This window comes from Thamnophis elegans, chromosome 5, assembly GCF_009769535.1.
Source record: "Thamnophis elegans isolate rThaEle1 chromosome 5, rThaEle1.pri, whole genome shotgun sequence".
Lineage (NCBI taxonomy): Eukaryota > Metazoa > Chordata > Lepidosauria > Squamata > Colubridae > Thamnophis > Thamnophis elegans.
In genome coordinates, this window is record NC_045545.1 from 39,225,546 (window position 1) to 39,369,724 (window position 144,179).

At 41.3% G+C, this 144,179-nt stretch overlaps 3 protein-coding genes across 7 annotated transcripts in view; 1 reads left to right on the plus strand and 2 right to left on the minus strand.

Annotated features, from left to right (window-relative positions):
- Nucleotides 1–1,876, minus strand: part of LURAP1 (leucine rich adaptor protein 1) — a 21,661-nt gene extending 19,785 nt beyond the window's left edge. The window contains exon 1 of the mRNA XM_032219014.1: nucleotides 1,070–1,876. Coding sequence (XP_032074905.1) covers nucleotides 1,070–1,270 — 201 coding nt within the window. The 5' untranslated portion in view covers nucleotides 1,271–1,876. The remainder of the gene's footprint in view (nucleotides 1–1,069) is intronic.
- Nucleotides 1,877–18,286: 16,410 nt separating this feature from the next.
- POMGNT1 (protein O-linked mannose N-acetylglucosaminyltransferase 1 (beta 1,2-)) lies at nucleotides 18,287–99,332 on the plus strand. 5 transcript variants are annotated; one of them, XR_004255446.1, is made up of 22 exons: nucleotides 18,287–18,679; nucleotides 20,198–20,393; nucleotides 29,419–29,524; nucleotides 30,528–30,643; nucleotides 31,413–31,478; nucleotides 32,801–32,914; nucleotides 33,807–33,924; nucleotides 34,422–34,520; nucleotides 39,067–39,194; nucleotides 40,034–40,104; nucleotides 40,725–40,800; nucleotides 42,439–42,522; nucleotides 43,397–43,438; nucleotides 43,821–43,879; nucleotides 44,431–44,503; nucleotides 44,634–44,762; nucleotides 46,923–47,048; nucleotides 48,331–48,395; nucleotides 49,408–49,452; nucleotides 49,783–49,918; nucleotides 62,016–62,094; nucleotides 99,233–99,332. XR_004255446.1 is itself a non-coding variant. In XM_032217779.1 (22 exons), the coding sequence occupies exons 2-22, from the start codon at nucleotides 20,283–20,285 to the stop codon at nucleotides 57,310–57,312; spliced, it is 1,956 nt and encodes a 651-aa protein (XP_032073670.1). In that variant the 5' UTR covers nucleotides 18,324–18,679; nucleotides 20,198–20,282; the 3' UTR covers nucleotides 57,313–59,347. The 5 variants fall into 5 exon arrangements, 4 of the variants coding, with proteins under 4 accessions (XP_032073672.1, XP_032073671.1, XP_032073673.1 ...); XM_032217779.1 differs by lacking the exons at nucleotides 62,016–62,094; nucleotides 99,233–99,332 and adding exons at nucleotides 55,980–56,089; nucleotides 57,231–59,347 and having other exon boundaries at nucleotides 18,324–18,679; XM_032217781.1 differs by lacking the exon at nucleotides 99,233–99,332 and having other exon boundaries at nucleotides 62,016–62,336.
- Nucleotides 99,333–114,544: 15,212 nt separating this feature from the next.
- Nucleotides 114,545–139,329, minus strand: LOC116509552 (tetraspanin-1-like). The gene is made up of 8 exons (XM_032218745.1): nucleotides 139,256–139,329; nucleotides 135,184–135,248; nucleotides 127,466–127,672; nucleotides 125,851–125,925; nucleotides 124,051–124,149; nucleotides 123,200–123,358; nucleotides 119,026–119,109; nucleotides 114,545–115,369 (listed from the first exon to the last, which is right to left on the minus strand). The coding sequence occupies exons 2-8, from the start codon at nucleotides 135,238–135,240 to the stop codon at nucleotides 115,316–115,318; spliced, it is 735 nt and encodes a 244-aa protein (XP_032074636.1). The 5' UTR covers nucleotides 135,241–135,248; nucleotides 139,256–139,329; the 3' UTR covers nucleotides 114,545–115,315.
- Between the last annotated feature and the right edge of the window lie 4,850 nt (nucleotides 139,330–144,179).

Here is a 144,179-nt window from a genome sequence, read left to right on the forward strand (position 1 = left end):
TCCATTAAACTGAAGAGAAGATTTGGTCCCTTATTACTTCAATGGAATACTTTGCAGAATCCCATTGAAAAGCCAACTGTATCACTAGAACTGTGCAGACTTTCAGAGACACACTTTCTTAACTGTGAAACCAGACTTGGACCAATGTCTCTAGCATCTGAAATTGGGCATCACATATTTCAATTTCAATCCAGTATTTGAAGCAGACTGGGCTGGGCAATGGTAGCCTCGCAATCAGATGTATAATGGATTAAGCATTAAACAGTATAGATTGAGAACTAGAAAACAGAATGAACTAATCAATAACATCATAGAGCAAGCATCTAGCACAGACGTATTCTTCCTTTCCAGCCAAGAGTGGAAGTGCCTGTCGTATCCAAAAATCTGATGATAAATCTGATTTTGAATGCTGGGAAGGAAGCTGAACTGGAACAAATGGGACAAATGTGTGCAGAGTTGCCCATCATTGGATGGAGATGGAGAGCAGTGCTTGGGACTAGGAGTTGGGAAATAGGGAAGCACCCAATAAATCAATAGCCTATAGAAAGGTAGGCAAACTGGACTGAACAATTTGTTCTCTGAACCAACAAGTGAAAGACAAGAGAGCAGGGCTAAGGCTCCAGGCTCCAGGCTCCAGGATGGGCATTAATGATTAGGTTCAGCAGGGACCATCAGGGGAAGGTGTCCGAGGAAAATCCCAAATTCACTCAACAACAAAAACCTGTCATCCATCCAGTGGGGCTAAGCTTGCTTCATCTAAAAACCAAGGCATTTCGGGTAGATTGGGAAAGAAAACGGAATGGACTTAGTTGTGTAACAGAAGCCAAATCCACCCATTCATAGTGAGGGATTTTTTATGCCAAATCAGCTGTTCCTAGCACAGGAAGGCCAGGGGAGGTTCGGAATGGAAAGCGAAGGGGAATGAATAAGGAGGGAGTTTGGAGGAACAAAATCTTTGCCTTTTCTCCCTTCCAGAAGCAAAAAGGGGGGGGGGAGGAAAAAAGTGGGGTGCAAAGGGGGGATCCTATCTTTCCGCGAGGAAATGGGGGAGGAGGATTCTGTCACTCACCAGTTCCAGCTTTAGAGCCTTGATCTTCTCCCCCAGCCCGTGGCGCGCCCCCCGATTTGGGCTGTTCCGAAGCAGGTGAGCCGTGGGGTCCCCGAGCAGCCACCGGATCAGCCCGTCCGGAGGCTTCTGTCCGAATTTCATCTCCAAATCCTTCAGGTCCGGAGGCAGGGGGAGCTCCGCGCCGCCGCCCGGAACCTCCATCCCGGGAAAGGGGCGTTAAAGCGAGAGGCTGGATCTGCCTCGGCAGCTGGAAGCGGGCGCTCCTTTCCCCAACCTTCCAGCTGGGCTTTTGAGCTGAAGACTCGGCCTGAGAGAGTCCCTCCCAGAAGCTTTGGGCGTGCGGGTGGGAGTTCCGCAGGCAGCACCCTTATAAATCGGAGCTGCTCCGAGGGCCTCGGCCGATCTCTCGGCTCCCTGCCGGCTCCTCATCCCAAGCGGGGCTTCTCCCCTTTCAGCGGTGCTTTGCCTGGTACAACCAGACATTTCCTTCCTCCCTTCCTCCCCGTCGCCGCCCTTGGATTCTCCTTCCTCCTAGGGGTGCTGGAAGCGGCCGGCATTCAACCCGGGATGAGTTGGCCCGCAGGCAGGCAGCGCCAATGCCTGGCAAAAGTTCCAGGGGGCCGCGGGAGCGTCGCCAGGCAGATCTGCCTCGTCCCGGGATTGCAGCAGCAAACGGCAAAGTCCGCTTCCCTCCTCCTTCTCCTTCCCTAGCGGGGCTGGCCCCCACCGGCCCCCACCGGCGCGGCTCCTCTTCCCAGCCTCCCCTACCTGCCCGGGATAGGAAACACAATGCGGAGGAGCCAGCCGCCGAGACGGGAGCTCAGCTACCGTAATGCCCCTTGGAGAAGCCCATTCCGCCTTACCTTATTTCCTGAACGGAGAGCAGGCGGAATCAACAAACACCCGCAAATGGAATCCAGCCTTGCCAGATTTCGAAGGATGGCTCCCAAAGGCCATCTCCTTAGTTTAATTTTACAGGCTTTTCCTTGCCTCCTTTGACCTACATTTGCCTTTTCTTTTATTACTGTATTTTTATGCCTGCCTATTTTTTATGCTGCTTTTTGGAGCTCAAGGCGTTTCTTATGTAAACTGAGCATCACCGTGAATAAAAGCTAATGATTTTCATGGTATTCAACATACAGTATATGAAAGGGAATGTACGCCATGTTGCCAGCAGCCAAGAAAGGAGCACCTCGAGTTGTTCAGGCTGATGTGCAACAAATATACAGGTAGTCCTTGATTTACAACAGTTCATTTAGTGACCGTTCAAAGTTACAGGGGAACCAAAAAAAGTGGCTTATGACCATTTTTCATCCTTATGACTTTTGCCTCATGGTCATGTGATCAAAATTCTTGTTCATATTTATGACAGATGCAGTGTCCTGGAGTCATGTGAACAGCTTTTGCGGCCTTCTCAGAAGGAAAGCCACATTCACTGAATCATCATGTTACTAACTTAACTGCAGTGATCCACTTAACAACTGTGACTAGAAACGTTGTAAAATGGGGCAAAGCTCACTTAACGAATGTCTCACTTAGCAACATAAATTTTGGGCTCAATTGGGGTCATAAGCCAAGGACTATCTGTATGTGAAATATTTGGTTTATAAAATGTTTTAAAAACAATATAGGTATAAAACATCTTAAATATTGTTTTTATTTACAAAATAGGTGAATAAGATGCAATTGATGTTATTACCCCATAAAGGACTATGGCTGAGAATGCACTTCTATTCCAAAACACACAGACACACACAGACACACAGACACACAGACACACAGACACACACACACACTCTCTGTATTAGCCCAGCCTGTTCCTACCACGGCTGGGACAGGGGGATCTGAAGAAAATTGTATATGTATCAGTTTGAATCCATGGATGAAGAGCAACATGTAAATTTGTATTAGCATGCAAATAATTTGACCAGGCGTAAGGAAGCTTTCTGATGACTCTAGAACAGTGGTAATCAACCTGGTCCTTACCGCCCACTAGTGGGCGTTCCAGCTTTCATGGGGTTTGCTGTAACTCTGCTTTATAAATTTTATAAAGTAAAGTTACTTCCCTACTTTATAAATCATCATTACTGTGGAACCGGTGGGCGGTTAGAAAATTTTAATACTACCAGAAATACAAAAGTGGGCGATAGGTATAAAAAGGTTGACTACCCTGGCTCTAGAATGAATAAGGCATTTAGTTACAGCAATGGAAAGTCTCTGTGTTAATCCAGAAATTTTTAAGTGAGCTTAAAACACATGCAAATGTGTTCTTTTCTAAAAATCAAATTTACTTAATGCCTTAGGTGGCCTTGGAATAAAACTTTCCTTAACTGCAGTTAATCTCATCCTACCCATATAAGCATTTTAGATACAGGTGGATGTTGCTTAATGACTGTCCTGTTTAGTGACTGAAGTTATGATGGTGCTAAAAAAAGTAACTTCACAAGCAGTCCTCACATTTATAACAATTCCAGAATTCCTGGGTTCATGTGATCATCTTCGGGCACTTCTCAATGGGTGGCCATTTATGATGTTGTAGCATCCTGTGGTCATGTGATTCCCACACTTCAGTAAAAGTGCAAGTTGATTTTAATGACCTACAGTCTATAGTGAGGTTATAAACTAGCCATAATTATGTGATGCTTTGCTTACTGATTTTGCTTAATGACAGAGTTTCCAATCCCAGTTATGATCACTAAGCAAAGATACCAAACTAATTGATTCACGGCCCTTATTATTATAATATCCCTTTATCCTCTGTTTGGAGGAGCTCTTATGTTTGAACTATAGCAGACTGAAGTTCAATAGATAAAGCTCTTCTTTCACTGTTGTATTTAAAGGCTAAGAAAAATTGTGCTTATTGATTCTGAACTTATCATTCACATCTTTAAGAGATGAGCTAAACATAAAATTTCATCACAGGAGGTGAAGTGGGCTCACAACTCAAAATGCTTCTTTGCCAATATTTTCCTATTTGTAAATATGGGATAATTACACTAGACATCTTATGATTTATGGACCAAGGTATTGTATGAATCCAACAACTGATGATTACTCAGTACATCGTGGTTAAATAGTTCAGGACTAAGTACAATTTACTAACCCATCCAAGGATGTCTTCCTGTTGTGAGTCCTCGGGCTGAAAATATTCTTCCTGTGAACTACCTCTGGTCATAGAGATTATTATCCCACTCTCTTGCCCTGCATTCCCATAATGCTTCAGAAGGCATTTCAACCATGTCAAAACTCATTACTACAGTTTCTCAACCTCAGCAACTTCAAGTGATGTGAATTGAAACTCATAGAATTCCCTAGCCAGCGTGCTGCCTGGGGAATTCTATTAAAGTTGCTGAGGTTGAGAACTGAATTACTATGTAGTACAGTTTTACATGCCAAATAGCTCCAGTCCAGAAATATGGGACTTCATCCATCATCTCTGAAGAATTTCAATTTCAGATTATTTCAATTTCAATAGTTTTTCCTAGCATCCCGCCTAACCCCAAATCTTGCTTCCAGGAGCTCTCCACAGTACTGATCCTTAGCTCTCTGAACTATATACCTTTGCACACTTCCTAATTCACCTCTCCCAATTTGGTATTTTTCTGACATGCACAAAATACAACTTGGAAGGCTGGCAGTTACAGTCCCAACATGTGTGAAAGACACAAATGTGAATGAAGTAACAATAAATACACCTCCAATTGCAGGGATAATGTAAGAAAATACATTTATTTGAACCAGGAGAAAGAAATTGAACTCTAAGAGTTATTCATGATGGCTGGCATTTTGAAACAGATGCAAGTGGAACTGCAATTTGTAAGTACATGTGATAATACATATTTATTTTGACTGAGAAATAAATACATTTTTGTTGAACTCTCAGTACATGTTTTCCCACAACTCATTGAAGTAAATTGGCCTACCACCCATCAGATTACTTTTCTGTGTAGTCTACCTAAACAGTGTACTTAATTTATGGAGATGCAGAAAATTGTGGTTCAATGATTAACATAGGCAAGTTAACCACAGGGAAAGAGCCGAGGTGGCGCAGTGGTTAAATGCAGCACTGCAGGCTACTTCAGATGACTGTAGTTCTGCAGTTCGGCTGTTCAAATCTCACCGGCTCAGGGTTGACTCAGCCTTCCATCCTTCTGAGGTGGGTAAAATGAGGACCCGGATTGTTGTTGGGGGCAATATGCTGACTGTAAACCGCCTAGAGAGGGCTGAAAGTCTAACTGCTATTGCTATTGCTAAAGCTACTACTGAGAAAATTGGTGAACAAACCAATTTAGAATCAAATAAAAGACAATTTCATCATATAAGGAGCTGGAAGATCCATTTCACATTTGGAAATTAAAGAACTTTCAGCAAAATGTATCAAGAAAACACTCTGCAATAGGTCACTCTAGATTTCTTAGAGGATGTGTGTATTTTGCCTTGTATTGAATTTACAGAGTTTGGGTAAGGTGTTTCTAATAGTGCCTTAACCTGGTGCTTTTTTTTGTTTTTTGTATTTTTCACCACAGTTCCAATGATAGGTGGACAGCCATCCCTATTTACTGAATAATTTAAGGAATAGGTAAATTGTATTAAGTTGCATATTTGTAACATACCTGGAACACACATACACCAATGAAATTAGATTGCCCCCCAACTCTGCCAGCTTTTTTGTAAAGCATTTAAAACATGGATGTGCTCCAGGGCCCAGGGATTGGGAGATTAGATGATTCACTGAAAGGATTTTGTACATAGTTTTGTTTAGCTTTTACCCTCAGGGACCACTGTAGGTGCTTACTTTTGTTAATATTTTAAAATTGTTTCCAATGTATTGTTAGCTGCCTAAAGTCACATTTACTAGATGTGAAACCATATAAATCAATTAAATCAATCAACATTTAGAAAGTCCCATTGCAGTTTATTCTGAGGAAGATGTGTATAGGCTTGTGGTATAATAAAATCACTGTTCAAATGTGTAACTCTAGAAATATAAAAAGTGGGTGTTTACCTGGATGACTCGCTTAAACTGACCAGATAGACCAGTGATGGTGAACTTTACGGCACGTGTGCTCATCTGGAATGCAACCTGGAAGAGGAGCTGCCCAGGGGGCATATGCGCACCAGAAAATGCACTTCTGCTTTCTGGCGGGCACATGTGCAGCAGCCAGCTAGACTTCTGGTTACTGGCAAGCATGTGTGTGCAACAATCAGCTGGCCAGCGCACATGCTCCTGCCAGAAAACGGAAGACCAGATGTTCCAGTTTCCGGTACTGCCACATGCACGAAGGCCAGGTGATCATCGCAGGTGCATGCATGCCAGAAACCCAGAAGAGGAATGGGCAATGCCACGTGTGCCAGGCTACATGGCTCTGCATGTCGCTTCGCACACACATGCCATAAGTTCACCATCACAGAGATTGATCATACTCTCTGGAGCTGCTGAAAACTGAAAGTGTGAAAAATAAGGAAAACCAACAGTTCCCCCACTAACAAGAGCACAGTAGTCTAACTACGAAAGAAGATGATTTATGGAATCAAAGTGACATAGGATTGTTAGTATTAGGATCCAGTCATGAGAGAGATACTATTCTGAAGATCTGAGAAGAAAAGGTTTTGCCAGTGGCTATATCCACTTTCATCTGATAGCAACAATTACACAGTGAGGGTCAAGAAGCAATGGTGGAAAGGGAAAATAATGTCAACTGTTATTTTATTTGTACAGGAGCTCAAGGCAATAGGTTAGTGTTTCCTCCTCTTATTCTTCCCCACAAGAGCCAATGTGTGTAGAACATTGGGTTGACCAGAGAATGACTAGCCCAGAATCCCCAATGAACTTCCATGTCCGATGGCAGATTAGAAGTTACAACTTATCCACAACACCACACTGGCTCTTATCATACCAAAGTTCCTCTTGGGTTGCAAGTTTTGTGGTGTGGCAGTAAATTACTTTCTTTCATGGTGTTTATGTAATATATCTTTGGAAACACTGTGTGTGTGTGTGTGTGTGTGTGTGTGTGTGTGTGTGTGTGTGTCAGTCAGTCAGTCAGTCAGTCAGTCAGTCAGTCAGTGGCAGCTGCCTGGACTGAACTCTGCAGGATTTTTTTGGCAAGAATTTTCAGAAGTGGTTTGCATTGCCTGTTTACTAGGGCTGGCAGAGAGCGACTGGCTCAAAGTTACCCTTAGGCTTTTTGCCTAAGATGAAACTGGAATTCATGATCTCCTGTTTCTAGTGTGCTCCCTTACATACAATACCAAATTGGCTCTCATTTGGAGATCTGTCAAAGAAGAAAAAAAAACTGTTGACAGCACATGAGCTACTACAAGGTGACCTTATAATTCTGCATAGCCTGAAATACTCCTACACTTTGGAATTCTTAAAGGAACAAGGGCAGGAAACACGGGATGAGCAATCTTCAGTCTTTCCAAATGCTTAATTGGAGTAGAACATAAATGCACAGAAACTGCCTGTGCAATAATGTCTTATCATGCATACTTTTATACATGTACACCCAGCATGAGATTTCCTCTCAGAATAAGTGATGTTGTGCAAAGAACAGAAAAGAATAAGAAATAAACACTCAAAGGGTTTAAAAACATATATCTAGAAAGTTCCAATTGAAGAAGGATGATGTAACATATCCAACCAATAAAAATAAAATGAGATTATTACTTTACCAGATCTGCCATTCTGGTTTATACTTTTAAAAAGGTGAGGTCTTTTCTTTGTTTCTCCCACTTTGTAATTGACAGTCATGCAATGGCTAGGAATTAGCATAGTAGTTCAGGAACCACAGAGCTACCTGCCTGCATTGACAATGAATTCAGCCAGAACTTACAAGGAAATGCACCCAATCAGCCATTTAATTGTCAGCCTACTCCCAATGAGGTTCCAATCTATCCCTTCAGAACAACAGCAGCAGCAACAACAACAGCAGCAACAACAACACAAAGCAACACAGAAAAGGAGGAGATCCAGACTGCCCTGTTGAGTTTCCTACTTGCCTAGAAGAAAGACTTTCAGCCTAGACAGCTGCAGCTGCGTTTTGACCCCCCTTGGCATTTACTCATCTTAGAATGGAAGGTGCATCAGATGAAAGATGACAAGCTGTCTCCAGTCCCAAAAAGTAATTTAGAGGAGGAAATCTGGAAGATTCTCTAAGGAAGGTAATGAGTAATGACTATTATCCTCTGCAACTCAAACTATGTGAGACACACATAGGCAACTGAAAATGTGCCCATGCTTTGCCCTTAGAATAATCTTAATTTATCAAATGTAAGATGCTGTGAAAATCCTGACCAACATTAGATGAGGTTTTGCAGCCTAAATACAATAAGCCTAACATAGAAAAAATCTTGATACTGCTAATCAGCAAAGCTCAATAAGGTAGATTTTATTTGTAGACAAAAAAGGCGTCAGGTGCGACTTCATTTAATAATCAGGAAAGAAACCACTCAACTCCATTTGTTTGAAATCAAGTGTACTTTTACTAATTATAAACGAACAGTAGCAAAGCTAAGCTGAATCTGGTTAATTAGGCGCAAAAGCAAAGAATATCATGTAGAATTCAATCCCCTCCCCTTGGCACCCCAGTCCATAGTCCAATTATAATTCACCCAACTGTCAGGTGGGAGATATCTTCAAAAGACATCACCAGGATGGAATGCCAGACAGTTAACCTTGGTGGGAAACTCCCTTCCTCCGCATGCGCAGTAAGATGGTCAGGTCAGCGTCTAGAATCTTCCTCCAGCACATCATGATTTCTCTCCCAAATACCATGCCCCCCCTCCCCGTTGCAATGGCAGCCGAAGCAGCAACAAAGCAGAGGCTGACATCCGGCCCTCCTCCAGAAAAGGGCGGTCAGACCTGCAGAAACGAAAAGAACAGAAACAAACAGACACACAACAAGACACAAAAGAGAGAAAGGGTAAGGGAGAGAAAAAAAACAAAAGAAAGGAAAAATTAGGAGATTGTCTGACAATCAGGGCTTGTCAGGATAGGCAGAGTAGAACTTGCGGAGCAGATGAGGTCCAACATGGAACCCGTCCACCCATTCAGTGTGAGACGGGGGGAAATGCTTCCAAGCCACCAGGTACTGAACATGGTTTCGCTGTTTACGAGAGTCCAGAATCTCACGGATCTTGAAATGTTGCTCACCCTCGACCAAAAGCAGAGCGGGTGGAGGAGGGAGAGGTGTTCTCAAAGAAGTGCAGGGAGGCTTCAGGAGATTAACATGAAAAACAGGGTAAACTCGGTTGAGATGCTTAGGCAACTGGAGCCTGTTTTTTATGAGCGCGGTGCGCCACATCTAGAGTCTGGAGAGCTAAAGGCCAAATGTCCCGAAGGCGATCACTCCACTTGGACAGTGACACTTGAGGTTGCTCGCGAGGAATTTCAGGAATGGGTTCAAAATCCTGGCCGAACAACACACGAAAAGGGGTAAAGCCAGTGCTGCTGTGCACGGAATTATTGTAAGCCACCTCAGCATGAGGCAACAAATCCACCCAATCATCCTGCTGGTAATTGATGAAACAACGTAAATATTGTTCGAGTACAGAATTAGTCCTTTCACAAGCCCCATTAGTCTGAGGGTGGTGGGAGGAGCTTAGTCCCTGGGCGGAGCCAATCCGCTTCAGAAACTCTTTCCAGAAGAGGGAGGTGAACTGAACACACCTCTCCGAAATGATGCGGTCGGACACCCCATGCAAGCGATAAATATGAGAGATGAACATCTTAGCGAGGGATTTAGCAGAGGGGATCTTGGAGCAAGGGATAAAATGGACTTGCTTGGAGAATAAGTCCGTAACAACCCATATAACAGTGTGGCCCTGACTCTCAGGAAGTTCGACAATGAAATCCATGGAGATCTCCTTCCACGGGGCCACTGGGCGAGCCACCGCCTGGAGTAACCCAGTTAATGCGTGGGTTCCATCTACGGAGCCAGGGGAGTCCCAAAATAAGGGGCCAGTCCATCCCTGGCTCCACAATAAAAGTTATTAATTCTTAGTGGGTTCAGTGGAGAAATGAGCAGGGCTGCCTCCCGCAATAGAACCATCAATTTGGCAAAAAGCAATAGGGATTTTTAAAGTCTTTAATTTCAAGCCCAGCTTCTCCACCATCTCAGGGTTTATCATACAGCGGGAACACCCAGAATCTAATAGTGCTATAAGTTTTTCTATTGTGCCAGAAGAGGGCACTCTAAGCTCAATTGGGATAAGCATAGGGCCAGATCGGGAACTTACCAGCGATGAGAATTCTCATCATCAGATTCGTCAGATGAGCTGGGGCTTCCGTCTCCCTCCTCCTCTGGCTTGAAGTGTCGAGAAATATTCTCAGCAGCGAAGGGAGCCTCCTTCCTCTTGCTTGAAGTCTTCTTGGGTTTCCCCTCCCTCCAGGGGGGGTGGAGCGGGTTGAGTCAGTTTGATGCGGCAATTCATAGCCCGATGCCCCTCCTTTCCACAGCGGAAACAAGTGAAAGGCTTGGCTTTGCCTGCAAAACCTCCCCTGCCTTCACTCCTTGGGCGGGGGGGGGGGGTTTAGGAGGTGCTGTGGGGGATTTCTCAACTTCTCCCTCTCTCATGCAACGAAGTCTGACTAAATCCAATTCCACGTCTGCCGCGTTTTCATACCAAACTTCTAAACGACGGGGAAGGCGTCTGTTTATGCATTGCTGGTAAACATCTTTATCCAAGCCATCAGCGAATTGATCCAGCAAGGCCTCTTCCAACCACCCCCTCATATAGGCTGACAATTCCTGAAATTCCTGCACATAGTCAGGCACAGTTTTCTTTCCCTGATTAAGAGCCGTAAATTTCAGCCTAGCGCAACGCTCGGTCAAAGGGTCGTCGAACCTTCTTCTCATGGCTGCCATAAATTCATCAAAATTCCTCAGGAGAGGGGAATTGCATTTATGTAGCCATCCGACCATCCAGTCAGCTGCTTTCTTCTCCAAGGCCATTAACACCATTCTCACTTTAGTTTCATCTTTCTCTACATCAGGCCCATATATTTCCATATAATTCCAGACCTGAATAATAAGCAACCCGAGACCTCTGGGTTCTCCATCATATTTTACACTTAAGGGTGGGACCTTAGCCATCAGGCATCGCCTGGCCCCCCCTGCTCTTGGAATGTCTCTAGCCGCAGGGGGGGAGGCTGGTTTTGGGTTTTCTTGCGCATAATCCCCTTCGGCCCCTCCAGTTTCCCTTAAGCTATGCATTCAATACCTTTTCTCCAGGTCCTCTGTTGGCTCCTTTTCCACAGCTCTCTCTTGAATTCGACGTTCACTCCATGCCTCTTCGAGGAGCCTCATGGCGTGGGAGATTTTGTAGTCTTCTTCTCCAGCGACACTCCAGTCAGCTGCTGGTTTTTTCTTTGGCCTCCATCTCATGACTCCAGCTTGTAATTACTCAGGTTCCTCTTTCTGTCCCACACCCCAAGTCCATCTGGGACGGATGGCAGGTTCTTCCACTCTCAGTTCGGCTAGTCTTTCTGTTAGAGATGGTCCCGCTGCTGCCCCCACTTCTTCCTCCTGGTCGCTTTCATGTAAAGACATTTTCTTTTCTTCTTGTGAGGGCACCCCCCTCGGTAGTTGTTCGCTCTGGGTTGGGTGCGAGGTCAGATTCAGCTTATTGTCAGGTGCGACTTCATTTAATAATCAGGAAAGAAACCACTCAACTCCATTTGTTTGAAATCAAGTGTACTTTTACTAAATATAAATGAACAGTAGCAAAGCTAAGCTGAATCTGGTTAATTAGGCGCGAAAGCAAAGAATATCATAGCAATAGCAATAGCAGTTAGACTTATATACCGCTTCATAGGGCTTTCAGCCCTCTCTAAGCAGTTTACAGAGTCAGCATATCGCCCCCACAGTCTGGGTCCTCATTTCACCCACCTCGGAAGGATGGAAGGCTGAGTCAACCTTGAGCCGGTGAGATTAGAATCGCTGAACTGCAGATAACAGTCATCTGAAGTGGCCTGCAGTACTGGACCCTAACCACTGCGCCACCTCGGCTCTCTTCTTGAAAGTCTCAAGTGATTAAGCTCCTATAATTTCATGTATAATTCAATCCCCTCCCCTTGGCACCCCAGTCCATAGTCCAATTGTAATGCACCCAACTGTCAGGTGGGAGATATCTTCAAAAGACATCACCAGGATGGAATACCGGACAGTTAACCTTGGCGGGAAACTCCCTTCCTCCACATGCGCAGTAAGATGGTCAGGTCAGCGTCTAGAATCTTCCTCCAGCACATCATGATTCCCCTCCCAAATACCATGCCCCCCCCCTCCCCGTTGCAATGGCAGCCGAAGCAGCAGCAAAGCAGAGGCTGACAGCAGGATTTTCTTATAGGATCTCCTGTAAAAAACATGTAAACATGTAATCTGCGTAGACTATAATGGACCAAATCAGAGATACGTAGAAAAATGCAGACCTCATTATTTCTTCAATGCTGCTGAGTGTCTAGGAAAAAAGGAACTTTTTAACGTTATTTTGGCCAACTCACAAGAAGGCAGTTTATTATCTGAGAAAGCTCCTGATAGCGATACTGAGCTAGACTGACCAAGTTGATATGAGTTTCTTCTTGTAGTCCTCATATAACTTTGCCTGTAAGAATACCAAACACCTACTCTGGACAATAGTTTTGCTGCTCTTAAGAGATTAAGTACATTGTAGTCATCGCCAGCAAACAGCAAAATGGCCCTTTTGTGAAACAATGTGAAAATGGAACCAGATATTTAGCATTTGGTCTATAGTTATAGTCCTGCATTCACTGACTTATGGTCATGCTGCACAAAACCAAATAAAGCTCACCACTAAATAGACATTTACTGTATATAACTCCATTGCAACAATATGTCAGAGAGAAAAGAAAGAACCAGCTGATTTTAATGTAATAGATCATTAATTAGATCGAAATTCATTTTGACTAGTCTACTAGCTAGAAACCTGCATTTTTAAGAATCTTACAAAAAATCCACCAAGAGCAATAAAAGAGCTAGCAGTAAAATTATCCAGGAGCTAATCACAACATCTTGGAATGGAATGATTAATTTGACCACTGATGTCAACATTGTGAAGTCAAAATTAATTAATTAAAATTAATTATTTAAATACTCAAAGAAATGGATTTATTTTACTGATTTATATGAATATACTTCCTGCCCTTTAAACTTCCCAGAATGGCTTGCAAAATACGGCAATTGCAATAAAGCAGATTAAAGCAAAAACATCAATATTAAGAGAAGTACAAATCATACAACAGTTTTAATAACAACAGCAAAACATAAACAGAATTTGAGAGCTCATGAAAAGGTTTCTGCCTGATAATGAAGTGATATCAAAACAGGGTGCTCTGGGAAAATTTCATCCATCACCATCTCTGATTAGCAATCAACCTTATCTGGAAAAATGCCCTGACTGTTTCTAAATATGGCATTTAAATTAAGTAAATAATCTTTAGCATGCTCAGCCTTCCATCATAACTTAAACTTCATACCAACTTATTCCATTTGAAATATTACTTCTGTTGACTGGAAGTAAAAAGAGTGTGTGTCCATAGACAAACTTAAAGGGTTAAAAAATTTCAATCTGCACATCTATGAGAAATCCTAAGGAAACACAGAATTGTGTGGGTGAGACTGTGTTTAGTAAAATATTTTCCCATGAACTAAATCACCCTGCTTCTGTTTACTCATGCCATTATGCTGCCACTTAGTGGTGCAAAACTTCTTCTGCACCAGATAGACAATCTACTTGTATTACAAAATGATTCAACCCATGGGACAGGGGCAGGGTTGGGGCTTGCTGCTCCAAAGCACCACTTTTGCCTCTCTGTGCTTTTAGGTGCAAAGACCCTCTACAAGTGCTACAGTCTTGCAAATGAATTGATTGTGTGTATGCCACCAGCCTTCAAAAGGACATTAGTTGCTACAGTGAGTGAACTCTTCCAGCAGCACTTGGGGTACATTTCTATGCTGGAAACAAAGGACAGGAATTTCCACTAGCGGTTTTCTTGACTTGAACCAAGTGAAAGGGCAAATGGAATAAATTATCTCTCTTGCAGCAGTCTGTTAAACTGTCTCCTGCATGCAATTACTTGTCTCCTGGGGCTATTGGGAAAATGCTTAAATAAACTTTTGGTTTACCTGCCTGCAACACCACAGAGGCCCTATAAAAATTTATGAACTAAATATTTTCCCCATTTCCCGTAATATTAAAGTAAGCAACTACAATGATCTGCCCAATTAAACATATTCTGAGTTCAGGCAATGTTATCAAAACTGGATTGCCAGCATCCAGTTTTGGCAGGAAACAGTGTTTTCCCGCATGTCTTTGCTGTCATCTCCTGGTCATCTAGATATTTGCACCCTAGGTTAGCTGTATCTAACATCTTCAGCCTAGGAATAGGAAGATCTACTAGCCCAGGGGTCCCAACCTTTTGGACTTCAGGGTTAACCCCAATAGGAGCAGCCACCATGAGAAAGAGTATAGCCAGCTCAGTTTGGATCTGACTGAGGAGGTGGCTTAGCAGAAGCACCTCACTGAGGACTACAAGCATAGGCTTTTCAAGCAGAGGGAAGACCTGTTGGAGTGCAAGACCAGGTACCGGCACCTGGAGGCTCAGCGGGCTGAGATAGTCAGCCAGTTCCAGGCTATGATGCAGTCCACTGGAACGAGGCCCTGCCATCAGTGGCACCTCCCTCCAGCCTTCGCCCAAAGCCCCACACCAGGAGGCTAGTAGACCCCAAGTCAGAATTTCTGCCCCCTCCGACCTGTAGAAAAAGGCCCCGAAGGGGGAAACTCTCTGCAACAACACAAGCCTTCATTGCACATATCCAGCCCAATGGCCATAGTTTGAGGGCCCCCAATTTAGTGCAATATAAAAAATTAAAATAATTTGTCTGTGGACCACCAAAATTTTCTCATGGACCACCAATTGGTGGCCGCTGTACTAGCCCACGTTCAGGAGAAATAAAGCATTTGTTTAGATAATTACACCGATTCATTAATGACACACCTACCAGTAATGATCAGCTAGCTAAAGGTGAGTAGTATATGTCCATGCAATATATTTGAGAAGCCTCAACAAATAACAAGAAACAAAGAACAACCAAGATGATTAGGGGACTGAGGCTAAAACATACGATGAATTGTTGCATGAATTGTTATGGCTAGTCTAGTGAAGAGAAGGACCAGGGGAGACATGATAGCAGCCTTCCAGTATTTAAGGGGCTGCCACAGAGAGGAAGGGGCCAAGCTATTTAACAAGGCCAGACAAGGAATAATGGATGGAAGCTGATCAAGGAGCTGACTCAACCTAGAAGTAAGGAAACATTTTCTGACAATGAGAGCAATCAACCAATGGAACAGCTTGCCTTTGGAAATTGTAGGAGCTTAATCACTTGAGACTCTCAAGAAGAGATTGGACTGCCATTTGTAAGAAATGGTGTGGGGTCTCCTGCTTGAGTGGGGGGGGGGTTGGACTAGATGACCTACCAGGTCCCTTCCAACTCTGTTAATCTGTATTTAAAGAACAAGAAATTGCCAGAAGGCTTCATGTTAACTATTCAGAATTTATCTCCTTTATTCTACAGAATTAAAGAGCAAAGTAAATCAACATCAATGATCCTAAATATTGTCCTAATAATTGCTGAATGCAACAATATTTCTGAGCATTCCAGCTAAAATTTTGTGTTCCCTGACAACAGGGAGGCTATAGAATCTTGATCCTATCTGACATATAGCTGTCAGAATTTGACACTCTCTGATTGGTAACAAACAGCAACAGTCAATTATTTAACATTATGTGACATGTAGCAGCCAGCATTTATTTATTTATCAAACCCTTTCCCAACCTGTACCTATTGGTTAGGCTAGTTGAAGATTTGGGTCCTCACTTAAAAGAATAAGCAATAAACTGGTGCAGAAATCTGCTGTCAGTGATAGCAGGTGATATACCCTGGAACTAGTGATGATGTAATATAAGACATCTTCCTTTGTGTGCCTGTTGGCTTATCCATTTAGCTCAATGTGGGGTCCTTCATGTTCTCTGAGCTTGGATGTTTTCTTGCGGATGTTCCATTACCAAACTAGGTGCACTGATTAGTGCAGCGGTCACCAACTGGTGGTCTATGAGAACATTTTGGTGATACACAGAATAATATTTGCATTTTTATATTGTACTAAATCAGGGGTCCTCAAACTATGGCCCCTGGGCTAGATACATGCAATGAATATTTGTGTTGCTGCAGAGTTTCTCCCTTCTGGGTCTTTTTGTGTGGGTCAGAAGGCAGCAGAAATTCCAACTTGGAGTCTGCTTCAGCCTCCTGGTGCGGGACTTTGGGCAGAGGCTGAAGGGAAGCGCTGCTGGTGGCGAAGAGCTGGAGGGCCTCGTTCCAGTGGGACTGGAACTGGCTGACCATCTCAGCCTGCTGAGTCTCCAGGCGCTGGCACCTGGCCTTGCACTCCTGCAGGTCTTCCCTCTGCTTGGAAAGCCTAGGCTCGTAGTCCTAGGTGCTTCTGCTGAGCCTCCTTCTTGGTCAGATCCAATTTGAACTGAGCCAGCTGTTTTGCCAACTCTTTCTCATGGTGGCTGCTTAGCTCCAGCAATTGCTTCCTGTTGGGGCCCTAAGGAGCCCGGGCAGGCTGGTGAGGAGAGGCAAGGAGAGGCTGGCAAGGCGCCCCTCGATGTGTCTTTGAGTTGGCCACCCCCACCCAGTCACATGACCTGGCCACACCCACCCAGCTTGTCATTAGGCAGACCATATTAGTGGTCCGGGGGAATTAAAATTATGAATTTAGTGGTCTCTGAGATCTGAAAGCTTGATGATTCCTGGATTAGTGCACCAATATTACCTAGTTTGGTAATTAAACGTCTGCAAGAATCAAGAATCAAGCTTAGAAAGCACCAACGACCTCATAGTTGAACCCTGAGCTACAAATATTCTCCTCCATTGGTAATTAGCTCAGTTCTCGCATCTCTTCAAGGACTCACACCATCAGAGGGAGGATTTGAGTCAGGAGTCAGACAGAGGCAAAGAAAGACACCCTTTTATAGTGGACTTCGAAAAATGTGACTTGACCGTTTTTCGCAGTTACGACCTTTGCAGCCTCCCCATGATCTTGTGATCAAAATTCAGACATTTGGCAACTGGTTCACATTTATGACAGTTGCAGTGTCCTAAGGTTACATGATCCCCTTTTGTGACCTTCTGGCAAAGCAAAGTCAATGGAGGGATCAGATTCCCTTAACAGCCGGGTTACTAACTTAACAACTGCAGTGATTCATTTAACAACTGTGGCAAGAAAGGTCATAAAATGGGCAAAAAACTCACTTAACCAATGTCTCATTTAATCACAGAAATTGTAGTCATTTGTGGTCGTAAGTTGAGGACTATACAGTACTAGGTGTCTTGGCAGAATCATGTTAGTTGAACAAGCAACGCTGATTTGGTATCCTTTATAAAACCAGTGCAGTGGTTCAAGAGATGCAGTGGCTCAGTGGCTAAGATGCTCAGTTTGTCAGTCAGAAAGTTGTGCTGCGTAACGGAGTGAGCTCCCATTACTTGTCCCAGCTTCTGCCAACCTAGCAGTTCGAAAGCATTTAAAAATGCAAGTAGAAAAATAGGGACTACCTTCATGCTGGCCACATGACCACGGATATGTCTTTGGACAGTGCTGGCTCATTGGCTCTGAAATGGAGATGAGCACTGCCCCCTAGAGTCGGAAACCTATGCACTAGGGGAACCTTTACTTTTACCTTTATAACACCAAGGCATAAAAGATGATCTATAAACCTCACACGTGGCATTCAGTGCCAGACTCCACGAAAGCTTCACAAAGTATAAGCCGCCTGGAAGGAAGTCCCCGAAATCTGCCTGCTTGGGGGGTGTGGGGGTGTTCTTTAAACCCAGGGAATTCCAGACGGCAGCCTCGAGGAGAAAACCCATGCGTAAGCCAGCGAGAGACCACGCGTGTGTCTGCACCGTGCCAACATTTCCCTCCAACGATATCTATATTGGGAAAACCTCGACTTCGATGCAGGCCAAGACCGGGGGAGGCAGTTCTTCTCGTCCCTCTCGCCTCCGTCAACACAATGCGGGTCTGGTCTCCACACCGCCAGAGAGGGGGAGCCAGGCACGAGGTCTCACCTCACAGACATTGAGAGAGAGAGAGACTGACAGCTGGAGTATTCCCTCCTCCTCGCCGTCTTTCAAAGGATGGCCCCCAACTTGAATAGACAACCGAGACAACCAATCACAGGTTGCGCCATGCGGGCTCCTTTCTTGCAGCTGGCTTTTGCCGCCGCCGCCGATGCTTTCCAGCAGAGAAGCCTTGCCTCCTTTCCGGCCGCTCCGCCTCCCGCCCCGTCTACTCCAACGTGGCCACTTGCTTTCTTGCTTTTGAGCCGTCTCCTTTAAGACCCAGGCTTCTTAGCTTATATCCCGCGCCGGAAGCGGAGCGGCGCCTTCATTTCAGCTTTTCGGTGAAAGGGTGTCGACAGCAGCTGTGCTTCCACCCGCGCTCGTGCAGGGGCGGCTGGAGTCCTGGGAGCGCGGCGCCGGGCTATGGAGAAAGATCCGCGGCTGGGCCTGCCGGGGCTCATCAGCGCCGGTGAGTGGAGAACGGCAAGGGGGTGTGAGAATGGAAAGGGGTTCGCTTGGGGAAAGTGGGAGGGGTAGGTGGTTGTCCTTTCCCAGCCTCTGACGATTCATTTTGCATCATCATCACCACCATCCACCTCCTTCCGTTTGTTTTCTGAGGCAACCGGTTCCTCCGTCTTACTAATTCGTTTCCTTTTGAATGCGCTTCCAAATCCGTCTCGTTTATTAAAACAGGCTGGTGAGAGGAGAAAAGACATCGCCCGGCCCACGCGTGGGGTTTGTTTTGAGTCAATTGTAGGACGCCCGGCTCCTTTGTTTGGTGGCCGATGCTGCCTTTCTTCTCTTCCCCGCCTCTTCTGCGTGGGGATTTCTACTTGTTTTTGTTTATGGGACGCACCTCCGCCTTTTATTCCAGAGCTCCAGGCGGCGTTCCCGTTTCCTTGCTGAATGTCACTCTGGATATAAGCTTTGCTTTGGGTTGAGGTAATTTGTGAGAAGGGTTGGCAAATGTTATGGGTAGTCTAAAACCGGATGGTTTGTACAGATGTTGTTGCCCCTATCATTCTTAGAAAAATGCCCGGCTGGCATGTCGGTGAATGGGACGTTCCCATGAAAGAGCTTCGTGGGATTTGAAGTCCAGAATGTGGTAGACAATAGCAGATTGAGGAAGCTATTTAAAAAAAAAAAAATCCTCCAGAAAATATCTTTACGGCATGAAGCCTTAGCAGAGATGCTGATTCTAAAGCAGAGGTCCCCAAACTTGGCAACTTTAAGACTTGTGGACTTCAACTCCCAGAATTCTCCAGCCAGCTCTGAAGGATGAATTTTTTAAATAATATTTATCACTTTAATGTGTGATCTGTAGAGCTCTATTGAGATCTGGATCAGAAGGCAATTCATAGAAGAACTCTTTTCATAGCAGTGTTGGCAGGATGGTTCTGTATGGAAAATTCAGAACCAGCTCCATCTGGTTCTTCAACAAGCATTGCAAACCTAGATCAATCCCCATGCCATTTCTAGCATGTTCAGCTTTTTCTTTTAATTTTATCTTTCTGAGAATGGAAATGGGACAACATTTTCTGGATGCTGCTAAGATCTTGTCTCCCCCTTCCATTTTCTGGCTGTCGCCAACATCTACAGAAGGTTCTCTTAATCTGAAAATACATTTTCTGGGGCGGGGATTGCACATATACATACACAATATGAATATAATATGATTTGGGGGGGGGGGAAATGTTGCATAAAACTCAAGGTCCTTTGCTTGGCTCCATGTTCAACAGTCTTCATTCTCCTTTTAGTTTTCCCTGACAAAGAATTCATTGTCATTCCTTCCAGTCTGTCCTTGTCACACCGTTACATTCTGCAAACTTCCAAATGTGCTGCCCAGAATAAATTATGTGAATGAAATATTTGTGCAAACTTGGGTGTTTTTAAAAAGCAGCAAAACCTAGTGACATTCTCTCAGACATTTGAACCTAAATATGACCAGCTCTTCCTTTCATTTTATTTGTTTACTTTGTCCTGCCAGGTTTAATTGAATAATTCAATGAGAGAAGAGCAGATGGTGACAGTTGCCTCATGTTATCTACTGCTGTCCCTTTTGCCCTGCTGTGATGGATGAATGGAAGCCTAACCCACAACCCAAGCCGTGGAAGAAACGCAGCTGGTACCTGGCCTGGAAGTACAAGTTGACAAATCAGAGGGCACTCCGAAGACTGTGTCAGGTGAGAAGAAGCCCTTCCATTTAGATACTTTGGTAATGGGGAACATTATATCTGATAAGGTGATTAGCAAAGATCTTTGGCTTTATATACTTCTGGATTATGGTGTTTAAGGAACAGTAATCCTTGAAATGGAATCACGTAGAGGTGATATTCTTTATATAGCCTCAAGAGCATATTTACATAAATGGATGCACTACTTTGGAAAGACAGGATGATGTAGGATTTTGCAAGCTAGCAGATCTATTATAATTCAAGCTGTTCTTCAGGCAAGAGTACAGTCTATGAAAGCTCATGTTTCAGTAAGAATTACTCAGCTTGGAACATTAAGACATTATTTGTATCTTTTAAATGTATCAGACAAGGTCATATAATCTGAACTTGTTTCTTTTGGACATCCACCTACTTTTTTCTGTTTAGTTTATTTTTCTGCCTAAAGGCCATTGCATGCACTTTGCATTAAATATTTTAAAAATCTATAATAAAGGGTTTTTAAACCATTTCAGATTGATACATCTGATAGTTATAATTCATAAATTGTATCCTTTTTTGATAGTACGACTGCATGTTTTGAAAAGAAATAAGTGGTTCAGACCTTACACAAGAACAGAAGTCTTATTGTGAGTTAAATTATCCATCTTATGCAAGATGACTGGGCGGAGTACAATAAAAATCAAGTATTAGAACATATAATAAAACCACTTAAAATGCTTACATAATTAAACACAAGTAAGAAGATCACAAGAAGGTTGGAATCAGAATGTTCTGCATGGTTCAGTTTACACCTGGGGCTCCCTGGTACCAGGAGATTCCCAGCCTGATTGGCGGGGGGGGACGGGACATGTTTTTGCAGAAGACCAAAAGGATTAGGGCCAACCTCACTTCAGGGGAAAATGAAGGTCCTTTTGTAACATAGTAATTTGTATCCCAGTTGCTGTTTTAGTAATGATGGTTTCTAAATGCTCTGGACTTTAAATTCTCCACCAGCATTTTTCAGAATAGTTGTCCCAATTGGGGACGATGTGCTAGTATTTTAAATCCAGAACAAGTAAGGTTGCCCTAAAAGGATATCTGTGCTTCACAGAAGCTTCCTTGTTGCAGCTAGGCTGAACTTTTTTGTAGATTCATTGAAACTCTCTGATACTACAATGTATCCAGTTTCTATTGTCTGTCTGAACATAGAATTTTCTTTGCCTTCACCTTCACTTTAACTTTTAACTTTAACTTTTAATAAATTTATATGCCGCCCAATCCTATAGGACATGTGATTTATCTGAGCATTTTGATACATCTAAAAGTCCTGTGCATTGCTTTTCTGGTTTTAACCAAACAGTTGAATGGGTCAGTTACAGATTGTAATGCAAACATTGTATTGTAGCATGGGTAATCAAACCAATTATGCCTTATTCAGAAGTGATGGTTAAGGTTGTGCTGCATATGCCTGGAAGCCAGGCATAACCTAGGGTGTTCTTTGTTCTTTTCCTTTTTGCAAAGCAACTTGGTACCCAGGTACTTTTGCTGGCAAAGAATAGGATGGACAAAAGTACCTGCTGAGGACCCTATTAACGCTTGCAGAAAGTTCTGTGCCATTGGATATGGACGATAATTAGTTCATTTAAGCAGAATCATATAACAGAATAACAGAGTTGGAAGGGATCTTGGAAGTCTTCTAGTCCAGGAGTCCCCAAACCCCAGTCTGCGGTGTGGTACTGGTCCTTGGCATGTCAGCAACAGGTCCACGCAAACAAGCAAACCTCATCCACGGGATGCAGGCAGTATGCAAAACCATGCCTCCTTCTGGTCTGTGGAAAACATTTCTCCATGGAACCAGTCCCTGGTGCCCCAAAGGTTGTGGGCCATTGTTCAGATTATATACAAGTACATCAAAGTTGTACATCAAAGTACTGACTGAGGAAATAGCAGCAGTTCATAAATGAACCACTAAAAACAATTAAAACCTTCATTAATTGATTTATCCATTGAAATTTTGGTGGTAGACCTGCATTGAGATACATGACTGGAGCTATTTCTGATACAAAACCCTGTTATGGCTACTGTCTGGCTTGGTTTTGGTTTTTTTCAAGTAATTTGCATAAACCATTGGGGACCTTAGTGAGCAAATTTATGAGGAAGGGCTATGCTTTTTCAAAGGTTAAGGTTTTATAAAGTAAAAAAAAAATCCCTCCCTTCCTTCCTTCCAAAAGTACATTTTAATATGTTGATACTTTGAGATAATGCTTACATAAAGTTGGTAAACTTCCAGCTCCATGGTAGTTGTGATTGCCATGATCAAAAGCCACTGGACTAATAGCCATTTTTTCTGGGATGCTAGGTAGGTTGCAGTCATGCCAGTAGTTCTATATGAAACAAATGTACTCACCTGCGGACCCCAAAAATGATCTGAAGTGAACTGAGGAAATCTGGGTTTCTCTTACACCTGTCACCTATTATATAACCAAATCACTTTTTCCTTATGTGGACCGCTCTGGGCCTCCCAAGTCCAAGTCATTAAACATTTGTAGGAGAACATGGGATAGAGCTTTCTGAAACCCATTTCCCAGTTCTGTTTTCAATTTACCGCTGATGATTTGTAACTAATAATGGATTTCTTAGACATTTTATCTTCGCACAAAAAGGGGATAAATTTATCCTACTACATTCTAAAGACTGACAGTGCAGCAGTCAGGAAGGTATGACAAATGCATTGCAATGTCTTGTCTGGATCCCAGTGTCTTAAAATAGCCAATTTAATATAGAGCTGTCAGTGCTGCAGGAGATCCTGACATCTAGACAGGACTAGTTCAGATTTCCCATAGAAACCTATATACTTGTTGTGCCTTCATCACCAGAGGCTTAATCATTATAGTACCATACAATATGTTATACAAATGTGATATATTCTGCACAAAGCACTTTGTTACCATATAATGGGAGCAAGAGTGACATTCTTTTCCTGTTGAGATAAATTAAGTACATGAGAAACTGTTTTTTTGTGGGGAGATTTTGTGTCAAGTAGGAAATTAAGATAATTTGAACATATGTAAGCATATGAATTGTAGGCTATGTAGTTAAATTATTTTACAATATCTTGTTGGGGAAAATATTGTAATAGAATGAATAAACAATTCATATTTTTTCAATTTAATGCCCAAATGCTTTATTTCTCAGTTTTGAAGCCCATTTTATTTATACATTTTATTTGATCTCGTATTTTCATATTTTTATTAATATCTTCTTATTTTTAACTCTTAAAAATGGAAAGCATTCCCATGAAGTTCTGATCCATTTGGCTACCTTAATTCAAGTTAATTTCACCAAAATTAATCATAATTAAAATAAAAGTTGCTGTCCCCTTTGTTCTGTTTTTTTTTTTTTTAAATTTAAATCATTTGTTGGTTAAATTTTGTGCCAACATTTCCTGAATCTCTGAACCTTAGTCTCTTTTATTTTTGTAATACAGAAAAAAAGTTACACTAACTTGGGGGTGTTGCTGCAAAGGAAAAATCTACCTATAGATTAATTACATTCAAAAGTGGCTAAGAAATTAACATGGCTGGATTTAATGTCCATATAGGCTGCAGTGCAGTTGTGAGTGAAGATGGAATACCGCTACTCCTAGCTGCTCAACTCAGGAGCTGATTGCAAAAACTTTTATTCATGCAGTTCACTCCTGAGGAGCAGCTGTCTGGAGTACAGATAGGCTTATCTCACAATCGCTTGTTTATCTGAAGAGATTTCACTAGCAGGTGTCTGCCCTCTGGTCGGATTCTTAGCTTCAGTTTTGCCCGGCTCCTTCAGAGATGTCCAAGCTGACATCAGATAATACTCTTTGAAATATACCGAATGTCTCTAACTCTTTTTTATTTCCAGCTATAATATATTTTGGATCTGACCCACAGATAAAGATTAGTGATTAAGTAGGGACACAGTGGTTCAGTGGCTAAGATGCTCAACTTGTCGAACAGAAAGGTCGGCAATTCGGAGGTTTGAATCACTAGCACTGTATAACAGAGTGAGCTCTCATTACTTGTCCACTTCTGTCAACCTAGCAGTTCAAAAGCACATAAAAATGCAAGTAGAAAAATAGAGATCACCTTGGTGGGAAGGTAACAGCGTTCCATGGGCCTCCAGCATTTAGTCATGCCGGCCACATGACCACGGAGATTTCTTTGGACAGCGCTGGATATTCAGCTTTGAAACAGAGATGAGCACCACCCCCTAATCAGGAATGACTAGCACATATGTGCGAGGGGAACCTTTACCTGATTATGTCCTAAGATTATTGATGTGAAATCCAAGGGTAAAGACAGAAACACAGGGAAGTTAAAAAATATATGACATAGCATCCAATGAAAATCTATTCATACCTGCACTACAACCACCTGGGGAAAGCAAAAGCTTCTAATTGTCATAGTGATGGGACAGAATTTTTCTGCAATTATAGAGACTTTCTAATGCTGGTCATTTGGCAAGTAGTGCACAATTACGGTATGAGAGCCATCGGTGCTATAACATAAAATAAAAATTCTTTTATGTTTGATGCTCAGTCTCTGCCTTTATTTGTATTTATGCTCTTCAGCAAGATACTTTTCTTCCAGACTTGTCAGTTTGTCATCCTGGCAACCACACATTACATACTTGAGATTTAAAGTCGGTCCACAATCCACAAAAGCTAAGAACTGTTGCTCTAATTTTAGGGCTGTTGTCGTGAAAGAGAACAAGTATGAAGAAAGACTGAACAATAAGAGGATTCTGATTTTATAGGTAAAATTCAGTGAGCTTTAATTTGGGTTTTTTTCTGAGATAGAAAGTAGTATAAATGATATTCATTTTCTCTGAGAATGTTCCTTCATATTACACAGCCTTTTGTTTCATGGATAGTATATTGTGGATGGAAATCTGTTCTGTCCCCCCTTCTCCGCTCGTTAAACAGACGGCAGGCAGACAAACTTAAAAGGAACTCTCTTTATCAGTTCTCAGCTCAAACTGGCTGCGAGCCCAAAAATAACATAAATACAGTCTCTAACGAGATAATAGAATACTAAACAAAAACTCTTACAATGCAATGCACTTCTCCAAGAGTATCCTTGAATCAGGGTTACAGAAAACAAAGCACTTCTCCAAGTGTATCTTACATAAACCACGACTGATAATCAATGTTGAACAAACCAAGGAACGTTGACTCCTGCAACTAGGGCATGGCACCATCCGTCCTTTTATCCCCAAAACCCCACTAACGAGCCCCAGCTGCATTGTTAATCTTGCATTCAGAAAAGACTCACAGAAGACTGCTGCTGAGTCACAACACTATCCCCCACCACAGGGCCCTTTCCCCGGGTTCTGATGGTCGGGATGCGGTCGGAATGACATGTCCACAAGATGACCTGCACCCATTTCCCTTGGTGCCTTTTTCATGAATCCCAAACCTCTGGAGGCATAGCCCCCTTGAATCGGAGCTCCCTAGGTATCCGGTGGCCACCATGTTTCCTTCCGCCCTTGACACCCTGTCCAGAGTCATGCACCCTCCGCAAGGCCGACCCACCAGCCCCCCTACCGTCAGAGGTTGATGGCAGCTCTACCAGCTTCGGCCGAGCCTTAACACCCTGTCCAGGGTCCTCCACCCTCTGCAAGGCCGACCCACCAGCCCCCCTACTGTCGGAGGTTGATGGCACCTCTACCAGCTTTGGCTGAGCCTTAACACCCTGTCCAGGGTCCTCCACCCTCTGCAAGGCTGACCCACCAACCCCCCCTTCCGTTGGAGGTTGACGGCAGCTCTACCAGCTTCGGCTGAGCTTTAACACCCTGTCCAGGGTCCTCCACCCTCTGCAAGGCCAACCCACCAGCCCCCCTACCGTCGGAGGTTGATGGCACCTCTACCAGCTTTGGCTGAGCCTTAACACCCTGTCCAGGGTCCTCCACCCTCTGCAAGGCTGACCCACCAACCCCCCTTCCATCGGAGGTTGACGGCAGCTCTACTGACTCCTGCCGAGCCACCAGGCAATCCCCTCTTGCAGAGCCCTTCCCCCGCCGTTGGTGACGGCCTCCCCAGAACATGGTCCAAGACACTGGTACCCCACTGGGAACCTAGAGACAAAGTCCAGTGTTGCAGGGACCGGAGTCGACAAAGGCTGGAATCTTGGCAGAGTTCTCCTTGTAGACCTGGCCCAATGACACTGGGCACATGACTTCACGCACCTCCACACGTCATTTTTCAGATGGGGCCACCAAAATTGACGGGAGGCCAGGCGCAACGTCCAAACAAACCCCCAATGTCTTGACGCAGACGCGCAATGAATCTGTGCGAGCACCCGTCGACGGATGTGCCCTGCGGGAACATAGACCCGGCCCTGACAGTTCAAAAGATCCCCTTCCAAAGTCCATGGGGACGCCGACCCCACTTCCGCCTTTCATCGCTCCACCCAGTCGTCCCCCCGCTGCACATCCCGTATCAGAGACTGCATGCTCACGGGATGACAAATGGCAATGCAGGACAGTCCGAGGTGGAAGCGAGTTCGCAGGGCCAGAGTTAGCAATAGCAATAGCAGTTAGACTTATATACCGCTTCATAGAGCTTTCAGCCCTCTCTAAGTGGTTTACAGAGTCAGCATATTGCCCCCAACAACAATCTGGGTCCTCATTTTACCCACCTCAGAAGGATGGAAGGCTGAGTCAACCCTGAGCCGGTGAGATTTGAACAGCCGAACTGCAGTAATCTGAAGTAGCCTACAGTGCTGCATTTAACCACTGCGCCACCTCGGATCTTTCTCTACTTTACTCGGCAGGGCATCCGCCCTGGGACTCCACCCCCCCCCCCCCGAACGCATGCTATCTTGTGCAAACAGGGTATCACGGCCGCACCAATGTGCTGGTTGTCCAAGATGATAGTGCATTGCTGAGGGACAGCTGCAGTCCGCACAACCCTTCTGTTCTTCTTGGGGCATCTCCCTGCCAGGTGTCCAAGATCCCCACAGTAGAAGCACAATCCCTCAGCACGTCGTCTGTCCATCTCTATCCGTGACACTCGAGGTCTGACAGCACCCAACTCCATGGGCTCCTCCGAGTCCACTGCAGTCCCTTGCTGAACCAGCATGCTGGTGGTCTCCTGGAATACACGGCGTGGCCTTCGCCTCTGCATCCGGGCGTCTATCCAGAGGCCCAGGTGGACCAACGCATCGGACGTCGGTGGCCTGTCCACCCTCGCCAGTTCATCCTGCAACTCATCGGACAGGCCATCCTGGAAGGTGCCCATAAGCGCTGGTTCATTCCATGCTGAGTCCTGACTCAGCAGCCGGAATTCGCTTACGTACTTCTGCAAAGATTCACGACCCTGCCTTAATGCCTTCAGTCGCCTAGTTGCTGTTTCCCCCTTGATGGGATCCTCAAACATCATCTGAAAATGTTGACAGAAACCTTGGAAGTCATCCAAGAAGGGGCTAGACTGACTGAGCAAGGGTGTGGCCCACTGGGCAGCTGTGCCTGAGAGCAAACTGATAATGAATCCCACCTTTGTCCGGTCAGTGGGAAAGTCCTCTGCTCTCAAACTCGGGAACAGCTGGCATTGTCCCAGAAACGCGGCAAACCTAGCCAGACTCCCATCATATTTATCTGGCATGGCTACTGGGCACTTCCTCCTTGGCTGGGGGGGTCTTACAGCTCTCTGCAACTGCATAATTTGATCCGACAACATTGTGATTTGTTGTGCCATTTTCAGCCATCAACTGCTCCATAATTACGGAAATGAAGGCTTGTCAGGCAGGAATCAATCTGTTCTGTCCCCCCTTCTCCGCTCGTTAAACAGCGGCAGGCAGACAAACTTAAAAGGAACTCTCTTTATCAGTTCTCACCTCAAACTGGCTGCGAGCCCAAAAATAACATAAATACAGTCTCTAACGAGATAATAGAATACTAAACAAAAACTCTTACAACACAATGCACTTCTCCAAGAGTATCCTTGAATCAGGGTTACAGAAAACAAAGCACTTCTCCAAGTGTATCTTACATAAACCACGACTGATAATCAATCAATGTTGAACGAACCAAGGAACGTTGACTCCTGCAACTAGGGCGTGGCACCATCCGTCCTTTTATCCCCAAAACCCCACTAACGAGCCCCAGCTGCATCATTAATCTTGCATTCAGAAAAGACTCACAGAAGACTGCTGCTGAGTCACAACAGAAATCTTACTGCACTTTGCACCTATGCTGTGACTCCATATTCCTATCAAGTAGCTCATTTTCACTATCCTGAAATCTCTTCATAATTTGTCAGGGAAGGCAGCCTTTTTGAACCTGTTGTGGTATAAACTACAGAGTTCTTCAGACAGCAAAGGCCATGTGGGATGGCAATTCTGGGAGTTGTTCTTTAAGCATTCAGATGCCAAAGTCTCAGAGTCATTTAAAAGCATGGTGGGGAGAGGTCAGAATTATATTTTAAGTATTGTATTTTAAGGGTGATATTAAACACACGTGAATGTATGACATGACCTGCTATTGTCACAACTATTACTAAGGTTCGTGAATGCCGTCCACTTAAAGAGCTGTGTGCCAATTATTTATTTCCATTAATAAATGACAGAAAACATTCCATATTTATATCCTATGACACTTAATGCAAAAATTTATTTCCTTCACCAAAAGTCAGCATTCGGTTTTAAGAAATAAACAGCTGGCTACTTACTGTAGAAATGTGATATAACCTGCAGGAAGCTCAATATTTTCCTCTATTTCATCCTTATACATGATAAAGGAAGTACATGGTACACAATGATAGAAAAGCTGCCAATACACAAAATGAGACATTTTTTAAAAGAAGAAAATAGAGGTAAATGGAAGCAGGAACTAAATTTAATCCCTAAAGAACAATGGGAAAGTTCAACAAAGAAGTCCCCAAAACTCATTCACTTTTCCAGTGCTATGTCCTTCCTGTATAGCATAAAAATCTGTGTTTTCATCACGTAGGTATTTTAAGCATCAGGTTTTCCAAATCTATTTTTTTCCTAATCTAATAAAGGAGACTTTTGTCTTACAGATGGGAGCGGTCCTTTTCTTGCTGGTAACTGTTATTGTGAACATAAAGTTGATCTTGGACACTAGAAGGGCAGCCAATGAAGAAGACGATTCAGCTCATGATTATGGTGAGCAGTAAATGTGATTAAATGGTGGTATTAGAATGTACTGTGTGATAGGCATGTTCTGGGAGAAAGGGAATGTGGGCTGTTCTATGATTGGAGAATAGAATTTACCATGCAACATTGCTTACTGGTGAATCCCATCCCATGTTCCTAATTATAGGAGCATTAAATATAGTCTAAAGTTTTGATAGTTTGCTCACAAAATAGTTTTTGATAGTTTAGAGAGAGAAAGACACTATTTCTTAAGGAAATATATTGTGCTATCTTACAGACCTTAAACATTTTCAGGTAAAATTAAGCAAGTAGGCCATGGTTATATTCTGACTTCTGTCAAAAAATATGCCCGTGGAAAAATTGATTTAAGTGTCCATGGGGAGCAGAACCAGAAGATTGGATTTCTTGTATTTACAAACTGACTAATCTAAAACTAAAAGTAGTTTAACTAAGCAACCATTACAACTAGAATTTTAAAATCAAGTAACACTCAGTTGAAGTCTTTAATCTTATGCTGCAGGCTGTTAAAAACTAAATGGAAGGAAAATGTTAGTTTGCTTTTTATATAGATAACATGATGTTCTTTAGGAAATAATTCTACATGCTTCCACGTCAAATGTTCTATCTGTGCTTTCACGAATCAACCTCACCTTACCTATACAGCTAGTCCTCATTTGGCAATCACATTTGGGGACTGGCAATTTGGTTGTTAAGCAAAACAGTCACTAAGTGATATCCTAACCATGCTTACAAATTTATTTCAGCTTTCCTTTGTTTTATAAATCTGAGAAGGTTGTAAATGTGAGAAGTGATCACAAAGTTATTTTTTCATTACTGTCATAACAGTGAATGGTCGCTGTTGGAAGTAGTTGCTAAATGAGGACAATCTGTATACAGAAGGCCTTTCAGAGGCCTTTCAGAATGTTCATAATTTATGGAGAGATTACTATAGGATAAAAGCATTAAAAGTATGTCCAAAAGAATCTAAAATATGGTGCTCTCTCATTTCTAGATGAAAGTTTGCAGAAGCTAGAGATCCCTCGGCAGCCTATCAATAGCAGAAAAGTTCTGGACATTGAGGCCTATTCCAGTCGCTCCAAGGTTTATGTTGCAGTTGATGGGACCACGGTGAGAATCCGCACTGCAGCTGTAAGATGCAAGAATCAGGGCAATAATAAATTCTCACATGGTTTACTATGAAGGAGTGCTTCTTGAATTGGACAGTCTCTTCCTGCATTATTTGACTCTATCTATCTATCTATCTATCTATCTATCTATCTATCTATCTATCTCTATCTGTGTGTGTGTGTGTGTGTGTGTGTGTGTGTGTGTGTGTATTCCAGCTATCAGTTTAATTGTGTACCTATTAGGCCAGCAAGTATATTTAGTAAATTTAAATATATAATATCCATTTTGTGCCTTTGGGTGACCTTTAATTTTTAATAGCATTTCTAAATGAATGTATTCACGATAGAGGAACACAGCAATTTTTTTTTAAAAAAAACAGTCTGTTTATTAATAGAAAGAGCACAGTTTCTGTTCTTAAAGCAATGTAGAAGAGTAGTGTTTTTTTAATGAATGCAGGAAGGTTGTGGTGTGTTTTCCCTATGTGTCTGCATACACATATATACAAATACATATCATAGAACAATTTGATGAGTTGCTTTCATCTGATATTGCTTTTATATCTCATCTTCCAAGTTCTTAATATAAAAGCTGAGTATAATTCTTTCCAACATGCTTACTTTGCAAAAGCTAATTCAGCGGGATTTGGGGTTACAAAACAAAGTTTTGTAATTTTTGGAAGAAAATGATGTATAAGAAACAGCTGAGGATGATAAGGGGTAACAGGTGTGAAAAGGATAGTTTGATAACAATTGCTTTTGTTACTGTACAGGTTTTAGAAGATGAAGCCCGGGAACAAGGCAGAGGCATCCATGTCATTGTGTTAAATCAGGCCACAGTAAGTGATGAAGAACATAAATCTGACCTAAATGAGGTCAATATGCTCCTTTTTCTGAGAAAAAAGTGAAGGCTATGTGGAATTTCTTACATTTCCACCAAACTATTCTTCAACCATCACTGAAATCCAAAACAGCTGTACCTTGGAGTAGAATTTTTGGTCAAAGTTCTGGTCAGAGTTTTAGAAAAGCATTTTAAACTCCACTGAAGGTTTCAGCAAGGTTCTAGACCTCTAGCACTATGCCAGGCCTGTATTGCCCAGTACTAAAGCTCAGTGTAAAAGGAAGTCTAGGTAATAAAGGTAATCTCTGGCTTTAGAAACAGTTGCTTAGAAACCATTTGAAGTTACAACGATCCCCCCCCCCAAAAAAAAAATGGTACCATGACTTGGATTCCAATGGCCAGGGTGGGGGGAGGTTTCACCACATTTTTGACACTCAACAACTGCCCTGCATTTATGGCTTTTTACAGTGTCCTGCGTTCATATGATCGTGATTTAGAATGACGGTTCATTTAACGACCACTGCAAAAAATCAGATGTCAAATGGTGGCCCACTTAACAACTGGCATGATGTAAGACTATAAGAGGCAAGCTCAATTATGGTCACAAGTCAAGGACTACCTATTTGCTATCCTCCCTGAATTACACAGGATTCAGTGAGCTCCCCAACTGGCAAAAAAGTTAATAGATGCTTACCATTCTGTATTTCCAGTAAGCTCCTTTACTGGGGGAGGAATTTCTAAATGCCAACTTCCTCTCTTCTTTCTCCAGAAGTCTGTAACATGCATGGCTGGGAAGGCTTGCTTTTATAGCCAGTGATCTTTCCTGGCATTAAGCTCTCCACAGCTGCCTAAACATGATAGATGTTCCTATCACTTTTCTTTAAGAAAATTACTGGGGTAATGCATGCTAGTATACAATGTTGTAATGCGGAGGAGAGGGCAGAGATATTCCTCAATTGGATTAATCTGGAAAAAACTGCCAGATGTTTTTAAAATATTTCTTCTGTTGCAGACATAGAATTTTAAAGAGTTGGAAGGGGCCTTAAGGATCATCTAGTCCTAACCTTTGCAATTAGCAGGAAAGCCAATTAAACCATCCATGACAGTGGCTGCTCAGTCTCTTCTTAAAAATAGAAAATCCACAACCTCTGTAGGTAGACTACATTGTCGTACAAATCAGGAAGTTTGTCCTTATATTTAAACAAAATCTACTCTACAATGTCTCAACTGCAGTTCCAAAATAGAGTTGCAGCCCCAACATATTTGTCCCAACACGATTTGAGAAGAAGTGATCTAACACAATTTTGGATTGTTTTGTAGGGCCATGTGATGGCCAAGAGGGTTTTTGACACCTATTCTCCCCATGAAGATGAAGCCATGGTTCTGTTCCTCAACATGGTGGCCAAGGGTCGCATCCTTATCTTCACAATTAAGGTAAATTGAAATTGGTGTTGTAAATTTTCTTTTTTTCTTTCAGATAACTGACATTTAACAGAAATTAAATTTCTAGTTTCACTTGAACGTCTAATGAAGCTAGAAATACTTTGATAGAGAAGTCAAGGGGATTGTGCTACTATTAAACATTAATTTTATGGATTGTATCTGAAAATGTAATTTTGTTAATTTTGTATGCATTTAATGTTAAATTATATGACACACTAGGTAAAGGTTCCCCTCACACATATGTGCTAGTTGTTCCTGACTAGTGGGCAGTGGTCATCTCTGTTTCAAAGCTGAAGAGCCAACGCTTTCCAAAGACGTCTTCGTGGTCATGTGGCTGGCATGACTAAATGCTGAAGGCGCACGGAACCGTGTTACCTTCCCACCAGGGGTGGGTTCTGCTGGTTCATTCGTGTGCGTGCATGTGCTGTGCAATTAAAATTGTTCTGCACCTGCGTATAACTGAAAAATAAAATGGCAGTGCCTATGGTGCTGCCCAGAGTACCAGTTTGGGGGCATGGCAGGCCTGGGTGGCTTCCCACCAAAGTGGTTCCTATTTTTCTCCTTACATTTTTACATGCTTTCGATCTGCTAAGTTGGCAGAAGCTGGGATAAGTAATGGGAGCTCACTCCGTTACGCGGTACTAGGGATTCAAACTGCTGGACTTTCTGGTCGACAAGTTCAGCGTCTTAGCCACTGAGCCACTGCATCCCCTGATATGACACACTAAAAAAACAAGTCTTACTTTGACATCTTATTACAAGTTTTTTTAAAAAATGGAGCTTTAGCTTAAAAGAACTGAGGCAGCATCGAACGATTCTTTATGCTTAAAGGATATATAAGCCATGTATCTGTATTAATATTGTGGAATTTCTTCATTTTCAGGATGAGGGTTCCTTCCACCTTAAAGACACAGCCAAGAGTCTTCTGAAGAGTTTAGGGAGCCAGATTGCAGCTTCCCTCAGCTGGCGAGACATGTGGACATTTGTGGGGAAAAAAGGAGGTCAGAATCGAGAAGGGGCAGAAATCTCCAGGGGAGGAAGGGGGATGCAGGAGAAGGGCTCTTGGTGGGTTGTAACTTTTTCAAGGAGAAGTATAATATTAATCAAGCCAAATATTTGGCTCTGCTCTAGCTTCTTGTTTTTTGTATATTCATAATATTGGAAATTCTCAGCCCCATTAAATTGGAGCATGAGAAGCTGGGAACCTTTTCTGTTAATAATATGGGGGAGTGAGCATAGGCAGCTGCAATGTTTCATATCTAAATCATTTTTCCCTCTTCTACAACAGTTGAGGGTGTCTTTATCTCCTCCTACTCTTGAGTACCATAGAGGGATATTTTGTTAATCTTTCTTTTGCACTATAAGAAATATCCCAAGGAGCCTAGCGAAAAAGTAAGATTACTGACTAACTGCTACATCAGGGATCGAATAGTGGACCAGCCAAAGTAGTGAATGGTTATTGGCTGCTATTGACCATAATGTGTTGTGTTCTCTGTAGGTGAGGTCTATGGCGAGAAGCATGCCAAGTCTGCATTGCTCTCCTCATGGGGAGAGCCAGTCTTGTTGAAAACGGAAGTCCAGTTAACCTCTGTGGAAGGTATGATATTCATTCCCAAGAAAGGAGTAGTAGAGACTATCCTTGAACAGCTTTAAAGCTAGGAAATCAGGAACCTGGCTGAGGTAAAGAATTGAGGAAGAAGACTAAAACTAGTAAAGTTTCTACTGAAGAGGGATAAAAAGTACTTTGTATGATGTGACACAAATATCGGACATCTAACCCAGGGTAGATTGACTTCCTACTTAGTATAGTACAGGTGATCCTCAATTTACAAACATTTGCTTAGCAACCATTTCAAAATTACAATGGCACTAAAAAAGTGACTTAGGATCAGTCCTGATCCTTACAACCCTTGCAGCATCCCAACAGTCCAGAGGTGGGTTCCTACCAGTTCGCACCTATTCGGTAGAACCGGTTCATAAATCTACCGAACCGGTTAAAAGAGGTTCCACCAGTGGACTTGGAAAGCAGGCCACACCTACAGAAGAGGTTCCAAAATTTTTTGAAACCCACTACTGGTCCTTGGATATGATTATTCTACACTATCATGCTCATATTCATAAAACTCAGTCCCTCTGTGAAAGATAAGGATGACTACTGCGTTTGTGGTGCAATCAGAACATTGTGTGTGTTGAAGTTGTTTTAATGCAAACCAAAGATGCCTTTTAAAAAACAAGTCTACATCATATTCTTATGCATGCCAGTGCTGTGTGCAAGGTAATTTAAGGTGGTTCTGCAAGTGTCATCGGCATCTTCATATCCGGTCACATGGGCGGCAAGCCACTCCCATCCGGTCACGTGGGCGGCAAGCCACTCCCACAAAGGAGGCCACCCCCACAGAGTAGGTTCGAACAATTTTTGAAACCCATCACTGCCACAGTCACATGATCAAAAGTTGGGTGCTTGGCAACAGATACCTATTTTTGATGGTTGCAGCTTTCCAGCGTCATGTGATCACTAAATGCAACCTTCTCAGCCAGCTTCTGGCAAGCAAAAGTCCATGGGGAGGCGGGGGGGATGGATTTGCTTTTTTTTTGTGTGTGTTTAAATGTTTTATTCATTTTCATTTTCAATTTTGTGCATTCACTTATATACTGAATATTTGCAATAATAATAATATAATAATAAAAAAAGAAAAACCCCAACCTAAACACAACTCATAACCTATCACTTTCATACACCCCTTCTTCTCCCCCTCCAACTTTCCTTTCTCCCTCCAACGATCACCCCTCTTACTTCCCTTTCCCCTCCTATCTTCCTTTCTCACCTTCCTCACCCTCCTTCCCCTCTCATCCTCCTTACATTCCCCTCTTCCTCCCTCCTTACTTCTCCCTCTTCCTTTCCTCTACTTCTCACTTTGGTGCATTTCTCTATTCCTAAAAAAAAAAATAAAAAGAAAAAAGAAGAGAAAAATAAAAAGAAAAGATAAGGATCAACAGTATACAAGTGTATTCTTCTTATTCTATATATTGAAACTATATCTCCACCCACCCACCCACCCCCAATGAACCCCCCTCCCTAATCCCCTCCGACTTCCCAGGTCCCACACCCGGCATAGTTCAGTACCATTCACCTTCTAAAATATCTTATTAACAATAATAATGAAAATAAAATAAAAAGAACACTCCGAAAAAGAAAAAAAAACGAAAAAATAAATAAAAATAAAAAAAATTTAAAAAATCTTTTGCATTATGCTCAGCCTCCCATCATTCTTAAAATTTAAACAGTGTAAATCATTCCATTTATATTTTGTCCTCGTCTCTTACTTCTTTGATATTTACCCCCTTCTTCCTGTAGACTCTCCAGATAGCCTTTCTTAACTTTATATTCAAATATTAGTTTATACAAAAATCGATTTATCTTCAAATACAGAGCAGTCTAATCATACTTTCGCTACTCATCTTCCTACCCTTCGTTTCTCATCTCCATTCCTCCCAAGCCCAAATTCCATAAGATTAGGATCTCGCTCTTCACTTTAAAATCCTGAGCTTTTTATGTTATACTTCAAGCATGTAAATCCATAAAATATGTGCCCAAAATCCACACCACTTCATTCCATCTCAAGATCCCTTCATCGATATCCCGCTTCACCTTCCCTTCTGCCCCACTCCTCCCGACTCCATTCATCCCAAACCGCATTTCAAATAAATCTTAGTCCCCGCTTTCCTCACAGAAAACAATTCATGCGCAGTTTGGATTGAAATTCAAATAAGTCCTATAAAAGTCCCGTATAATATCTGTCCAAAATAAGCAATGCTTCTTTCCATTCCCCATCGGTACACAGCTTTGCCATTTCACACCAGACAGAAATCCTAAAATTTTAATCAGTCCAAGAGCTTAGAAAGTATTTTAAAGACATCGCTGGATCCACATTCCTTACTCTTCTGCCCTTCCGGAAAGAGAAGGCAACCCTCTGCCTTATGACCACGTGTCCCGCTGCTTTGAAAATATGGCTAAATCCTCAGTTTCGGCTCTTCTGCCTCTCCAGTAGGGGGAGAACAACTCCCTCCTTCTTGTAACCAAGTGAACTGCTGCTTGTCTTTCCTTCACCTTGTCCCTCCGCATTTCCGAGTGAGTCAAGAAGCCCCGCCTTCAGAGTTTTACAATAAAAGTCCCGAGCTTCCGAAACAGAATTAATACAAAATCTTTGATTTTCGAGTGTAACTGTGATTCCAACTGGAGCTTCCCATTTATACTGTATTTGACGATTTCTAAGTTCTTGGGTTAAAAAAGTATAGCCTCTCCTTGCTTGCAGCATCTGGAGCGGGATTTCTTTAAAGACAAACAAATCATGGCCATCGATTCGGAGCCTGTTGTTGTGAAACTTTTGGATAATCGCATTCCTGGATTCTCTTGTGAAAAAGTATATAATTATGTCTCTTGGTAGCTGTCGTTGTTCTGCTACACACGAATTCTGGCGATAAATTTTTCGAATATTCCAATCAAAATTGAATCCCGGACCTCCCACCGCTTGGCTGAAAGCTTCTACAAACGTCTGTTTCAAGTTCTCTCCTTTCTTTTCGGGCAGTCCTCTGACTCTTATTGCAGACGCTTTTCTGTTATAATTTATCATTGTAAGTTGTGTTTGAGTATCTCTAATCTCTTGTTGTAATGCTTGGATGTTGGAAGTCAAATTAGAATTAGCCTCCTCCAAAGTTTCCAGCTTAGTCTCCATTTCTTCGATATAATCTGTCAGAGTAGACATAGCTTCAAACATATCCACCTTTATTTGGGCAATTTTAGTCTGTATTTTGTCGCATAAATCCAGCACAAATTCTTTGATTTCTTGTTTAAAATCATTGAGTATTTGAAAAAGAAGCTCCTGTGTCAAGGAATCTCCAGTAGGGGGTGTATGAGGCAAAGGCAGCGATTTACTAACAAGTTCTTTAAGCACATGCGGGGGGGATTTTTTTGCCTGCTTAGACCTGGGAGGCATTATAGATAAAAGCTGAGAATAAACAGATAAACAGTGTCTTCACTTGGTCAGTTCTCAATAAATTATTTGTAGATTTTGCTTGTTAATGAGTAGCAGTCTCCGGGGAGATAAAGCTGGTTAATTACGTCATCAATCACCAACACAGTAAAAACGCCATTTTGTAACCGGTTGAACAAAGAAGTTTCAAAGGAAAAACAAGGCTGGTGTTTAGATAGTTATAAAAAAAAAACATCACAGGAGTAAGGCCCGCTCGTGTTAGCCTTAAGTTGCTTTAAGCAATTTATCATTGTCCTGAGGGGGGGGATCGCCTGTCTAGGGCTGCAAAAAGGCAGCTGCGAGGAACTGGCTGGAGATAAGAGCTCAGTTACGCTGGATCTCTTCTCCGTTCGCAGCCCAAAAAAAAAGAAAAAGGGCTGTGAACTACGAATAAATCCTAGCACCTGAGCTTCTGCCTGCCCCTTTCTGCCAGAAAGGGGTGATATCTATTGATCTTAATTAGATATACAGACCAGAACTCTGAGAGGGGCTCCGTTGAGCTCCTTCGGCGACAGGCTCCACCCCCAGGAAGTCGGATTTGCTTAACAACTGCAGCAAAAATAAAATAAAATTCAGGCATGATTCATTTAACAATCATCTGACTCAGTGACAGTTGTTCTGACCCCAAATATGGTTGTAAGTCAAGGACTGTCTGTATGTTGTTTTAGCTTTTCTCATCCTGATTTTCTACCCAAACCCAAAATGATTGGCTAGACTAGGGATAGGTTGAGAAATTGGCAGCTCTAATACACTGATTTAAAGTGCTGTTCTCTTTGGTTTCTCCTGAAGCAAATCCAATGAAATTAAAAGCTGCCGTGAAGACAAGATCTTATTTTTTTATTCTATATTCAAAAGAGGAGGGTTTTTTTTTAAAAAAAAAATCATTTTCTGTTTGGCAGCCAGCCATTATTTGTCATACAGATGTTTTGAATTTTCAGTCTCGGATTTTTGATCATTAGTGATGGTTTGTTGCTTATGGGTATCATAGATTGATACATCCTAAGAAAGTTCTGAGCTGCCTATAAGAGAACATAAACTGATAAAAGGCTGTGTATTTCAAAACCCTCCTATATCTTAAGCTAATCATATACGTACATATGATGTATTCCACAGAGGCAGAATGCCATTGGCCAGATACTGAGTTGAATCGGCGGCGAAAGCGTTTTTGCAGCAAAGTGGAAGGTTATGGAAGTGTCTGCAGCTGTAAAGATCCTACACCTATAGAGTTCAATCCTGATCCAGTAAGTACAATAATGACCCTTCTTCAACAACTCTTCCTAGAAACTAAACTTCCATCTAATTACATAGATTTAACTGGCCTATCAAATGATTAATCTGAGATGGATGGATGGATGGATGGATGGATGGATGGATGGATGGATGGATGGATGGATGGATAGATAGATAGATAGATAGATAGATAGATAGATAGATAGATAGATAGATAGATAGATAGATAGATAGATGATAGAATGTTCTATCTGGCAATAAAGTTTACTAGACTGTAGTTGGGAGTCAGATTTTTAAAAAATGATCTTTTATGTTCATCTGATTGTTGTATTTGTCCTTCATGCCTTACCTTGTTTTTTAAAACTTTTCTGACTTTTACTTTATTTCCAATCTCCTCCTTTCTTTGCCAACTGCCTACTTCTCTGAATTTGAGATACACGAGAGAAATATAAATACTACTGGGAATCTTTTCTGAATTCTGAAACAAATAAATAAATCTACTTACATAATTCTAATTCTGGTAGTGGTCAGACGATATTGGTTTGAGTTCATAATCTAAGTTTTGAGACTACAGGCAAGGAAAAATTGCTTATACAGAACTTAACTGTTCCCAGTTTTCCACTTCAATCAGTGTTTCTCAATCTTGGTAGCTTGAAGATACATGGATTTCAATTCCCTGATTTCCCCAGCCATCCATTCTGGAAGTTGGAAGACCTCATATCCTCAGGTTGCCAATGTTGAGAAACACTGCCTTAAATGTTCAAGTGTAAGAACAAACAAAGCTGCAATGGGGGGAAAGAGGTGTTGACAGTCAATCTTAAATTTCTGTTTCTGATGTTCCTTTTTTTAGCTGAAAGACAACAAAGTTTTTGATGTACCTGTTGCTGTCATTGCAGGGAACAGACCTAACTACCTGTACAGGTGAGAGACAGTTAGTAGGGACAATAGTAGTGAGTATGTAACATCAAGTGGAGAATTTGTATTTCTTGCCTGCCTAGTTTCTATTGGAACATAATCACCAGTTCCCAAATGATGTGGTCAAGTTTTCTTGATTTTGTCCCTCTAAACCAGGGGTGTCAAACTGGCGGGTTGCAGGCTGGATGCGTCACGCACAGGCCACGCCCACCTCAGCTCCGCAAAGGGGAAAATATCACGATACATCATGTGACAGCAACATGATGCTGCATGTTTGAAACCCATGCTCTAAACAAAGTCTTTTAGCCTGCAAGGAAGGGAAAAGGAAAGCACACCGTTGACACATCCAGAGTCAGCTGGAATATTTCACCTATAATAGAACAAAAGTCTAAATCAGATCCTCCAGTCTCATCTTGTTTGTTTATTTGCAAACAATTTATATTCTAAATAGTCAGCTCTGAGTGGCATACAATACATAATTTGAGATTAACATGAACAAGGGTTAGTCAAGTTTATATCAGTAATATTAAAGTATTAATCTAGTATTAGATATACTATGCATTCTAGGAATACATTAAAAAGCTTTCTGGGAATCACTGTAAATACATGAACCCTTTTCTCTTTAGGATGCTGCGGTCCCTTCTGTCAGCACAAGGGGTCAATCCTCAAATGATAACAGTTTTTATTGATGGATATTATGAGGTAAGTCATCAGGAAGAGTGGATCGACTTCTACTTTGCAGGTGTGTAATTTTGGGGGAAGGGGTCCAGTTGCAGCACTTGGGGTGGCATTTGGGTGATGTTCTTACACCGAAGAGTTAGTGAGGCCAGGACAAATCTTAATTTTAAAATTTAATTGAAATTAAAATTGCTCCCCTACTATATTCCCTTTATGAAAGAATACACATCATGGAGAACTTTTGAAAAGGCTGAAAGATGAATGCAGAGCCTGTAGGTGACCGGGATATACATTCTAATCACCTTTCATATTGTTAGCGCTGTGCAAGATGGGAATTTTAGGAGAACTATCTTTTTCTGAGCATTGCAAATATATTTTGGCTAAAAACACTGAGGAGATTTTGTTTTTTCTGTGCCTTATATTACTAATAGTACTTCTTTGTGTTCTGTCACGAAATTTGTTCTGGGGGCAGTAGTGGAATTTACTAACTAGAATGGTTCAATTCAGACTTAGGTTTTTTGGTCTCTACAGCAGAGCTGTTTTCCTTCCTGAAAAGGAATATATCTATTCACATGGTAGATACACCTTTATAGAGTTGTTTTGTTGCCATAGCAACTGTGTCAACTGGCTACAGAAGGACAGCATGAAAGCAAGTCTTTTAAGGCACTGAATGATTCGGTTTTATGCTTATGCACGTATGAGAAAATACATGGATAATTTTTTTTATAGATGAAAAACTTCTAGATACGAAGCCTTGGGATCCTTTTAGACTTCAGAAATCAATCTTAACTAGATCCCTCAGCAATTGATCAGATGTATAATAAAGTTGACACCATCTAACTACTGAGATAGTTGGTTAAAAATTGTATTTATAGCAAAAGAAAAACGCTATGAGATACCCTTTTTTCAAAGACTACTTCAGGGGCTTTGTTCAGCTCAATATCTGCCATTGGCTATCCCTATAACATAGACTACTCTCTTTGAAACTGTGATGTAACCACTTAATAAAATGCAAATGGAATTTATATTCTGATCTACTTCTGTATTTCTCTGAACAATATGTACAACTTGTATTCCATGTGCAAATAAAGAGCCTTCAGTGTTTGGCATTGAAGAAGCATATCATAAAAACATATTATAACTATAATAACATGTTAAGTAACAAATGTGCCAATTTAAGATAAGGAACTTTATGTATAGGCATTTGGATGGTAATTCTTATTTTTGTAAAAGTAGACAGTAATTTTCATTAGGTACATGAAGTTATACATCTTGGGTTGAGGATCTGAAGGGTGTAAAGTTCTAAGATATGTGGCAACTATAGGTCAGGAACAGAACACAACACAACACAGTTTGAAAGCCTGAGGATCACAGTGGGAAGAACACTAATACAAAATTAAGAACTGTGTACAGCTTTCACTTCATGAATTGCCTGCCTCAAGATAATGATAAATTATTAATAATCCTTAATAGTTTCACAACACATTGAGGACTATAATGAAAAAGCTAGAGGCCACAGGTTGTTTATCCCTATTCTAGAAAAAATCCTGTTCAATCCCGGAAATCTCTAAAATAGAAGGTTTGTATCCAACCTGGAAGATGAAAATGAATGAGCACAGTTCAGAAAACCTTATTTACCACACACATTTCCTTCTTTTCCAGGAGCCAATGGATGTGGTTGAATTATTTGGCCTGAAGGGAATCCAGCACACACCCATCAGCATTAAAAATGCAAGAGTCTCTCAGGTGAGTGGCCCATTTCATTGCCTTGACTGCTGCTTCCATGAAACCACAAACTCCATTAGAAATCCCATTCTGTACTTGTTATCCTCCAGACTGATTTGTGGTGGATGAGCTCAAGCACAAGCCTTGGCTCTCCATTGATTAGAAATGCAGGGTATGTATCATTCTTGCCTTGTGGCACAAATGAAACCAAGAGAGAAAGATGGTTGGTCTGAATGTTCTAAAAAGTAGTGTTGTGGCCTGCCAGCAGAGTTGGTAGCAGATTTGGACATTGAGGAGGTTGGGAGTCTGGGGAAGACTCTGACAAGTGTTCGGCGTCTGAGGAAGACATGGGGTCAGGGCCGTCTGACAGTTATCAGCTGCCTTCGGAGGCAGACATCAGTGAGGTAGACGAACAGCTGGAGCCTGTTCCCAGTGTGCACATGCACAGAGTTGTCAGACAAAGGGAACAGTTAAAGAACAAGGGTCAACTTGGGAGTAAGGCCACAGGTGGACGGCGAATGGCCCCTCCCATAGGGAATAAAAGAGGAGCGAAAGAGGGGGGAGTTTGCAGGAGACAATTAGTTCATTCCTGCATTCTTGCCAAGTATTGCGGTGTCTGAAAGATACCGGCCTGACCGCTCTCCAAGCCTGATAAAGGTTGGTAATTGTGAACTATCTTGAAAGACTGTGGGAGAGGAAAGAGTTTGCTGGAGAGGAATTCACTGTAAATTAAAGGGGTTTATCAGGGCGAGGACTTGGCTTCGTGCTTCTGGGGAAGCCTAGGTCAGAACAAGTAGTTTTTCAGTAATGACTCTCTTAGTATTATCATATTTATAAGAATAAACAGATTTAGGGAAATGCCCCCATTCTTACTCCTTCTTTTGTCCCCATATAGCACTACAAGGCCAGTTTGACTGCAACATTCAACTTGCACCCGGTACGTCAGCTGTTCTATTTTTGCCAGTCTAGAGAGGACTATTCATTTAGAAAAATTCCGCTTTAGAATATGCTCTTCTATGTAACTACTGAGAGCTAGTTTTAATTAATTAAAGGAGTTATAGCAAATAAGTACCTAATGCAAACCTGGAAGTTGCAGAGGCTGTTTTATTTAAACATAACATGACGGCAAATATAATACCATGCTTTTTAAAAATATGGGTTTTGATGATTTAGTTGTTACTGAAAAGGAATGTTCTTATATTCTGATGAAGATAATACATTGCTGGATTGTCAGCTTTTAAGAAATTCTTACACTGAGTGAAAATGTGTATATAGATTTGAAGCACTGTAGGTTCCCTTCTATCCTGATTGTTTTGTAGGATGCAAAGTTTGCTGTAGTATTGGAAGAAGACTTGGACATTTCCATTGATTTCTTCAGGTATTCATTGAATTCATTTTCTACCCTGGTCCTATTTTGTTTTGCCAGCAAAGAATTGCGGCTGTGTCCCGATACCTCTTCTGTCAGTGTGACTGGCCAGTTTTAGATGAATATATTGCTATTAGTTGACAATGAAAATATAACTCCATTGCAAGGGAGATACTGTAGGACGAGAGCTCCTCCATCAAGCCCATCAGAAGAAATTCTGATGGTCAGGAAAGATAACTTAGATCACAGTATGCAAGCTGACTCAGAAAACGTCTTTTATCTGAGAAGTATGGATTAGCATTTTAACACAAGATGAGTCTTTGGATATTAGACAAAATGTCTGCGTATGTTTGAAGCTTGTTCAGTATCCCATTTTCTGATTCTTATACCCAAAGTGAGAACATATTTAACTCATGTAACTCATTCGTGTCCTTAGTTTTGCTAGTGCTTCACTGCAATCTCCTTTTTAAAAGAATGCTCCAATCTTAAGCAATTCACAGCATTGCTTTCATAAATCAAATCAGTGTTGGCTTGTTCTTTGAAATTCTTCTCCATTTTCTTAGCTTTCTAAGCCAGTCTATCTATTTGCTGGAAGAAGATGACAGCTTGTATTGCATCTCTGCTTGGAATGACCAGGTTAGTTATCTGTTACCCTGATCTTCCTTCTTATCACATTTCACCTCATTTCCCCAAACATGGGTGAAGGACTGTATGATAGGTTTCCTGTTGGGGAAGATTTCCTAAATCTTTCTCTTTTGTTAATTAGGGATACGAACATACCGCTGAGGATCCTTCACTTCTGTATCGTGTAGAGACCATGCCAGGCCTGGGCTGGGTGCTAAGAAAGACTATGTATAAGGATGAATTGGAGCCCAAGTGGCCAACACCAGAGAAGGTCAGTCTGTTTTCACAGTTTGTTTTTCCTTACTGAATAAGATCCTGTGTGTGAGTGTGTGTGTGTGTGAGTGTGTGTGTGTGTGAGTGTGTGTGTGTGTGTGTGTGTGTTAGGTTGATGGCCACTTTTGTATTACTACCCTCTGGTATTCATAATGAGTTAATGATAGCTTTTCTTGCATTGTTGGGATTATAGTGTACTCTTTCTAACCTTTGCAATTTCCAAATAAGTAAACTCAGCATTATTACTAAAGACCATGTTGGCTGAGAAATTCCACAAGATGGAACCTATATACTGTATCTAAAATGCAACCCAGGTTCAGGAAACCTGCTCCAACGCTGCATTCAAAAAGCTTCCTTAATTGGGAAAAGTTATTATTGGAAAGGCTTTTTTATGCGCATATATATATGTGTGTGTGTGTGTGTGTGTGTATATGTAGTTTTAAGATTTAAGCAGTCCCTCAAATCATCTAGAGTTGAACAAAAAGAGCCAGGAAGAAAAAATTCAGAAGTTGGTACATCAAGGTTTCAGTAGAACAGAATAAAAGGAAGCCTTCCATTCTTCCGAGGTCGGTAAAATGAGAACCCAGATTGTTGGGGGCAATATGCTGACTCTGTAAACTGCTTAGAGAGGACTGCAAAGAACTGTGAAGCAGTCTATAAGTCTAAGTGCAATTGCTATTGCTATTAAAATAACTGACTTCATGATAGCTATTTAAAAGCGCTGCTGCTTTAATAATAACAATGAGCTGATGTACCGGCCTCTTCTAATCTGATGTCTTCCAAATACATTGAATTCCACTTTTAATCATTTCCAACCACTATACTCAGAGGGAACAGATTTGGAGGACCTAGGCTGAGAAAGGCAGATTTAGTTTCTTCTTCTAAGGAAACTCTTCATAAAGGCAAGCATTAGCAAGCTGTTGCTGTGCCTCCATCTACCATCTGCTTAGAAGTCATTTTACTGATTGGCCTTGGCAAAGCAATTGAGAATGCTTTATACAGATCTAACAATTAACATACTTAACATTTGGTCATGCATGCTTATGTATTTTCTAACAGCTTCACGTCATTCCCAACTGTTCATGCAATCTAAATATCACAGTGAGAGCATGCAAGTTTTATTTTTTTAAATGTGGGATATACAAGAACAGCGAGAGCATTAGAAGAAAGGGGAAATGCATTTTTGAAGCATTTAGGTTTTATTCAATAAGCTCAGTGACTGGCCATTTTCTCCCATTTATCAGTTTTTATTAGTTTATAATGTAGCATACAAAGAAAATACAAAAGTAAATAATGGGAAAAAATAGGAAGGGAAAGGGGAAGAGAAAAGTGAGGGAAAGAAAAGGGAAAAAAGAAAGAAAAAGCATTGACTTGCCATTTTCTAACTCTATAACATCCAAACTATTTAAAAAAAATCAAGGACCATTATATGACTAGCAAATGCCTAAACTAAATGCCTATATATAAATGTGTGTGTGTGTGTATTCCAGCATAACTGTGGAACACCTCAAGCAATCATACACAGATGACGTACTCTCTGGAAACAAATACTGTGGGGGTAAGACACCCCTAACACCCCTCAGGGGGGTGTTCTGTTACAATACAGCCTGTTGTGTCTTCAAATGGCTTCTACTGTACTGCCATAAAGTGGCTTCTACTGTAAAGCGCAGTGGAGTTGCCGTGGTGACAGTTTCACAGAACTCCACAGAACTCCTCTGGTAAGGGGGAAAATCCAACATTAGAAATTATGTTTAGTCTGGACATTTTCCCCCTATAAATAAATACCCGGATAACAACGGGTTATCAGCTAGTGCTATATAATTACGTTAGTCAGGGATTCTAAAATGACCCAACTTCTAATGCCAGAGAAAATAACTGAAATCAAACACAACAAAAAGTATTCCCATTTGGTCCAGATTTTATGCTTATATGCATTGGAACGGAAATCTCTTGAGCGTTAGTGCCAGGATACATTCCATTTTTAAAATTGAGAAATAATAAGAGCCTACATCTGAAACTTGGGTTGAGTTATCTTCTGCTTCAAACTTCAAGGTTTTTTTTAGCAATGCAAATGCTTATGGTGGTTGCAGCAAAATAAGTTGCTCTCAGAGAAAAAGCTTCTTCTGCTTGTTGCATTATGCCTGCTTTCTTCTCTCAGCTTTGGGACTGGGACATGTGGATGCGCATGCCAGAACAGCGGAAAGGCCGTGAATGCCTCATCCCAGATGTGTCCCGTTCGTATCACTTTGGCATTGTTGGCCTCAACATGAATGGCTACTTCCATGTGAGTTACCTGCTAAACTCAAATGCAGGAATAGCAGCTCCTGCTCATATCGTTATTTATTCACAAAATAGCCTGTTTAAGTGTTGAGAGGTTTCAATTGGAGAAGAAGCACAGTTAGATTGTTCAGTTTCATGTGCTTCATTGCCTTTCAGGCAATGTCTGCCAATGGCAGCATAATTTTGGAAGGAGGAGAAGGTGGGTTTTTTAATAGTCTATGCTAGTCTCCCATATTAGTATTCAAAGGCCATTATAAGTAAATGGAATTTCTCTGGATGGGCAAAGTAGATTTTAAACCTTCACCTTATAGGATGGAAGAAGCCCTCTTGCTTGTGAGCACTCAGAAAAATTGATTAACTGTTTTAGGCAATAGAATAGAGGACTAGACCAGTGATGGCAAACCTTTTTGTAAAGGCATGCCAAAATTGTATGTATGCGTTTGTGCCCACACCCACAATTCAATGCGTCCCACCCACCTGTGCATGCACGTGCTACACCCCCCACGCATGCACGCATGACACACACACACAGTGGGAGGGGAGTTTTTACCCTCCCCAAGCTCCAGAGGCTTTCCTGAAGCCTGGGGAGGGTGAAAATGGCCTCTCCCAGGCCCCCCGGAAATAGGTTGTTTCCAAACTTCCATTGGGCCCATTTTTCACCCTCCCCAGGCTCTGGAAGCTTTCCTGAAGCCTGGGGAGGGCGAAAAATGGAGCCAACAGGCCAACCAGAAGTTCGGGAACGAACTTCTGGTTGGCCCATTGGGCCTGTTTTTCACCCTCCCCAGGCTCCTGAGGCTTTCCTGAAGCCTGGGGAGGGTGAAAATGGCGCCCTCCAGCCCTCTGGAAGGCCGAAAATCAGCTGCCAGCTTGCATGCCAGCAAATATGGCTCCGCGTTCCACCATAGGTTTGCCATCACGGGACTAGACTTACTATAAACTGACCCAAGAAAGCAATCAATATTGTCTTCAGTTGATTTATTCCCTAATCCCAATATTTGCAATTTGTCCTTTTAGTCAAACATCGATAAGTAAAACTCAGCAATTTGTTCACTATATACAGCTCTCCCCAATGATTGCTTTTGGCCTTATCAATGAAACAAATGAGATGGTTTAGCTGCAGTTGTTCTTCTTTGGACAATGATGGAAAATATTTTCCTTGCAAATCTTTCTATGCAGCAGCAGTATCCATGGTGCTCTCCCTGCTGTACTTTGGCGGGGTGGGGGGGAGTGGAGGGCTAGGGTAAATGATACTTGAAACTGCCTTTTTCCCATTCATATTTTTCTAGGAAGCCTATTTCAAAAAGCACAAGTTCAACACAGTCCCTAATGTACAGCTTAAGAATGTGGAGAGGTAAGTTCAGTACGTAGAGAATATGGAGAACAAGCAACATGGATACCTTCTGACCAACCCATAAGCTTTCTTGTGTAGGCAACTCTTTAATATGAAAGTAGCCATATTAGACTACTTGAGGAACATGAGCAAGTCAAGATCAACCCTAATATAATATTCTTGACAGGAAACCCTACTCAGGGCAGAAATTAGATTCCCTTACCATTTTCAGACAGCAAGGATTTGGACTAATGGAGGGACTATTTACTAATGCCCAACCAAGGTAGGCTTGTAAATTATAATTCAGTGGTTGATTCTTGGCAGCTTCTGGTTTGGTTCAAACAAATATGCATTTATAAATGTTCCATATCAGTTCATGAGCACAAGGAACAAGAAGAAAGTATGGAATAAAAATAGAAGAGCAGAAATATAAGAGCCATTAGTTTCATGCAGCTGGTTAATGGTTTAATGGGGGCTTCCGTGTACATAATTTGCAGGAGAAAACATTTTGTTATGGAAAACTAAGTATACATTTACAGGGTTTGTTTATCTCTACAGTCATTACTTGCCATTCCCTAGAGTGTTATTATTTGAGCTCTGTGTAAACACACGCACACACACACACACACACACACACCAGTAGATTGTTTGTTTCTGAGGGTTCCTTTTTTAAGTGGGAATAAAAATTGAGGCCTCTGGACAACAAATGATTTGGTAGAACTTCAACAGCAAAATGGCTGAAGTTTGACTACATATTTTTAGACCATGTTTTGAGGATCTGCAGGAAGTTAAGGATGGAAATAAGAGCAGTCCTCTTCCCCCACTCCTCCTGCCCACTTAAGATGTTGCTGCTTATTTTTGGAGGCAGGGATGTTGAGATGGAAGAAGAAAATGCAATGCTGCAAATTGGCCATTTTTGCTGCCATTTTTTAGTTAACACAGTCTTACAGTATGCAAAATATTTCATCCCTCTATAGAGTGTAAAGCAATTCAATTTCAGTTCTAACTTTTTATTTCTCTTTCTACTGTACAGTTTAAAGAAAGATGCATATGAAATTGAACTTCATCGTCTGCTCAGGTACTTTATGTGTTAAACAATGGATCACTGAAACTGATAGAGAGGTGGATGCCTTATATGGCTTGATCTAGTGTGCAAAATGTTGGGACTGGAATTATGCAATGCTGGCAAATGCCTGAATTCAGAAGAGCATTGTGGTCAATTTGGCAACTAGCATACCTTTTAAAAATATTTTGATTTTGAAATAAGAAAGGAATTTTCAAAGCCAGTTAATATTTTTTGGGATTGCATGTTCTTGTTTTTTATCTTTAATGTGACATTTGCTTAATATTATGGACTTTACTGTCTGCTTGCCCTCTGTGATCTTCTTATTTTCACCCATTTCTTCAGTGAGGCTGAAGTTCTAGATCATAGTAAAAATCCTTGTGAGGATTCTTTTGTGCCAGACACGGAAGGAAAAACCTACGTAATGTACATAAAGATGGAACAGGAGGCAGATTTCAATACTTGGACTCAGCTTGCCAAGGTAATTTTCAGACAGACAGACAACCTATTTATTAAAATATCTTATATTGATATGCAAGTTGAAAAAAGTATTAAAATAAATCAATATAAGTGTCATTGTTATATAGTCATTACCTGCTTTAGACAGTATGATTTAACTTATGCATTATAAGCTAATTAAAAAGCAATAACTTCTGTCTGACTTGGAAATTTTAATGATTTTAGAAAACCATAAAAAAGGAAAATTTTAAAAGTTTATGTTAGGAGCAAATGAACTTAACATTGATTCATACACCCATAACTTAATTTACCATTCTTTTACAGGACAAATTATTTGTACTTTCCATTAAATGTATAGAGTATTCTAGTAGCTGTTGCTAAGTACAAATTAATACATTTTGTAGGAATTCTTAATTTAATAACTGGCAAAAATATAACAGGATAAAAAATTACACTATTTTTTAGTGTATTTTAAAGCTTGTCTAATTTCTATCTTTACTTCTTGCCTTGCCTGTGATAAGGTTGAAAAGGAATTCCTGCTCAAATTTACGCCATACTATACTACAAACCGGGGGGGGCGGGGGCGGAGCTGCAGCCGGTGCAGCTGGAGCGTGTTTGCAGTAGTGCCTCCCGGTTTTATTTTATTTTATCAATTTTTAGTACTCCTACTCGATTCTTTTTTATTTAATTAACATTTTTTGGTGGAGATAACAGCGTAGAACATAATACACACAAAAACTTTTGTTGCTGCCGAAGAATTAAATAAGCATGGGAAAAAGAAAGAAATGCCATAGCACCAGCCCAGGATCTCTCCCTCCAGTGAAGACAGCAAAACAACGACGAATTGAGGAGCTCTTTGTTGGCAAGAGATCTATAAGTAAAACTAATCCCCCCCATCTCCAACAATCTGGAGAGATTAGAACAGGACCGGCAAAAAGATATGGCAAATCAGCATTTACTAGACTTCTCCAATCTGGTGGAGGGGGAACAAAATGATTGCCAGCTCTTATCACAAACAACTAGTCCAACCACTTCCTTTATGGAGTCTAAGTTAAAGACTAAAAAGGCAAAGAACAACCAGATAATTCAGAGTATGGAGAGTTTACCCTGGGAAAATTCAACCGAGTTTATGGCAAACCAATGCCTTCTCACAGCGCAAACGGTGGTTTCAATATTTGAACAATTAATTGCCATCCAACATGATGTAGAGTCATTGAAAAAAGATTTAGCTGTTTTTCTTCAAATGCAATATCGGGCCCCAAGAACTCCCACTAAAGTTCTGGCAGAAGATTTGATTAACTCCCATTCGCAGGATAAGGAAAAGGAAATAGAACAAAGAGCCAGAGAAACAGTTAAAGAGACAGATAAAAGGAGACAGTCCTCTAAAAAAAAAACAGTCCCACCCCCCAGACAAGGCATCGAGAGGAAAAGGTATCAAAAAAGAAGAAATCAGGAAAGAATCCCTCCCTCAATTACAACAATCACATCGCTCGCTACAAACACAAAGGATAGCTTTTAGAATCCATTTGAACAGACTTAATTATGGACGTTGGAATTCCAGAAGTGCAATATTAAATTCCCCAAGCCAGCTTCTTCACTGTCACAGGGGCATGATTGATCTCCGTGCTGTGGAGTGGTTACCTGAGGCCCCAAATTGGAAGCGGATCCTTCTGTCTTTCAAACAGCCCACCATACCACAGATGTTATTCAAGATGAATGCATTTTTAGCCTCCTTCCAAATCTTTCCCATCAGAGTCTTTGTTGAGGAAAGGGTTATCCTGTTAATAACTAACATGCGAGCCTCCAAGGCGAATGACACCCCCTCATTTTCAACCTTGGAAAAGAAAGAGAATGATAGTGGGAGTCAACCAATCTTGCACGGAGAAGAGATACTTAACAGCACAGAAGCTGGCCTCATTAATGCTTTTGGTGCTCTCCCAAGGAAAGAACAAGACAATATATTATTCAAGCTAGAAAATTTAAAGAAATCCTTATTGGTCACAATGGACACAGCAGAGTCACTTATAGACCTGGTTTTCCCAATAATTGAGCCTCTCACTTCCCCCCCAGAGGACAAGAGATTTCATGAATTCAAGATCATAGAAAATAGAAGCCATGACCCAAAGGGGGTATTAGAGACCCCAGTAGAGATGGAGATGTTTTCATCCCTGTGTGAAAATTCCATGACACCTTCATCACCGCCAGCTCCAAACCAAGATACTGAGAGTTGAATGAAAGATAACCTAATAACGCCTTGCCCTACAACCAGAGAAGAGGCTTCGGAATGGCAAGCTCTGCTAGCTGGTGCTAAAACCTCTTACCCTGAACAAGTTTCTCAAGAGTCTACACATGACCTAGACGGGTCCTCCCTATTTTTAAAAAAGACCAATTCAGTGTGCGATGACACCTCAATCCATGATAACAACCAGACAGCTTCCCTTTGTATAAATCAAGTTTCCTGATGAGCTCCAAAAGTTGACCCACTCTCCCTTATAACCTGGAATATAGCAGGTTGGTCCGTCCCATCAAAAGACCAACTCTTTTTTGACTATATATCACAATTTGACATCCTCTTCTTGCAGGAAACCTGGGTCTCCACAGAGATTCAGTTAGATGGCTATTGGGTCAACTCAATTCCGGCTGTCCCAAGCAAGGTGGGGGGGAGAGCTAAAGGGGATATTGTGACATTAGTTAATACATCCTTGCATTTTAAATGTGTACCACTGCCACCTTTCCAGTCATGGGTTGTAACTACATTACTCTTATTTAAACAGGTGGAGATTTTGCTATTCAATATCTATATTCCTCCACTTAATAAGAATAATGAGATTAACAAGATTTGGGACAGCATAGAAGATTTTATTCTTGGCTGTTCAGCCAAATTCCCCAAAGCTGCAATAATTATAGGGGGGGACTTAAATGCTAGGATGGGTCCAAATGACCAAGCATTATATAAGCAGTTTAAGATTCACTATGATGAAAATGTAACAGATGAATCTTTGCATGCCAGACAATTTAAAGACCCTAAAGCTAATCGGGCAGGCTTATGTGTAAGACAAATGACTGAAGGTTTGGATCTTTGTATCCTTAATGGGTCCCCATGGGGCGATTTCCCAGCAGAATATACTTACCGGGGAGCAGGAAGAAAATCCACAGTTGACTACTGGATAATATCATATGACCTCCTGAAGTTCTTACAGAAGATAGAGGTAGACTCACGATTGGAAAGTGATCATAATACAATACTCCTTACTCTCACATTGCACCAGAATTCTCTAAGGGCAGGCACAGCCTACCTACCCAGGTTAGAAACTCAAAATACCCAGGTAAAAATTAAATGGAATGAGAAAAACGCTAAGGAAGTTACCAAATGGATGTTAGCCCCTGAAACCATAGAGTTACGTACATCTCTACTAAGAAATAACTGGGGGATCTTACCTAGAGGGGTTTGAATCCTTAATTGTGAACTTGAATTCAGTTCTCAGTAACAGATCACTAGCTCACCCCAAAATGCTAGTTTCAAAAAACAAAAAATGGTTTGATAGAGATTGCGTTCAACTAAAAAAGATATATAATGAAGAATACAAGAAAAGTAAAGGTGCCCCCTCCGAGGAGCACACTTACTACTTAAAGCAGCTGAAAACACAATATAAGAACCTTCTAAAAGAAAAGAAAAGTGCGGCCCTGAAGGAGTCTTGGCATAGACTAATTATGGCAGTCAGGACAAAAAATACATCCCTTTTTTGGTACATCACCAGGGGACTGGGAAAACCTCCCCTACCCACTACAAATCAGGTTCCAATTCATGCCTGGGAAGAGTACTTTAGGGAGCTTTATACGGATCCTGACTATGTAACCAAGGAGAGCCAAGCTAGTTTGGACCACACTCCTCACTGACCCCCTGTTACACCAGAAGAGATATCCCGGTTGATCGGAGCCCTAAAGGCTAATAAGGCACCCAGAGCTGATAACGTCCTGCCAGAAATAATTAAAAAGAATGCCAGTTGGTGGGCTCCACTTTTAGCATCACTGTTTACATTTATAGACAATACAGGCCATATGCCTAGAGATTGGGGAGTAGCAATTATCATACCAATTTATAAAAAAGGGAATAGAAATGACCCAGGCAACTACAGACCCATTAATCTTCTAAGCATTATTAGTAAACTGTATGCCAAACACCTAAATTATAAACTTCAAGATTGGCTAATTTCAGGGGGGATAATCAAAGACGAACAAGCCGGTTTTAGAGAAGGAAGATCGACGGTGGATCATATCTTGGTACTCCACCATTTAGTACAAAAATACACACATAAAAAAAATCCTCTCTTTTTGTGGCCTTCCTGGATTTTAAACAGGCCTTCGATTCAATATCCAGGATCACCCTCTGTGAGAAGTTAAAATGCACCACTATCAATAAATGCCTCCTCTTCCTCATACAAAAATTGTATGCCAATTCCATCCTGAAAGTGAGGTGCAATCCCCAAGGGAGTTTAACCAGCTCAGTAAGAGTACAAAAAGGGGTACGGCAGGGTTGCATCCTGTCCCCCTCCCTCTTCAACTTCTATATTAATCCCCTGATTGAGCTTTTACAGAACCCGGATTTTCATCCTCCTAACCTAGCACAACGCAAAGTGCCAATTCTCTTATATGCTGATGACGCCGCTATCATTTCACAAAGCCCCATAGGACTGAAGAGAGCAATTAAGGCAACACTCGGCTATTGCAGGCAAAGCAAGCTGGTCCTTAACTTTGATAAATCAAAAATTTTAGTTTTTGCTAAAAGACCACACCAATATTCCTGGCAAATAGAAGGATATAGTTTGGAACAGGTTAGAACATTTAGATACCTTGGTGTGGTTTTCCACTCGCTAGGGACATGGAAGGCACACCTGGATCACACATTGCAAGTAGCCATTAGGTCCTCAAATGCAATCAAACATTTCTTTTATACAGGTGGAGGTCAGTTAGTACCTGCTGCCTTAAAACTTTTTGAGGCCAAAACATTGGCACAAATTCTTTACGGGGCACAAACAGGAATCCTTGCAAAGAGAGACTTGTTAGAAACCATTCAAACAAAATTCCTGCGAGCTATCTTAGCTGCTCCCAATGGAACTCCAAATGCCCAGTTAAGAATTGAGACAGGCATGCCTCAAATTCAAGTAAAAGCCTGGAAGATGATGGTCATTTATTGGCTTAAAATGCATTTCTTTCCAGAGGGTGTTGACTGACAATTTCCCTTCCCCCTGGAAACAAGCAATTGATCACAAGCTAGGCTCTTATGGGCTTTCACCATTATTCTTAATGTCCCTAGGCTTTGAGCAAGCAAAGCAAGTAGTAATCAATAGAATGAGGGACATGGAGTTCCAAGAAGAACTAAATAGGTTGCCTCTCCACAGTAGGGACAGAATCAAACAGGGTGTGTGGGAATCGGCAAGATATCTAAATGACCTGATCTCTCCAAAACAAAGAATAGCTTTCTTCAGAGCCAGATTTAACATTCTTCCTTCAGCACTCCTCCAGGGCAGGTATAAGAGAACACCTATAGCTGAACGCGTTTGTATATGTGGTAAAGGAGAAGTGGAAGATAATTCACATGTACTATTATATTGCGAGCTATACAGAGCTTGTAGGTCTGCATATATTCTTCCCTTATTAGAGAGATTGCCAGGGAGGGCAGACAATTTTTATCTAGGCTTCCTCCTCCAGGACACTAACCCAGATACCACGTATGCAGTGGCAAAGTTCTGTGCTGCTGCAATGTCCATAAGAAAAAAATTGGCTACAGTATAGTACCATCTTGTACCAATTATCTGGACATACCTTTAACAATCTTTGGACCATAATGTTATTATCCACTTTTAATGTAAATACTTTTAATTATATTTTAATGTTAGTATTTTTAATATAGTGTAAAGACAAATGTATATTGCTGGTCTTTGACCGTAATAAAGATCTTCCTTACTTACTACAAACCAGCACTGAAAACTGCTTAGAAACACTCAGCTGGTTTAGATTTTGTATCTTTAGTGACATGATTCATTCAGTCTTCCCGTCAGACACTTATAAACTTGTTCTTTTAGTGCCTCCACATTTGGGATCTGGATGTCCGGGGGAATCATAAAGGACTATGGCGGCTCTTTAGGAAAAAAAATCACTTCTTGGTTGTAGGAGTCCCTGCCTCTCCATATTCGTAAGTCATCTTTGTGGGTCAAGTTAGACTTAATTGTTGTATAAAACTTTTCTTTTTCCCATCCGACTCTTATAGCCAGATTATTTGGCTAGGCACCTTGTTTTTTACACATGTTGTTCTTAAACAAAATGGCAGATCAAGTGATTTTTTTTTCCAAAGGGAGTCATGGAGACATCTCTTATTATGTGTAATTAGCTTCTATCCATTGCTTAGCTCTGCTGCAAGTAGGTCCTTATTTAATTCTTGAATGAAATGGACATTGTGTAGAACTTTAGAGCAAGAAGCACTAATGGGACTACATCAGCCCTTGTAATCCATGGGTGTAGTTCCAGAGGCTTTCAGAAGTTATTCTTAAATTGCAGTTTTTAACACGTGGAAGGAAGAAATTGTTAAATTCACAACTGGACAGCGATCATATTAAAATAATTTTTATTTACATTTACATGTACATTTAAAAAAAAATCAACTGTTGTCCATGTCCCACCTTTTACATTTTGGAAAGCAGTGCCCAGTCTTCAACGGCTCAAGGTTGACCTGGTTTTCCATCCTTCTAAGGTCAATAAAATGAGGTCCCAGATTGTTGGGGGCCATATGCTGACTCTGTAAACCACTTAGAGAGGGCTGTAAAGCACTGTGAAGTGGTATATAAGTCTAAGTGCTATATTGTTTAGAAGCCAGGTATGAACCTTGGGCCAGCATAAATATTGCACCCTTGCTTTTCAGTGAACCGTAATAGCGAATAGAGCAACTATGAAAAGATAAGCGGGAAGGGACCAAAGCTGAAAGATGCCCTGCATTTTGGACATGCAAAATATTCCATATTCAGTATTCATGTAAAAGCATTGGATACTTTAGTTGGATATTATGGAAGACTGGTACAAATCAGACAGCACTAGGTTAGATGGATATATTGCAGTTCACTTTATCCAGTTGCATTTCCCCTAACCTCAGTCATTGATTGCTATCTTCAAATTCTAAAGTTGAGACTTGTTGCTTCTAGAAAGCACTGGGTTAGAAAACTCTGTAATACTTTGCCCCTCAAGACAGTTTTATATATTTTGTTGTTCATCCTGTTGAATCTAAGCTTTCCACCTCCCTTTCTATACTGGTAATTTGAGTTTCCAATTTCCTTTTTCCCTAGATTCAAAAAACCTCCTTCAGTGACCCCAATCTACATAGAACCCCCAGCCAAGGATGAGGCAGCAGGAGCAGAGCAAACATGAAGCAGATCATGGAGTGTTGACCATATTGCCTTCATAGCCTGCAGAATAGGAGGGCAGAGGAACACTTAGAGCTCTCTGGGACTGCTTTTCTCTGGAAGTCTGGAGAAGTAGGACAAGCCAAAGGGAGCTTTCCCCATCCCTCATCCTCAGGCTGCTGCTGAGAGTGGATAAATTGCCTTGGAAGAACAGGCATCTTTAATATTTTTCTAAGCCAGCGAAACAATGCAGTTGTCTCATTTTTAATATTGATGCTTTACTAATTGTGGGCCACTATTTCCCCAAATTGGGGTTGGGCCTGAGGGAGCTGTTTGAAAGGGATTGAGTCCCTTTAGAAGCTCTTTCCACGTTGTTACCTGAGGATATATAATTTTTTTTAATTTATTAGTTTGCTGCAGTGGTCAGCCACTTTCTAAAGGCTTGTTTTCTTGCTTTATATTTCTGATGGTTTTTGAGGTGAGTAATAATGATGGGAAATGTTCCTAGAAAGCATATGGGGCCATACCTTAAACCCACATACCACTGCCTGGCTAGTGACTTTATGGTCAGTGGTTCACATGCGTACAAAGAAGAGTTTTGTGGCCTTGGCTTCATGATCAAAGGATGCAAGCTGCAAAAGAACTGCATGTGTTTGCTGTGTACTGAATGTCCTGATCACGCAGGCTCGGAATTTCCTTTTTTCCCCCTCTCATCCTCTCCTCCCATTGGACAGAGATGGCAGTGAAAGGTTGTCCCTTTCAAAGTTATGGGTTCTAGGTTCCCTGTGGATCTGCCTGGATTTAGCTAAGGCAGTTGGTCTTGGTTAAAATATCTGAAAAGATACAGGCTACATGGTTTCATCATTTCCATAAAATGCCTGCAGAAAGAGCTAAGCAGCAGTAAAGAAGAAAAGTGCCTTGAGCAAGCATGTGCTGGCCTGGGAAGCTTTAGTATATCAGGGTGCAGAAATAGTAAATGAGTCGGATTAAATCTTACTTCTGAGTGAGGCTGGTCTGTAGGTTTCTGGAAACCAAACCCAGAAGTAGCCAGCCATGATAGGGTCTTTCTACAACTAATTGAGACTCCACTTGCTCTCCCTCCTGTGATGTAACCTGAGTCCCACTCCTGCTAAATGTGAAGTGCAGGTACTAAAGTATTTTGCCCCCAAAGGAAAATCCAAAGGGACTTGTATGCACCGAGGAAGATTTTGGTACTAAGTCCTAAGAAAGGGCAACTGGGGGCTCTCCTAGATAGATAATCAGAGGTGGAAGGGTGTGGGGAGACAAAGGAGGAAGCAATTCAGGGATAAAGAGGAAATCATGGTTTCCTCTTGGATATCCTGTGCCTTATGGAGAAGAGGGAACGTTTTAGGTCTCAAATGTGACTTTCAATATATTCACACCATGAATAGATTAAGGGAAAAGGAAATGAACATTCCCCTCAAGGGAACAACTAGATTCTAGTTTGAGGCTACCTTTCCTTCATTTTGTTGAGTTATCTCTTTGTGTTTTCCTCTTTTTCCTCACTGTCCTCCAAACTTGTCTAATACCAGTATGAGTTAAAGAGCAAATACCTTTTCCTGTCCATAAGGCAGCTTGAAAACTTCTTGTTTTGATTGGTTAGCTAACGCATGGTTCTCCTTGACACTCAGGCTCCTACTTATTCTAGAGCCCAAGAGTTTCTGTGCTTGAATGAGACCTCAAGTAGAACGTATGACCCAACACTGTCCTAAGCATGATATTTGCAAAGGTCATCTGTCTGCTGTGTCCCTACAGTTTTCATTGGCAAAGTAATGGATAATTCATGCAAGGATCTCTGCCGACAAAAATTGTGGTCCTCAGGGCACTATCAGTCTTGAGTACAGATGGTGGTCTTCCATTTGCAGGATGTATGTGAACTCCAGTGTAGAGAGTACAACAGTGCTGTTTTGCTCTGCCTTGACTTCATTTCCTGCCATGTGAAGAAGGAGAAATGGCTTTTTCTAAACACAGAAGAGACGTAACTTACTAAGATTCCTGATAGGGATGTCATTCAGATGTCATTTTAAGTATGCAAATGGGCATCAGGAAAAAAAAGTTCCGTGCAAATGCAGGTGTATGAAATAGTTCTCATTCTGGAGTCACCAGCACATTGGCCATTTTGTGGAACTTGATATAGAACTTCCATTTTGGATTCATGTAGTCTCCCAAAGCTGAGAATATTAAGTAGCTGGTTCTTTTAATAGGGAGTAACTTCTAAATTCGGGGCTGAGGAGTCAACAACTTGAATTTACACCTTTTGGAAGCATGCTGTGTTCCCCCCCCACCCTTATTTATTTGACCACTGGGACTGATGAAAACAATCCAGTTCCTTGATTTATATGGTGGTTCAACCTTTAATACTGGGTATAGAGACTCCATATCAGGCTAAAGAGATAGAGACTCCTAAAGGCTATTTTCGGGGGGCAGGAGAAGCAAGAGATTTAATAGATTTGTTACCAAGTGAATATCAATCAATGTGTGGCCCAGAGGTGGTATTCTACTGGTTCGGACCGATTCACCCAAACCAGTAGTGGAAATCATGGGTATCCCCCCCCCCCATGGCATCGCATTTAGGCCCTTTTTTTTACCAAAAGTGCATGCACGGAAGGCTAATCACGCACTCACATTTGCAAACCGGTAGGGAAGGTGGCATGGCCCATTTCTATTTGTAGATATAAATTCAGATTTAATATTAGGGTCTTCAAAATCCTTTATTTTGAAAGATAGACTAGGCTACATTTGTGGAAGGGGGGATTCAGGGACAGACTTCTGGCTAGTGTTAATAATTATTGTAGTGTGTTCTCCCTACCTTAAAAGTTCCTTAAATTCCTTAAATCCTTGGTAGAGAAGAGCACATGCCACTTCCCTCTATTGCAATTTCATAGCAGAAAGGCCATTATTGCAAACCTGGAAACCCTGCTCACTTTGTATAATGCCTCAATTAGAGTGGTGGAGGCCCTTACAACTTCCAAGGTCCATCTTTTTCAGAACTGCATTTTCTATACAGTGATGCAAAGTTACTTTGTTAAGACAGAAACATATTGTTTTATGGGGCCAGCTTTTGTCTTGTCTAGCCAATTGTAGAACACCTGACAGTGATGAAATGAAATATGGAATGGAAGGTTACTTTGATGCAACATTTATGAGAACTTTATTAAACAGTTTTTGGTATGTTTGAAGGGGGGGGGCAATAACATGCTAGAGATGATCATTATTCTCATCAAGGCCTGTTCAGCCTTGAAAGCAAAAGTCTAGAGATCCATAAATGCCTGGCTCTTCATTCATCAAAAGGCAGTTGGAGTGACAAGACCTAGAAGATACTAAAGAAAATTATTTGCCCCTGTTGAGCAAGGGCAGAAAATGGCAGGAATATGTTTATGCTGATTTTATTTTCCTTTTGTCTAATTGTTTTTTAAAAAGGTCTTAGAATTGTTATTTTTCTTACCAAAAATGCATCTTTGTAAAATTCCCTGAAGATGTTTACATCTGATGCTTCTGTTATATCAATGTAGGTTTTGGAGAAAAAAGAGCAGTATTCATCTCCTTGGTTAAAATGAGATTTTTGTCCTCATCAAGCAACAAATAAATCTAGGGGATTTGACATTTCTAGTGCCATTCTTTACAGACTACGCTATGCAGAAAATGGCCATTGAATTCTCTCTCCAACTATTTCCTTATGCTTATACACTCGTTCTGGGCTAGCTATTCTTAAAGACGGAATAATATAAAAGTAATGAAATCAATTTCATGTGTGTCTACATGACAATAATTATTAGCTCCTTAAAACAATTGAGGTGTGTATGGAGAGATTGAAATACCAAATGATTGTCCTTTTTGAGATTTTGTTTAAATTTGAACTATTGCAAAACAACCAGCAGTTTTCAGGCATGCCTAAAACAATGGGATACATTCAGATAGTGCTGGATTGATTGTTATTTTGAATAAGAACTTCTGGCCTAAGCCAGCTGTGGTATTCACTTACTTTCCCTACCAGTTCTCAAATGTCAGTGCACCTTCTGTGCATGCGCTTTTGGCAAAAAATGGCCTAAATGGGATGCCATAGAGCCAGGGCGGGTGGGCAGGGCCATCCGCGATTTCCACTACCAGTTCAGGCGAACAAGTCCGAAACTGTAGAATACCACCTCTGGCCTAAGCTACTTATCAGAATACAGGTCCAATCTTCCCCATTCGGCATACAATTATGCTTGACTCCATACTTGCAACATCAAAACTGATGTTATGGTCCTCTGAATAGATTCCATCTTGGCTAGATTGACTCTTGCTACCCTTTTTTCTATTGTTGATATCTCTCAATCTCTCTCCCTCTTTCCCCTTCTCCCTTTCCGTTTCTCTCTCCCTCTCTCCTTTATTTCCCCATTTCTGTTGTTCACCTTAAGCAAAGCATACCTTTGTGACCTGAGTGCTCCTGGTTTGTGAGAAAGGAGACATCTCATCTTGCATGCAGTCAGGGAGGGAAGAGAGGTTGAGTGAAACTAGGCTGGCTGCTTTTGGGTATCTCGTGCCTGTGTTTTCTAAAAAGTAAAGATGGCAGAATTGTTGCATCTCCTGTCTTTTACATCTCTATGCATGGTGATGTCTTTTCCTTGAAAATAAAGGCTGTCCTTTTTTAGTAGCTGTGGCATAGATTGTCATTTCATCCTGAGCAACTTTGACAAAAGTGTTGTATTTCTCCACTTATCTTCTCAGGTCCTTAAAAGGCACAAATAACAAATTCTGCCCTGGATTTACAGAAGTTTTCAAAATTGATCATCTGCAAACAGTACAGGTAGAATAAGCATCTCAACATATTATTTTACTGGGAGTAAAAAAAAAAAGGATATTACTGCTTTTGCAGAAAACCAACTCTTCAGAATACTGCTGTAGTGTTATTTTGTCAGATTCCTGTTGTGCATTTATTCACTTTATATAGCACCTTTCTTTCTGCGATCAGTCAAAACTTGTACAGGTAGTCCTCGACTTACAGCAGTTCATTTAGTGACCATTCAAAGTTACAACAGCACTGAAAAAGGTGACTTATTTTTTTAAATAGTTTTTCACACTTAACAACAGTTGCATGTGATCAAAATTCAGATGCTTCGCAAATGATGGTTGCGGGGTCGTGGGATCACCTTTTGAGACCTGACAAGCAAAGTCATATGGGAAAGCCAGATTCACTTAACAACCGTGTTAGTAACTTAAAAACTGCAGGAATTCATTTAACAGCTGTGGCAAGAACGATCGTAAAATGCGGCAAATTCACTGAAACTGACTCACTTAGCCACAGAAATTTTGGGCTCAGTTGAGGTCATAAGCCAAGAACTGCCTCTACGTAGTCCAATCAGATACCTAACATCAATAACTTTATTCAAAGTGGGCCTGCCCCTATGTTTTTTCATCTTTCCCCTGCCAGACATTTCACCTTGCTCTATAGTGGCAAATAAAAGAACTATTATATAGAACCACTAGAGCCCCCCAGCTCTCCATACTGTAAGCTTCAAAGGAGCAAGCTGCTTTTAAGCATTGATAGCCCCTTGGAAATATAAATAAGGCGAGCTGAATCAAAAATATATCAGTCTGTGGACTCATCTTCTAGGTAAGAGACAAACAAATAAAATGCTGTGTGCTTGCTCAAATGAAGGGCAGCTCCTAGAAAGGGGCATGATAAACATTAATAACTGAAAAAGTGTGTTCCTTTTAGTGTTGTATACATTTATTCCACTAAACTCCATACATGCATCTACTATAGTAATTTGGCAAAAGCATATTGTTACATTCAAAACCCTGTTGTCCAATCACATACATTAAAACAAGTGTTTAAAGCGCAGATATCCTTTAAAACTTGAAAGATAGAAGCCTAGTTTGAATTGACAGCATGGAATTGCCAACCACATTGAACAAAAAGTGCCGTTAGCGGCTTTGCATGTCACGTATTGTTGAAAAATCAATTTCCATTAAATAAATATCTGAAGAGAAAATGCATTACATGTTTTATTGTATTAAAGTAATGAACAGCATATGTCCATCTGTGCATGGTTGATTTGGCATGTCTGCCAAAGTGGATGCTTTCTTACAGCATTGACTGACCTATGATATTTCATATTTATTAAAATATATACATTCTCTCTTGTAATGCAGTTCAAAAGCTGCCTCTCAGTCTACATAAAAACAATTGCAGAAAATATTAAAAAATAAAATTGTATTAAAATGAAGGGACTAAATATTAGATCTTAATAGGGTTGTGAATATTTTAAATAACTTCCGTCTTTGTGGTTTCAAGCAATATTCTGGATTTTTCCACCATAAAGGGCCCAACAATCTAGCAGATTATCTGATCTGGCAGAAAAACAAAATCTTAGTTGAGACATAATGCAAAGCCAGGTGCTTTTATGTGTCTTTCAAAGAAACATTTAAATGTTCCTTTGACTCTTGATCAGTTGTAAGCTAGCACAGACCAAAGGTAACCATGATCCTCAAAGAGTCATAGAACTGCGTAGTGAAATGAATGTACAGCATATTAAAAGAGTTCATTGGGCATAAGCATACTTCTCACTTCTGTCCATAAACAACTGAGTCAAGAGAAGCAGTCTATAATAAAGGAGGTAATATGAAATCATCACGCCTTACAGTCATATCTATGAACATTCATGCCTCATAACCTCCATGAATCTGTTACTTTCCTTTGAAAGCTGAAACTGGTGGCTATCTATAGAGGCATGACAATATATTTTGCACGTTGAATGTCCTCTGTGTAAAAAAGTCTTTCTTTGATCTGTCCTTATTTTCCCACTCTGGTTTCTCTGGAATTCAATAAGTTTTATTATGTGTATGAGTTGCCTAATCTAAGGCAATTTGGTTAGATTATGCAACTCACACTGTACATCCATCAGTTTCATATGGTAGTACCAATAGGGAAAGGATATCCTTTTACTAATATTTTCCTATTACATATTCATTCCCAGCACTGTAGCATTAAACTGTAACCTATGCAAATCGATATGAAAAGTCAATAGCACTAGCAGGTGAAAGAGAAAAGCAGGAATACAACAGCTTGTAAATTAATGGTATTAGGACAGAACAAGTAAGGGCACAGTTGATTTCTGGATAAGATGATTGTTACCATGTTAAATATGATAAAGGTACAATGCTTGTAATTCCTATTAGTTGACCTTTTTTGCAGAGTGAATGAGTATTCTGTAATCCTTAATTCCCCCTAGTGGAATACAGCAGTGTAATCTATCTATTAGTTGCCATCTGGAATATTTGATGGAAATGATTCAGATGGTTTGTATTTGGTGTTAACATAAATGCGGAGTTTACTTAAACACAACAGTCAGAAACTACAGACTAATGAACTACAAGAGCAAAGTTAAAACACATTATCTTTGTAACTCTTAATATATTTTTACCGATAGATGAAACTTTGTAGGAAAAAGATGCGATATGGGAAGAGGATTCTCAGAAAAGAGAGTGATGGTGAAGAATGTTTAACAAAGTATAAATGTGATTTAACTTAATATAGGGTAACTTACCACATTTTAGGTAACCTTCATCCTCAGAAAGATTATCCATGACAGTTGGACAACAAGCCTGTAGGGAATCTACAGATCTAAGCAAGCCTAAGGTTTTGAAAGGGCCACAGACCAGTGGTGGGATTCAAAAAATTTTAGTACCGGTTCTGTGAGTGTGGTTTGATGGACGTGGCATAGCTTGGTGGGCATGGCAGGGGAAGTTACTGCAAAATCTCCATTCCCACCCCACTCCAGGGGAAGGATACTGCAAAATCTCCATTTCCTCTCGATCAGCTGGGACTCGAGAGACAGAGAATACATGGGGGCGTGACCAGTTAGAGGTGGTATTTACTGGTTCTCTGAACTACTCAAAATTTCCACTACCAGTTCTCCAGAACTGGTCAGAACCTGCTGAATACCACCTCTGCCATGGACCCTATTTCTGAGGCTAAAGGGAAACTCATAACAATATATTTAACTTCTATAATTATCAATTGCAAATAAGTATTGTTACAAGAGTATCCAGAATTTATTGTGAGGTTTATCTCTACTATACTACTATCATGTTTAATTCTTGGAAAGCTTCAGTGATATTATATTGGTAACAGATGAGATCTAGTTGCTAAAAAATTAATGTTTTTTTTTACATACAAGTCATTGATTTTTCAGCCAATAGTATCTGGTGCTAGAAAATAGACAGTGGCTCTTACATTGGGAAACTTTAGTGACCACGTGATAGTATTAAGATTTTATTTGAAAAATGTGTTTTTGAACATGTTTCTTCAACAACACACTTACCATAATGCAATGTTTCTAAAGGATCTGCTTGCCATATGTTTAGTTTCCAGCCCTAAGTGACTCTAGTGTTATAAAACGTAGGTTCCAGAGGTGGGATTCAGCAGGTTCTGACCAGTTCGGGGGGACCAGTAGCAGAAAGTTTGAGTAGTTTGGAGAACCGGTAAATACCACCTCTGGCTGGCCCTGCCCCCATCTATTCTCTGTGTCCTGAGTCCCAGCTGATCGGGAGGGAATGGGGATTTTGCAATAACCTTCCCCCTGCCATGCCCACAAAGCCATGCCCACAGAACTAGCAGCAAAAAAATTAAATCCCACTACTGGTAGGTTCTATTTGCAATTGAAATATATTATTTAAATGATTTGAACTGAAATATTGCTGAGTTCAGTGTGTTTCAGAAGCTTTATCCACAAGGTCATGATAGAATAATAAATAGATTCAATGCAAATCATTTTACCAGGCCTGATTATTTTTTAAAAAGGTACTTTTCTTTCTCCAGTGCAAATAGAGATTAATTGCTCTACCTTTTCTGGACTTTGATAGGCAGTAAAGTACATTTCTTTATAAAAGATAACACTGTTGTACAACCATGAATGATATAATGAGAAACTTGGCAGGACTCTTTTAAGGCTCTCGAGTCCAGTTCCTGCTGAGTTTAGGAATCTAAATTAAAGCAACTCAGACTGAAGGGCCATTGCCTCCTTGTGAACATTCCCAATGAATGGGATACCACTTTCTGTAGATCAGAAGTGAGGAAATATGGCCCCTTTATGACCTTGGACTTCAACTTCCAGAATTCAGCTTGGCTGGCTCAGGAATTCTGAGAGCTGAAGTCCATAGGTCATAAAGAGCCGAGGTGGCGCAGTGGTTAGAGTGCAGTACTGCAGGCCACTTCAGCTGATGCTATCTGCAGTTCGGCGGTTCTAATCTCACCGGCTCAAGCCTTCCATCCTTCCGAGGTGGGTGAAATGAGGACCCAGACTGTGGGAGCAATATGCTGACTCTGTAAACCGCTTAGAGAGGGCTGAAAGCCCTATGAAGCGGTATATAAGTCTAACTGCTATTGCTATTGCTATAAAGGGCCACAGTGCCTCACCCTGCTCTAGATAGTAAATGCGAAGTTAGACTGATTGGCTTGTAGTTTGCTGGATCTTCCTTTTTCTCCTTGTTGAAGATAGGAACAAAATTTGCTATTTTCCAAATCTGGCTTTTCACTGACTTTCTAGATTTCTGTTGGTGCACATGCCCCTCTTTTTTGCAACAATTTCATACTGCTAGGCCATAACTCAGTTTTCTAGGCCGTCAGTTAGTTCCTCCAGTACCTTGAAATACAATTCATCCAATTCTGAAGAGTTCAATTCATTTAAACCAAAGAAGTTTTCCTGAGTGTCTTCGTTCCTGCCTTTCATCTCGCATAACTCTGCTTTCTGTATTTGTTATCATTTTACGGTGTTAATTGAGCAATTGGTGTATTGATTCTCCTTCTTTTAAACAAAACTAAAGCAGCCCCAGTTGTTAGAATTAGGTTTCCCTCCTTTGATAGTAGCTCTGCAGTTCTAGACTGGTGCTACTCTTCCTTTGTAGTGTGGCAGGGGTAATCAAAAGAACCAAGATGGTAGTTGTGTAACAGCGTGATGGAAGCTCTGCCTGTTGTGTGTTGCACATAAAAAAAATAGTTCAGTTGTACCATTACAGCCATCATCTTGACATTTTTGAGCACGCCCTTTGACAACCTTTGAACTGCAGCCTCTTTCCATTTCCTGCATTGTGCACATTCTTTTATATTTTCTTAGCACTAAGTTTTTTGTGTCCACCCTTTTGGTTTCTGCTGCCGTTTATTCCCTTCCCTTATTGCAGGGCTGGGCAACTATGGCCCCTTTATGACCTGTGGACTTAAACTCCCAGAATTCCTGAGCCAGCCCTAGATTTGAAATCTGTAGGTTGTAAAGGGACCATGGCTTCCCATCCCTGCCTTATTGGGATGATTTGCAAGTGTCCTTTTAAAATATAGGAGTTTCCATTTATCCACAGCTCAGTTTCCATTAGTTTTCTCTGCCATGTGGTGTCAGTTATCCGTGCTATAAGTATAGTAAAATCTGGGGCTTTGGGGTTAGGTGACTATTTTTTCTCAGGTTCACTTCCTCCTACAGTTCATAATGACTTCCTGTTGATAAGTATTGAGTCAAGGCTAACCAATCTACTTGTACCTTTTTCTATCATCTGACTCTGACGTCCGTCCTATACTTGGTTAACCTTATCTCCCCAAAGATATAAGAGTAATTAAAAGTCTTCGGACATTAACATTTCATGCTTCTGTGCTTCAGAAAGCATTCATCCACATCTTTTCTTGTAGGGGCAGGCAATAATAGACAACCACTAACAATTTGTTTATTTGTATCTCCTCTTATTTTAATTCAAATGCTCTGTTAAGCTGGTTGAGTGGACATTTTTCATAAATAGTGCAACTGCTCCTCCCTTTCTTTTACTTCTGTTTCTTTTCAACAAATCATAGCTTTCAGGTGATATATTCCAGACATATAAATCATTCCACCAGGTTTCGATTAAACCTCTTATATTATATTTGCCTTTCCATACCAAAGTTCAACCTCTTACCTCCCACACTCTGATGGGAGGAGTAATAGCATTACTTTTTTATACATACTCAAATAATCATATTTTAAATGAAGTGCTGCTGGAATAATCCAAAGGTCTGGAAATGTCTTCAGTGGTGTGTGTGTGTGTGTGTGTGTGTGTGTGTGTGTGTGTGTGTGTCATTTTTTTCTGAATAGCTTAAAGAAACATTGCACAATAGGTTATCATTCAAAGCTGGTTGAGACTCTTATTTCTACCACTTCTAGCTTCAAAATATAATAGTAAGCTGGAGAAATTAATAGCAACTAGCTAAGCAACCACGCCTTGAATGTACACAAAATACAAGATTGTTGAATCGCTTCAATGCTTTGGCCAGTGTAAATACATTATCCATGGCTAGAATCACATTATAGGTTACAGAAGAAGACTATGAGGTCATGTTCACCTTTCATAAGTGAGATATGGTCAAGTCATTGGTGAAAATGGATCCTCAGTATTGTGAAATTGCAAATATCCATATTGTTTTTCTCCATAGTTGCCGTGTGTACTGTATATCAGTGCATGTTGAAAAGATTGTCTGATTAATACTAAGATTTATAACCCTTATTTTGTGAGGAAGTCCATTAGTGTTTTTAAAGGAACCTACTTAATATAAAACAAGCTGTAATACAGTATGCTTAACATACTTGGCCTTCACTCCCATCCTTATTTAATGGGAACACATTTTACACTGCACAAAGTAAGAACCTTTGTTGCTATCCTTATAGCAAATTCCTAGTTTTTCATTTTTCCAATTGTTTCTGGGAAATTTTAACCTGACTATTGCGTTAACCTGACTATTGCGTTTGTAGAAATGCTTCATTATAATTCATGTTGAAGTGCTTAAAACAGTATTTCTCAGTCTCAGACCCTTTATGATGTATGGACTTCAACTCCCAAAATTCCCTAGCCAGCATGGCTGACTAGGGAATTCTGGGAGCCAAAGGCCACATATCTTAAAGGCTCTGAAATTAAGAAATACTGGGCTGGAAGAATGATTCAGGATTGGGTCAATAGATCAATAAGACACTCAGTTTGGGATAATCATGTTCATATAACCTAATCATTCCGACAACATTGTTATGAAGAAATATAGAAGTAATTTTTAAAAATGAAGAATGGGATGGCAGAGATGATTAAACTGAACAATGCAGTAGGAGGACAGGCCTCCTTTCATTGCGGCAAAAATGACACAATCAAGGACAGGACTAGAAAAAGTCAAAGCAGTTCCAGACCTTTCACACATGTGTATAAAAGAGCATGATTTTGATTGTGAGAATGCAGCTGAATATTCACATTTAGCTAAAACCAGGGACATGCAGTCACTGGAGGCAGGGGAGGCGGGGCCTCACCAGTCTCAGGAGGAAAAGGAAAGAATTTTTAAAATAATTTAAAAGGCCAAGCTAGTTGCTGCCAGACTCCAAGTCACAGTGACTTTGAGTCTGCTTAGTGTTAACTGTACGGGGAGGCTAGAGAATTATGGGCCTCCTTTGCATAAGGAATTTTTCGCCTTTTAAGAGTTAAGCAAGGGTTAAAAAGCAAAAAAATCCATATGCAAAGGAGGCACGTGATTCTCCTGCCTCCTGATCTGGGAGCAGCAAATCATGCCTTGCAGTTGAGCGACTGCGCAATCTAGCAGCAGGAGCCTTGCTTGTAAAACGCGCTTGTGTTGGAAAAGTTCATGCTCCGAGCAAGTTCAACTCTCCAGCGCACAAGTAAAGTTTCTTTGGTTTTTCCAATCTTTTACCATTATGTCTACGGAGAGGTTCTCAATCATTCAGATCTGCACTTTTTCCAAAGGCGGGTGGACTTTATGGAGTCCCCCCCCCTTTTCAGACGTTTCTCTTTTCACGCAAGAGGATAGAAGAACCGAAAGCTTCATGGATGAGAAGTGAAATGTTTTCAAAGGGGGAAAAATACCCCAAGAAAGTCAACTCGCCTTTTGGAAAAAAAAGCACCTTTGGGACCACTTCTTCTTGGGTTAATGTGCCTGGCGTTTGGGGACTTTAAAAGGATGCGTGTTTCTTTCTTGCATGCTTTATATTTTGTTACGTCCTTTGTTCAGTGTATTGGTATTTCCATTGTCTGATAACTGCCAGGACGCTTTTAATGTTTTGTTACAGCCGCCCATTCCAAAATGTGATATTTCACATATTTTAAAGGAATAGTCATGGCAAAGCGAGAAGTTAGTACACTTTAAGTTCCAAGGTGGGTTTTTGCTGTTTTTGAAATGCGTTGCTGTAATCTTGTGGGGCGCATCGTATTTCCCTCCCTGCCTGGGCAAACCATTAAACAGTGTTTTGTCGGTGTCAGCTGACAGGGTGCATTGTAAATGGTGATCAACTGCAAATGGATGAACTGTTAGGCTGGCAGTTGCTTTTCCCGTTCAGCTTGCTCAAAAACACATGGTGGGTTTTTTTTTTGCTTGGCTTGGAATAGCGAGGCGTACTCGGAAGGATGGCTGCTTCTATGCTAGAGGCAATCAGTTTGGGGGAGACTCGAGTTCACATTAAAAAGAATTAGTAATATATCGTTTGCAAATTCCTTCTAAAATCATCTGGAAACCGGAGCATGATCGCTGTGGATGATCTTTCTCTTCTGGATAGAGTAGGACTGGTGGAGAAATAGTTTTAATGCTTTTGAAAAGAGGATTCAGTCTGGTTCATCTAGATGGATAATTCCCATAGCTCAATTCATCTCAGCGGGATTTACTAAAAGACTAAGGCGGCTAAGCTAAACCTCCCTCATTTGAAGAAGAGAAGGTAACGGCCACGGCAGGGAGGCTTTTGCCTGGAAGCAGCTACTCAGCTCCTGCCTGACTAGTCAAGAAACCCTGAAGTTGGGGATTTTTTGTAATACTAAAGAGAGTTTTTCCGCCTTTCTGCTCCCGGCGGTGAAGCCCTGCCAGCTACTTAAAGCATTGTAAAACCACTTCAGCGGCCTCGGTGGAACTTCCCGCAGGAAAATGAGCCTAGGTTAAGAGAGGAGCTAGTAGAAGTTGCACAGCCTTTCACGGGGTACCCCCACCCCAAAGGGCACCCACGTGTGCCACCGCGTCCAAGCCCGCTGGCGTGCAGAGGAAGGGGTACGGGATGCCAAGCAGACAGGAAGGAAAGCGAGCCGCCCCTGCCCAACTTCCCAGTGAATCTCTCTTTTTTATTTTTTTTATTTTGAAATATTTTCTTTTCTTTTCATAACACACACTCACATGTATACTATACATAGCCCATATCATATAGTATTAAGTAATAATTACATCAGTTCCTCTTGTCAACAATGCCCCCCAAAATAGGAACCCATTATAGCTCTTCTGCTCTCCATACACCTCTTTCTTCTACCACCCTCTATCTTCCTTCCATCATCCCCCTCTACTCTACTTCTCCTCCCCCTCTACCACTCCTCTCTCCACAATCCACTCCCCCCCATCCTTCTCATCTCCCCCCCCACCCTCTCTCCCATCCCTCTCTGCCCATCTTTCTTCTTTCCAACTCCTCCTCTCCTTGGTGTATTTCCGCTACATGTCAATATGCTTAGCCTATCCTATTTTTAGAGAAAAAGTAATAATAGTAATAGTAGTAAGAATATAAAATAAAGAAAGAGAAAAGAAAAAAAGAAACAGTATACATGTGGTATCAAATTACATTGAAATCTAACACGTCTCATCTAACCTGATATATATCCCCCCCACCCTCCCCCTGACCCCCCACAACCTACCCCCCCCCCGGCTTCCCAGAACCCATACACAGTATAGATTTTTAACAAACCCAGTCTAAGATATATTGCGGGGGGGGGGGGAAGAATAAGAAATTAATAACATCTTTACGTTGAACTTAGCTCCTCCTTGCTAAACTAACTTTAAACAATTTAAATCATTCCTGATCTTAAGCATAGGCTATCTGGAATTTCTTAGTCCCGTATTTATTTTGTATATAATCAATCCATTTTTTCCAGTCTCATTTATATCTCTCATTTGAGTGGTCTTTAAGATATGCCGATATTTTAGCCATCTCGGCTAAATTTGTGACTTTCAATGTCCATTCTTGGATTGTAGGCAAGTCTTCCTTCTTCCAGTATTGCGCCACCAACAATCTTGCTGCCGTTATTAAGTGCAAAATCAAGTTAATCTCTACCGCTGTAAAGTCATTAATTATACCTAACAAAAATAACTGAGGAGTAAACTTTATCCTTTTTAAGAATATTTTGTATAATCCACCATATTTTTATCCAAAATGCCTTAACCTTTTGACAAGTCCACCATATATGGAAATATGTAGCATCAAGAGAACCACATCTCCAACATTTGGGTTGTAAATTCAAATACATAGAAGCCAACTTTTTCTAAATGCCATCTATAGAACATCTTGTAAAAATTTTCTCTCAGATTTTGGGCTTGTGTAAATTTCTCATTTCTTACCCAGATTCTTTCCCATGTGTCCAACATTATTGGTTCTTCAATATTTTGAGCCCACTTTATCATACAATCTTTAACTAATTCTGTTTCGGAATCCATCTGTACTAATACATTATATATCCTCTTTATATGCATTAAACTTTGATCTCTTATTTGTTTAAATAGATTATTCTCAACTTGCATGAAACCAATTTTTTTATCTGTTTTCCACCTGGCCTGTAACTGCCCATACTGGAACAAAGTTTGAATTACCTTTTCCTCTTTTAATACATCTAAGGGTTTTAGTTGTAGTACCCCCCTTTCTAGGGTAAGAAGCTGTCTGTAAGTAATTCTATCCTGTTTTTGTGCTATGTTCATATTTTCTATTGTGTGTCTAGGAATTGCCCACATGGGTATCTTGCCATTTAATTTGTATTGATATTTTTTCCAAACCCGCAATAAAGCATTCCTTAAAATATGACTTTTAAAATTTATGTCCACTTTTTTGTTGTATAACAGGTAAGCATACCAGCCATATACCAAATCATGTCCCTCGATATTAAGTATCCTATCATTAGTTAAATCAATCCAATCACTGATTACAGATAATACTACTGCATCATAATATAATTTTAGGTTGGGTAATTTCAAACCTCCCCTCTCACGCACATCCTGCATTATTTTTAACTTTACTCTCAGCTTCTTTCCTGCCCATACAAATTTATTAATACCCTTCTGCCATTCTAGCAAATTCGCATCTTTTTTAAGTATAGGTAACATTTGGAAAACAAAATAAAAATGTGGGTAGGATATTCATTTTCACTGCTGCTATTCTTCCCAACAAAGATAACTGCAACTTGTCCCATTTTTTCATCTCTGTCTGTATACTATGCCAAAGTGGTTCATAATTATACTTATATAATTTCCTATTTGAGGTTAAAATATTAACTCCCAGATATTTGACCTTTTTAACTATTTCACATCCTATCATTCCTCCTAGTTCTTCCTTTTATTTAGTATTCATATTTATAGCTAGTATTTTTGTTTTCCCTAAATTTATTTTAAAGCCAGACACTTGACCATATTGGTTAATCGTATTCATTGAGATCATACTAGATTCCTGCGGTTGATCCAATATTATAACCAAGTCATCCGCAAAAGCACGCACTCTGTATTCTTGCTGCCTAATCTTAATTCCCTTTAGACCGTCCAAGCCCCGTATTTTGTTCAGCAATACTTCCAAAGTTATAATAAACAATAGTGGAGGCAAGGGACAACCCTGTCTTGTACCTTTTCCAATTTGAAAAGAGTCTGTTAAACTTCCATTGACTATAATTTGAGCTGTTTGGTGTTGATATATTGCTTTGATTGATTGTAAAAAACTTTTTCCTATTTGCATTTTTTGCAATGTTTTCAACAGGAATTGCCAGTTAACTCGATCAAAGGCTTTCTCAGCATCCAAAAATATGAATGCAGCAGGAATTTGATTGTTCTTTCCCAAGTATTCTAGTGCATTAATAATTAGTCTTACGTTACTTTTCATTTGTCTCCCTCGAATAAAGCCTGTTTGATCACTGTGTATCAGTTGTTGAATAACCAACATTAACCTATTTGCTAGTATTTTGGTAAAGATTTTATAATCTACATTAAGTAGTGAGATAGGTCTATAGTTTTTTGGTTGAGTAATATCTTGGTCTTCTTTGGGTATCAGGGATATAAAAGCTGTCTTCCAAGATGGGGGCACCTTACCTTCCGTTTGAATCTTATTAAATAGTTCCTTAAGAGGTTCTACCATTTCTAACTGTAGATTTTTATAGTAAGCCGCTGTCAAGCCATCTGTGCCTGGTGCCTTCCCTGCCTTTAACTGCTTAATTACCTGTAGAAGTTATTGGTTGATTCAATTTTTGCCTGTGCTCTTCTTTAACTATGGGTATTTTCTCTTTATCTAGGTATCTCCCTATATCTAGGCTGTTAATTTTATCACTCTTATACAGCTCTGTAAAAAATTCCCGGAAGGCCTTTTGAATCTCATCCTGTTGGAACACTTCCTTCCCTCTGTAGAGCAGTTTAGTTATGTTTTGAGAGTTTTGTTTTTTCCTAATCTGATATGCTAACCATCTGCCAGGTTTATTTGCATTGCAAAAGGTATTGTGTTTTGCGTATGACAAACTAGTAGCTACCTGATCTGAGATCAACATGTTAAATTGGGCCTTTAATATAATAATTGCTTCTTTAATCTTTGTGTCTCCTGGGTTTAAAGTTAACTCCTGCCCTTTCTTCCTGATTTCATCTTCCAATTCTGTTCGTTTTACCTCTTGTTTATGTCTATGTGATCTATTTATATTTATCAAAACTCCTCTCATATACGCTTTACTTGCATCCCATACAATTTCCATAGGTATACCCTTATTCATATTAAAAACAAAATATTCTGTTAACAATTTTTTACAATCATTAATATACTTTTCATATCTGAATAAGTTTTCATTCAATCTCCAAGACCTTCTTGCTTGTGCCACCCCTCCAAACTCCATCCAAACTGGGTTATGATCTGAAAAAACTCTAGCCAAAATCTTTGTCTTCTTCACCCTGGAAAGCAAATCATTAGTAATTAATATAAAATCAATCCTAGAAAAAGATTGATGCCTATCAGAGAAGAAGGTAAAGTCATATTCTTCTGCATTTCTTTCTCGCCAAATATCTCTCAATTCAAAGTCATCCATCATATCGAAAAAGGATTTAGGTAGTTTTGCTCGCATTTGAGTATTTGGACGGGAAACTTTCTTATCTTTCTTAGTATCCATAACACCATTCCAATCACCCAGTAGTATGCAAGACCTATAATCCCACTGTGGATCCAGGAGGGCTCCTTGGTTTACTGAGGAACTCTGGGAGAGGAAGCGCCGGAAGAGACACCTAGAGCATCAATGGAGATCCAATAAATCCGAATCGAACCGAGCACTTTTAACATATTGCATCAGAGAATACATCCGGGCAATCAGGACTTCGAAAAGAACTTACATTGCCACTCTGATTGCTTCCGCTGAGTCGCGCCCAGCCGCCCTGTTCAGGATAACCCGCTCCCTCCTAAATAGGAGGGATACGGGGGATCCTTTGCAGGGCAAGGCTGAGGATTACGTCCAGTTTCTCGCGGACAAAGTTGCTCGGTTTCGGACGGACTTGGACTCCAATTCTGCAGAACCAGCCGAGGCACTAAGGGATAATCTGGTAGGCCATCGCTGGGCTGAGTTTCAGGCTGTTGCCCCTGAGGACGTGGACAAGGCCATGAGAGCTGTAAGTGCCTCCACATGTGTACTGGACCCGTGCCCCTCCTGGCTGGTTGTTAACAGCAGGGAGGTGACACGGGGCTGGATCCAGGCAGTTGTCACCACCTCCCTTCGGGAGGGGGTCTTTCCCCCCGCTCTTAAGGCGGCGGTAGTGAGACCCCTCCTGAAGAAACCATCTTTGGATCCAGCCGTTCTAAACAACTATCGTCCAGTCTCCAACCTCCCCTTTGTGGGGAAGGTTGTTGAGAAGGTGGTGGCCTTTCAGCTCCAGCGGTCCTTGGAGGAAGCTAGTTATCTTGACCCATTCCAGTCTGGCTTCAGGCTTGGCTACAGCACAGAAACCGCTTTGGTCGCATTGACCGATGACCTCTGGAGAGCCAGGGATAGAGGCCATGCCTCCATCCTGGTACTCCTTGACCTCTCAGCGGCTTTCGATACCATCGACCATGGTATCCTTCTGCGACAACTGCGGGAGGTGGGGGTGGGAGGCACTGCTTTACGGTGGTTCTCCTCTTACCTCTCGGACAGGTCACAGTCGGTGTTAGTCGGAGGGCAGAGATCGACCCCAAGGCCCCTAACATATGGGGTGCCGCAGGGTTCGGTCCTGTCCCCCCTACTTTTTAATATCTACATGAAACCGCTGGGCGAGATCATTCGGCGGCACGGGATAAAATACCACCAATATGCGGACGATACACAGTTGTATCTGTCCGCCCCGTGCCAACTCAATGAAGTGGTGGACGTGATGAGCCAGGGCCTTGAGGCTGTTAGAGACTGGATGAGGGTTAACAAGCTTGTGCTCAATCCAGATAAGACCGAGTGGCTGTTGTGCTTCCCTCCCACTAATTTGGCAAGTATTCTATCTCTCAGGCTGGGGGGGTCAAATACTATGCCCCTCAGACAGGGTCCGCAACTTGGGAGTCCTCCTGGACCCACAGCTGACTTTTGAACACCATTTGTCAGCTGTGACCAGGGGGGCATTTGCCCAGGTTCGCCTGGTGCACCAGTTGCGCCCCTACCTGAACCGGGAGGCTCTCACAACAATCACTCGTGCCCTTGTGACCTCTAGGCTGGAGTACTGCAATGTGCTCTACATGGGGCTGCCCTTGAAGAGTATTCGGCGACTTCAGCTGGTCCAGAATGCGGCCGCGCGAGCAATCATGGGTGCACCTCGTTTCACCCACATAACACCTATCCTCCGCGAGCTGCACTGGCTACCTGTCGATCTCCGGGTACGCTTCAAGGTGCTACTTGTCACCTACAAAGCCCTTCATGGTAGTGGATCTGGGTACTTGAGAGACCGCCTCCTGCCAATTACCTCCTTGCGACCTATTAGATCGCACAGATTAGGCCTCCTCCGAGTTCCATCAGCCGGTCAATGTCGACTGGCAACCACGCGGAGGAGAGCCTTCTCGGTGGCAGCTCCGACCCTATGGAACGATCTCCCCGTGGAGATTCGTACCCTCACCACCCTCCAGACCTTCCGCATAGCCCTTAAAACCTGGCTGTCCCGACAGGCCTGGGGCTAAAGACCTCAACCCACCCGAATTGTATGAATGTTGTGCTTTTAATGATGTACTGTCTTATGTGTTTAATCTGTTTGTCCTCCCTTCCTTCCAAACTGTGAGCCGCCCTGAGTCCCCCCAGGGAAAAGGGCGGCATATAAATAAACTACCTAAACCTAAACCTAAACCACTGTATTAATTTAGCATGAAGTTTTCTATAAAATCCATCTTGTTGATTAGGAGCATATATTCCCAGTATCAATGTCTTTTTCCGTTCTAAAACCAGATCTAACGCGATGTATCTTCCATGGGGATCTGCTTCGATTAGTTCAGCTTTCATGTCTTTTCTTAAGTATATAACTATACCATTTTTCTTTTCCGTCGCAGAAGCTATAAAATGTTGACCAAGTCTTGTATTAATCAAATATTTTTGATCAGTTGATCTAATATGAGTTTCTTGCAAGCAAATTATATCATTCTTGAACTGTTTAAGATAGTGGAATATTTTCTTTCTCTTCTGTGGAGAGTTCAATCCGTTGACGTTCCATGTTAGAAGCTTAGTTGTCGTCTTTGGTTTCCTGAAGCTTTTTTAGAGCCTCCTGGATAACCTGTTTAACCTTTGGCCTGGCTCCTCCCACTGCTTCTAGACTGGTTACTGTAGCTTCTTGACCGATGGCAGGTGATTGTTGGAGTTGTTGCTTTTTGGATTGTTGCTCCATTCGTCTGGTAATCATACAGTTTGGTCTTTGTTCCATAGCTCCTTGTGCTTATAAGAGAGAGAGATGATCCATCTTATCTGGTAATTGTGTAGTTTGCTGTCTATCTTGTCCTTCTTGTGCTCTTTCTCTAGGTCCAGATGGTGCGGGATGTCCAGCCTTCAAAATATTATGGTAAAAATCTCGAGCTTTCCATACTGAGTTAAGACGGTATCTTTGCCTCTCAAATGTGAGTGCTAGGCCAAATGGTGCGTCCCATCTAAACTGTATCTGGTGATTTCTAAGCTCTTCAACTAAAAAAGCATAGTCTTTCCTGGATCTTAGCATTTGAGGTGGTATCTCTTTCAAAACAGTCAATTCCTGACCTCCAATTTGAAGCTTAGTTTTATAGGACTCTTGTAATATCATATTTCTAATCTCTCTTGTAGTAAAATATATCACAATGTCCCGTGGAAGCTGCTTCTGCTTTGCCAGCCAAGAATTAACACGATAAGCTTTATCAATTTGCCAATCAAAGTTACCCCCTGGTCTTCCCAACAGGCTATTAAACACTTCTGAAAGGATCTCTTTCAAGTTTTCCTGCTTGTCTTCACGCAAGCCCCTTACTCTTAATGCCAGTTCCATATTTCTATACTGTATCATAATAATTTCTTTTTCAGCATTTTCAACTTTTTGTTGCACCACCTCTGTTTTCGATACCAAATTAATATTAGCGTCGTTAAGATCATCTAGTCTATCTTCAATTCCGGAAACATGTTCTGTCAATAAACTTACAATCCCCAACATATCATCTCTGATTTTGGAAACCCGGATCTCAAGTTTATCAGACAGCTCCTTGTGCACCACGGATATCTCTTCTTTGAGCCCTTCTCTGAGTTCTTTGAATTTTGCTTCCACCTTAATTGTCTGAGTATTAAAAGCCTCAGTCAGTTTATCAGTCAGCTCCTTCAGGAAGAATTCTTTCGTTAGTGGGTCACCTATAGGGGGCGTAGGAGACAGAGACTGCAGCTTTGTGCCAGGTGTGGGCGATGTGCCAGAGCCTCTAGGAGCCGAGGAGGGCATCTTTAAATTAAGATTTGGCTTAGAGGCCATTCCAAATTTTATCTTCAATCAATTAATAAAACTCTGCTGGCCAGTTATGCAGCTGTGGAGCGAGGTGATAAATCACTCCTTTCCCTTGAAGTTTTAAACCTCCGTAGAGAGTTTTTTGAAGGTAGAAGTTCAAAGCATAAACATTGTTACGAAGCAGTTCAGTGAGCTCGTCGCCATTTTAAGTGTCTCTTTAATAGCTAAGTTATCGGAAGAAGGTCTTGTAAAAATGAAGCTAAGATTTAAACAAACAATTAGGAGCTCACGCATACCAGTCCTGCTCGCCTTGGAATCAATAAATCAAGTTTTGTTCTGAGGAAGAGAGAGCTTGCTTTGTGCTGCAAATTGCAGCTGGAATTCCCAGCACGGAGACAGTTCTGCCCTCAGCTGGCCCTCCTCCCCTCGCAGACACAAACTGTGAGGATCAGATGGCACTTTGCTCAACAGAAACAGCTCACCTTATCTCCTTGCCTGAAGAATAAGGTAAACAAACTGCCAGACGTCTGATAGATGATCATCCGACAGATAATGCAACCAGGAATTTGGGAGCAGCTATAATGAGCTGCTTCCATCAGCAGGCCCCTCCCCGGAAGCCCCCCATTGAATCTCTCAAGAAGCACAACGGCCCATGTCTATACCGCGTGAGGTCCGGATCACTATCCGGTGTAAAAGCATTGCCTTCCCACGTTAAGCGCTTGGATTAGGGATCCCCCCCTTCCGAGTGCAGTAGGAAGACATCTCCCGAGTGAATGGGTGAATGGGTGAACCAAACTTTGCACGGGGAAGCGCCTACGGCTTCTTGGCTCCCCGCCTTGCTTAATAGCCATGCACTCCTCGTGCCCTCGCTGCTGCTATGCGAGATACTCGGATAATCACCCTTTCTCAGTGCGCCCCCCACCTCTCGTGACCCTTCGTCTTCTCTTCGTCTTGCCTTCTTGCCTTTAAAGTGGCGGCAGGGCCCCGGCGGCAGGGCTTTAAAGTCCCGGTGCCACGTCTGCCATAGAGCGGGTCCTGGTCCCGCTCTATGGCAGATGCGGCGCTGGGATTTTAGTGGGGCTTTCGCGCTTGCCTCACCGGCCATGAAGCTCACCGCACGTCACTGGCTAAAACCATGTCATTCAACCCCCCCAAAAAATAGCTGTGTGGAGAAACGTGGAAGCAAAACAAATACATTTTAATATTAAGTTATTAAGTTCAATAAATAACTTGCAAGTATACATAAAAGGAGGAACTGAGTAAACCTGACAAGTATTGATTCATAACTGACATCCCTAATCTTAACTGGCAATATACGAATAAAAATTATATGGCAATAGTCAAATAATGACTGTTCCCATAGAGATAAAGGCATCATCTTAACCATATTTTGTTAAATAAGCCATAGTTGCCTGGATTCAGTGACCAGCATCAATGTACTATGCTAAATCCAAATTATGAGATCTTGTTTGGTATAGCAATTAAGATTAGACTAGAAACTGGGAGTCTATGAGTTCCAGACAGGTCTTGGGCACGGAGCTAGAGCCAGTCATTCACTCTTCTTCCTTGGAAGGTGGCAATGGCAAACTACTTCTGAGAATTTTTTTTTAAAGAAAACTGCAGGAACATGTCCAGGCAGTCTCAAGAATCAGATATGTTTGAACGGAAGAAATATTCCAAAATAAACAATCAGCATTTTCATTTATTATGGTATCTGTAACACAGCATCATGATCTAAACACTACCCTATTCATAGATACAAAAAGATATTGACCACACCTTCATATCTTGCCTCTTTTGACCTCTCCTCCTGGTCCTTTAAGGAAGTAGAGCTGGCTTGCCTATGCAAGAGGAAAGGAGAATAATATCCAGTTCTTCCTAATCAAGAATTGAAAGCATGCAGAATTTATTCAAGTTACCAAGTTTAGATTTTGTTAATATAAATCCTCCATGCCTATTCTCTGAATCACAACTTTATTGCTGGGCATCAACTGAATTCATCTGGATCTAGTGAGAGTTGGGTTTTTTTAAGTACTATTGCGTCTGTTGTCCTTGCAGTTTTCAGCCCTGCTCTTTTAATTAGTAACTTTTCCTTGTTTAATAATAAACCCAATGCACCCAATAAGCCTTATGTGGATTCTTAATACAAGTGAGATGGTTTTTCTGTTTTTATAAATAAAGTTTATTAGGGCTTTCAAGAGATTTAATGGGAATATTTTGTGAAAGTTTCTGCAATTCGCAAGTCAAATTCAAAAACCTCTCAGATCTTTTTAATATTGTATCTGAACTTAATTTAAAGTTCAATTACGTATTCAATCTGAACATAGTTGAAACTTAATTGACTTGTTTCTATAACAGCAAAACTATGTACCTCTCAAAAGCATCATCCGGTTGGGCGGGGCCTGAGGGGGTTGTTGTTTTTAACAGCTCCGGAATCTTGGCTGCGTTAAACTGTCTAAACAGCATCCATCATCTGTTTGGCAGTTTGATTACCTCTTCTTCGGTCTTAGAAGAAGAAGGTGAGAAAACTATGTTTGGGCAGCGCTCCAACTAACCCTCCCAGAGCATAAATCTGGGACGGGAGTGGGAGCCACACAACATTTTTACGGAGCTCAGAACATTTAAAGATCAAGAAGTGATTTATTACCAATCTAAATAGTAATTGCTGGATAATCAGCTTGCCTGGGTTTACTAATTGGGTAGAGAAGATTAAACCTGGAATGGCTTCTAAGTAGCAAAAGTCCCCCCCCCCCAAATGCATCAAAAAGTGCAGGAAGTTTGCCTGCTCCTAGCACTAAATTACAGTCACTACTCCCCCACACACTTCTGTAGGAGAGCCCCTGACCCCGAGAAATTTTGCAGAAAGAATTAGCCGAAGCCTTAAAAAATCATGCAGCTGCAATGGAAATTAAAATTAAGGAAGAGATATCTGCTGCTCATAAAGAGCTATCAGAAGAGCTTATGACCCAGAACCAGGAAATTAGAGACGATATTCTGGTGGCTTTTAACTGCCTATCTGGCTACATCTCGGGAAGACAGATTAGAAGATCTTAGTGATTCTAATATTAATCTGGTAACGAAAATGGATGTGGTTCAACAAAAGGTTGGCGATGCAGAAAATGAAATTATAATGTTCCAGTATAGACAGATGGAATTTGCTTTAAGGATAAGAGGCCTCCAAGAGAAAAATCAAGAAAATTTGAAGCAGATTTTCTCAGAAGCCTTTGATCAATTGATGGGAAGGCCAGGAGGGAATTTTGAATGGCAAATTGAAAAGATTTATCGTGTCAACTCCTGGCTTGCCAGACAAAAGCAACTACCAAGAGACATTGTGGTGTACTTTGCTACAAGAGACATGAGGAATACGATATTGCAAGAGTCTTACAAAACTAAGCTTCAAATTGGGGGTCAGGTGACTGTTTTGAAGGAAATACCACCTAAAATGTTGAGATCGAGAAAAGACTATGCCTTTTTAGTTGATGAGCTCAAAAATCGTCAGCTACAGTTCAGATGGGAGGTGCCAGCTGGACTTGCACTCACCTATCAGGGGCAAAGATACCGTCTTAACTCCGTATGGAAGGGTTGAGATTTTTACAATAATATATTGAAGGCTGGACATCCCCCCCTCCTGGATCCAGAGAAAGAGAACAAGAAGGACAGGATAGACAGCAAGCTATTGAAGGATCAACAAGGTTGGATCAACTTCCTCTCTCAGAGTTACAAGGAGCCAAGGAACAAAGACAAACCCGCGTGATCACCAGGTGAATGGAACAAGAATTAAAAAAGCAACAAGCCTCACAACAAACACATGCTTCACCATTCAAGAAGCCATAGGTCTTAGTTTAGAAGCAGTGGGTGGAGCCAGGCCGAAAATCAAACTTCAGGATTTCCAGATGGCTCTTAAAAAGCTTCAGGGAGCTAAAGATGACAACTAAGTTCCTAACCTGGAATGTTAATGGTTTAAATTCCCCACAGAAAAGGAAGAAAATAAATCATTATCTGAAACAATTCAAGAATGACATAATTTGCCTGCAATAGACTCATATTAGATTAACTGACCAGAAATACTTGATTAATGCAAGACTTGGACAACACTTTATAGCTTCTGCTCTGGAGAAGAAAAATGGTATAGTTATCTACTTAAGAAAGGACATGAAAGCTGAGTTAATTGAAGCAGACTCCCAAGGAAGATATATTTCAATATATCTGGCACTAGAAGGGAAAAGGATACTTCTATTGGGAATATATACTCCCAATCAACAAGATAAATTTTATAAAATGCTTCATGCTAAGTTAGTACATTGGGACTATAGATCCTGCATATTACTGGGCGACTGGAATGGCATTATGGATACCAAGAAAGATAAGCAGGCTTTTCGGCAAAATATCCAAATGCGAGCCAAACTACCTAAGTCCTTTTTCGACATGATAGATGATTTTGAATTGAGAGATATCTGGCGAGAAAGAAATGCAGAAGAATATGACTTCATATTTTTTCTGATAAGACACCAATCCTTTTCTGGGATTGATTTCATACTAACAACCAATGATTTGCTTTCTAGGGTAAAGAAGACGAAGATATGTTCCAGAGTCTTATCAGATCATAATCCAGTTTGGATGGAGTTGGGAAATGGGATAAAAGCAACAAGGACTTGGAGATTGAATGAAAATTTATTTAGATATGAGAAAAATATTAATGAATGTAAAAAGTTGTTAAGAGAATACTTTGTTTTTAATATGAATAAGAGTACATCTATGGAAATGGTCTGGGACACAAGTAAAGCGTATATGAGAGGAGTTCTGATAAATTTAAATAGACTACATAGACGTAAACAGGGGGAAAAGAGAATTGAACTTGAAGAAGAAATTAGGAAGAGAGAGCAGGAGTTAAATCTAAAACCAGGAGATTAAAAGATTAAAGAAGCAATAACCTTATTAAGAGAGCAATTTAATATGCTGATGTCAGACCAGGTAGCTACTAATTTGCTATATGCAAAACATAACACTTTATGTAATGCAAATAAATTGGTAGATGGTTAGCATATTTGATTAGGAAAAAACAGAAATCTCATAATATATCAAAATTACATTATAAAGGGAAGGAAGTGCATCAACAGGATGAGATCCAAAAGGCCTTTCATGAATTTTTTACAGGATTGTATATGAATGATAAAATACAAAGTTTAGATATAGATAGATACGTGGATAAAGAAAAAATACCTATAGTCAAAGACGAGCAGAGGGAGAGATTGAACCAACCAATAACTTTGGAGGAAATTTTCCAGGTAATCGAACAGCTAAAGGTAGGGAAAGCACCAGATACAGATGGCCTGGCATCAGCTTATTACAAAAATTTACAATTAGAAATGGTAGAACCTCTCAAGGAATTATTCAATAAGATCCAAACGGAAGGGAGGGTACCCCCATCTTGGAAGACAGCTTTCATATCCTTCATACCAAAAGAAGATCAAGATCTTACTCAACCAAAAAATTATAGACCTATATCATTACTCAATATAGATTATAAAAATTTTACTAAAATACTAGCGAATAGGTTAATGTTGGTTATTCAGCAATTGATTCATAATGATCAAACAGGTTTTATTCAAGGGAGACAAATGAGAAGTAATGTAAAACTAATTGTTAACACATTGGAATATTTGGGAAAGAATAACCAAATCCCTGCTGCGCTTATATTTTTAGATGCTGAGAAAGCCTTTGATCGAGTGAATTGGCAATTTTTACTGAAAATATTGCAAAAAATGCAAATAGGAGAGCACTTTTTACAATCAATTAAAGCAATATATCAGGAACAAACAGCTCAAATCATAGTTAATGAAAGTTTAACAGACTCATTTAAAATTGAGAAAGGTACAAGGCAGGGTTGTCCCTTATCCCCATTATTGTTTATCATAACTTTGGAACTATTGTTGAATAAAATACGGGGCTCAGATGATTTACAGGGAATCAAGATTAGGCAGCAAGAATATAGAGTACATGCTTTTGCGGATGACTTGGTTATAACATTAACCCAACCACAGGAATCTAGTAAGGTTTTAATGAATATGATTAATCAATATGGCCAAGTATCAGGATTTAAAATAAATTTAGGGAAAACAAAGATGCCAGTTACAAATATGAACACTAAACAAAGGGAAGAATTAGAAGGAATGACAGGATGTGAAATAGTTAAAAAGGTCAAATATCTAGGAGTTTACATCTCAACCTCAAATGGGAAGCTATATAAATATAATTATGAACCTCTATGACATAGCATTCAGACAGAGATGAAAAATTGGGCGAAATTACAATTATCTTTGCTGGGAAGAATAGCAGCTGTGAAAATGAATATTCTACCTAAATTTTTATTTCTTTTTCAAATGATACCAATACTTAAAAAAGATGTGAATTTGCTAGAATGGCAGAAGGGCATTAATAAATTTGTATGGGCAGGAAAGAAGCTGAGAATAAAACTAAAAATAATGCAGGATGTGCGTGAGAGAGGAGGCTTGAAATTACCCAATTTGAAACTTTATTATGAAGCAGTAGTTTTATTGGTAATTAGTGATTGGATTAATTTAACAGATGACAGAATACTTAATATCGAAGGGTATGATTTGGTATATGGATGGCATGCTTATTTGCTATATAACAAAAAGGTATATAAGAACTTTAAAAGTCATATTTTAAGGAATGCTCTACTGCGGGTCTGGAAAAAATATCAATACAAATTATGTGATAAGATACCCATGTGGGCAATTCCTAGACACGCAATAGAAAATATAAACATAGTACAAGAACAGGATGTAATTACATACAGACAGCTTCTTACCTTAGAAAAAGGTGTATTACAGTTAAAACCTTTGAATGTACTAAAAGAAGAAAAGGCAATTCAAGCATGGTTTCAGTATGGGCAGTTACAGGCCAGATGGAAAATAGATAAAAAAATCGGCTTTATGCAAGTCGAGGATAATTTACTCAAACAAATTAGAGATCAAAGTCCAATGCATATAAAGAGATTATATAATGTGTTAATAGAAATGGATTCAGAAACAGAACTAGTTAAAAGACTGTATGATAAAATGGGCTCAAAATTTTGAAGAACCAATAATGTTGGATACATGGGAAAAGATTTGGGTAAGAAATGTAAAATTTACACAAGCCCAACATTTGAGAGAAAACTTTTATAAGATGTTTTATAGATGGCATTTAGATCCTAAAAAACTGGCTTCTATGTATCTGAATTTACAACCTAAATGCTGGAGATGTGATTGTGCTGATGCTACTTACTTTCATATATGGTGGACTTGCAAAAAGGTTAAAGCATTTTGGATAAAAATATGGTGGATTATTCAAAATGTTCTTAAAAAAAGGATAAAGTTTACCCCTCAAGTTATTTTTGTTAGGTATAATTACTGATTGTACAGTTGTAGAGATTAACCTGATTTTGCATTTAATAACCGCAGCTAGACTGTTGGTGGCGCAATACTGGAAGAAGGAAGGTTTGCCTACTATTCAAGAATGGGCATTGAAAGTAACAAACTTAGCTGAGATGGCTAAAATATCTGCATCATCCAACCGAGAGAGATAAACTGGAGTGGAAAAGATGGATTGATTATACTCAAAATAAATACAGGACTAAGAAATTTCAGATACCGTATATACTCGAGTATAAGCCGAGTTTTTCAGCCCACTTTTTGGGCTGAAAAAAGCCGGCTCGGCTTATACTCGAGTCTACAACTGGATCCGGCAGTGCTGTTGCCTGTTGGAGGAGGAGGGGATTCCTTCCTGCGAGACCCCGTCCAGAAAAATGCGGGGAGCGGCATTTGTGGGAACTCCGGCCGCTGCCCACCCGTGGGGAGAGAGGGAAGAGCCCCAAGCGAGCCGCCTCGGTTTGGCAACCAAACCCATCCAGCCTTTTACCTCCCGTCCCCCCGCCCGCCCGCTCGCAGCCCCCTCCCCGGGCTGGCGCCAACTCCTCCCCGTGCCCGGCCTCCAGCCGAGGCAAGTCGGTGTCTCTTTAAGCTAGAGAGAGGAGGGGAGGGAAGGCAGGGACCAGCCGGCTGACAATGGGCCGGAGCGGCTGAGTTGGAGCAAATTCCGCGGCGGAGGCGGCGTCCCAGCTCCAGCGGCTCCGAGGCGAGCGGCTTGGCTCTTCCGCTGGGCACTCGGAGATGAAGGCGCGCTGGCGCTGAGTTGAGCGGCGAGCTTGCCGAGCGCGCGGCTCCGGGAAGCCCCCCTTCTCCTCCCTGCTGGAAGCCGAGCGAGCCCCGCCGCCCACGGACTCCCGCGGCCACCCCAGGGCTCCGGGAGGCAGGACCCGGAGGCAGCCCAGCCCTGCCGCCGCCCCGCGCCCTCCACCCGCTGCGCGAGAGGGGACCCCGCTTTCCCCTTGCCGGATGCATCCCTGGCGGAGCTGAGCCATGCGGCGGAGGCTCCCGCTCTGGTTCCGGAGCTTGCTGTGCCTCTGGCCAGTCCTGGTGGGACCCGCGGCAGGTAAGAGGCGCCGTCGAGCGCCTCGTACAATGATTTATGTATGAGGTTTAAGTGACTGAGACACACTCCTGGCTACGCAGCAATGTTATTTCTGACTTAGTATACTATGAAATCCCCCAAATCCTCCCCACTCCAGGGGAAGGATACTATGAAATCCCCCAAATCCTCCCCACTCCAGGGGTAGGATACTATGAAATCCCCCAAATCCTCCCCACTCCAGGGGTAGGATACTATGAAATCCCCCAAATCCTCCCCACTCCATGGGTAGGATACTATGAAATCCCCCAAATCCTCCCCACTCCAGGGGAAGGATACTATGAAATCCCCCAAATCCTCCCCACTCCAGGGGTAGGATACTATGAAATCCACATTCCCTCCCCACTACAGGGGTAGGATACTATGAAATCCCCCAAATCCTCCCCACTCCAGGGGAAGGATACTATGAAATCCACATTTCCTCCCCACTCCAGGGGAAGGATACTATGAAATCCCCCAAATCCTCCCCACTCCAGGGGTAGGATACTATGAAATCCCCCAAATCCTCCCCACTCCAGGGGAAGGATACTATGAAATCCCCCAAATCCTCCCCACTCCAGGGGAAGGATACTATGAAATCCCCCAAATCCTCCCCACTCCAGGGGAAGGATACTATGAAATCCCCCAAATCCTCCCCACTCCAGGGGAAGGATACTATGAAATCCCCCAAATCCTCCCCACTCCAGGGGAAGAATACTATGAAATCCCCCAAATCCTCCCCACTCCAGGGGTAGGATACTATGAAATCCCCCAAATCCTCCCCACTCCAGGGGAAGGATACTATGAAATCCCCCAAATCCTCCCCACTCCAGGGGAAGGATACTATGAAATCCACATTTCCTCCCCACTCCAGGGGAAGGATACTATGAAATCCCCCAAATCCTCCCCACTCCAGGGATAGGATACTATGAAAGCCACATTCCCTCCCCACTACAGGGGTAGGATACTGCAAAATCCCCAATTCCTCCCCACTCCAGGGGAAGGATACTATGAAAGCCACATTCCCTCCCCACTCCAGGGGAGGAAATAAATATTCAAAAACATTATTGGTATCTATTTTTATTTTTGAAATTTACCGGTAGCTGCTGCATTTCCCACCCTAGGCTTATACTCGAGTCAATAACTTTTCCAGCTTTTTGGGGTAAAATTAGGTGCCTCGGCTTATATTCGGGTCGGCTTATACTCGAGTATATACGGTAGTTTATGACTAAGAAACCAGGAATGATATAAATTGTTTAGAGTTAGTCTAGCAAGGAGGAGTTAAAGCTCAAGTGAAAGATGTTATTATTTTTTTTCTTTTTAAGCTTATTGCAGAATATTTTTGCTAAAGATTTATACCTTGTATTGGTTCTGGGAAGTCGGGGGGGGAGGTTAGGGGGGTTTGGGGGGAGGGTGGGCGGAGGGAAGTAAATATTTGTAAAAGTTGTTTTTTAAAATTTTCATTAAAAAAGCGTCATCAATGACTTCAAAACTGGAATAAAATAGGAAATAAAACCGTAGTACAAGTTATAAAATCAGTAATCAAAGTGAAAACTTGTCAAATATTGCTCTTTTACAGAATTATAACTGAGACAGAACAGAGTGATCTGCCAAAAGTTATTTAAGAAGTCCAAAAAGTACAAGGCTGTCAACTATTTAGTAAATGAATAATGATCATTTAGTGACAAAGACAAAATGAACCCATTTCACTGCAATCACTTTAATGGAAAATTATTAATGGTGTGCTTGCATAAGAAAGCTACCGTGTTTCCTGAAAATAAGACAGGGTCTTATTTTCTTTTTACCTACAAAATATGGCTTGGGCCTTACTATGGGGAAGTTTTATTGTTTTGGCGTTGCTGGGCAGCTGCTCTCTTGTGAGCAGACTCCCGAGCAGCCGGGCACAGCCTCATGAGAGAATGGCTGTGTTGTGCTGTTGCAGCAGCACAACACACAACAGCCATGAAGCACACTCACGAGCAGCCACCCAGCAAATCCCCTTTCCAGCCGGGCACAGCGCCATTCACTGATCTAGGGGTATTGCCAAGCCGCGTGAGCACCTGTTCGCCACCGCCCGGCTCCTGTGGCTTGGTGCCTTTAAAATGCCAGTGAATGGCGTTCTGCACGGCTGGAGAGGGGGGGGTTGCATGAGCGGCTGTTCATGGCACCTCCGCTGCCATCCCAGCATAGCTTTTTTGGCGGCTTCCAAACTGTGTCTTCCAGCAGTGGCCGCTCTGGGCGTACGCTCTATGGTTATACATTCTGCCGGCAGTTGGCCCACAACCATAGAGCATACGCCCAGAGTGGCCACTGCGGGAAGACTTGGTTTGGAAGCTAGCAAAAAAGCCATGCTGGGATGGCGGTGGCAGCTGCAGCGGAAGTGCCCTGGCTCTGCAGGGAGAGCTGGGCCAGGGCATTGTGAGGCTGGGAGGCGCGTGAGTGAGAGTGGAACAGCCGCTCGTGCAACCCCCTCTGCAGCCATGCAGGGCACCATTCACTGGCATTTTGAAGGTGCCAAGCCACGGTAGCCGGGCAGTGGCGAACAGGTGCTCACACGGCTTGGCAATACCCCTAGGTCAGTAAATGGTGCTGTGCCTGGCTGGAAAGGGGGGTTGCCAGGTGGCTGCTCCTGAGCATGGTCGCTTCATGGCTGTTTTGTTGCGCTGCTGCAACAGTGCAACACAATAGTTCACACCTGAGGCTGGGAGCCCGCTCGCAAAAGTGCAGCCACCTGGCAACCCTCTCTTCAGCTGGGCACAGCACTGCTCACCAACCTAGCAGTATCCCGAAGGCACCAAGCAACGCAATCACCTTTGCCTCCCCCAGTTCCCACGGCTTGGCACCTTCGGGATACCGCTAGCTTGGTGAGTGGCGCTCTGCCTGGCCGGAGGTGGGTGGTTGTCCAGTAGGCTTATTTGCGGGGGAGGACTTATATTTTTGCCCACCAGAAAAATGTGGCATGTTTTTGGAGAAACACGGTATATCGTACTGATTTGCTAAATCATAGCCTGCTGCATAAGCCATGAATAATGTACTAACTAAACCATAAACTATTATTCACAAACCTTTATAGTTGGGATGATACCTGAGAAACCTTCATTATGGCTTCACACAATAGATGACTTTTTAATCTTACATGTATACATTTTTACATTGGAACTAACTTTCATACATGAAATAAACATAGTTACTTTACCGAGAATAGGGGCAAGTATCAAGTATACAGAAGTGTTGACTTTTCTAATGTTATAATAGATCTTTTTTTTTTACAAATGAAGCAGAGGTGGGTTTCTGTTGGTTCGGCCTCGATCGGGTGAACTGGTAGTGGCAGCGGTGGGAGGCTCTACCCACCCACCTGGACACTTCTGCGCATGCACAGAAGTGTCATGCACGAGCGAACTGGTAATAAAAAATTGGAAACACATCACTGAAATGAAGTAATATTAAAATGAAGCAATTGATGCACTTAAATATATTATCTGATCATACATCATTTGTTTCCAAACTTCCTCTTGCTGTAGCTCATGCCTGCACTCATGTCAATGCAGAAGCTTTATGAACTGTTGCACATAGGCCTGCCAGCATGCCTCAGAGGCTCCACTTATTAGAGACCCTTGTACAGATTACCAGCTCTCAATTTCTCACCATGGTCGTATAGGAATAGTAGGTATCTGGGCAGAGGTGGGTTGCTCCTGGTTCGACCTGATTCAGCCAAACTGGTAATTGTGGCAGTGGGAGGCTGCGCTCACCTGCCCGGACGCTTCAGCAAATTTGCAGAAGCATTGAGCATGAGCAAGCACGAGCACGAGCAAACCAGTAGTAAACCGGCTAGCAACCCACCACTGTATCTGGCCTTCCAAAGTAATGTTTGTCTTGAATGCATAATATTTCGGAGTAGTTGAAGAAGATGAGAAATGATTGTGCAGGTTGTGTTTGCCTTTTTGGCCCAACCCTCCTCTTTTGACTCTTGACTCACAGGTTGCAAGCTCTGGCTTAGCAGCTTTGCTGAACCAGGGACTCAGTTGGAGAAAAAAGAAAGAATTGAACTAGCAGGCATGTTAGGGTGTATTAATTACGTTAGTTTTCTCAAGGTGTTTTTTTTTTTGTATAAACTTCATTAACCAAGGGGGGGAGGCTAGAATAAACAGAAATGGGGCTGTGCTGTCATGGCTGGAGTGCCATGATTTACGCATGTCCTTCTTTACAAGACAATCTTTTTCTTAAAGGATCTCTTAATCTATGCTGTTTCAAAAGCAGTGAAGCAGGAGGTAACACACTGTACTTCTGAGTGGTTTGGATTAGTGCAATGGATATTAGTATCCGCTAGAGTTACTAGTCTCTCCTGGCATTTAAAGAATGAAAGCAATAAAAAGATTTAAGATGTTCTGCCTACATTTTCTAGGCCTATTGTATCAGGTCAGGAAATATCTGTATGACCACAAGATGGAACAGCATATTGATTTCTCCCTATTTCCTGCTGCCATCTTGTGGTCATCAAGATGTTTGCAGATCACATTAAGTAGACCTACCTGGTAGCCTCCAAACAGCAGCATCTACAGCAGGGGTGGGTTTCTCGCCCCGTTCCAACCGGTTCGGTTGGAACGGGGCCGGCGGCGTCCTCGTGCATGCGCGCAGTGCACGCATGCGTACTAGCATCTGTGCGATGCTCCAGCTGCTCCTGGAGGATCGCGCAGGCGCTGTATGCGTTCTGCGCATGCGTGAAAGGGCAGAACTCGTCAAAACCGGGTAAGAAACGCGGGTGGGCGGGTGGACCCTTCAGCGTTCCCGGAAGTTACTTACTTCCAGGTTCGCCGACCAACTGGTTCGCGGGGACCGCCGCGAACCGCCTGAAACCCACCCCTGATCTACAGGCTCCCACTGCTTTCATCAGCCTAAGGAAAGCAGAGTCCATTTGGTGCATGTGGGAAACATCATGATTTTAAAAAAGCTGTGGCTTATATCACAATACCCCAACACCATTTTCTTCAGCCTGATTTTCCTTGTCCCTCCTGAAAATCCCACTGCCTTCAGATATCTGAGATGGGCATGATGGTCTAACTCAACTAGAGGATGCCAGTGGAGAACACTGTAAATATGATTTCTTAATCATAATCTTCACTTACAGCGAAATTGAGGTGAGTCATTAAAATATGGAAATTTTTCGGGTATTCTCATTTGGTACTTTGAATCATTACGGAACTTGAAGTAAAAGATATATAAATGCATGGTCATAATGCCTTGGCTATTTTAAACTTCTTATCAGGGAACTATTGAACAAAAACATTATCTTTAAACATTTTAAAAAGTTTATTTTGGCTTGTAAAATAGTATTTCCTTGTGAGAACACATACTGTTCCCATTAAATTGTGGTGAGTTCATTTTATCCTGGGTTCAAATGATAAAGTCTTCAAAAAGTCTCTCTCAGAACAGATTGTAACATATACCAAATATGTTTTATGAATTAATTGATCATGTATATCCTCTTGCACCTAAGCCATAATGTGACTATGGCTTAGAGCAGAATCTAGTAACCTTTTTTCACACAAACACACATACACAGACCTGCTGACCTGCCTCTTAAGGCCAGAACAAATATAATTATGATACAGGACATTATTAGAGTAGACAAATTGAAGGATCTTTGGATGTTGGAAGTACAATTTGGTATATGTTATAATCTGTTCTGAAAGAGACTTTTTGAAGATTTTATCATTAAACCCAGGATGAAATGAGTGTCAATGTCTAAAGCGTTTCCATGACTACTATCAACTTGAGAAGGGGGGAAAATGCCATGCATACTTTTGGCCAGAGTAAAAAGTCTCATATTTCTGTAACTGGGATGTGAATGCGCATGTCCAGGACACTGCCGTAACGTCCTGTTGGAGAATGTGATTGATGACTTCAGGCAGAGGGGAGGGGACACAGGGGTAAAGTTCAGACGCCATTAAGTGGGATTTAGTTGTAGAGATGTAGATAGTTACGTGAAAAGTTGTACCATCTGCGCCACAATGAAGAGATGACCAGGAAAACCTCCCGGACTACTGCAAACAGTAGCAGAGCCAACGAGGCCATGGGAGGAGATCGCAATGGACTTTATAGTAGAGTTGCCAAAAACTGGGGAAAACACAGTGATTTGGACTGTAATAGATCTGTTCTCCAAACAGGCACACTTCATACCCTGTAGTGGACTACCCTCGGCTCACAAGCTGGCTAAACTGTTCGTGAAGCATATCTACCAACTGCATGGAGTACCTCGAAGAATTATCTCAGACAGAGGGGTCCAGTTTATGGCTAAGTTCTGGAGGGAGTTCTTGTGGTCCATTGGATCATCTCAGGGTCTTAGTTCAGCTTTTCATCCGAGCACCAATGGGGCAGCAGAGAGACTGAACGCCATGGTGGAGCAGTAGCTGAGGTGCTATGTGAACTATCAGCAGTCCAATTGGGCAGACCTTTTAGATTTTTCTGAGTTGGCGTACAATAATGCTGTTCACAGTAGCACAGGACTCATGCCATTCAAAATAGTGAGCGGTATGACCTTTGTCCCAATGCCTGAGTATCCAAGGGATCCCCCCTCCTCAGTCAGCTTGGCTGATTTGATGTCGATGCTGAAAGCGACCTGGGAAAATGTCAAAAAGGCACTGGCTAAAGCGGCAAAAACCTATAAGAAACAAGCAGATAAACACCGGGCTCCACAACAGCCATTCTGGGTGGGAGAGAAGGTTTACCTCTCCACAAAATATTTGAGATTAAAACTGCCTAGCAAGAAACAGGGGCCAAAGTTTATGGGACCATTCCCCATAGTAAAGATCATCAACCCAGTCACAGTGCAATTGAAACTGCCTCGATTGTTGGGGAAGGTACACCCAACATTTCATAGTAGCCTCTTAAAACCCGTGATTGGATCACTCTGAGACCACTACCCTGGGAGCCCCCAGGCCCTATGGTCATAGGGGGCCAAACCCATTATGAAGTTCAACATGTCCTTGATTCAAGATGGCACAGGAGACAACTCCAATACTTAATCAAGTCAGAGGCATCTTGGGTGAAAAGTAAAGTTCAGACGCCATTAAGTGGGATTTCGTTTCAGCTCCACAGAAGTCCGTGCCAAAATGTTAGTCCTAATAAATGAATGGGGTTTTTTTGAACTTTGTCTAGAGGCTCGTAAATTAATTAGGTCAGCTCTTGGAAACTTCACAATGAGTTTATCACAATTTAATGAGAAGAGCAGATATTCTGAAAATCCAGTAACATCTGGATGCAGTAAGTTATTAGTTATCTTCAAAACTTTATTATTTTCTATCTTGCTTTCATACTTGTAATGATTCTTGATATGGTGTGCATGGTACCCTAGTTCCCCAAAAATAAGACCTCCCCAGATAATAAGCCCAATCAGGCTTTTGAGTGCATGTGTGAAAATAAGCCATCTTCCGAAAATAAGCCCTCCCCAAAAATATTGCATCACAGCAGCAGCCATGGGGTGACCACGCTCGCCTCCTCTTGCACCTCAAAAATAATAAGACTTCCCTGAAAATAAGACCAAGCACTTATTTCAGGGGTCAAAAGAAAATAAAACCCTATCTTATTTTCAGGGAAGCACACTAGGAAAATAAAAATACACCTCTGGTAATGAGGACTATTGTTCACAAAGGAATCTCAGCTCTTGGAAAGTGTTGCTTGCAAACCTGAATAAACTAGGCCATGCATGATCCATTGCCTGAACAACTTGTGAATCATCAATAGCCTTGTACTCTGCTTCATCTAGCCTTGAGAATTTCTGGTCTCCAAGGTTCATGGAGAAACAAAGCTTTTTTAAAAAAATGCAAGCATAAGTAGATATAGCCAACCAGGAAGTTGACTTGCCTTTGGATTATATTACCTTCTACACATAAATTGTATTTCACAATACCTGACGTGCTTGGTCCAATTGATTAATTTTAGTAACAGTTGATGTACTTCCTGTTGCAAAATCAAGCTGACGTCCTAAAAGTGGCTCTCTTAATGACCTCTAAACTTTTATGGTCTGCCTATAGCAGGCAAGTTCTTTTAATTAAAATAACAATTTCACTATCTCATATTTGGAGTCTGATCACATGCTAGCTGGCAATGTTGTTTAGGTGCAATTCCCCCTTTAACAGGAATTCCTCCTACTGTCTCTTGTGAACCCTATCTGGCCCCCAGCTGGTGTTATAGAAAGATAAACAATCCAATGCATCCTGATAGGAATATGTCTATTACAGCACATTTGACTGGCCACTTTTACTTGCTAATGTCTCATCCACAGAACATTCAAGCTCATTGTGTGTTTAAGCAGTTTATTGGCTGTGTTTATGGGAACTGCTAAACCACCTAGATTATATTGTATCTTAGTACAATGTGTGAATCATTACAATGGGTGAGCTGAATGAAACTGTTACAGTGAGCTCAACCTCATGTCTGTGGTAATGTGCTTTCTTCCTGTTCCTGGGATGGAGGGAAAACATGTTGAAAGAGATACCACTGCTCTTAGCTACAAGAGCAGTAGTTAAGTAACCGAGGTTATTTTCCAAAAACAACTAGTTCTCCAAAAAGCATTCCTCGAGGGGAAAATGATCTCCATACCAGCCAACTCCACTACCTTATTTTAAAGAAAACATTACTACCCAGTAAGGAGAATTTCTTTTCTGGGAATCGAAGGGTCAAGCAAGCATCTGGAATTTCACTGGGAAAAAATAACATATAGCTTACACTTCCCAAAATTCTAAACAACTGAGAAGCCTACAGAGAATATTATTTGCAAATTCAGGTGAGTCCTGGGGGATAAAAATGATTTCAGTATTGATGGAAACATCAACCTCCTGATAGAACAATGGCTGGTCTTCCATCAATCTACATTCCCCTACCAAACTATAATAAAGGGGGGAAAAAGAGGTTGTATTTACCCATAGCAAGACCAGCCATGGAGAGGCAGAATCGGAGATGCAGGGACAATGGGAAGAGCAATCCTAAAGCAGACCAATTGAAGCCCTACAGACAACCATCTTCTGAAGATTCTTCCTCCCTGTGATCTGGAATATGCTTCTGCTGTTTTCATGCTAGAGCATTTTATACTGGCTTTAGTCAGCCTTAGTAATTGGTCCATTATAGGGACTATGTTCTTGGCAAAAGCCAAATAGGTTAACTTTACGTTTCAATAATGCTGCTAAGCCCAATGATAGCAGCAAACGTTTCCTACAGTTAATATGATAATTCCATGGTTATCAGAATGAACGATGTTGAGACTCTAGAAAGAGTGCAGAGAAGAGCAACCAAGAAGGTCAGAGGACTGGAGGCTCAAACATACGATGAACAGTTGCAGGACCTGGGCATGACTAGTCTAGTGAAGAGAAGGACTAGGGAAGACATGATAGCAGTCTTCCAATATTTGAGGGGCTGCCACAGAGAGGAAGGGGTCAAGCTATTTTCCAAGGCACCTGAAGGCTAGACAAGGAATAATGGATGGAAACTGAAAATGACAATGAGAGCAATCAACTAATGGAACAGAGGTTGCCTTCAGAAATTGTGGGAGTTTCATCACTGGATGCTTTCAAGAAGATACTGGATGCCATCTATCAAAAATGGTGTAGGATCTGCTTTGACTAGATGACCTACCAGTTCCCTTTCAACTCTGTTAATCTCTAATCTAATCTAATCTGAGGAGCTGCTCTAAATTTGTAAAAGTAGAACTAAAACTGGCAGTTGTATATTCCTTTTCATAAGCTGTCCCTAGCTGAACCTTTCCCCATCAGCATTCAAGATACTCAAAGAGTGTTTGCTCATAAAACTAAGCATGAATGCTTGCTCAGAGGCAGACTGGATGAACCACTAGGTCTTTTACTGCTGTCAGTTTTCTGTGTTTTTATGTTTCTATGATAAGGGGACTTCTATGCTCCACTCACTTTTAGAAATTCTAGGAAATGTACTCCAGAAATTTTATAGTACTTCTGTGTTCTTCTGTTTTTAATGATTACTCAGTAGTTGCGAATGTGGTAGAAATAATACCTGTGAAGCTTGATTGAAGAAGGATCATATCTAAGGAATTAGAGCCTGACAATATGAGGATTTACCACACAGTATTTCCAAATGTTAGGCAATACATTTTACTTTTAAAAGCTAAACCACACGCTCTATAGATATTACAATTCTGATTCCAGAAAATTATATTATATAACTTCCTTATTTCACTGTTAAGTGTTGTATTCAGTTTGGAGACACCTCATTGGTTAGATAGTTGGATGTATTTTTATTAAAAAACATATAAAAAAGCTTACCAAGCAGGATTTTCAGGATGACATGACTTAAATAAGGCTGTTGTTCACCTATAATGCCAATCTCGATTCATATTTGTTGAGAAAACACTCTGTCTTTGTATTCTAAGTGAAACTGAATTTATTATTTAAACAATTTATATAACAGCCCAAGTCCTGAAGATAACTCTAAGCGTTGTTTCCTTATACCATGGCAAAATAGGGCATGTTTTCTGTTCTTTTTTTTCCAAATAATTATTTTTTGTTACACATTTTAAAATCCTTTTACAAACAAAGTGTTGTTCGGGTTTCCCCCTTTTATATTCTCTCATATACATAATTTGTTTTACATCACATTACCATTTCCAATTTCAGCATTATTATTTTCTTCCCGTATTTCCATTTTAAACTTAATTTTTTCTTAACACTTAACAATATCATTTTTCGCCCTTTCAGAAAATATACCACATTTATTATTTCATTTTCCATTTGTTATTCTAATTTCTACAGGTAGCATATATCCTCAAATTCAATTTTAATATAACAAACATTTTACTTAATTTGTTATCCACAATTAACAATATCATCTTATTTAACTATATATCATAAGCAGTATTAACATATTTCATTTTCCTACTGATACATCCCTTCTTTCCCTTCCTCCTTACCTAACCATTTTCTGTTAACTCATCCCTTACTCTCTTTGATATTCTATTTTTCATCAGTTTTCTTATCCTTCTATCCCTTACTCTTAAATTCCTTTTCCCCCCCTTTCCCCTTTTATATGTATTATATCTTTTCTTCTGATTTTTTTCTATCATTCTTCTATGAATTATTTGAGTAATCCTCCCTAGGATTCTCTTTTTTGCTTCCCATTATTTCTCTCTATGTTTTTGAATTGTTCCTTTTTTGGATACCATTTCCTTTTTTCCTCTCTGCTCTTTCTATGTCTGTATAAATCTCAATGAAGTTGTCTAATTGGTTTTTATTGTTTGCTTTTTTTCCTACAATATTAGCTTTTTGCCTTTCATTTGTGTTCCTCTTTGTCAGTTCCTCTTCTATTTCCTGTTCTATGTATTTCAACGGTTTTTCTGGTTCTTTAATACCTTTTAATGTTGTGTGGGCATCTTTTAACATTTCAAGTAGTTCTTCATACATCCCATACTCCATATTCAAATTTAGCAATTTTTAAATATTTTTATAGTTTACCACACTTAACTAAGTCTCTCTTCTTGTTTCCAATTTTTTTCCAGCTTTAATAACCAATCCCAGAATAAGACATTGTTGAAAGAAATGTCCTTCTGGGTTCGACTCCAAGTGGGGAAAAAGACACTGGAGACATGGAGGCTGCTTGGAAAGATGGTTTTAATGGTGTACAGGACCACATGGCTTGAGTCCTGGACAGAAAAGGTGACCACATGTTTCAATGTTGGTGGAGAAAAATAGAAGGGAGGACTGAGATGCTGAGTCCCTGGTTTTATGCCCTCTCTGGCCTTTGATCTTGAGCTTGTATTCTGATTGGTTGTCAGATTCCCATGGGGTCATGCAGCGGCCTCTAGGCTGCATTTTAAATCCAGGTTTGTAAAAATTTCTACTATAAGATGATGTCTGTTGGTATTTAACTCCAGATAAATTGTCAAGAATGTATAAAGGTACTTCAAATGAATGTTGGAAATGTAAATGTAAAGAAGGGACTTATCATTTATGGTGGATGTGTGATAAAACAAAGAAATATTGGAGTAGGATTCATATCTTAATACAGAAAATTCTTAAAGTGAATATAGAAAGAAAACTAGAGATTTTTGTTTTGGGTTAAATGGAACAAGACTTGGGGGAAAACATTTAGAACTCTAATGTTCTGATATATGTTGATGGCAGCAAGACTACTCCACACACAGAAATGGAAGGTCACCTCGATCCCCACAATGGATGAATGCCTGCAAAAACTGATGGAGTTAGCAGAGATGGCTAAATTGACTGTTTTGATTAAAGAAAAAAAAACCAAATACCTTTATTTCTACTTGGAAACCATTTCTGGACTTTGTGTTTGAGGTGGAAAAAAATGAAACTTTGATTTGGGGTTTTATCGATTAGATAGATTTGTTGTTATAGAAATGGCAAGTCTATATTATTTAAAAAAAGTAAAAAGTTGAAGGTAGATGTTAATGAGTTATTTTACTGCATCAAATGAGTCGGAAGTCAATGCCTTCCCCCCCCCTCCTTACTTTCCCCCACTATCCACTTCCCTTTTTCCTTCCCTAATTTCCCTAATACCTACTTTTGTATTCTCTTTGTATGTCACATTATAAATTAATAAAAACTATATTAAATGAAAGCTGACAACAGTCAGAGCATAGAAAAATTCAAAGAAGAAATGCAAGATTGGAAGATGTGGAGAGACCTAGTGCCATAAAATCATCAAGAGTCAGGCACAGCTGAATGGATAACATCATTACCACCATCCTCTCTTTGTAAAAGAGGCTGCTTTCTCCTCAGTATTCATATTAAATCAAGAGACTGAAACAGTAACAAACTCTAATAAATGAATACTTTAAAAAAAAATCCACAACCAAATGCCATCCTAACTTGAAGTATTAAATTCTCAGCAGATGCTAGATCCTAACTGGCTCTGAAAACTAAGAATAGAATAGAATAGAATAACAGAGTTGGAAGGTACCTTGGAGGTCTTCTAGTCCAACCCCCTGCTTAGGCAGGAAACTCTACACCAGTTCAGACAAATGGTTAGCCAACATCTTCTTAAAAACTTCCAGTGTTGGAGCATTCACAACTTCTGGAGGCAAATTGTTCTGTCAGGAAATTTCTTCTTAGTTCTAGGTTGCTTCTCTCCTTGATTAGTTTCCACCAATTGTTTCTTGTCCTGCCCTCAGATGCTTTGGAGCAAAGCTTGACTCCCCCTTCTTTGTGACAGTCCCTGAGATATTGGAACACTGCTATCATGTCTCCCCTACTCCTTCTTTTCATTAAACTAGACATACCCAGTTCCTGCTGCCGTTCTTCATATGTTTTGGCCTCCAGTTCCCTAATCATCTTTGTTGCTCTTCTCTGCACTCTTTCTAGAGTCTCAACATCTTTTTTGTAAAATTAATATCAGACCTGCTTACTACTTGGATGGGGGAAACTTTAGAGAATACCAGAGTGGTAGACAAGACTGGGAAGTTAAAATACAATCTTGGAGGAAGACAATGATAAACATAATGTTGTCAAGCAAGCTACAGAATGTGGATGTTTCTATGGAAATGTTTCTTAGCCTTGGCAGCTTGAAGTTGTATGGTCTTCAATTTCCAGAATTCCCTAGCTGGGATTAATGGAATCAGCAGGAATTGAACTTCAGGGCAAAGAAACATTTGCCATCTTTCCTTTAACCTACAACACCCTGTATGAAAGTATGTTATATATTCAACTATTGAATTATTTTTTTTTACAAAAAAATTAAATTACATCCTCTAGGTCAGCAGAACTGCCCATTCTTATCTAGTTGCTACTCTCCTGTATCGTATTACATTACAGGAACAGTTTTGTCTTCCTCGTAGAAGTATGATGCTGCCTTATTGACGTTTCGCTCTTGTACAAACTTTAGCTACAATACTACATGCTAGGGACAACAGTTATAATTACCTTTGCCTAGTTTTGTAAACATTACCAGTTCTTTGGGGGGGGGGGAGTTGTTCCGTGCCATGGAAATTCTGTTAATATATATATAACATTATTATTCTCACTGCCAATCAACGCTTCTAAAGCGCTTAGTCATCGCAAATGAAAGCGGGGAAATAATATTTGATTGCTTCCCCCTCCCTCCCTCTTTCTTTCTTAGTAAATGCTTGGATTAACTCTATACCACATTACTTCCAAGCATTAACTCAAATGGTAACCCGGTGAAGATTTATTTAAAACACTAGTTATTTTTTCTCTCTCTTCCTGCTCCATGTCACCTTTTTGTGGATTTTTATATGTTTGATAAGATGTGTTTCGAGTGAGGGTGTCATCTCAGTCTTTAAATGGCATGAATCCTTCATATGTCATCATTCAGGATCCATGTTTCAGTGTTTTCTTCTATCATTAAACAAGGAAGTATATTTTCTTCTTGGAAATTCTGCTTAATAAGCAATACCATTGGCCCAGTTAGAAGAAGATGCCCCAACGCAAAACTGCAGATCTAGCATCATTAAAGAAGCCTTGCCACTGTGGTAAATGGAAGCCTCATGAGGATTTCTTGAAAGCATTAGATTATAACATTTAACAATTGGCTATATTGTTTTAACAGTTGGCTTGTACAGTGTTCCTGGGGCATTTTATCTATAAAGAACAGACAGGTGTATATAAATATACGTAGAAAAACATGGACAATATGAAAAAGGAAATGCTAGCTTTTTAATAATATTTTATTTTATGGAGAAATATTTTTAAAGCATAGATGTAGAAATCTTTGGGTTTCAGAATAAGGTAACTTAATTGAATTGAACTAATTCAATTATTCAATTCAATTCAATATAACTTATTCAATTATAGGCCAGCTTGTAAAATTAGCAAAGTGGCAAAGATTGGCTATAATTTCTTAGTGTTTTGATATTAATTGGAGAAGATACCACCACTTGGCTGATGATGACTCTCTAGAAGTTCTAGATGTAAACTCTCTGTATCAACATTCCATGCAGAGCATCAGCAGAACCGGATCTCAGATTAGAGTAGCTGGGTTGAGATGAATACATTGAATACATCCATGGTCTCAATTAGACCATGGATGACCACATACCCCTGGTCCGCCAAGTACTGGAAAAACTTCTGGCAGCCAAACTGTGCATCAAGCTATCAAAATGTGAATTCCACATGAGCAACTAGACTACCTAGGCTACCGAGTATCAAATGAGGGAATAGAGATGGACCCAGTCACAGTGCAAGCTGTCCTAAGCTGGCAATCCACTCGCAACCACAGCCAGCTACAAAGCTTCCTAGGGTTCACAAACTTCTATAGGCAATTCATTCCCTCCTTTGCGAAGATCGCCAAACCCCTGAAAGACCTCCTGAAAACAGGGAGCCCAGGAACAAAACCTCGCCCAGGACAACCTCTACAGTGGGACCTAACCTGCCAAAATGCATTCGAGACACTAAAAGAAATGTTTGCAAAGGAACCGGTGCTGAAGCATACTGACCCCAAGCAACCCTTTGTAATCCAAGCAGATGCCAGCGACATGGTAGGGGAGTGGTGCTACTCCAAAGAAATAACCAGAGAAACCTACAACCCTGCACCTACACCTCCCGCAAGCTCACAGGCACAGAGAGACAATGGGCCGTATGGGAAAAGGAGGCTTTCACAGTGAGATGGGCACTGCTAACCTGGAGACACCTGTTGGAAGGGGTCCAGAAACCGTTCGAAGTCTGGACTGACCATAAGACTCTCAAGGCTCTTAGGACCCCACAGAAACTATCACCCAAACAAGTCCAATGGGCTCAATATTTCAACTGCTTCGACTTCATACTAAAGCACATTCCAGGGCAGAGGAACTTTCTAGCTGATGCCCTCTCCCACATGCCCCAGTACAAATGCAAACGGGAGCAGGTGTTGGACGCCATCATTCCCTCTACCCAAATAGCTGCCCAAGTGACCACCAGACGACAACACCATGACCAGCATGACCAACCAGTAGGTGACCTAACCACGAGACTCAAAACTGAACTTCTAGCAGACCCTTGGTTCCAAAACAACCAACACATCTTGACAAAAAGAGATGACCCAGAATCCCTATGGACTCTAATTCTCCAGAGGAGCCATGACACCAAACCAGCAGGCTACTTTGGATTCCTAAAGATGTTACACTTAGCCTGAAGGCAGTTCTGGTGGCCCAAAGTAAAGAAAGATGTGGACAGTTACGTGAAAAGTTGCACCATCTGCGCCACAATGAAGAGGCGACCAGGAAACCCCCTCCAGATTGCTGCAGTCAATAGCAGAGCCATCCTGGCCGTGGGAGGAGATTGCAATGGACTTTATAGTAGAGTTGCCAAAAAGTGGAGGAAACATGGTGATTTGGACTGTAATAGACCTGTTCTCCAAATAGGTGCACTTCATATCCTGCAGCAGACTACTCTCAGCTAGGGTAGCAGCCTAGGAGAATGTCAAAAAAGTGTTAGCTAAAGCAGCACGAACCTATAAGAAACAAGCAGATAAACACCGAGCTCCGCAACAACCATTCCTGGTGAGAGAGAAGGTTTACCTCTCCACAAAATATTTGAGGTTAAGACTCCCTAGCAAAAAACTGGGACCAAAGTTTGTGGGACCATTCACAATAGTAAAGATAATCAACCCAGTCTCAGTGCAACTGAAACTGCCCTGACTGCTAGGGAAGGTGCACCCAGTATTCCATAGTAGCCTCTTAAAATCCGTGGTCGAATCCACTCTGAGACTACTGCCTCGGGAGTCCCCAGGCCCTGTGGTCATAGGGGGCCAAAACCATTATGAGATGCAATGCTTGCCTTGATTCGAGGTAGCACAGGAGGCAACTCCAGTACTTAATTAAGTGGAAGGGTTATCCCTTGTCAGAGGCATCTTGGGTAAAGAGTAGAAATATCCAGCCTGATTGCCTTATAGAGAGATTCCATGAAAAAAAAATATTTATTTATTTATTTATTTATTTATTTATTTATTTATTTATTTATTTATTTATTTATTTATTTATTTATTTATTTAATTTGTATGCCGCCCACTCTCAAAGAGACTCAGGGCAGCTTACAAGTGAAAAAGGGAAAGGGAAGGACATACAAAAACAAGACAACATTAAAAGATCCACACCATTCACAACTTAGAATGGGGCTGGACGAAATCAACAGCCCCAGGCCTGCCAGAACAGCCAGGTCTTTGTCGCTTTGCAGAAGGCCGGAAGGGTAGTAAGGGTCCGGATCTCCACGGGGAGATCGTTCCATATGGCCAGAGTAGCAACAGAGAAGGCCCTCCCCCGGGGAGTCGCCAGCCGACATTGACCGGCTGATGGAATCTGGAGGAGGCCTAATCTGTGTGATCTTATAGGCCTCAGGGAGGTAATTGGCAGGAGGCGGTCTCTCAAGTAGCCAGGTCCGATACCATGTAGGGCTTTAAAAGTAACGACTAGCACTTTGAAGCATGTCCGGAGACCAATGGGAAGCCAGTGCAGCTCGCGGAGGATAGGTGTGACCTAGGTACACCCACTATCGCTTGCGCGGCTGCGTTCTGGACTAACTGGAGTCTTCGAACACTCTTCAAGGGCAGCCCCATGTAGAGAGCGTTACAGTAATCCAGTCTTGAGGTGATGAGGGCGTGAGTGACCATCTGAAGGGCCTCCCAGTTCAGATAGGGTCACAATTGGTGCGCCCAGTGGCCTTGTTCAGAATAACCCGCTCCCTCCTGAAAGGGAGGGACATGGGTGACGCTTTACAAGGTAGAGCTGAGGAATTTGCCCAGTTCTTAGCGGACAAAGTTGCTCAGCTTCGGGCAGACCTGGACTCCAATTGCTCAGAGCCAGCTGAGGTACCGGGGGAGGGTCTTGAGCGGAATTTATGGATTGATTTTCAAGTTGTCATGCCTGAGGAAGTGGACAAGGCCATGGGAGCGGTGAGTGCCTCCACTTGCGTGCTGGACCCATGTCCCTCCTGGCTGGTTGCAAACAGCAGGGAGTTGACACGCGGCTGGATCCAGACGATAATCGCCACCTCTCTTTGGGAGGGATCCTTCCCACCCCTCCTAAAGGCGGCGGTGGTAAGACCCCTCCTGAAGAAGCCGTCTTTGGATCCAGCCATTTTAAGTAACTATCGTCCAGTTTCCAACCTCCCCTTTCTTGGGAAGGTTGTTGAGAAAGTGGTGGCCTCTCAGCTCCGGCGGTCCTTGGATGAAACCGATTATCTGGATTCCTTCCAGTCTGGTTTCAGGCCTGGCTACAGCATGGAAACTGCTTTGGTCGCACTGATCGATGATCTCTGGAGAGCCAGGGATGGGGGTCATGCCTCCGTCCCAGTGCTCCTTGACCTCTCAGCGGCCTTCAATACCATCGACCATGGTATCCTTCTGCGGTGGTTGCGGGAGGTGGGAGTGGGAGGCACCATTTTTCGGTGGTTCTCCTACCTCTCGGACAGGTCGCAGTCGGTGTTGGTTGGAGGGCAGAGGTCGACCCCTAGGCCTCTTAAGTATGGGGTGCCACAGGGTTCGGTCCTGTCCCCCCTCCTGTTTAACATTCCTTGAAGCCACTGGGTGAGATCATTCAGTGGCACGGGATAAAATACCACCAATATGCGGACGATACACTGCTGTATCTGTCCGCCCCATGCCAACTCAGTGAAGCGGTTGACGTGATGTGTCAGTGCCTGGAGGCTGTTAGGGTCTGGATGGGTGTGAACAAGCTTGCACTCAATCCCGACAAGACCGAGTGGCTTGTGTTTTTCCCTCCCAAAGATTGGCCTTGTATTCCATCTCTCAGGCTGGGGGGGGTGAAATTATATGCCCCTCAGACAGGGTTCACAATTTGGGAGTCCTCTTGGACCCACAGCTGACTTTAGAACATCATTTGTCAGCTGTGACCAGGGGAACATTTGCCCAGGTTCGCCTGGTGCACCAATTGCATCCCTACCTGAACCGGGAGGCCCTCAGTACAGTCACTCACGCCCTTGCAACCTCAAGACTGGACTACTGTAATGCGCTCTACATGGGGCAGCCCTTGAAGACATTCGGAGACTACAGCTTGTCCAGAATGCAGCCGCGCGAGCGATTGTGGGTGCACCTCGGTACACCCACGTTACACCTATCCTCCGCGAGCTGCACTGGCTGCCTATTGGACTCCGGACACGTTTCAAGGTGCTAGTCGTTACTTTTAAAGCCCTACATGGTATCGGACCTGGGTACTTGAGAGACTGCCTCCTGCCAATTACCTCCCTTCGACCAATCAGATCCCACAGATTAGGCCTCCTCCGGATACCATCAGTTAGCCAATGTCAACTGTCGACCCCCCGGGGGAGGGCCTTTTCTGTGGCTGCTCCGGCCCTCTGGAACGATCTCCTCATGGAGATTTGGACCCTCACCACCCTTCAGGCTTTCCGCAAAGCCGTCAAGACCTGGCTGTTCCGGCAGGCCTGGGGCTGATGAATTCCCAGCCCCACTCGAATTGTTGTTTGTTGTGTAGTTTTTCATTTGTCTTTGTATCCTGTTTGTCTCGTTTGTTTTTGTATTGCCCCCTTCCCCATGTGTTTGTTCGCCGCCCTGAGTCCCCCCGGGAATAGGGCGGCATACAAGTATAATCAATACAATACAATACCAGGTGAACCTGGGCGAAGGCCCCCCTGGTCACAGCCGACAAGTGATGTTCTAACGTCAGCTGCGGATCCAGGAGGACTCCCAAATTACGAACCGGCTTCTAATATCCAAATAGATCTTCAATTAATAGCAATTACTCAGATCAATCTTTGCTATGCTTTAAATTGGATTGAAAAGAGTTGGGATCGTTGCCTGGAAGAACATGCTAAGCAGAAGCTTCTTAAAGTAATGAGAAAGATTGTTCAATATACCAGTTGGAGACACCTATTCAGTGATTCAATAATAGCAATAGCACTTAGACTTCTATACCACTTCATGGTGCTTTACAGTGGTTTACTCTAAGTGGTTTACAGAGTCAGCCTATTGCCCCCAACAATTTGTGTCCTCATTTTACCCACCTCGGAAGGATGGAAGGCTGAGTCAACCTTAAACAATTAATGTGTAATTGTGGTTTAGTGGGTTGCCTAAATTCAATACTTGTAAAGTAATAATTGTCCAACTTTAACATAGTATTAGAATATTGTGGAAATTTTATAGCCAAGATGGCTAATTATTATTTTTTATTCATTCAGAACTTTTACACTAAATTCCTTTGACTTTGATATTCTACTTAAAAAGAGTAGGCACGAGAGAATGATCTCTCAGAAGCAGAAATATTTAGGGAATCTTATTCAGCTGATGTCCGATCAGAAATAATTACATTTGACATTTTAATAAGAGAATTAATACATCTCTTGCTGAATCTGGCAGTTTTTCTGGGTGGAATAGTCATATTATGATATCTAAGAATGCCATTGTGCAGTGCTCAAGTCTGATGACTACCCAGACATACTTATTTGATTTCCTTGGCAACAGCACAACTGGGTTTTCTTATCTTAATAGGAAAATTCTATCTATCTATCTATCTATCTATCTATCTATCTATCTATCTATCTATCCATCCATCCATCCATCCATCCATCCATCCATCCATCCATCCATCCATCCATCCATCCAATTATCTAGCTATTTACCTAAAATAATCATCATCTAGCTAACTATATAGCTGCCCATCTCACCAAATATTTCTTTTGGTGGCATATAAGAAAAACCCCTATAAAACAGTAATATAAAAATCAATCAACAATTAAAACAATAATACTTGGTTAGAAAGGCAAGACGAGAGCATCAGATCTTACAGATAATGGAGTTATCTCAGTACTTCACTTTTTCCTTGAGACCCCCAAGTCACAACCACATTTTGAGAAGACTTAAGGAAAGTTAGCATTCACTTAAGGGAGGAGGTCAGGAGGATAAAGTTCCAAAGGTTAAGTGCCATAATAGAAATGGACCTGTCTCCTGGGTACTACTAGATATAACTCCTTAGTAAATGAAACTTGTAACCTATCATTTCTCCCCAGACCTGATGGAATGAGCAGATGTAATTGGGAAGAATTATATGTCTGTCCTTGCCATGATGTGTTTTAAAGGTCAAAAGCAGCATCTTGAATTGCATCCAGAAGCAAACTGGTAACCAATATAGTTCATGGGGCAGAGATGTAACATGCTGTTCTAGGGGCATACAATAGCTGCCTGTGCCACTGAATTCTGTTACCAGTTGAAGCTTCCAGTCAGCCCCATTAGAACACATTATGGTATTCCATGCAGCAGATTACAGTAGTCCAGTATGATCAAGCTTGATAATTATTTTATAAACACCGTCTATATACACAACACTTTGCAAAGTCAAGCACAATACTCCCTCCCCCACCCCTAGTCTTCCAAGTGCTTAAAATTAATTTTTTTAAAAAGATCAAGGCAGGGAAGCCTCTGGGTAGCTAGAGAGAGAAAAAACAAGTGATGGAAATTGAGTGTGAAAAAATATGTGTCAGCCTGAGATGAGGCTATATAGTTTAAAGACCACTTGATGTACTTGATGTAGTGCCTCTACAGTTGAACAACCTGGGCCTGAATTTTGTTTAAAAAATGCTTTCTTTTCCCCATGAAATGATAAGAGATTGGGGAAGAAAAGGTATAGAGTCGTTGATGGTTGGAGGTCCAGGAAAGTTGACAATCGTGTGCAAAACAGTAGCAAATAAAATGCGGCAACCTCTTAACGTTGGCACTTGATGGTCTTGGTAAGTATGTAAGTATACAAGATAACCAGACTTTGTGAGATTGTTGGAGCAAATCCATTTCACTCTTAGAAGATGAAAAACAACATTCTTGTCAGTGCTCCAGCCTTTTCTTTGGCATACACAGGCCTGGCAGAGAGGTATGTTAAGAAACACAAAGGAAGATGAAACTTTGGAAGCTTGTACTACCTAGCCCAGTGATAGCGAACATTTGTCTGCTCGGATGGTAAAAGGGCATACACCCATAATGCAATGCCTCCCCCCCCAGTGCATGCATACCTCAGATATGGCTCCACGTGCCACAGGTTCGCCATCATGGAGATAGCCTTATCATGTAGTCAGTCAGTCCCTCTGTATGCTTTACGATGAACATGCCTTTATTGGTGCCTTTCCTAAAATGTGGTACCTAGTATGGCCACTATATTCTAGGTAATGTCTGATCAACACAGAACAGACACAAACAATTGCTTTTCTTTGTAGCTTCTGAAATCATTTATAAATATCTTGAAAAGCATAGGGATACAATGGAGCCCATGACATGTTAATCAATTTATCCCTCCCACTTGACGTGAAGCCATTGACATGCATTTGTTGGGTACGGTTGTTCCACTATCTCTTCAATTGTCAAACATTTAGTAGCTGCCTGAACTGAAAGAGCTTTCTTCCAAGCAGAAATCTTCCCAAGTTAGCTAATTTTGTTAAGATAACAGAGTTAGTAGGGACCTTGGAGGTCTTCTAATCCAACCCTCTGGTCAGGCAGGAGATCCTAAACCAGGGATGGCAAACCTTTTTGTAAATGTGTGCCAAAATTGTGTTTGCATGCACAATAGCATGTGTGCTCATGCCCACACCCACAATGCAATGCACCCCACCCACTAGCACACGTGTGTGTAGCCCCTATGCACCACCCCAGACTCCGAGGCGTTCCTGAAGCCTGGGGAAGGTGAAAAATGGGCCCAACAGAGGCCCTCTGGAAGCCGGAAACAGATAATTTCCGAACTTCCGGTTGGCCCGTTGGGGGCGTTTTTCACCCTCCTCAGGGTCTGGAGGCTTTCCCGAAGCCTGGGGAGGGCAAAAACAGCCTCCCCCAGCCCTCTGAAGGCCAGAAATTAGCTGGCCGGCACATGCATATGTGCTGAAGCTGATGGCTTGCATGCCGGCAAATATGGCTCTGCGTGCCACCTGTGGCACGTTCGCCATCATGGTCCTATACCATTTCAGACAAATGGTTGTCCAATTTCTTCTTAAACGATTCCAGTGTTGGAGCATTCACAACATCTGAAGGCAAGTCGTTCCACTGGTTAATTATTCTGTCAGAAAATTTCTCCTTAGCTCTAGGTTGCTAGATAGGTATATATTGCTCCCCATATAATTAAATGAATAGAAGCACATATGGATATATGCATAAGTACATAGTACATAAGGACATAAGTCTTCTTTTCTGATAAAGGAGGAGCCTAAGCAGGGGTGAGTTCCTCCCAGTTCTAACCTCTTCTATAGAAGAGGTTCCACAAATCTACAGTGCCATTTAGAACCAGTTCCAGCTCCCTCCCTCCACCTGTCCGCACATCATCAAGATGAAGAGCGAGAGGAGGAATTCTGGGAATTGAAGTCCACAAGTCTTAAAGTTGTCAAGTTTGAACACCCCTGGGGATTTTTTTATAGAGGGTTAGGAATGCAAGGATCTTGTAACTTGACAGCTTTAAGACTTGCGTGCTTCAAATGCCAGAGTTTCTGAGCCAACATTTTGGTTGCTAAGCAAGAGCGTTGTTAAGTGAGTTTCACCACATATTACAAGTTGGCCACTCCCACCCAGTCACATGGCTGGCAAGCCACTCCCACCCAGTCACATGGCTGGCAAGCCACTCCCACAAAGTAGGCCACACCTACACAAGAGGTTCTAAAAAAATTTGAAACCCACCACTGAGCCTAAGATGTATATGGTTTACATAAAGGTTGCTTAAATTAGACAAAACCAAATCTCACAGTATTCCTCTAACACTGTAATCCATAGCCCACATTTTGCCATATTCTGTGGTGGGATCTCATGAACAATTTAGCTGAATGCTTTGATGAAGCAAAAATACATTATGAATATAGTATTCCCAAGGCCAATTAAACTGGACAATCTAACAAAAAGGAGAGCAGGTTGATTTTACATGTGCAGAAATAAACTGTAAGAGATTGAAACCTTTAGTTTTATGCCCAGAGTAGTAAGTCATATTCAGGCAGTCCTCGACTTACAATAGTTCATTTAGAGACTGTTGAAAGCTATAACAGCACTGAAAAAAGTGACTTATGACCTTTTTTTCACAATTATGACTCTTGCAGCATCCCGCCTGTGCTCCTTACTGGTATTTGAGCTGTTCGGGGCTTCCACACATGGAGCTTACGGCGCCTGTGCGATGCTCTGTCAAAGCAGCTGGAGTGTCATGGAGACATCGCAGAGGCGTTGCAGGCAGTAAGTACGCATGAGCAGGCTATGCGCATTCATGTGATGACCGCCCGGCCCCATTGCACCATACCGGTTGCAACAGGATCCGGAACCCACCACTGGACTACATATAAGGAAATAACTTCATCAATTGTCAGTATGCATCAGTGGTGAAATGCAAATTGTTTTACTACCGGTTCTGTGGGTGTGACTTTGTGGGCATGGCAGGGGAAGAGTACTGCAAAATCTCCATTCCCATGCCACTCTGGGACCAGCCAGAGGTGGCATTTGCCGCTTCTCCAAATTACTGAAAATTTCTGCTACTGGTTCTCCAACCAACTCAAAATTTCCACTACCGGTTCTGCAGAACCTGTCAGAACCTGCTGGATTTCACCCCGGTATGCATGTCAAGGAGGGTTCCAGATTGAGAAATGATCATTTGGGGTTTTTTAAATGACAACCCAGCTTTTAAAATTTCTTCTTAAGAAACTTATATGAACGATTTACTGCTTGGCCATTCATATTAGATAGCAGTAGCCAATGAAACAGATGTGTTGTGAATCTAATAAATACTGTAACCTTAGAACATGACTTACAAGACACGCAACAGAGTTAAATAATTTGTTCCAGAGTTTCGCTTAGTACTGATGTCAAACTGACTAATCTCTAGTTACTTTGGTCTGCCTTTGTCCCATCCCCACCCCACCCCTTTTTTTTTTACTGTTGAATAGAAGGAAAAACATTTGACCTCCACTAGTCCTCTGGCCCTGTGCCACTCAAAAGTCTTTTTTCTTTGCCTGGCTAAATCTGTTCATTGTGTGCTACCAGGTACATAAGCTGAACATACAATATGCATCCTTTCTTTCAAGACAATACAGTAGTCTTTGTTTCTTACCTCCTGGACTTTTAGAAGAAAGATAGGTATAAATGCAACATGTACATTAAGTTAAATTGTTTGCTTTAGCTATCAGAGACTGCTTTTGAATAGGGATCCAGCTGTCATTACAAAGTTTATTGAGAAGTTAAGGGAAGGCGATTGCTTGCCCTATCAGTCTTGACTGACATTTCAAAAGGGAAAGATACAGCTATGGTGCCTATGTTTGAACACTTTGTTCGACTAGCATGGTGTACCAAGAATGCCTCCTTTCAGAGCTGTTACTTAGACAATCAATCTGACATACAGAACCTTTTGAGTTAAATTATTTTTGACAGTCCATTAAGGAATAGATACGAACACCAATCACGATTGCCAGCCAGGTACAGAGACTAGTCTTTATCAATCAGTGTAGATCACCAGCATAAGTCACTTATGCATACAAGCACAATGGTGTTGATTTAGCTAATAGGATATGAGAACTCAGTGATGTTAAGAAAGATATTATGGGAAGGCATGCTCTAAATCCAAAATATCTTCTTGGTATTAATAGCAAGAAAGAAATATTGTGATCTTTAGAAACATACTGTTTGTGGACACCTCTAATATTTGCACCAAAGGAGAAAACAGATTAAATTCCGCTTCTGTATTCAAAGTAATTTCAGAAGTGGAGCGATTGCAAAACCAGAGTGACCTTTGTCCTTAAGCCTTGTATTTTTTTTCTCCTGGTACTGCTTGTTGTGAAAATAGTTTTGATTAGGGTAACAATTCTTCTCTGTTTCTTAAGTTTATAGATAGAATAAGCATCTCAGCATATTATTTTATAGGGTGTAAAAAGAATTGATAATCTGCTTACTCTTGAAAGCTGCCATAATAATTATAATTAATGAAGAAAGTATTGTTTCTTGGGGGGAAAGCATTTTGGTTTCTTGTAGAGAAAGAATGTTGTATGGCTTTTTGGCTACTGTCTGAAATGATGGTACTCTGCAAAATTTGATTGGTTTCATATGAACGAGGCTATAGTAGATAATTCCAGCAGCTGTGCTACAATTATCATCTTTGGGACCAGCAATGATTCCACTTTTCAGGTATGCTTGTATCTTCATCAAGAAAATATGTTGACAATTACTCCCTGATGCCTCTTGAATGTTAATACAATATAGGCAAGGTTGAGATCTATGTTAAAAACTGTATAATGAAAAAGGTCACATTACCTTTTACTAATTATTTTAAATGTAATTAGAATATGTGGGTTTTTTTGAATAATCAGATTATTTATATTGAAATTCCCATTTTACTATTACTCAATCTTGAAATTAATAAAATTTCAAAAGTAAAGTAAAAAATAAAAAATGCCAATTTTTTTTGCCAAAAATAAAATCAGTTCCAAGTCTGTGGCATCCTGAAAGAATTATTATTCTCTCAGCAAAGGATGGTTTTACCTACAGAGCTAGCTTGGCTTTTATCTATCAGCTGGAATATTCATAAGTATCAGGAGTGACAGAAATAACATGAAGGGCATAAGTCAAATGCCCACACACTTATACCTAGTCTTGCCTATTTCTATTGGGGATCTTTGCTGCAAGATATTTAGCCAGTGATGTAATTCAGCCAGTTCTATCTGGTTCAGGTGAACTGGTACAGGTGGCGGTGGGAGGTTCCGCCCATCCACCCAGACATCATCACGTCCCATTTTTGATGCTCTGCGCATGCACAGAAAGTCCTGCGCATGCGTGGAGGTGGCACGTGTGCTCACATTTGTGAACCGGTAGCGAAGGTAAATTTATTTCATCCCTGTATCAAGTGCCACAAGTTGTAATTCAAAAGTAGATTTTATTACAATAGTCCAATCCAGGCACAAATAATATGATTCATTAGTTACATTATTATAAATTAAAGTATATTCACACAGAATAAAAAAATAGAGAACTACATCATGTACAATCACATTAGTTACAAAGGGAATTCCTTTCATACACAGCCAGCTCAATCAGACACCCTTTCAGTCCTTAGCAAGTGGCATATAACCAATTCTGTGGGGACAAAAAGGCAAAAGGGCTAAAAGTCCTCCAAGAAAGTCATTTTCTTTCCTATCAATTTTTACAGCCATGTTTTGCTCCAACAGGAGACCACAAGTGCTCATCTATTATTTTACGTCAAGAACAAAAACAATGTTGATTCACCATTGGAAATACACAGGTATTTCAATTAATCAACCCCAAACTTTTCAAACAAATTGTTCCATTCTGGATCATTATTCTTAGAGATTTTCTACAACCCAGGGTGACCAATGTCAAAGCTAGCAGAAATTTTCACACTACATATATTAGAAAAGGCCATTTTTGAAGGCACAAACATTTCCAGGTTTACTTGTGTTTCCTCCCCCACCCTCTCAATTTCTGCCTTTCAATACAAAGGGCCTTTCTGTTAATAGAGTTTTCTTATCATATTGCTTTTCACAATTTCATTTATGTACATGCTAAAGATTCCATCTGGGTAGAGTCAGGTTAATTATACATTCAGGCTTCAGGCCCATGAAATGTTTAATTGCTGTAGATATGGGTTAAGAAAGTGTTGTGTCATAGGCTTGGCTTGTGGGAAGGTAATCCTTTCCTTTGCCTATCCCAGTCATTTTTCATCCATTTTGCAATAAAGGTACATTGCCACTGCCATCGCTCCAATCTGAGAAAGAGGGAAATTAGATAAAAAGTGAGTTTATACTCTTTCCATTAGCACAGAATTAAACAGTTCTCATTATCTTCTTGAAGAAGTAGGCTATACTTTAAATAAAATCTAGCTCAATTGTAAAAGAAAAAATAAATCATCAAAACACCACCCTGCAAAGGAGTCTCCCTAGGTATTAGCTATTTTCTAGGTCAGTGATGGCAAACCTTTTTCTTATGGCATGCCCACTCAATTTCCCCGCCCACCTGCGCATGCATGCGTGATAGCAATAGCAGTAGACTTATAGCAGTAGACTTATATACCGCTTCATAGGGCTTTCAGCCCTCTCTAAGCGGTTTACAGAGAGTCAGCATATTGCCCCCAACAATCCGGATCCTCATTTTACCCACCTCGGAAGGATGGAAGGCTGAGTCAACCCTGAGCCGGTGAGATTTGAACCGCTGAACTGCTGATCTAGCAGTAGCCTGCAGTGCTGCATTTAACCACTGCGCCACCTCGGCTCTAATGCGTGATTCCCCACGCATGCTTATATTACCCCTCCCCAATCTTCAGAGGCTTTCCTAAAGCCTGGGGAGGGTGAAAACGGCCTCCCCCAGTCCTCCAGAGGCCCTCAGGAAGCCGGAAATGGATCATTTCTGAACTTCCGGTTGGCCCATTGGGGCCGTTTTTCACCCTCCAAAGCCACTGGAGGCTTTCCTGAAGCCTGGGGGAGGGAGAATGATCAGTTGGCTAGTGTGCGCATGTGCACCGGAGCTGACGGCTGGTGCCATATGTTCACCATCACAGTTCTAAGTTGTACAAGGTTTGGTTTTTTTGTTTAATATGATTTACAAGACAGCCAACTACGTCATGAACTATGTCATCCCAGTTTACGATGTTAAAAAGCATCAAGATTTAGCATTATGCATGAATGAAGTCATTGAAGGCCAAATCTACCATCGAAATGAGGAGTACCTCCCAAATTCTTCTATGTTTTTCCCATTGGCATGCCTATGCTAAGACAGCCTCTCCTGCAAGGGAAAAGAACAGGGAGATTGGTTGCTCTTTACAGGTAGTCCTCGACGTACGACCACAATTGAGCCCCAAATTTCTGTTGCTAAGTAAGGCATTTGATAAGTGAGTTTTCCTCCATTTTACGACCTTTCTTGCCACAATTGTTAAGCAAATCACTGCAGTTGTTAAGTGAGTAACACAGTTGTTAAGTGAATCTGGCTTTCCCATTGACTGTCTGTCATAAGGTCGTAAAAGGGGATCACATGACGCTGGGACACTGCAACCACTTTAAATAAGAGCCAGTTCTCAAGCATCTCAATTTTGACCACGTGACTGTGGGGATGCTGCAATGGTTGTACATCTAAAAAGTGGTCATAAGTCAATTTTAGTGCGGTTGTAACTTCAAACGGTCACTAAATGAACTGTTGTAAGTTGAGAACTATACTTGTTTGCACTTCCTATAAATTGCCTACTTGATATATTCAACAGTAATAATAATTAATTTATTTATTTAGAGTCTTAGAGTGAACATCATCTTCCTCTTCTTGTGCCATATTCGTCATTGGATGTTGGCGATCATGTTGGCAATCCTATTTTTGTCAACAGCTCATGAAAAAGTGCTGCTGAGTTTTGGCCAAATTAGTCCCTTAGGTTTTGAAGCCATGATGTTCTTCTTTTGCCTGGATCTCATTTGTGAACATAATTCTCTAATATTACCTTTTAATAGCACACGGCAGATAGGACACTTGATATTCTTTGGACTACAGTTCGCATAGATCCTATCAGTATTAATGTAAAATCTAGACCTTAAAAAAATCCTGCTATGTGGGAAATAGGTAACCAGTGCTATTTCCCACATAGCAGGATTCAAACTAGAATATTTAAAGATACTACTCTTTACTACTACTACTACTACTACTACTACTACTACTACTACTACTACTATGCAAGATTCTAGACTTGTACGTAGTGGCTCTTTCAGTCCTCAAAGTTTACCACCTAAGAAAGATAGATGCTTTGGTCTACTAACTACTACCAGTAATAGTTCTTTTAGACCCAAGTGTCTATCTTTCTTAGGTAGTAAACTTTGAGGATTGAAAGAGCCACTGCGTGCAAGAGTAGAAACCTATCTGGAAGTCATGTGCCAGTGCCTGGAAGCTGTCAGGGTCTGGATGGGAGTGAACAAACTTGCACTCAATCCTGACAAGACCGAGTGGCTGTGGATGTTGTCCCCCAAGGACAGTCCAGATATTCCATCCCTAAGCCTGGGGGGGTGAAACTTTGCACCTCTCAGAGAGGGTCCACAACTTGGGTGTCCTCCTGGACCCGCAGCTGACATTAGAACATCACTTGTCAGCTGTGACCAGGGGGGCCTTTGCCCAGGACCACCTAGTGCACCAGTTGCGGCCCTACCTGGATCGGGAGGCACTTCAAAAGGTCACTCACGCCCTCGTCACCTCAAGACTTGACTACTGTAATGCGCTCTACATGGGCTGCTACAATTGGTCCAGAATGCAGCCGCGCGAGCGATATTGGGTGTAGCAAGATACACCCATGTTACACCTACCCTCCGCGAGCTGCACTGGCTTCCTATCGGTCTCTGAACGCATTTCAAGGTGCTGGTTATTACCTTTAAAGCCCTACATGGCCTAGGACCCGGATATCTGCGAGACCGTCTTCTGCTGCATACCTCCCAATGGCCGATAAGATCACACAGGGTGGGCCTTCTCCAGATGCTGTCGACCAGACAATGCCATCTGGCGGCTCCCCGGGGGAGGGCCTTCTCTGTAGCTGCTCCGACCCTATGGAATGATCTACCCCCAGAGATCCGGATCCTTCCCACTCTCACGGCCTTCCGAAAGGCTACCAAAACCTGGCTATTCCGGCAGGCCTGGGGCTGTTGACCTTATGAATGAGGTCCAGCCCCGCCTAGATTGAGTGCATGAAGTGATCTTTTAATGTTTTTTTTTTCTCTATTTTTAACTCTTTATTTTTTAAAAAAATGTATTTCAGTAAGCCGCCCAGAGTCCTTCGGGATTGGGCGGCCTATAAATTTATTAAATACTTAAATACTATCTTGTATCTGTGCATACAAGAGCATCAGCAGAGAAGACACAACATGTGCTCAAATCCTTGTCTCTTTTTACAGGTCCTTCTCATGGCTGCCATCTTGACCTTTTTGACTCCACCTGAGGATACCCATGGATGCATGCTATCATAGGGTGCATATCATGAGAAAGTTTTGTTAAAGAAAAGGCATCTATTTAAAGCCCATCACGAATAGAATAGAACAGAAAAGAACAGAACAGAACAGAATAACAGAGGTGGAAGGGACCTTGGAAGTCTTCTAGTCCAACCCTCTGCTTAAGCAGGAAACCCCATTCCAATTCAGACAAATGGTTCTCCAATGTCTTCTTAAAAACTTCCAGTATTGGAGAATTCACAACTTCTGGAGGCAAGTTGTTCCATTGATTAATTTTTCTAACTGTCAGGAAATTTCTCATTAGTTCTAAGTTGCTTCTCTCCTTGATTAATTTCCATCCATTGCTTCTTGTCCTACCCTCAGGTGCTTTGGATAATAGTTTGACTCCCTCTTCTTTGTGGCAGCCCCTGAGATGGATTAATGCTAGATGTCTTCTTACAAAGTTCAATGAACATACCTCTAAGGCCCCAATTCCAGCTGCAACTCCACCCACTACAGCTGCATTCTTATGAATTTCAGACAGCATCTGTTCGAAGCAGCCCTGGAATTCAAACAACAACAAAAATCAGTTAAATTGAAAAAGAACTAGTTATCTCTAGAAATTCCAAACCCCATTTGCCTTGGAAGAGTTCAAAGGTGCCATTGAATTTGGCTGGTATTCATCACAGTTCTTTGTAGAAGAGTAAGTCCTGAACTTATTTTTTAGATCCAAATTTTTAAAACTATGCTATACTGCGGCAGAACTTTATTCCCTTCGGGAACTCCCCCTTTCCCCGGGATGGCCTTCTTGCCTGTCAAGATGCTTCCTTAATAACAGATTTTGGGATCCTGAGAGGTGGCATGCGAAGAAGAGATTTCTTAGGGGTTTTTTACAGGGTTTTTTAAATCAAATTTTAAGGGGAGGGCGGGTGGGGTTGATACGGATTGCTCAGACAGGCTTGGGGAGGATCTGCCAGGGCACAGGCCAGAGCTAACTAATGGGCGTGGGTCAGGAGTGCTGGGAAGGGTTGGGATTCCAGGGGAGACATTAAGCCATTCCATTGGGGGGTTCACCATCTCTACTGTTTGTGGGAGAGGCAGATATGGTGGGGGCCAAGGGCCAAATTATGTTTGGGGGACACAGGTCCTCTGTTTAAGAGCGATCGCGCGTTCCGACCATCATCACCCTTCTCACACCCCTGGGTGCTCGGGACTACAGACCCTGGTCTCCGGCTGGTGTCGCTTAACGCCAGGTCCGTGGTACATAAGGCTCCCCTCATTTACAACCTCATACAAGAGGGTAGAGCGGACCTGGCGTGCATTACGGAGACCTGGTTGGGCCAAGAGGGGGGTGTTCCCCTTAGTGAATTATGCCTTCCAGGCATTTCACCAGCCGAGAGCCCAGAGCAGGGGTGGGGGGGGCGGCGGTGGTTATTAGGGAAAGTCTCAGACCTCAGGAGGTCACTGTGCCTCAGATAGGCGGGTGTGAGTCCCTTTTTGTGAAATGGGGCCTTGGAGTTCAGATGGGCCTTTTTGTTACGTACCTGTCTCCCTGCTATGTTTCATCAGCCCTGCCAGAGCTGCTGAATGTGTTAGCTGGATTGGCGGTTGATTTCCCCAGGCTTATGATCCTGGGGGATTTCAATCTGCCTTCCATTGGCGAGACATCTGAGTCAGCTCGGGAGTTCATGGCTTCCATGACGGCTATGGACCCAACTCAGTTAATTCAAGACCCCACCCATAATGGGAGACACACGCTCAACCTGATTTTTGTCTCTGGGCAGTGGATGAATGATCTAGATTTAGGGGATATTTCTATCCAACCCTTGTCATGGTCGGATCATTTCGTCATCAGGCTTGACTTCCATACTGCTACCCTTCACCGCAGGGAGGTGGAACTGACTAGATGGTTCTGCCCTAGGCACCTGATGGACCTTGAAAGGTTCCTGATGGAGCTTGGGACTTTTCCTGAATCCCTTGCTCACAACTCGACCGAAGCCCTAGTGGAAGCCTGGGATAGGGTATTTGTATTTATTTGTATTTGTATTTATTGAGTATTTGTATGCCGCCCTTTTCCCTGAGGGGACTCAGGGCGGCTCACAACAATCAGGGGAAGGGAGTGCAAGACAAGACTTAAAAAGAAAAAAAAAAAAAAAAATCGTGAATAAAAGAAAATTATCCATAAAACACAACATTCACTCAACATTCGGGCGGGGTGAGAGTAATCCTATCCCCAGGCCTGACGGGATAGCCAGATCTTGAGGGCTGTGCGGAAGGCCTGGACTGTGGCGAGGGTACGGATCTCCACGGGGAGGTTGTTCCATAATGTCCATAAAGGTTCCATAAAGGGTGGCCACTGAGGCTTTGGATCGTGTTGTCCCTTTGCGGCCTCTGACCAGGTGTCAATCCTGGGTAGCTCCCTGGTTTACCGAGGAGCTCCGGGAAATGAAATGCCAGAAAAGACGCCTAGAGAGTGATTGGAGGGCCAGCCGGTCTGAATCTGATCGAACGCTAGTAAGAATTCATATTAAATCCTACTTAGTGGCGATAAAAGCGGCAAAACGGCAACATTTTCCCACTCTTATCGCGTCCGCAGATAACTGCCCAGCTGCCCTGTTTAGGGCAATCCACTCCTTACTTAACCAAGGAGCTGGGAAAGACCCATTGCAGGGTAGGGCTGAAGAATTTGTTCAGATCAGATCCAGACAGGCTTGGACTCTGACTGGGTAGATTCGGGGGAGTTGACGGGGATGAATCTTGTGGAGACCATCTGGGATGAGTTTGATCCTGTGATCCCCGAGGGCATGGACAGGATTATGGGGAGACTCAGTGCTGCCACTTGTGTGCTGGACCCGTGTCCCTCTTGGTTAGTCTCGGCTTCCCGGGAGGTGACACGAGGCTGGCTCCAGGCGATTACCAATGCTTCGTTGAGAGAGGGGTTCTTTCCCACCGCCTTGAAGGAGACGGTGGTGAGGCCCCTCCTTAAGAAGCCTTCCCTGGACCCAGCTTCTTTAGCCAAATATTGTCCTGTCTCCAACCTTCACTTTGTAGCGAAGGTTGTTGAGAATGCGGTAGCACGTCAGCTTCCCCAGTCCCTGGATGAAGCTGTCTACCTGGATCTGTTTCAGTCAGGTTTCAGGCCCAGATACAGCACAGAGATGGCATTGGTCGCATTGGTCGATGATCTCTGGCAGGCCCGGGACAGGAGCTGCTCCTCTGTCCTGATCCTATTAGACCTCTCAGTAGCTTTCGATACTATCGACCATGGTATCCTACTGCGATGACTCGAGGGGTTGGGAGTGGGGGGAACCGTTTTACGGTGGTTCTCCTCCTACCTGTCAGATCGGTCGCAGTTTGTGTTGACTAGAGGGCAGGGATCGACCCCGAGGCGCATCACTTGTGGGGTGCCCCAGGGGTCGGTTCTCTCATCCCTCCTGTTCAACATATATATGAAACCAGTGGGTGAGATCATCCGTGGTTTTGGGGTACGGTATCATCAATATGCTGATGATACCCAACTTTTCATCTCTACCCCAAACCACCCAAACAATGCCCTCGATGTGATGTCCCAATGCCTGGAGGCTGTGCGGATCTGGATGGGGAGGAACAGGCTCAAGCTCAATCCCTCCAAGACAGAGTGGCTGTGGTTTCCGTCATCCCGATTTGTGCATCTTGTTCCATCTTTGATGATAGGGGGAGAAATTTTAGCCCTCTCAGAAAGGGCCTGCAATCTGGGCGTCCTCCTGAATATGCGGCTTAGTTTAGAAGAACACCTGACGGCCGTGACCAGGGGGGCCTTTTACCAGGTTCGCCTGGTACGTCAATTGCGCCCCTTCCTGGATCGGGATGCTCTGTGCACAGTTCACTCATGCCCTCGTCCTTTTTCGCCTGGACTACTGTAATGCTCTCTACATGGGGCTGCCCTTGAAGAGCACCCGGAAGCTTCAACTGGTCCAGAATGCTGCTGCGCGGGTTATCATGGGGCACCTAGGTGCTCCCATGTTACAGACCTTTTAGGCGGCCTGCACTGGTTGCCAGTTGTCTTCCAGGTGCAATTCAAGGTACTAATTATGACCTTTAAAGCGCTCCACGGCTTAGGCCCAGGGTGCCTGCGAGACCACCTACTGCCACCGGTAGCCTCCCATCGTCTAGTGCGATCCCACAGAGTTGGCCAGACAGTGTCGGCTAGTGACCCCCAGGGGGAGAGCCTTTTCTGTGGGAGCGCCTTCCCTCTGGAATGAGCTGCCCCCCGGAGCTTCGTATAATCCCCGACCTCCGGTCCTTCCGATGCGCCCTAAAAAGTTGGCTTTTCCAGCAAGCCAGCCTGGCCTGAACAAAACAAAATAAATTATTGATCACTGTTAATTTTAATTCGAATTTTTTAAAAAAAATATCATTGTCAATTTTAATTGGGTTTGGGATATTCTATTTAATTTTTTTAAACTTTTGTATTATGTGTTTCTTTTAATGTTGTACGCCGCCCTGAGTCCTTGGGAGAAGGGTGGCATATAAATCTAATAAACCTAAACCATAAACCTAAACCTAAAACACTGCATCAAAAATGCCAAGTATAGAATCTGGGTGCTAGATCACTGAAGGTTATTCCACTCAAAATTGGTGCACTTTCCTCCAGAATAGACATGTTTTCATACCGTCACATTAAATCTTTCAGCCATAGCTGTATTGCAAAAAGTGTCAGAGAGAGACGAGATGGAAGAGTTGCAGCATTGCCCTGGATAAAAGTTCTTTGATTCCTTGTAGAAATAGGAGTTGTTAAAGTCTGTGTAATTTGATAAACCGCAGCACTTCAGCTAAGGAGAAAAACATATATTAAGATTAGAGTTCACATTTACCCTCAGGGAATTGCATTAGAAGACCTTCAAGCAGAGGGGAGGGTTCCTGCAGTTACTACTGCGGGTTCGCTAGTGGCCACTTCATGCATGCCTGATGCGCACAATGCATGCATGTGCAGTGCAATAAAAATTATTCTGTGCATGCACAGAAGCAAAAAACAAGAAAGCAGTGCCTATGGCCAGGACAACCAGAACAGGAGCGTGGCAGGCCTGGGTCGTTACCGGTTCCAGAAACCCAAGCTGCCAAACCACTACCAGTTCAGCTGAACCAGTCTGAACTGGTAGGAACCCATCACTGCCTTCAAGGATCCTTCCAATTCTATTACCTATTCTGTTATTTATTTATTCTATTTCAACATACAATTTTCAATAAAAACTCCTTACCCACTAAGAATCCCACTGCAATTATCTTTTCTTTTATATTAATGCTTGTCTGTTTATAAGTGAACCTTACAAGCATTAAGATGACCCTCAATAAACTATCATACAACTATTAAATTTCTGAGATGAAGACAATCTTCCAGCTTTGAGGTAAAACTAACTGGCAGCTGTAAAGAAAGCAACATTGTTTCTGCTTAGGCATAAGGGAGATTTCTACCTTTTCTCATAAAAATCTTGCATATAACATGGAGATTGGAATACCAACTTACATTAGTCATTGTAACGTTCCATGCTTCAGTAAGTGGGTTAGGTTTCCCATAGTCATCTTTTAGTATTTTTGCCACTGTTGATTGCAATATAGTCTGTGCCTGAAAAGAAGAAAAGAATTATACAAAACATATGAAAACATATGTTTCCTCTCCTCTTTCCTCTCAGCATCTGTGGAATTATTAAGATTCTACTTTCCCTTCTGTAAGTCCTTTATATAGGAATAGATGGCCTTTGTGGGTTGCTAAATGCATATGGAATCGGGGAAATATCACTGTCACATAATGTCTTCCATAATGGGTACTCATGCAGTGATAAAGCTCACCACCAACTTTTTTTAGGCATTCTAGCATCTTTGCTTATCTTGGGTGTCAATAGATACAAAATATGCAGCCATTCACCAATTTTATTTTCTAAAAATATTTATTGAGTCTATGTGGGAACAAGCCAGAGGTGGAGATATGGGTTGTGTTTTTATAAAATGATATTAAAGGTCAAGACAATACAGTATACCGGCTTCATTTATTCTGTTTCAATGAAAAAAAATATTTTTAAAATAAGGCCAAATACTCAAGGAGCCTGCAAGTGGTCAAGGAAATTAACCATGGATGCACTGGGGCTAATGGGTTGCCTAGCCCTTTTCTTCCAATAAAAACCAAAATTTTGAGACACCTGAAAAGATCTATTTTCTCTGCACTGTTGTTATTCAGTGATGAGCTTCTTAAGGTGATTCCATTTATCTCTATGTCACTTGGACATGCAGTATTGAGCTTCCATTCATAGCTATGTCACTTTTTTATCAATTCAATCTTCTCTTAACATCACAGAAGAATGCAACGGGCACTGAAGAAAAAAGACTACTCATAACCCCTTAGGTATCACAGATGAGAGTGCTTGGAGTTCCAAAGATGTAATTCTACAGCAAAGAATTCAAGTCTGTGCTACAACTTGTTTTGTTACTGCCCATATCATGTTGTTAGTTGCGAAGTCATCATGACCCCATGGACAATGTTCCTCCAAGCCTTCCTGTCCTCTACCGTCCTCTGGAGTCCATTTAAGCTCACGCCTACTGCTTCACTGACTCCATCCAGCCATCTCATTCTCTGTCATCCCCTTCTTCTTTTGCCCTCAATCTTTCCCAGCATTAGGCTCTACTCCAGTGAGTCCTTCCTTCTCATTAGGTGGCCAAAGTATTTGAGTTTCATCTTCAGGATCTAGCCTTCTAAAAAGCAGTCAGAGTTGATCTCCTCTAGGAGATCACATATCTTCTCAAATATCATGGTGAGTGCCAAAAAAGGCAATAAAGCAAGACATCTTAATTTTCAAAAAGAAAGTAAAGAGCAAACCACAAATAAGTATCTATCGGGTTTTTCACAAATCAATGCTTTGTCAAATGGGGAATAGCTATTCTTCTCTACATATTTCTAAAGAATTGCTATTGGGATACATAATGCCAAATCTCCTTTGCAATGCAGAGGAGACACTTGTTCAAGTCATGCAGCACAATCTTGCTTGTGCCCCGCTGCATTCAATAAACTTTCTTCCTCACCATTCCCAAGCCAATGGGTCTTGGGTGCAGAGCAAACATATGGTATAAGAAAAATAAAGATTTGGGGGAAAATAATAATAATAGCACTCTTACTGTATGCATTTTCCCCTAACAAGGACAGACCAATATTACACAAAAGCTAAGACATAAGCTACCTTAACCTAACATTTAGGGTACACTAAGCGGAATGTCAGTATTTACTTGAGATCCTGAAATACTGAAATAAACCTATCTTCTACTCCATGATACTTACGAGTGATGTGTAAACCAAAGCTACCACCGCACCAGCAATTTCAATTATGAAGATGATCAGGATAATGGTGAAGAACTAGGAAGGGGGACAATATAGTAATGAGTTTGCTTATTCCACAAAGTATTAATACAAAAATGAAGCATTGGATGCTCTTGGCCAAGTGTGTTCCATCTCTGGGAAAATAGCTGCTTATAAGGAGCTTTCTCAGTCTGAAAGACTGCTACGAGCAGATTTTAAAGGGAATTAGCCCATTTCATATGGGGTTTCTCATATAAAACAAGCTCCCTCTTCATATTCCTTCTTTTACTTTCACTGCACCTTCTTATTTGGATTCCTAGATTTTTCAGAAGAACTTTTTACTAGCCTAAATTGTTATTGTAGTGGCGGTGTAGAAGACCATTGATATTTTCATGAGTTTAGTGACATCATTTTGAAAGAGCCAAGGTGGCGCAGTGGTTAAATGCAGCACTGCAGGCTACTGCTAGATCAGCAGTTCAGCGGTTCAAATCTCACCGGCTCAGGGTTGACTCAGCCTTCCATCCTTCCGAGGTGGGTAAAATGAGGACCCAGATTGTTGGGGGCAATATGCTGACTCTCTGTAAACCGCTTAGAGAGGGCTGAAAGCCCTATGAAGCGGTATATAAGTCTACTGCTATTGCTATTTGATTTATCCTTCATATTAAGAAAATTATTTCGAGCTCATTCTGAGCTAAGCTGTCTTTTGCTCTTGTTTACTAAACAAAGGAGAAGGGAAGTGGAAATCTTCATATAACTTCAAAGCTTTTCTTGCTGTTAAAGTCTCAGACTTGCAATTCCCATCCCTGAGTTATTTGCCATCAAACCAAGGTCAAAGTTTGTATTCTCCTGACCATACCAGGGCCTTGAAGTCATGGTGTCGTTTTAATAGAAAACTTGAAGTTGTTGTTTGTTGGGAGCTTCTGCACAAAACTGGTGGTGTTATTAAAGAGTTCCTGACAATCTGTAAGAGATCTGGATATTATCTTTCTTGCTATGCATGCTTTTTGTGTTATGCTTTTAAATCTGTTTGCTTGAGCTAATAATCAGGCTTAAAATCCCTTTATTTACTCGAGTGTTCATTGTTTCTGAGTCCAAAACAATCAATTGCCTGGGCAACCAATCGCTGCCCTGACACTTGGCAAAACAGTTATGATTTAGCATGTTGTTTGAACAAGACCTTATTTCCTTGTTAAGTTATCTAACCGGGAAATAAAAATCAGCATTTACCAGCAATAGAACTGGAACTGGAACATGCACTTTCAAAAAAACCAACAACAACTTAGTTTTATGATACCAAACAGGAGGAAAAATATAATCACAAATAAGGAAACATTGTATTTAAAAATATTGACTTGTTTACATAAAAATTAAGGGATCAAGAAAATAACTTTTTTTTAAAAAAAATGAACTTGTTACTAACAAAAAAAGATAGAAATTTTATCCCTAGATTAATGACTTCGGATCTTTTCCTTAAAAAAAAAAGACCTCAATGAATAGCTTTCAATAATGCCTTCATCGTGCTGGGTTTCATTAATATACTTTAGCATCAATCAACACTTTTATGCAGCAAACAATGAAAATGCTTTGCAGAATTTACCATGATCAGAAGGCACTTGCTCTCTTTCTGAGCGCCACAGCATCCTAGGAAACCCAGCAGGAACAGAACGGCTCCAATGGCAATGAGAAGGTACCCAACATGCACAAATTGGAGGACAGTGACAGATATTGCACCAAATATATTGAGGAAGGATTTACTGTCAACAGTAACCCAGATGCCAATGCCCAGCAGCGTTGCTCCGCCAAGCTAGACAAAAAAAGAGAAAGACATATATGTCCACGTGTAGATAGTGGAGGTGTACGTGCACATCCATACATCCAGAATGGTTATCCTTTAGCTCTTGTATCTCATGTGATTCACCATATTGAAAAGACTTCAGACAAGTACAGGTGAAACTCAAAAAATTAGACTATCCTGCAAAAGTTCATTTATTTCAGTAATACAACTTAAAAGGTGAAACTAATATATGAGATAGACTCATTATATGCAAAGCAAGATAGTTCAAGCCGTGATTTGTCATAATTGCGATGATTATGGCTTACAGCTCATGAAAGCCGCAAATCCACAATCTCAGAAAATTAGAATATTGTGAAAAGGTGCAATATTCTAGGCTCAAAGTGTCCCACTCTTATCAGCTAATTAAGCCATAACACCTGCAAAGGGTTCCTGAGCCTTTAAATGGTCTCTAAAGTCTGGTTCAGTAGGAATCACAATCATGGGAAAGGCTGCTGACCTGACAGTTGTGCAGAAAACCATCATTGACATCCTCCATAAGGAAGGAAAGCCTCAAAAGGTAATTGCAAAAGAAGTTGTGTGTTCCCAAAGTGCTGTATCAAAGCACATTAATAGGAAGCTATGTGGAAGGGAAAAGTGTGGAAGAAAAAGGTGCACAAGCAGCAGGGATGACCGTAGCCTGGAGAGGATTGTCAAGAAAATGCCATTCAAAAGTGTTGGGGACTTTCATAAGGAGTGGACTGAGGCTGGAGTCAGTGCATCAAGAGCCACCACACACTGAGTACATATGCATGCTTATACTTTTCAGAGGTCCAATATTGTTCTATGTACAATCCTTGTTTTATTGATTGCATGCAATATTCTAATTTTCTGAGATTGTGGATTTGGGGTTTTCATGAACTGTAAGCCATAATCATCACAATTATGACAAATCACAGCTTGAACTATCTTGCTTTGCTTGTAATGAGCCTATCTCATATATTAGTTTCACCTTTTAAGTTGCATTACTGAAATAAATGAACTTTTTCACGATATTCTAATTTTTTGAGTTTCACCTGTATTTGGAGGCTTCAGTTTTCCCACATCCACAACTCTGCAGTCAAACATGCTTCTCAAGTTCTTGCTAGTCATTGCATATAACTAATAGACTGATTTCAGCAAGAATTATTATTATTCACCAGAAACAACTGTAATTAGGAATTTTTCATTTCTCATCAAAAAGTGATGTGAGAAAGCCAAAATATCATCTTAAATATCACCTTAGTCATAAGACTATGCATTTTATTTATGTATTTTTATTAAATTTATATGGCTGCTCATTTCCCCAGGGGCAACTCTGGGTGGCAAACAACAATCAATATAAAAGTATACAATGATTATTATTATTATTATTAAAAATCAATAAAAAATAAAATATAGAAACCATAAGATGGAAAGATAGTAAATATATCAACTCCAATAGCGGAGCGATCTTAGAGTACAGGTAGCCCTTGACTTACAACAGTTCATTTAGTGACTGGTTGAATTTACAAAAGTTCTGAAAAAAATAACTTATAATTATTTTCCACATTTAAAATTGTTGCAGCATCCCCATGGTCACATGGTCAAAATTCAGATGCTTGGCAACTGACTCGTATTTATGATGGTTGCAGTTTCCAGGATCATGCAGCCATCTTTTACGACCTTCTGACAAGCAAAGTCAATGGGGAAGTCAGTTTCACTTAACAACCATGCTACTAAGTTAACAACTGCAGTGATTCACGTAACAACTGTGACAAGAAAGATCATAGTTGTTACGTGAATCACTGCAGTTGTTAAGTTGGTAACATGGTTGTTAAGTGAAACTGACTTCCCCATTGACTTTGGGGCAAAACTCATTTAACAATTGTCTCGCTTAGCAACAGAAATTTTGGGTTGAATTGTGGTTGTATGTCGAGAACTATCTGTGTATTACTAATTCCCTGGGATCCCCAAACCTAGTGACATAACTAGATTTTGAGGAACTTCCAGAATGTTAACAGAGATTGAGCTAAACTAACTTCAGGACTGAAGAATGTTCCATAAGGTGGGCACCATAGCAGAGATGGCCTACCTCCCGGGACATATCAAATATTTTTAGCAACTGATCTTATGGTCTAATCCCCACATACACAGTTGAACTAGAATTCTGTCTAACTATAACCACAGCCTTACAGCTTGACAACTACATTTTAGACTGCATTTTGACATAATCCTTATGAAAACTACACTTATCCCTTAAAACGTTTTGCAATATTTCTTGGGCAGCTTCTTTTTACTTATTAAAGCATCACATTTATGTCCTTTAGTGTAAACATGAAATTAGCTTTTAAAAGGTTTTAAAAGTGAAAAGTTAAAATTGGAAAATAAGCTTAATATTTAAGCTAGGTTTATCATGGCCTACTCTGGAATCCTGATTTATTTCCATTTCTTATAAACTGGAGATACTTTCCTATTTATGATTCTATCAAAAAATATTTAGGACCCAGACAAATATGCTTTAAAATTGCTAACATATTTAATCCAGTACTAAATATCATCAGACCTGTATGATTACTTTAAATTTAATTCTATTTAAGGAAGTTATATAGATTTTACTACTGTACAGAAGATAATGTTTCAGCAGGTATAATGCCAAATCTTAAGCTTCTGCATTGTTCTAAAATACATGGAAGCCCATTTTCGCTGACCCTGATCAATCTCTTTCTACCCCAGATAATTTTATAGTCCTTCACATTCAACAAGCTGTGATATGATTGTCTATGGAGATTCTCAGGTAGCCAGGTCATGATTGTCCTGGGCAATGTAATATATGTAGTACAATACAGTGAGACATGTACATATCTGAGAAACCAAACAATCACTTCAGAAACGCATAACACAACATAGGAGAACAATCCCATCAGGTCAAGATTCAGCTCTCCATCTGTATTTGAAACACAAAGTTATACTTTTGAAGCAGCGAAGTCCACATTCTGGACAGAGAAGTCCGCTGGTTTAAAAGAGGGTCAAAGAGACCATCTCCATTGAAATTGATCAACCCTTTCTCAACAGAGAGGGAGGGATACACCACCTATCTTCTGTTTACAACATAGTCCTTTCCCGTAGTTCCACACCTATATGCACTGTTTGGGTGACCCTGAGGGCACAGATAAATCTCCAAGTGGCCTCAATGACTCAGAGAGATTGCTAATAACTAGATGACTGCAAGGAATATAAATCCTTCAATTTTCCACCATTCAGTCTGAAGAACCTTCTTGGATGAGAAATGAAACATCTTCAAGGAAAAACAAAGAACGTCCAGTTGCCCTTTGAAAAAAAACCACCTTTGGGACTATGATTCTATAGTACTAGCACAGGAAGAATCATTGAAAATTTCCCAGCCTTTCAAGGTGGTGTTATCAGAAGCTATCAAGCATTTCAACTGTGTAAATATTCCATTTTAAGTGAACAATGCCTGTAACATAATTCACAAACATTCCTAAAGAGGTCAAAGTAATTGTCCTTGAACACAGGTGCAGATTTTATTTGCCTTCAAACAAAAGGACAAGCCACAACCTGTATCTAAATATTGGTGCCAGGCTGAATACATGGTGTCTTTGGGATGAAAAGTCATTTCCTTTCTGGAAAAACCCAGATTTGTAGAACAGATTTAGAAAACCTGAAACCACGTTGCTAAAAAAAAGTTGCTGCCAGATTCATTTGACCTCTCAGAATTATTATCCAATAAACACCATGAGCTAATACACTAATTGCTGAAAGAGTTGTATATACAGCTTCTCTAGGAAAGAAATGAGCATTGCCCTATAAAAATAATTCAGAAATGCAGGATTTTAGGACAGATCTGGCACAATTACATCTTCCTAAAAATGGGGGAAAAACAAGATATGCACTATTGTTCTAAATTAGTATTTTTTAAAGTGTCTAGGACTTTATACCTTCATCCTTATGAAAGCCCTATTTCAAGGAACTGACCTTTATTAAAAAGTAGGTAAATAATTCCAGTGATCCTAATTTTTCTAAGGAGAATTAGAAGGCAACCTTGCATTGTAGATTAATGTTGTTTTGTATTTTGTAGGCTGCTTTTTGTGTAATGAACAAACATAGGGTGAAGGTAAAGATGATTGCAGTCTCATTTTTTTCCCATAAATCTCTACTGCATAACAGTCTGAGAGGGGGTAAAATAAATCTCTCATTTATTTCTGATATTATCTTTTTTCTCACTTTTCAGTATATTTTCTTCTCAATCTTTCTGTTCCTGACACTTTTCTCTCCTGTCGTCATCCCTCCCCCCCAAAAAAGGTAGATCATTAAAAGGCAGAGGTCTAATTTAAATGTTTTATAACATATTAAATTAGAACTAAACTGTAGGCCCACAGTTTACTCAGATTAAAACAGGGAAAAGAAACACAGGGATAGGGAGTTACTGGGGAGGGGCACAAAATGAATGCCACATTTTGAATTATGTCACAGATTAAAGAGACTAAGGGTAAGCATCTACAGACAATGCAAATATGTTGCAGCTGCATATGTGAGCCATGTAAAGGACAGTTGCATATATACTGCCTTGTTTCAAAGGGGTGCTTTGATTCAACAAAGAATCAAGCCAAGCCAACCAATCATAGTAAGTTGAAGGAGAGATCCAGTTTGAACCAAGTCCTATAGCCTAACCTCAACTCCATAGAAGCATACATATAGGAAGTGTATACAGCACAACAAAACTTAGCTTGTTTAACCATGGTTTGTTAACCAAGTCATAATGACCTGTTCAAACATACAACTAAGTCCTAAACCACAATTTACAAGCCACATATTTTATCTGTACTTTTTGTGTTTTATTTATTTTATTGTACTTTCTTGTCAGATTGTTGTGAGACACTCAAAAGTTATTTAAACTAGGGCAGCCTACAGGTTTACTAAATTATTATGATTTGTCACACAATCACCCAGATGTTCAGACTGGGTGTGACATTTTTGTCTACCTGTCAAGTCCTTTCCGAGGATCTGGGATAAGGCAGATACGGATGTTTTATAGTGTCACAGATATTGTTGCAGGATGTAAACTGTTCAGAGTAAAGACAGTTTTTGCAATTGACTGATGTTAATGCCAATTGTGTTCAAGTGGTGCTCCAGTTATTGTATTATGCCTTGATGCGATTGTATGGTTTTGGTGTAATATAATTTATGAGACTGGTCACCAATTACCACGTATTATTATAATATAATTGTCATCACTTGGCCACATATCAAGCAGGCATAGTCAGGAAGATATGCCCTTCTACCTGCAGTCATCAAAAGTTTCTCAGACATTAATTTATATTGTTCCCCATAGAAGCCAAGTATGTGCTAGTGGTTAAGGTGTTGGAAAAGAAGTGAAAAGATCCCCACTTCTTCAACCGTGAAAATCCATTGGGTAACTTAGGGCAATCTTTCTCTGAGGCCAACGTACCTACTTAGCCATTGTTCTTGGGGGAGAATAGCTCTTGCTCCATGCTGAATTATAGCACCAAATAAAAATATTATGTAAATATTTCTTTTATTTGCATTTTGATTTTCATAGTCAGATGAGTTTCCTAGTAAGCAGCAAGGACAGGAGGGAGAGGAGAAACATCCAAATATTAGCTCCAAACTGCATTCTTTCCCTTCAGCACAATATACACATGAACTACTTGCTTGCTCTATATAACCCTTTTGGAGGGATTGTAAGAGGGGGCTGAAACACCAATCTTTTTACCCTTTAGTAGTCCAAACCCTTTGCAAATGGGAAGCATATGCATCTGTAGAATTAAGTGTGGGGAAAATCAACCTGCAATTCTGGGACCCAGCCATTGTCCCTAATACTTTTCACCCCTCAAGGAATATTTTTTACTACTACTAAAAAAAATCAGTGGTACCCTTTGAGACTCAATATTTCACCATCTGAGGCAAGACCATTGTAATGTAGATCCTAAAAATAGTTTCAATGATGTTTCTTACTGCCCTCCCTTCAAAACACCCTTGTAAAAGACCAAGAAAAACTTCAAATGTATCACATTTCATTCATACCTGGGATACAGTTCCTTCCAAAGAAGGTCACTTGTGACTCCTGGCCTCTAAAAGGTAGCACACTCTTGTTATGGTTCTTAACAGTTTTGTGACCACATTGGTCTCCACTGTATGGTATATATCTGGGCCTCCTAACAGAGTTTACTTCAAATACAGCCACAGGATGTTTAGCAAGAGCTGTATGAGCAATTGCTCTTTCTTCAAGCTTTGAAATTAAGTGTATGCTAAAGGTATCAGTTCAAGTTGACATTCAAGACTTCCTTGAGAACATTAGCCAGGTATGGAGAAAGACGACTGCACTGCTTTTTGAAATAACATTTATAGAACAAGTATGACATCAAAGCCACACCCACAGAAACCATAAAACTGACTCAGTTTGTCCGAGAAACATGAACAGGTTTTAATGACTACCTTTGTCTTGAGCCACAATTGTACTCAAGTTGTCCATTATCAATTTGAGGCTTGGCCTTTCTTTGCAGAAAAGCATATTTCCTTAGAAGGACTTCCTGTAATACAACCTAAAACAACCTCACAGCAACACTTCTAATTGTTCTACCAGTATTGCAGCCCAAAAAAACAGCTAGAAACACAGAAAAAAAATCCTACAAGCCAACCATACTATTAAATGACTTTCATGTTATTTTGAAATAGTTTAATCTGTAACTACAACTAATATTTGCAGGCAATCTTCAGTTTCACTGAATATATGATGCAACCTATACCTCATTAGAAGCCGCAACATACAAGTATGAAGAGGCCAGCAGATCATCTAATATAGCTTCTAAGACTGTTTACCATGAATTTATGGGACAAGCAGATAAAACAATAGTAGAATCATGACTAAGGGAGAAGAGGTTTGGGCACTGATCCTTCCTTCCTTCCTTCCTTCCTTCCTTCCTTCCTTCCTTCCTTCCTTCCTTCCTTCCTCATACTGTATGTATGTGTTCTTTCCCAAGGACTGTCACAAATTTGTCCCCCAGAAAACTTCCTATTTGCTAACCAGGGATTATACCTATATTGTAGTTGTACCATCTCCTACCACATATTTTATAGTACCCAATGATTATTCACATGCTGCATCTTGTTTCTATTAAATCATTCATAGTTGACTGGTAGAACCGAGTTAGCAAAGGTTGCTACAGCATATGATCACCAGAGATTAATTGTAAGATAAAGACACAACTTGCCATAAACATGCTAATAATGTGCTGTAAACCGATACCTGCCTGATATGCTCTTATAGAGAAGAATAAACTTGATGGCCTAATCTGTCCATTAGAATTCTAAATATGTTGCTTTGAGTTTGGGTTTCAGCTTCACATATGTCTTGTGTCATACCTATTAAACATACAGACATGGAGCTAAAAGGAGGTGAAAAAGGTTCTCTCATCCACTCATTCTTTTACAAGAATGCAAAGCATCTCACTGCTTATTTATAAAAAAAAGAGGTAAGTACTCACAAATATGAGCAGGTTAAACAAAATCATCATGACCTTCAGGAATGTAAAGCAGCTCATCTTGACAGCTGTAAAAACAAATAACGAAGAACTTAACAAACAGCAGATCAAGAAACTTTTAGAAAACTAAACCCAACCAATATTCAAAAATATGGACACAAATTTCAACTTATGGTCTGGTAATTTACAAACTCTCAGTGTGACATTCAAAGGGGTTTCTTTGAGAGTAAAAGCCAATTCTTAATTTTATTATTATATGGATACTAGCTGGATACCCATGCTTCGCAACAAAACTATGTGATTGGGCTATGCAGGAGAAATTCAGTTCACAATCTGTTGGCTCAGTGGTGGTCGTTGATTGAAACACATAAGGGAATATTGCTCCCACTGTCTTGAGCCCAGACGCATTTCCATGGGTGGAAGGCATAGACATTGGTGAGGTACCAAGGTTTAATACTGTAAGGAGCCCCAGACCACTCCTGAGTGAAAGAGTGGAATGTCTGCCAGTTTGAACTGAGGTAATGGAATGTGAGGCAACGGACAGTTGGAAGAGTTCTTTTCAGGTGGGGAGGTGTAGTAGAATGTCTAACTCCTTAGCATCAGAGCATGTTAATATAAGGCAACTGGCATTGGAACAGAGTTCTTTTCAGGTGGGGAGGGGAAGTAGAACTCCTTAACATCAAAGCATGTAAACTACTGTATAAGAAATACTAATGATCTCATGGTCATTTCAAAAAATCCTTTCTTAGTGAACACCCAGAAGCCAAGAGAAACATATGTGCCAAATTTCAAGCTTGTAGGCTTTACAGTTCTGGAGATTTTGTGATGAGTGAGTGGTACTTGGCTTTTATATATATAGATGGTTGGGCAATATTGGGGTAAGAGGCTTATGCATTGATCTAAAAGTAAATTTGTATTTTTTTTTATTTATTGCACATTTATAGGCCGCCCTTTTCCCTGAGGGGACTCAGGGCGGCTTACAATAAAAGGGGAAAGGGAGTGTAGGACAAATACAGAAAGAAATGTGAACAAAAGTAAATTAAACAGTAAAACACAACATTCATTCGACATTCGGGAGGGGCGAAAGTAAACTTATCCCCAGGCCTGACGGGCTAGCCAGGTCTTGAGGGCTGTGCGGAAGGCCTGGACGGTGGTGAGGGTACGGATCTCCACGGGGAGATTATTCCATAGCGTCGGAGCCGCAACAGAGAAGGCTCTCCTCCGAGTAGTCGCCAGTCGGCACTGACTGGCGGATGGAATACGGAGGAGGCCAACTCTATGCGATCTGATGGGACGCAGGGAGGTAATTGGCAGAAGGCGGTCTCTCAGATAGCCAGATCCACTACCATGGAGCGCTTTATAGGTGGTGAGTAGGACCTTGAAGTGCACCCGGAGATCGACAGGTAGCCAGTGCAGCTCACTGAGGATCGGTGTTATGTGGGCGAACCGTGGTGCACCCACGATCACTCGCACGGCCGCATTCTGGACTAGCTGAAGTCTCCGGGTGCTCTTCAAGGGCAGCCCCATGTAGAGCACATTGCAGTATTCCAGCCTGGAGATCACAAGGGCTCGAGTGACTGTTGTGAGGGCCTCCCGACTCAGGTAGGGCCGCAACTGGCGCACCAGGTGAACCTGGGCAAATGCCCCCCTGGTCACAGCTGAAAGATGGTGGTCAAAAGTCAGCTGTGGGTCCAGGAGGACTCCCAAGTTGCGGGCCCTTTCTGAGGGGTGTAAATTTTGTCCCCCCAGCCTGAGTGATGGTACGTTGGTCAAATTTTTGGGAGGAAAACACAACAGCCACTCGGTCTTGTCTGTAAAGATGTGTTGGCCTAAAAGGCCAATGTCCCATTAATTCACATCACTTCCTCCTGGAGCCACAATGACCAAATTTACAGAAGCTGAGCTCCAGTATATGGAGCTCTGGTTTAGACTACAATCTTTTTAGACACCCTTAAGACCAATATCCGTGCCAACTCAATGAAGCGGTGGACGTGATGAACCGGGGTCTTGAGGCCGTTAGAGACTGGATGCGGGCTAACAAGCTTGTACTCAACCCGGAAAAGACCGAGTGGCTGTTGTGTTTCCCTCCCAATAATTTGGTTAGCGTTCCACCACTCAGGCTGGGGGGCCAAATTTTACACCCCTCAGACAGGGTTCGCAACTTGGGAGTCCTCCTGGACCCACAGCTGACCTTTGATCACCACCTGTCGGCTGTGACCAGGGGGGCATTCGCCCAGGTTCGCCTGGTGCGCCAGTTGCGACCCTACCTGAATCGGGAGGCCCTCACAACAGTCACTCGCACCCTCGTGACCTCTAGGCTGGAATACTGCAACGTGCTCTACATGGGGCTGCCCTTGAAGAGCATCCGGCGACTTCAGCTAGTCCAGAACGCGGCCGCGCGAGTGATTGTGGGTGCACCTCGGTTCACCCACATAACACCTATCCTCCGCGAGCTGTGCTGGCTACCTGTTGATCTCCGTGTGCGCTTCAAGGTGCTTCTTACCACCTATAAAGCCCTTCATGGTAGTGGATCTGGGTACTTGAGAGACCGCCTCCTGCCGATTACCTCCTCGAGACCGATTAGATCTCATAGATTAGGCCTCCTCCGAGTGCCATCTGCCAGCCAGTGCCGGCTGGCCACTACGTGGAGGAGAGCCTTTTCAGTGGCAGCTCCGACCCTCTGGAACGATCTCCCCGTGGAGATTCGTACCCTCACCACCCTTCAGACCTTCCGCGTAGCCCTCAAGAGCTGGCTATCCCGCCAGGCCTGGGGGTAAAGATTTGATCCGCCCCCACCCGAATGTTGAATGAATGTTGTTTATTTTTAATTATGTGTTATGTTATATGTCACTGTTTGTATCCCCTCCCTATAAGTTGTTAGCCGCCCTGAGTCCCCTCAGGGAAAAGGGCGGCCTATAAATAAACTTATTCCTATTCCTATTCCAATATCCATTCTGCAGAGCACTAGAAAGATATGCTAATTTAAAAGGAAATAATAAGAAAAACCCAGCAGACTTTATCCACTAGTCTTTTTTCTTCACCTGATGATTTTCATAGCAGAAGCTAGTTGATGCCATTGTCCCAGGTCAGCACTGGCAGTATCAGAATTAAAAAGATCTTAACTCCCACTTCTTGCCATAATCCAGATTAAAATATCCCCAAAAGATTCTTGTCTAGACTCTTCTTGACCCTCAGAATTTGGTTCAACACTAAATTGTTCTTATTGTTAAGACTTTTCTTTCCAACATTTAATTGGAATCACTTGTCTTAAATCTAGGATTTGAAAGAGTGGGTTTTGCCTTTTTCAAGTATTATTGCATCATCTGTATCTTCTCAGTTTAAGGCTAAATTTTCCCAATATTACCAAGCTCTGTTTTAGGACTTAATTTCTAGTCTCCTGATCATTCTTGTTGCCTTTCCTTGAAACTGTTCCAGTTTGTTTGACTGGTGTAGTACTCAAGGCAGGATCTTGTCAGTACAGAAATAAAACAGAACTATTCAAATCAAATCAAACAGTTCTTTTCCTATGATTTAGAAATTATAAGTATAAAGTCTAAAACAACATTTGACTTTTTACATCAGCAGCAACAACACATTATTGATTCATATTCAGTTTCTGATCAATTATTATATCATATTTTTTCACAAGTTGAATTGCTGAATCTCCAGTTGCATTAATGGAAGTGACAAAGTGGTATGGACAAATAAGGTTAAAACAGATATGTTCCCCTACAACCTCACCTTTAGTAGCCTTGGTGTTACTACAAAAGAAGTTATTCTGGAGCTGATTTTAAATCTTTAGAATTGTTTGATATATTGCAATAACAACAACAAAACAAAAGAAATTATATATAATATCAGAGTAAATAGCACAGAAAAAAGGCAGTTAAAAACAACAAACAAGTCCTTTTGTTTTAAAGAAATACATATTAAATAATCCTCACTTCCTTTTACTGAGGTCAAATTAAAAACTGAGGCTATGTCTTATGCATATCAATCTTCTTTTTCAAATATGCAAGAATTCTTAGAAACAAAGATCCTTTGTCATAAGTTCATAAATACACAAGGAACTTACCTTTAAGGGCACCAACTAACTCCAAAATCAATCTGGACTAGTCTCAATATCTTTACACTTGACAAAGCAGTCAACTCTTAAGTAATATGAAGAAATTGTTTCAGCCTATTAATGAATCACCTTTTCAAGCCAATCAAATCTCTATAAGAGCTAAGGCCACACCTCAGAAATTCATTTCTTTAAAAAAAAACACCACCCTATAGGACTACTAAACCATGTTCCTTTATTCTTTACTGCTCCCTTGTGGTTATAGGTGAATGGTTTTTTTTAGCTTTACAGCTGGTTTGAATAATTTTGTCTATAGGTATAATACAAGATTGGAGACAAAATAATTGGAAGTAGCCATGTCTGTGTACGTGCAGAAGAAATTGAAACTGATGCTATAAAGTTGCTTGGCTTCCGAAAGTGGAGATAATAAGGAGATAACCCAGGCAGCACTGTGGGATGGGATGGTTTTGTCCAAACTGGTGCTGCCATCTCACTTCCACTCATAGCGCTCCCCAAACCTCCCAGGGATCAAAAAAACATTGAATCCAGCTTAATATATATGCATTTCCCTTCATGCAAAAAACAATTGCAAAGTAAAGAAGTTGTTGGCCAAAAGAAGTTCTTACAAAATTTGGATGGGAGGAAGGTAGGCATGCATTACTCTTGACAGGATGCAGGTACGGCAGCCATTGTGGTGACTTCCTCTGTCTTTCTCCTGGAATCACAACTCTAATAGCCTGGAATTTTCTTGGCAGCTAAGTTCTTTCTATTGATTAGCATCATGGCTCCTGGTGGCCAGAATGAGAAGATCATAATAATCAAGGATGATTATTTAATGGTGTTTTGGAGTGTGGGCTAGATGAGGTTGGGTCTGCCTTTTGCCTTCAACTGAGGAGTGGAGAGGGGAGGAAATTCTCCCTGCTGGGCCTGAGGTAACTCTGTAGTTTGGTTGAGGTGCCCCTATGCAGTAGAGGGCAGGATTGGTAGCTGGATCAGACCAGCTCAGCTCTGGATGTCTTGCTCAGTGATTATTTTTCTCAGACTATGGTTCTAAAGAGAGAAGAATCTGGAACCAACATCTGGATCTTTGCTTACTTTTAACTGCATTAAAAAGAAATTGAAATAATATACCACAGGATATCTTGTCGGGTTCTTTTCCAACTGACAAGGTTTTTGTTCCCAGTTTTGAAATAAACGACCTTTTTCTTTCCTCTTTTCCAGATGAGGCAATGATTGAGTAATTGCCATGCCTGTGATATGTAATTTATGGAAGATTCAGACATCATCCTTATCCTCATCATCTATTTCCTTTTTTTTTCATTTTGTCTTATTTTTCTTAAGGGGAAAAAATCTATTTAGGAGAAATATTTGGAATAGCTGCCCATTGACCTCTGATTATTAGAGCTTTTCTTTGCTTGTATCTAATTGCAGCACAAATATATATCAGCAACATCTTTTTTATGCTCTTCTTCATGACATAGTCTTATTTGATTCCCAGCCTAAACAAATAGATTTACTTAGTGACCACATTTGTGACTGGAAACTCAATCTTAAGTAGTCACTAAATAAAATTACAGCTGTACTTTAACTTTCCTTTGCTTCACAGACCTTGAAGGGTCATAAATAAAAGAATACATTTTCATCACCATTGTAACTGCGAATTGTTGCTAAATGAAGACTACCTATACAGTATCTAAAGCAGCCTTAAGTTGTCTTTGTTTCAGAATTCACTGTACCAGTACTACTGTTTTCTTCCCATTCCAACATAATCTTTGTTATGGGTGCAGACTGACAGGCTTCACCAATCAATCTGTTGGTGGCACAGCTAAGTGACAATCACCGATGAGAGCATTCTATAGGCATATCATCTGCTTTCTGGTCTCTACTTCCATGGATTCTCTGTAATGAATTCTTCCTCTGTAGCCTCCAGGTCACCTGAACTGCTTCATTTTTATTTATTTTGAATTAAAAGTGGGTTGAAAATTACAGAAATGGACGACTTTTTGAAGAATATTAACCCTGCCAGATGTAAAACAATTACCTTGAAGAGTTTCAACACAATGCATATCTCCATACAGGTTTCAAGACCTGGATGCCAACTATTGTATGGAGAAAGGGGAGCACAGCAGTCTATAATTAACCAGAAAAAAACTGAAATTGTATTACCTTAGGAATGCAGAAAGCGTCTTTCTCCAAATTAAAGGGGAAAAAAATCCATGAAAAGGCAATATCTTGCTTTTTGTATGCCAGACCTCTCACGAAGATAGAGAATACCCAATGTTTTGCTGCCTCTGATCATTGAGGTTGGACACTGCTAGGAGGATTGGCCTATCTAAATAGCAAACTTGGTCCCTCCTGGGAAAAAGTGACTTATCTCTGTTTCAGTTGGTTATCTTACTGGGTCAGATACATTGGCAGATCTTACTTTTTCTAGCCAGGATTTGAAGAAATCTCTATTAATATGCACCTGATTTTTTAATTTATTTTTTTAAATACTATGTGCATCTTTTGACACTATTAATAGTCTTACTATTTTAAAAAATATGCTGCCATCTAGAGGTCAAAACATTTCCCACTCTCTCCCAGCTCCAGCACTACACAGAATAGTGGCTGAAACAATGTAGGCAGGTTCTACAAAATTTTTCTTCGCATGTTCTGTTTGCCTCCATTTGGGTAGAAGATGAAATTCCTGTCAAAGACAGAGCCACGTGTTAGCAGTCCAAGCCCTGGTTGCTTTTATTTGAATGGTTGTCTTTGTTGATCTTTACCAAGCGAATAATGCAAATAACTTTGTTAATGTTATGCATGCAGCCCAGTTTAAGAGAATCAGTTACAGTTTTTTCCACTTATTCTATCATAGTTGGAGTCCATCAGGGACAGCAGAACCCTTAAGTAGTGTGAAGAAACCTTCTAAAGGTAGACAAACACAATGACATTTCTTGTGATTTAAAAATGCTCTGACATAATGTGGTTTGTATACCTTGTCACGTCATGCCATCTCCAAGAATTTTACAAAACACATCAGAAATTGTAGCTTCCTGCAATAACACAGTGGAACTGCAAAAAATTGTGCTATTGGAACATCATATATTTTAAGAAGATACTTGATTGATACCTAGTACACTGGCAGCAACCTGTATCCACCATTAGCACCAGTCAATGGTATTTGTGACACATTTTAAATATTCAGTTGACTGATTTTCATGTTTAATGATAAAAGAGAGTAATAATAATAATATAATAATAATAATAATAATAATATAATACTCCGCCGTTGCCGGTCCCAAGCCTGGATGAGAAAGGAGAAGGTTGGGATCAGGTTGGCATCTGGTCCCCGTAAAAAACCCCCCGCCACCCATACAATATGGTGAAAAAAACGAATAAGAATCCATACCGCATCGGTCGTCGCGCGGGTTAACAAGGGCCGCGGCGGATGTTGGGGTCCCTGGACATCCGTCGACAAGTGGGCTACAAGTGGACCAGCCAACAAAACGACAAAAATATAGTGCAGATGAAAACCGTGCCATTATGGCACGGTTTCTATACTCGAGCCAGAAAAAAGAGGATATTTAAAGCGAATGTATGAATTATGGAAACAACAATATCCAGATTCAAATGTTCGTGAACAACGACTAGCAGATCAAAGGCGATTTATTATACGGAATAAAGTGTTTAGTGAAGTTGAACATGAGGAGATTCAGGCAAATTACAAAACCCAAAAAACAATATCACAAGCGGAAATAACTGATATTCAGACACAACTAAAGACACTATAGTAGAAACTCCCAGAAGAAGCTCTCGGGGAGGAAATAACATCACCACCACTAGAACCAGTTATCATTGAACCAACTGATGAACTAACTCAAAAACAAAAAGAATTGAACGATAAGATCATGGAGCATTTTCTACTTAATGAGGAAGGCAACGTTTACCATCACTAAAAACTGTGCCTAAGAAAATTTGGCCCCTATCATGAAAATGGTTAATGCAGTGTTTTCAACAATTGAACCGGGATCCATCTTGGAAACAAACCAGTTAATGTACAGCGCAGCTGTAATAGTCACTAATGAACTAGGCATTAAAATTAAAGTACCTAGTCACACAAAGAAAAGCATCAAAGCCAAAGTGGAAAATCCGTTTAGAACAAAAAATCAAAAAATTAAGGGCAGATGCTAGTAACTTAAGAACATGCATGAGCCAACGGCTTAAAAACAACAAAATCATAGATCGGCTAATCAGAAGATATAGATTGGATACAAGAAACATCAATGAAGCTGTAGAGATTGTAAAACAGCAGATAACAGCAACAGCTAGAAAAATTGAAAGATATGAGGCACGAATCATCCAATATAAACAAATCAGCAATTTCGATCAGACCAACGGTGTTTTTTATCAAAGTCTTAATGTGAATGGTGACACCAAAAGTGAAAAACCAGAAAAGCAGGCCACAGTTGAATTCTGGAAAGAATTGTGGGAAAATGCAAAAGGACTACAACAAGGAAGCAAAGTGGATACATGACTTTGAGAAAAGCATTGGCAACAAACAAATGCAAGTATAGAAATAACAACTGAGATGATCAAAAATCGAGTTAAAAAGGTAAAGAATTGGACATCACCTGGAAAGGACCAATTACATGGTTTTCTGGCTCAAATATCTGACCAGTTTACATGCAATATTGGCCAGGCAACTGAATGAAATTTTACAAAAGGGCCAAATTGATGAATGGTTGACAACTGGAAAAAACATACTTGATTCAGAAAGATCCAACTAAAGGAACACACCTGAAAACTATAGACCAATAACATGCGTGCAACAACCTTCAAATTACTCACAGGCATTATTGCAGATAACATGTATGATTATTATGGAAACAAACAACATCTTGCCAGTAGAGCAAAAAGGGCAACAAAAGAAGAGCAGGGGCACAAAGATCAG

Coding starts and splice junctions, on each gene's coding strand:
- POMGNT1 (XM_032217779.1), top strand. CDS start 20,283: ATGGATGAATGGAAGCCTAACCCACAACCCAAGCCGTGGAAGAAACGC. Junction 30,644..31,412: donor TTGCAGTTGATGGGACCACG/GTGAGAATCCGC, acceptor GTTACTGTACAG/GTTTTAGAAGATGAAGCCCG. Junction 44,763..46,922: donor AGTGGCCAACACCAGAGAAG/GTCAGTCTGTTT, acceptor TTCTTCTCTCAG/CTTTGGGACTGGGACATGTG.
- LOC116509552 (XM_032218745.1), bottom strand. CDS start 135,240: ATGAGCTGCTTTACATTCCTGAAGGTCATGATGATTTTGTTTAACCTG. Junction 127,673..135,183: donor TGTTTAACCTGCTCATATTT/GTGAGTACTTAC, acceptor TTTTTTGTCTAG/CTTGGCGGAGCAACGCTGCT. Junction 115,370..119,025: donor CTGGAATTGGGGCCTTAGAG/GTATGTTCATTG, acceptor CCTCTTTCTCAG/ATTGGAGCGATGGCAGTGGC.